At 44.5% G+C, this 144179-nt stretch overlaps 1 protein-coding gene across 2 annotated transcripts; it reads right to left on the reverse strand.

Annotated features, from left to right (window-relative positions):
* Positions 1–11565: 11565 nt before the first annotated feature.
* Masp1 (mannan binding lectin serine peptidase 1) lies at positions 11566–82364 on the reverse strand. Of its 2 annotated transcripts, XM_032900034.1 has the most exons (16): positions 82117–82364; positions 76228–76474; positions 58130–58307; positions 56855–56986; positions 54374–54570; positions 48398–48545; positions 47148–47266; positions 46185–46263; positions 38766–38903; positions 37222–37296; positions 27441–27578; positions 21937–22050; positions 19982–20167; positions 16968–17035; positions 14962–15061; positions 11566–14629 (listed from the first exon to the last, which is right to left on the reverse strand). In XM_032900034.1, exons 1-16 carry the CDS (start codon positions 82119–82121, stop codon positions 14439–14441), a joined length of 2115 nt encoding a protein of 704 aa, XP_032755925.1. In that variant the 5' UTR covers positions 82122–82364; the 3' UTR covers positions 11566–14438. The 2 variants fall into 2 exon arrangements, with proteins under 2 accessions (XP_032755925.1, XP_032755926.1); XM_032900035.1 differs by lacking the exons at positions 11566–14629; positions 14962–15061; positions 16968–17035; ... (3 more) ...; positions 37222–37296; positions 38766–38903 and adding an exon at positions 42447–43013 and having other exon boundaries at positions 82117–82355.
* Between the last annotated feature and the right edge of the window lie 61815 nt (positions 82365–144179).

The raw sequence follows: 144179 nt of genomic DNA on the forward strand, positions 1-144179 counted from the left end.
CTCAGGGATGAACTGTGAGCTGGGATGTGTAAGCCACATAAACCTCTGGGTTGCTTTTGGTCACGATGTTTACTGCAGCTCTAGAAAGAAAACTAGGATGGACGTCCATGTATGTACTGTGACATGTGCTTGTGCCTTCACACACATCCACACACACACTGAATAAGCAAACAAACAAAGTAATAAAGTCAGCATTTGGAAAAATAGTTCTACCGGTCTTTGCAGACTGACTTTGGGCCACAGAAGTTTTCCACTCACTGAGCATGTGAGATGTAAAAGCTGCGGTCTCCCTGAGTCCTCTCTGAGCACCCCTGACCTGAGCTTGTGGCCTTTCGAGTCCTTCACATGCACAGTTGCTGCCGAATCCTTTCATGTGGCAGCGTCTCTAAGTCAGGGCTGTTCCGTTTTATAATTCCATCTGTAATATCTTGCCCTAAGAATCAGTGGTTCTATAGTCTCTCTTCAGCCTTCCAGGGCGGCACTCCTGCTAAGACCCTAGCAAGACCAGGGCAGCTCCCAGACTGATTAGAACACTGCAAATAAAGTGTTGGCTTTGCTCTCACAGTCCATTCCACTCCCTCTGGGAGAGGGGTGAGCTGAGGTGAGAAAAAACATGTTTCCTACGGCTTCATAGGTTTGCTGATATTTGACTGATCTCAGCATGACGATAAGGTTACTTTAGTCATCCCATGGTCATTTTGTAATGTTCCTGTGGGGGAGCACACACGTGGAGCTGCCTGGTATAGTTATGCCAGTTTGCTACGATGGCTTCAACTGCTCCTCTTGTTCCTCGACTCAATAGAACAAGTGTTTGCACAGGACAATACGGATGCTGCCACAAAACCAGACCCTGCACAGGGCAGTAGGGAAGATGCCATGGGACCAGAACCTCTACAGGCTGGTGGGATGCTGCCAGAGGTCCAGCTTAGGATGTTGCCATGGGACCAGCCTCTGCACAGGATGGTGAGGATGCTGCCATGGGACCAGTCTTTCCCCAAGGCAGTGAGGATGCTTCTTATGGTCTCATCTATTTCCCTCTCTGCAGGTGAATGCCAACAATCTCTCGTAGTTTCTGGTTTACATCTCGTCCTCTCCATTTCTTTCATGTGAGGATAGACTCAGTGTTTCTGATTAGAATGCTTGCTGTCTCCTCTGCTTTGGGTCTCATGGACCCTCTTTATAACTCTAAGGCATTATGTATGATTCTGAAAGGCTATTTAGCTGTGGGGGTCTCTGTAGACATCATGGCCAACAGAGTGATGTGAGAGACAAGAAGGCAGCTTGCCTCAACGTGACTCGGTAGCTGATGTTGGTTCAAACTCTGAGAGTCTGTTAATTTTGGGCATTTTTAAGCACAGCACAATTTATATTAAAAAAAAAAGTTTCCTAGTGATAATTAACTCAATCCCATGTGCAAAGCAGAGCTTAGCACTTGACTGCAATGAAACTCTGTAAAGTACGTGGAACAACTTCTATAGAAACAGGTTCTATATATTAACTGAGAAAATAAGTTCAAGCTAAGGGAAAGAGATGTGGGGGAGAGATATTGGGTGTCGTCTTGCCATATAGACAGAGCACAGGTCATCAGGGTATAACCATGGCTGCTCCCGGCCTTCTGGGTGGAAAACAGGTTCTATGTCTCTCCCTTTGGAGAGACAACCCTGCCTGCTTTGCATTCCTGTTTTCCCCATGTTTATCTGTGAGTACAAGGACCTGCATGCCTCCTACATTTAGGAAAGTAAACATTGTCAAAGCCTTGGGTGTGAGAGTTGGAAGACCCATTAGAGAATCGATTGCTTTATTAACCAGACAATAAAATGTCATCAGACTGTAGAAGTGTCTTGTGTCTAAACACACAAAGAGATGCAGAGCAAGGAGACTGTCTTTTCCTGGAGAGACACACAGACAAACATCTCTTCAGCCCAGAGATGGCAGTGAGGGCAGCCGGAAGGAACAGGGCCACCCAAGACTAGCTTAGTCAAGCACTGAGTTTATTGGGGAATTCCTTACGGAAGTGTGAGGGGCAGTTGCAGCTCTGAGAAGCCTGCTGCTCCATGAGGATGAGGACTCACAAATGCTGCGACCCTAGCACTACCTGGAGCCCCTTAGGCATGCCTTCTCCCCAGCACTTACAACTTGGCAAGGAGCCTTGTGCATCTTGGCAGTTTCAGAAATTTCCTGAAATTTGAAAGTTTTGTCTACTTCCCAAGTTTGTTAAGTTTCATTTCTTTCCTGAGTTTCATGGGGCCTCAACTCCTAGAGAAAATGCTGGAGTTAGGTCAAAACCACTATCCACCAGAGTCCAACCCTTACCTACAGCTTTAGTCTGGACCTTTCCTAGGACTCTTCCTGTCATAGGAGATGCTTCTGATTTTCTTATTCAACCCTCATCTGTCTCCCCTGTTGTCCCCTGTACTTGTGACAGATAAGGAATTTCAGACTTGCTTGTGGAATGTTTGTCTCTGCAGAATTCTCCAGGTTGGTTCCACATGCCTCACACCACATGATGAACTTGTTAGATGTACTCAAAGTGTTATAAATAAACTCCTCAGGGGACATTCCAGAAACATGGCCCTTTTCCCACTGGAGTGTTGGAACACACAGATTTTGGTGCTCTCAGTCAGAGGAGACCTGCAGGCACCACATGCAGCTCCTTGGGATCCTTAAGGTTCGGTCAGCAAGAAGTAATACTTGGTTGCATCCTGAAACCCACTGAGGGACAGGGCACTAGCCTCCTGGAGAACTCCCCTAAAGTCTCGAGAACCAAGAAACTTAACAGAAGGAAAATTAAGGCACCTGTAAAGCAACTCAAAGATACCAGACTCATATCATATAGTTGAAGATCCAGAGTGTAGGCAGATTAAGAGTCTGACCAGCACAGTGCACCAAGGGTTCGCAGAAGGTCAGGAAACACACAGGGCTGGGACTCACTTGAGGACTAATCCTGCCTCTTACCAGTCAGTACCTGAGTGCGTTGAGCTCATCCCTCCTTCCATCAAAATGGGGATAATGTTATATCATTCAGTATTGCTCGGGCCCTGTCTGCCAAGTGGCACATGGCGTACTAAATGGTCGTGCCCTTTCCCCCTTCAATTAAACTCCTCTCCTTTGAGCCCCGACAGACTCTGCCACGCGACTTCAGATAAATGCTGCTATCAATGCTTATGAAGAAAGAAAGTGATGTGGATTGATCTCCCAGCCCAGGTTTGGACCGGTGGTTTGGCTTCTTGTCTTTCTATTTATTTCACAACCATGACTTTGCTTTTCCAGAAGCATGGTGACCATACTTCATTCTTCAAAGATTGCTATTTTAAAAACCCAAACAGAAAACACCAGTGGTTTTCGGGCTCTATTCCTACTGGCTAGAATACCCCAGGAAGAATTTAATTCTTTTCCAAGTCTCATTCTGTCTCTCTGTAAGACTCCCAACCAAGGCATTTCCTTTGGAGTCATTTCTGGTATTGTTTGTGTCCTAGCACATGCAGGGAGTAGATGAAAGCTGATTTTATTTTTTTTTTCCTGAGAACCAGGTGGATGTGTGTCTGTGGTACAGAAGTCCCACTGGTCTGGAAGTTAGACACCTTTGCTCTACTTCTGTCTCACTTTTACCTGTGCTGCTGGCCTCAGCTGACCTGGGTTTTCTCCTGCATAAAATTTCTGGTGTGGGCAATAACTGAAGGGTCCTACACATGTTGACCTTGCTGTGCTCTGTTCAACCATCTGTGTTCTTGGCCATTTCCAGGGGCATCTTGACCCCGATCTTTCCAGTGGCCTATAGAACTGTTACCCCAGGATTCCCTTATGCCTTTGTCAGTTTGGAGTTTGTCCTTCTTATCAGATAAATTCTAGCTTCTTCCTTCCCTTTATACTCTTGATGCAAACTTCCATCAACCCAATGCCCTTGCTTCCTCTACGGATGCGTATTTTGAAAGGCACCTCCCTTGGAAGGTTTGGCCTTACGCAAAGACTTGGGTGGTGCTGGAGTTTCAGCTTGTGTTCTGTCCTCTCATTTCTTTTCTTTCTTTTTTTTTTTTTTAGCTCACTAAAAACAATTTAGAATTTTATACTCAAGAGCTTTGTTTATGTCATTTCCACCCCACTCCTGTCCCCAACTCCTGCCATGTCTTCACTCCCATTCAAATTTTCTCTCTCTTTTTTCAATTACAGTCACACACATATGGATATATAAAGGTAGCTTGATGAGTTCATTTAATGTGGCTCATATGCACTCATGTTTAGGACTGACCACTTATGAGCAGATACTGTACTAACTAGAGAAGCCATTGACTTCCTATAACTCTTCCTGTAGGGGAAGGACCTTCTGAGATTTCCTACATTTATGTTGTTTGTCTTAGTTAGGGTTTTATTGCTGTGAAGAGACACCATGACCACAGCAACTCTTATAAAGGAAAACATTTAATTGGTACTGGCCTACAGTTTCAGAGGTTTGGTCCCTTATTGGCACGTTGGGAAACATGGTGGTGTCCAGGCAGACATAATGATGGAGAAGGAGCTGAGAATTCTACATCTTGATCCACAGGCAGCAAAAAGGAGACTGTGTGCTACACTGGGCATAGCTTGAGCATAGGAGCCCTCAAAGCCTGCCCTCCTAGACTGATACAGTTCCACCAACAAGACCACACCTACTAATGGTGCCATTCCCTATAGCCAAGAATTTAAACACATGAGTCTGTGGGGGCCATTTCTAGTCAAACCACCACGGTTGCCATGCCTACCAGTGTTGTCATTGCGCAGGCCTTGTTTTGATGACCATATTGCTGAGATTTCACGGTTGCAGCTTCCCTGTCCTACATAGAAGATGCTACCTCACACAGGCATCCTGATCCTCTGTATCTTACAATCTCATTGCCTCTTCTGCAATGGTCCCTGAACCTTAGGTGAGAGATTGTGTTGCAGATGTATCAGCTGGGGCCGGGCACCCTATGGTTGCTGTTCTCTACAATTTGAGCAGCTGTGAATTTTGGGGATCATCTCTGCTGAAAAAGGAAACTTCTTTGATGAGAGTTGAGAGCTTCACCTGTCTGAAGGAAAAAGATAAGTTTTTAGAATGAAGTTAGAAAGTATATTAGTTTAGGAAAGTGGCAGTTTTATCTCCTGCCTGGTAAAGACTTTTACTTTGCCCCTCCCAACCCCCCCACAATGGATGTAGAAATACTCTGAGGTGTAATAAGGTATTTTTTATATGCAGGATTCATTTACTTAACACATGACTATTGAGTATATATTTTAATGAGCTATACATTGTTATTTTCCTATTGTTGTGATTAAACACCAGGACCAAGGAAACTTACAGAAGAAAGGGTTTATTTGGGGCTTACAGTTCCAGAGGGATGAGGCTGTCACCATCATGACAAGGAAGCAGGGTAGAGGGGTAGCAGAAATCAGGCATGGCAGCAGGAAGATCTAAGAGCTCTCATTTCAAAAGCAAGCAGAAAACAGAGTGAACTTGAAAAGCTCACCCTGGTGACAAGGTTCTTCCAACAGGGCCACACCTGCTAAATGTTCCCAAGAAGAACCAACTGGTCCCTGGCAGGGATTGTGTTGATGTCTGTGGCTCAAGTTACCACTCAAGGCCAGGTAGATGTCCATTGCCTGTGCTGCTGCCTGTAGTCATGTTGATGTGAATGGCCTGTGTTGCTACCTGAGGCAATGTTGATGTCTGTGGTCAATCTTACAGTTTCAGATGTGTGGATGCCCAGTGGTGCTCCCTCTAGAGGCGATGCTGATGCCCATGGTCCATATGTGTTACCACTGAAGAGCATGTGCATGTTCATGATTTGCACTCCCACAGGAGGCCGTATTGATGTTCATGGGCCTGGCTGCCTCTGAGCACCATATTGTCCCACAGGAGGCCATGTTGATGTTCATGGGCCTGGCTGCCTCTGGGCACCATATTGGTCCCTATGGCCCATGTTGTTCTAGAGGCCATGTTAATGTCTGTGTCCTGTGCTGCCCCCAAGGGCTAGGATTGTATCCATGGCCCATGCCATGGTAGAGGGCAGTGTTGATGTCCACAGTAGGTACGATCATCAGAGACCATGTTGAGGTCTGTAGCACATGTTTATGCCTGTGGTCTGTGCTGTCACCAGAAATCATGTAGAAATCCACGATCCATGCACCTGCTGGCTGTAGAGGGCAAGGGAACTTCTTTTGCAGAGGCACTGGATGCTGTACACTCAAGCATGAGAAAGAGAAACATGGAAAGTTTTTCTGTGAACCCCTACTCCTCCCACCTCTCCCCCCCCATAAAAGTAGCAGGCTAGACAGGAAGCCATGGAAGAGAACTATTACAACGTGTGATAAGGATGTTGAGGTGATGCTCTCCACAGTGGATGGCTTCTGGTGGGGGTGGGTACGGGCTCAGTTTTCATTAAGGGTCTGGCCACTGGGAGTTTGACCATATTTCAGTGAGTATATGGGCAACACAGATTGGACTCTGTGTTCTTTTTCTTTTTAGGGAAGGAGGGGTGGTTACAAGGTGGGGAGCAGACCTGAGAGGACTGAGGTTGGGATGCATTAGGTGACATTACCAAATAATCAATAAAAATACTGTGCTGGAAAAAGAAGAAAGAAATGGCAGGTATCGGTAGTAGATCAGAGCTGGCACAGGGCTCCAGGTCTCCACCGTCAGCAGCAGCGCTCTCTGCCCCGGCACAGCCCACCTCCCCTCACGGCACCACCTCACTGCTTGGCTTGGGACCCTGTCGGGATTCCTCACACAGAGCACTATTTCATCACATCTGAGCAGGACATGGACTTGCGTCTATTTTTTTTTCCCCAGTGTGTTTGAAGTATTTCATAATTTCAAAATGTACTGAAATAAAAAATGACTTAGTGGGAGGCCTAGACTGCCAATTAGGAATTGAGCACACAAGGTCACCCAAAGATGGGAATGTGGAGTTGTTTAAAGGAACAAATTCAGTTGTCATGGGTCCTATTGGCAGGCCTTGGGCACGTATGGCATTTAATAGACATGGATTAAGTAAGCCGCATGGTTGTAGGAGTTGGGAAAGATAATGTCACCTTATAAATAACCCAAGGGAAGATAAAAGTCCCCATTGTCTAACTGGGTCAGCAGCTTCAGAGACCTTGAACCTGGGCCGAGTCTGTATGGAACCTGAGGACTCCAGAGGCTCACTCTGGTTGGTGCTGGATTATCACTATAGACTGGAAGATCATAACTTCTGCATCAGCTAGCTTCATGTTACTGTAACAAAGTATATGATACAGGATACTTAAGAAAAGAAAGGCCTGGGGTTGGGGATTTAGCTCAGTGGTAGAGTGCTTGCTTAGCAAGCACAAGGCCCTGGGTTTGATCCTCAGCTCCGGGAAAAACAAAGACAAAATAAGAAAAGAAAGGCTTATTTTGCTTAAGGTTCTAAAGGCTCAAGGGCATGGTGGTTCCTTTGACCCAGTTCTCACAAGGCAGTGGGCGACAACAGTAGAACATGTGTGTTAGAGTGAGCGCAAATATCTTAAATCGGCAAACAGAGAAAAGAGGTAAATGGATCATCATAATCTTTTGAGGCCACAGCCCCACTGACTGAAGCATCTCTCACTAAGCCCTACCTCTTAAAAATTCTCCTCCCTCTGAACAATGCTCCCCTGCTATCTCTTTTGTCTCTGTGTTTTATTGAGTAACCTCAATCCAACTCATAAGTCTGGGACAATCAGGCTCCCACATTCTTCAGAGGTTACATTCTGGCAGAATAGTCTAGAACAGTGGCTCTCAAACGATGTTCATTAGAACCACATGGACATCTTCAGAAACCTCCAGCCACCCCAAGAGTGAGCATGTGAGCAGGGGATTCTACCCACATCCACTCCACAGAGACCCCACTTTTGTGGGGAAGGGCATTCCTGTTTGTTCTGACCTGTTTGTCACTCAGCATGTGTGCCCTGGGCACCACTTGGACTAGACACACCTTCTCTTTGTCATAACACGCTTTGTCCCCTATTTCTCTGGGGGAAGTCCCTCGGAGCCTCTGTGATCTGCCCTGATGTTGAAACAGCCCTAGCTCTTCTTCCCTGTGATCAGAAGCGCACTGCTGGGAATTGAGCCTGTGCTTTTGCATCCAAATGACATTTTCTTGATCTCTTTGAGGAAAAAGACCAATGCATACCAGATGCAGGAGAGCACTACAAAGGCCCTGTTTGTCTCCTTGTCTCAGGCTCAGAGTAACCCACGCTTCCTTTCTAGCGTGATGCCAGGAGGCAGAGAAAAACCAGAGACCTGGAAAGCACCATTCCTCTTGGGGTTTGGTCCCTGCTCTGTTTCTACTTTTGCGAATTCTCTCTGAAGTATTCACAGAGGGTGAGATTAGCTAAAGACATCTTTAGGACTGGCCCTAGGTTCTCAGCACTCCAGATGCCCAAAACTCTCCTTCCTGTGGATTTGGCTTCACCGAGGGACAGTAGGTCTCTTGTCTGATGGTCTGAGGCCATCGTGAATCTGAGTTCATTCTTTACAGTGACACCTCATTTGAAGGATGAAATGATCATGCATCTCCTTGGCTCAGAAAGCTCAAGTCTTTCCTTCCCCCAAACCCAAAGCTTCTTGGGCCGTTCATAACCCCACAGTTCCACAGCCTCCCCAGACGGTGTGGTGTTCTTTCTTCCGACATGTCTGTCTCTCAGGGGGAACTGTCCCAGCTATTCAGGGACACCATGTCACTCAGCTTCCTTCAGATATCCAGGGCCCTTTCATCTATTGTTCTCCAATATGTTGCTCTCCAGTTTCTGGGGTGGTTTCCTTGTCTTAGTTTCTTACTGTAAAAGAGTTCTGTTTAGGAAACACTACAGCAGAAATAGTAGCAATGACATTGATACTGCGTCACAGCGAAGTCCTGGATCACAGGCTAGAACACCAGGGGACCTTGCCCCATCTTTGTTTCCTATCAGCTGAGTAAATGGAGTCAAAGGCTGAGGCCTGGGAAATAGTGACTCTCATAATTTTCTGGGAGGGGCATGTTGTATGGACAGGAAAACTCAGAACAGCGATTCTCAGATTGGACGCCCGTTAGAATCTTCAAGGGGTCTTCTAAGAAGCAACAGTGCTCAGACCTTACACCAGACAGGAGAAGGACCTGGGAGTCTTTGTGTCCTTAAGCCCCCACTTTGACCCCTGTGTGTTACCTCTTTTCTCAATAGTTGGTGTTCCTGTGTAGGGATTAAGTAAGCCCCAGAGTTCATTGGAAACTGGTTTTTCCACCTGTTTCTTCTACCACCTAGCTGACAGGTCACATAACGTTTCTGTTTTAGAATTGTTTTTCCTTTATAAAGGTTGTGATGATGGCACAGAGAGTTATGGTGTCTCCCACACTAGTCGTATCTGTTTCTGACACACAGTATATCGTTCAGAACAGTGGTTTTGCCCTAGTGAATGAGCCAACACAGACAGATCGCTCACAATCAAATCCATACTTTTGTTTGGATCTCAGTGTTTGCCTCCCCACCCCCACATTTCAGGATCCCACAGAAGATGCAGTTTTTTGTGATGTCTCCTAGCTGAGGGTTTCAAACTAAGTGTTTTAAAGTGACAGGCCTTTAAGGTATGGTGAAGCCAGAGGCCTAAAATCAAAGTGTTACCTGTCCCTACCTGTCCCTGTCTTCTGGGATCTTAGTGGCAATCCTGGGCACTCCCTGCAGGTACCTGCAGGATTCCGTACCGACTGACATGGAGTTTTCCTCTGTGTGTTTGTGCCTTCTTCTCCTATGAGGATAACGGTTGTTCTTGCTCTAGGATGACCTCTTCTTAGTTAATTACATTGATAATGATGCTATTTCAAAATAATTCACATGTGGAAGCACTATAGTTTAGAGGGTCAATATCTTGTGAGGGAGTGGGGCACAACTTCTGTGGGCGGTGACATTTTTTAACGACATCCCTGCCCCCCTCCTTTTGATATCCTGAACAGTTTGGGGCCTTATTGGTCAGATACCTTGCAGAATACTCTTCAGTTGCAATTTGTGGAGAAGACTGGAGAGGTGCAGAGCCCTGTTCGGTCTCACTGTGGGTGCTTACTGTTGGTATCAACCTTGACTTCCTGACTGGGGTAGGGTCCATTACTGTAGGCACTGAGGAGTAACTATGTTTTCCTCCCATACTGTTCTTTATCTTCCATGTGTATGGTGGGGGATCGGACCTGATGTCTTGTGCATGTTAGACAAATGCTCTTCCCCTGAGCTGCACCTAGCCCCATACCGTGCTTTCTGGGAGAAAACTATTGTGTACTGCTCACTCTCAAGGGATGGACAAGTTTCTTCACAGCAGGCTTGTCTACTCTCACAGTTTCTGTGTTCATTAAACGATTTATTCATAAAGTATGTGCTTGCGATCATTTGTTTTATATTTTGGATTATTCTTCAATACGGCTTTTGTTTTGTGGCTCAGATTGTTCCAGCTTCGTCCACTGGGGCTCTTTGCGTTGGGTCTTTGCCATTTGGAGGTCCCCACTAGGGAGGATGTTTTTGAATGCTTCCTTAGTTTCAAGCACTCCAGGCTTGTCTGGTGTATTTCATGCCCAAGTTCTAGAACGAACTTCAAAGGGGCCTTGTTTACAGAGGATTATATGATACACCGGAGGTCTGGGCCTTGGCTTGTTTGTAGCTATGCAAGTTTTTGCTTCTAGGGTGCTTCAGTTGGCTTGCCATAAAATGGGGATCAGAGGAGTAATGTTTACCACGGGTTATTGTTGGAGTTCACCTAAAGAATGTGCATGAAAAAGCTTCATCATCAATGAGCTCACTTATACTAACATCGTCTATGTTTACTTCCAAAAGAACTTTTATATTTGGACTAAGTTTACAATTTCTCAGTATTTTCCTTTTCTGCTGACTCGTGGATTTAATAATCTCAAACAAAAGAAGGCAGGCATTTTTTTTCCAGTTTAATGACTAGACTGAAGTCAACCTTTGCTGCTTCAGAGCTTGTCCCTTGGTTTAAAGACCCATTCTAGACTGAGATTCACTGTACTTCTGCTGTGAGTACAGTGCTCTGATTTCCTCTCTCTATATATCTTGCTTACCTCTTGCATGAAAAACATCTTAGAGGTGATGAGTTTTTTGTTTGTTTGTTTGATTTTTAAGTCATGCCTTTGTAGAATAGATTAACTTACGGCAGAAAGAAGGTACATATTCCAGAATGTTGACTATGCCAGAGTAGACAGACATCGAGCATACAAACTAAAAAACAAAAACAAAAACCCTTTCTTATCTGGATGTGGGTGGTATTTGAGAAATATAATTTATGTGCTGAGGCATCGACTTTATAGTATCCTGATAATTTGCAGGGACAATGATGTAGCTTTCTTTCTTTCTTTCTTTCTTTCTTTCTTTCTTTCTTTCTTTCTTTCTTTCTTTCTTTCAGGAAGAATGAATTCATAAAACCAGAGACATGCTTTCAAATCTACAAGTCAACTTTCCCATCAGTTTCTCTCTTTTCATGGTACACTGATCCTAATCGAATAGAACAAATTTTTGAAACATGTAAACAACTTAGCAGACCCATCAGTGCATGAAAAAGTACACAAGCCAAGCAGAGCTCTTTGACTCAATGCAGATGTTTATTGGAACGAATGTGTAGTTTCCCATAAGAACAACAACTTCTTTGACTAATGAATCCCAGGCACGATCATCACTGCTAATACCAGTGTTCACGGTGTGAAATCACAGCTCTCATTATACAAATTAACTTCTCGGGAGGTAGATTTCAGTTGCCTGGAAGGCGGGCCTTCTTATGGGCAGCACATTTTAGAGTTGTTTAGGAACTGGCTGGATTCGAAGGTAGTGAGTTGGATGAATTTAGACAAGGAAGTCTCCATGGTTATACCATTCTTCCGTGTCTCTAGTTTCAAGTCATCAGTTCTCTTGGACCATAACAGCAACTAGACTTCTGTCTTAGTGTTCTATGGCTGTGAAGAGACACTGTGACCACACAACTCTTACACAGGAAAGCACTCAGATGGGGTTGGCTCACCACTTCAGAGGTTTTGTCCATTTTTATCATGGCAGAGAGCATGGGATAAGCAGGCAGACATGGTGCTGAAGACGTGGCCAAGACTCCTACATCTTGATTCACAGGCAGCAGGAAGAGATAGCTCATGAGCCTGCCTTGGGCTTTTGAATACCTCAAAGCCCACTTCCAGGGACACTTATTTTCCACAAGGCCACTCCTACTACAAGGTGACATCTCTTAATCTTTTCAAGTAGCAATACTCTCTGGTGAGCAAGCATTCAAATACATGAGCCAATGGGGGCCATTCTTATTCAAATCACCACAAACTGGTACTTGTGGGACAATGTTCAAGTTCCATGGGACATTTAGTTATTTTTTCAAGATAAAGATTAAGTCATAATTGGAGGAGAATAAATAGGATAAACTGGGCTCAGCCAGAAGTTGGTATCTGCATGGTAATCCTGAGGCATTTAAAGTGTTGAATATTCTGATAAGAATATTTATTTACTCTATTTTAGTTCCTGATGAAGAATTTTGGAAAGAGGCCGGTTTATATGTTGATTCTCATGCTGGTTTCCTGGAAATATCATAACTATGGGAGGAGCTGGTAGTATCTGAGTGGAAGTGGACTCCCGTTCTTCTTCTAGAAGAGTTTCCTTGGCTTCACTTGTAGAAATGCACACTCTCCGAAGGTCAACTCCCTCTGGCATTCCCCTTCAAATTACAGACAACATTAGGCTTTCTTCTATCTCCATGCCTCTTAAAATAGACTCATCAGGGGTCATCCGCATATCAAAGTCACATGTGTGCCACAGCTCCACTAGGAGCATCTTGAAGCCATGACCCATACACTCCTCACTGCAGCAGGCTGCAGCAGCAGTCAGCATGACCTGGAACTGCAAGCTCTTCAGGAAGTGCTGGCAATGGGCAGGCTACATCAAAATTCTTCATCAGGAACTAAAATAGAGTAGCAGCTTGCTTGAGAAGTATCTGATTCCTGGCTCCGTGCCATCTCTTTGCATAAAAATCAAGAGTATAGGAATAGAGTGCCTTGTTCTGAGGGGTAGAGGGGTGAATTGTCCCTGAGTGTGCAGCCTTGGGCTGAATGCCCACAAGTCCTTATTCCCCACTGTCTTCCTCATTTATCAGAGATTCTTCTGGACTCTAGCAGCAGCAATGCTGGCCAAGGGGCAAAGTCTTCTATGAAGAACAATTCTCATACACAGAAACTCAGGGCTGGGCTTCTGTTTGTTTGAAAATCTTGTCTTGGATGAGGTCTCTAGAAGCTTCTTCAAAGACAAGTGTTCTCAGGTGGATGAGACAAAGGGGTAGGAATCAGAGAAATGGCAGGCTGAGCTGAGCTAGGATGTGGAGAGGGTGAAGGTGAAGGAGAGCAAGAGAGAGTCCAAGTGCGTAAGGCTGAGCCTGCCAGGGCCTGCCTTGTGCAGCCCATGCCTAGAGGGTGAAAAGGGACTCAGGAAAGCCACTATTCTTAGAGAAAGGGGAAGATCTTTGGCTGCACTTGGCCTTGGTTATGTCCTTTGGGACATGAGTATGCTGGATCACTGTGGGAATTTCAGGGTCAGGAGAATTTTGTCCTTTGAACCTAATGAACATTTCCCTTTTGGATTACTTTGAATTTAACTCATCATAGGGGATGTGACTCCATTGGATTCTAGTGCTAACAAGCACCTTCAAAACAAGAAGAAAAGACTTGTAGTGAGGGTCACATGAGAGTTAGGGGCAGATGTCTGACTTCACAACCCACCATCCACCCAGCTCCTGCTTCTCTCAGACTTTCTTACCATTTGATACTTAGCTCAAGTGCCAAACGACATTGCTGGGTGTGTCACTGGGAATCATGTCATAGGGCTAAGAACTTTATTTAGTTTACATTTTTATGGGGGATTGGGGCTGGGCTTGGGAGGATGGTATTTGGTGACGAAGCTTAGACTCTAGGGGGCAGATTAAAGCAAGGGCTGAGGGTGAGTGGAGAGGTGGCACTAGTCTTCCCTAAAACCCGACCAAGAGTTTATAAGGGACCTCTACCTGCCTCATGGGCACAGATGTCTTTTGCTAAGTCACAGTTTTGGAACACATAGTTTAGGTCAAACACCAGACTAAGTACTACATTATTATTAACTTTCTCCTCAGCATGCTTTTGTGAGGTAGATAAGGTCTGGGGCTTGCTTCTCATTGTTGAGGAATAGGCTCAAAGAGGCAGTCAGCTGTCTGTCATTATGAAAATCTTAAGTGATGGATCCTGGATCCAGCCTTCTGTTCTGACCCCACTATGCTACTCTGCCTCTATAAAGAGCGAGGAAAGGGGGGCTAAATGAATTCCAGTATCACCCAGGAATGGACAGGGAAGACCGAGGACCCGGGGAGGAAAGGTTGCTTGCATTTGCTGATCTTCTGTTGGTGATTGACCATACAGTAGGTGCTGGGCTGGGATTCAAACTCAGTTCCTCACCCCAGTGACCCTCTGGATCCAATCCTTGTTGGGATAGATGTAAGAATAAACTCCATAGCGATCTTTCTTCCCGCAATCTTCACCCCAGGACACCACGCCCACCAGGTACCATTGGTCTCTCTCTGCATCTTTGGTCACCATGGGGCCTCCAGAGTCGCCAGCACAGGCGTCTTTCCCCCCTAGATAAAAGGGAGATACGATAAAATAGAAAGCCCCTTTCCCAGAGCAAACCTGTGTCTGAACTTGTAGTTCAGACAATCGGCCACTGGAGGGTGCAGCAGACCATTGGATCTAAACTCGTGCTCTGTAGATCGGGCAAGATGATTCCAGAAAGTGTGGGTTCAGGAAGGGATGCCAAAAGTTCTGTTTTTCCCCCATCTCTTTCCACTCTCCCACTCTTCCTCCCTCCCTCTCCCTCTCCCTCTCCCTCCCCCTCCCCCTCTCCCTCTCTCTTTTCCCACTCCCTGTTCCAGATTGAAATCCCAAGATGGCTGTTGGGATCTTGTCTTACCTTCCTTTTCTCCGGCACAGATCATGTCCCGGGTCACTTTCTTCCCCAGTGGGGTGTAGGCCTCTTGGCAGGTATGGTAGTTTACAATTGGGATTTCAATCTGGAACACAAAGCTGTGGTTGGTCCTCACACCTGGCCGAGGAGCCCTTGCTGTTTTGACAGCTCTGAGAGGGCCACCAGCTACCTTACTCTTGGTTTCAGGAACTGCTGTGTGGTGCAGGTAAAGGCTGAATGGAGAACTGGGCTCACCTGCTACAGCCTCAGCTATAGACTTGCTGTAGCTACAGACCCTGGTCAAGCAGCTTTGCCTCATTGAGATTCACTTAACTTGTCTGTAATGTGGAGACAATACTTGCCTAGCACATACCAACTCCAAATATGACAGCGTATAGAAAAACCATGTCAGTTTGTATATGCTTCCTCCATCTCTGCTCTGGAACCTGGTGCATGTGACTTTAAGAAGGAGAGATCTTACTTAGACCACTGAGACTCTCATACCTTATCTTAAAGACGGACCTCATGGTTTTTTGACAAACTAGTCACAAGTGGTTACTCAAAGGAAATGAACAATCGAGTGCTTTGACAGTGTATAGGTTTAAGTACTGTATGCTCGGTATTTCTGAACATGAAGAATATTGTTTTTTGACACATGTGTGGTTCTGCCTGCATGAATGTTGTGTGCCACATGAATACCTGGAACCTGTGGAGGACAGAAGAGGACATTAGGTTCTCTGGAACTGGAGTTACAGACAGCTGTGAGCCAACAGGTGGTACTGGGACTTGAACCTGGGTCCTCTGCAAGAGTGACCATGTCTTTTACAGCTGTCCATGCCAAATGCTAGGTACTTTGACAGCTTCTCCCACTTGCTCTGTAGCAACTCTCACTATTTTCCCTCATTACTAGAACCGAATGGAACCTGTGCCCCAAGCACACTCTCTGTTGGTTCTTGTTATTATAGTCCATGAAGATTCTCCTTGGGATGGCCTTCCTAGGAAAGTGGAAAAAGGAAGCCATGTCATAAGGACATGCTGTCAGCATGTGCTGGAGTCCCTGACTAACTACTATTCATCATATGAGTATGGCCCTTTGGGAAGCCATCTTGAACCATCTCCCTTGTATGTCCCAGAGCACCTTGCCCCTCTTCATCACCTTCATTGTACCAAAACTACTTCCTGTCTGCCCCCTGTGACTATAAACGTAAGAAGCCCAGGAGATAGACCACTCCTTTTGTCCCCTCTTTTCCCTGGCAAATCTTGTAGCTAGTTCACAGGAGACAGCAAGTGACTACTTGGGAGTTCATGGATAAAAACAATGATGATGATTGCTATACGTTCAAATTTTTAAACTGTGATAAAAATAACATATGCTCAAGGATTTAAATATGTTGAAGGATTTAGAACCCAGGCCCATAATAGAACCCAGGAATGTCAGAGCCAGGCAGTTATTAGAGGAAATTTAGTAAGTTTGATGAGATCTCTAATCCCCTTCACCTAGAACGGTGAAATGACTCTTTCAGGGACTAAGGAAGTTCCTAGGGCCCCAGACTTGGAGCCATGGCTCCTTAGGTCAAGCTCAGGATTCATTTCTGAAATTACAGGGGAGTGGCTTTCAAGTGCAGTGGTCGAATCCTCTACTGCAAGGGCTGTGCTTCTTGGAGCCTGCCCTGCTCTCGATAATTTGGTGCGTAGTCTTCATGCTGCACAGATGAATCACGAGCCTGCTGGGTACCCACACTTGCTGTGTGCTGGGAGAATTTCTGTATTCTGAGGTTTTTTACACACTGCCAGACGCACAGAGTGGTATTTAGAAACTGGAGCCTGTGACCAGTTAAACAAACATATCAAACTTCCTGGGACTTCGAGTCCCATTACATTTTGGAGTTGAGTCCCTGTCTTTTATCGTTTCCTTCCTCCAAGCCTCCAAAGCCCAGAGCAGGCAGTACACAGGGAAGAGGCCCGACACAGGCCAGGTGATGGTTGTTTGTAGGATGTGAATTAAACCCCACCTCCATCAGGTTCTCTGGAAGCCTCTGTAGGAACTGCTTCCCCCAGCCGCTGACGATGACCATGGTTCCTGGAGGAGACAGTGTGAGGAGAGAGACTGAGGTGAGTGTGCTGAAAATTGCCCTGCCAGCATCATCCCCCTCTGCTGGAGGAGAAAGGGCTGAATCCGCTACCTCAGAGAAAGGCAGCAGGCAAGGAGGAAGAGGGCGGGAGAGCTGCTGAGGTTGGGGGGCATTTGCTCCTGTGATGGGTTGCCTGGTTTCTTTATCTACCTCACCCTCCTGGCAGCTGGCAAGGCACCGAGGCTGTGTGAGAGCTGTCATTTCACCCATCCTGTTCCCTGTTGAGTCCTCATGTGTGCAGTAGTGTTAGGGTGTAGGAAGGAGGTGCCTGGTCAGCAACTATGAATAAGTATGGAGCCCACCCAGCACAGTCAGCAACGGGTCAGGCTACATTTTCTCTCCTTGCCTTGCTTTAAGCCTCAGACTCCACATCCAGGAAACGAAGGGGCTGGACTTGGTAATCCCTTAAACTAGCCATGACATCCTATAAGTTTATGAAATCACAGATGTGGGGACAATGTGGAACTAGCTAAGGGTAGAGAAAGCCAGTGCATTCTTATTTAATAAGGAGCCTTGGATACGGAAAACAGGGCTACATTTAAGTTCTGAGACCCTCCACATCTGCAGCTAATGACACGCTGTGCCTCAGCTTTTCTCCTTCCTTTCTTCCTTTCTTCTCCCTCTCTTTCTTTCTCTATTCTCTCTCTCTTTCTTTTCTTTTCACATTGTGTTGGTTCTTTTTATGTCTTTTACAATGCATTTCGATCATATTCATCTCTCTCCACATCCCGCTCACTCAACTTTGTGATTTCTCTTTTCCTTTCCTTTTCTTCTTTCTTTTCCTTTGTTCATTTCTTCCAATCTTTCTCTTTCTTCCTTCCTTCCTGTCTTAAACCCAACAAATCCAATCTGTTTAGTCTATGCTACTCTTGGGTATGTGGCCTTACACTGGAGTGTGGTTGACCCTCCAGAGGCCACACCCTTAAGTTAAACTGACTCTCCCTTTCGCAGAAGCTATCGCTTGCTAATATCTCCTCAGTTAGGGGTGAGACTTTGTGCCTAGCTCCCTCCCCATGGTGGGATTTTTGTCTGACTTGGGCTTCCAAAGGTCTTATGCATACGATCACAACTGCTGGTTCGTCATGTGCGCAGCTGCCCTGTTATGTCCTGAAGACAGCCTCCCTGTAGGCATCCATCACATCTGGCTCGGACATTGTTTCTGCCCACCTCTTCCACAATGATCCCTGAACCCTGGGAGGTGGGGTATGATGTAGATGTCTCATTTAGGCCCAGGCATTCTCCCAGCCTCTTACTCTATGCAACTGGACCACTTGTGGGTCAAGTTTTGGTTGATCTCTATCTTCTGAAGAAAGAAGTTTTTCTGGTGTGAGTTGAGAGGCGCAGTAATTTATGGGCATAGCGGTAAGCCATGCCAAACGTTCTACAAGGCCTAGGGGGCGTAAATAAGTTAGTGAGTGCCAGGAGCTGGTATGTGTGAAGTACACAGTGCCTGATTAGTGAGAGCCAGCTTTACCTACACATTTCCTGCTGGCTCACTTCTCTTAAACACTTCTCAGATTCCAGCTGTGTGTGTGTGTGTGTGTGTGTGTGTGTGTGTGTGTGTGTGTGTGTGTGTGTGTGTGATCTTTAAGCCTCAGGAAATGAGTGAGGATATGACACACTGAATTCCAAGGAAAAGGAGGCCAGCTGGCCTGAGTTGGCCTCCTGCTCTGCTCCGGGTTGGACATGTTCTGATTATGGTATTTCATTTTAATAACACAGGCAGCCTGCTGGGGTTTTGTGTCCAATTTAGCGGTGAAGGACTTAAGCTGACTGAGGCTGGTGGCATCCTCAAGATGACTCACCAGGAAAGCCAGCGTTGTGATTGGAACTGTGCTGGTGATCAACTACTGTCCCTTAGCTGCAGCTTGTCCTGCCACCGTTTATTGGTTGTGTAGTGCTGGGGACTGAAGCCTGAGCCCAGAGCATACAGGGCAAGCATGCCATGCAAAGTTCTGCTGCCAACCTGAGCCACACCCCCGCCATCTTTCTCTCTCTATGCTACTTTGTCATGCTGGGGTGTGACAGCATAAAATGGCAGGTTTTCTTGACTAACAGGACTTTCAGAAAAGGTTGACACTGTCTACTCTTCTACTCCCTAACTCCAGTCTCCTCCTTACCCTCCCCCAGGCTACATGCAATAATTTCTTCCTGCAGGCACGTGTCTCCTTTCTCAGAATCTCCCCTGTACTTATTTAGCTCACTAATACAATAGGATGCTGCATCCTCTATTGCAGTCCCTAGGCTGGTTGTGTGGTTCCTATATGGAAAACACATATGCCTGTTTATCTTGTGCGGGATACAACTTGGGTCACCACGGAATTAGTTCCAATTTTGTTGTTGTAGGGGAAGCAGTGGGAAGTCACACAGGCTCTGAGACAAGGTGTCTGTCCTTCTACAGCCTCCGCAGCTCTGGGAAGACTGCCTTGCTATTGCTGCAGCTTCAGTACAGGATATGGTCAGGGGAGAGATACTATGCTGGCTAGTCTTTATGACAACTGATATAAGCTGGAGTTACCAGAGGGGAGGGTATCTCAGTTGAGAAATACCCTCTGTAAGACTGAGCTAGAGGCAAACTTGTAGGGCATTTTTTAAATTAGTGATTAATGGGGGAGGGCCCAGCCCATTGTGAGTGGTGCCATCCCTGCATTGGTCCTGGGGTCTATAAGGAAGCAGACTGAGCAAGCTATGAGGAGCAAAGCCAGTAAGCAGCGCTCCTCCATGGTCTCTGCATCAGCTCCTGGCTCTAGGTTCCTGCCCTGTGAGAGTTCCTGAACTTCCTTCAGTGAAAACCAGTGATTTGAAGTGCAAGCCAAATAAACCCTTTCCTCCCTGGGATGCTTTTAGTCATGGTGTTTCACCACAGTAGCAGTAACCCCAACTAAGACAGGTACCTTCAGTGGAAGGGTGCTCAGGCAGACAGACAGGCATCACAAAGTCGTTCAGCCTTGGACTCTCTGACAGTTCCACCAGACCCAAGTCGTTCTCAAATGTGCTGGGGTTGTACAGTGGGTGGAGCATGATGTGCTTTACATGCAGATGCTGTTCGTCTTCATCTGAGCGCCGTCTCCAGTGCTTTCCTGGGCCACAGAAGGTGTGTGAGGCAGGAGCGAAGTGGATGCTTGCTCCCTATCAGCCCCAGTCCCATCTAGTACCTGGTCCAGCCTTAAGTCCTCTCTGCTACTACCCTCTCAGCCATCCTGTCCTACCTTCCATACCCCTCATATTCTCATGGTTCCACCTCTAACATTATTATTAACCAGAGTGTCTAGTTGATAATAGTTACTCTTTATTGTCTGGGTCATATGTGGTCTGCTTAGTGAAGCCTCTCGGGTACTTCAGTTAGAGGATTTCCCTATGTGATAATCCAGGTTAAGTCAACTACTGTATACTCTCTCTCACATGTATGTCTGAGCCTTGGACTGTTACATATGCATGTGTAGATAGGAGAATATATCGGCAAAGACCAGGAAACTAGAATGGAATCCACATGAACAGAAAAGGCCTCCAAGGGAATTGGGATAGGGAAGACAATAGATCAAAGTGGAATAGAGGAATATTGGGAGTAAAAAGGCATGGCAGGGAGACAGGTGAGCAGGGTGAAGGGCAAGAACCAACCAAAATTGCACACACACACACACACACACACACACACACACACACACACACACACACAGCTTTGTAAACTAATCTTAAAATAGAATAATAAATAAATAAAAATATTGAAAATATTTTATTTATTCTTGGTGCTATGTTTTGGGTTTTTCAAAAAGATTTCTTTTTGTTTTAGTGTGTGTGTGTGTGTGTGTGTGTGTGTGTGTGTACACGTGTGCCATTCACATGCCCATGGGTACCTGTGGCAGTCAGAAGCGGATGTTCTGGGACTGGGGTTGCTGACACAGAAAAGGAACTCTGGAGCCCTGCAAGGGTGGGTGCTCTTACTGCTGAGCCGTCTTTCAGGTCCTCTGAGACCGATTTGTAAGGCAAGTTAGGTCACAAAAGGAGAGTTTCTTAACTCCAAAAACAAAGTTTTAATTACTAAAGGTCTTGATGTGCATTAAAAAGTTATTGCCCTGTTGGGGATTGGTTCTAATGATTTGTCTTACTCAGCTCCCAGAATCACATGGGAATCTGTACATTCAGATGCTAAAGGAAGCCTGCCCTCAGTTGACTCTGATTGGGAAATAAAGTTGCCAACAGCCAATGGCTGGACAGGATGATAAAAGCGGGACTTTTAGATTGCGAGGCCAAAGAACAGAGGAAGGAGAGAGGAGAATTGCCACGACTCAGAAGAAAGAGAGCTACCAGCCATGTAAGAATGTGGGAAAGTGACCAAAGGGGCCACTCCCCCAATTGGGTCTGGTGTAGCAGAAATGAAATGTTGACTTAGCAAGTTGACTCAGGAAAGTTGGAGGGGGAAAGCTGCAGGGAGGATTAGAAATGCTCGGCAATTGAGCTAGTCAAGGCATACCAAAATTAGCTGATGTGAGTGTGTGCGTGCGTGTATGCATGTGTGTCTCATTCACAGTCCAGAGAGTTCTTAGGTGCATGCTCTGCATGTGTGACCTGCCAGGAGCTAAAGTGGTTAACTAATTCACAGCCACATTTTCCTACAAATTCCCAAGGTTCAAAAATCCCTGCTTCCCTCTTGCAACAGACTATGCTCCCCTTATAACGTTTACAGGCTGTTATGTGTAGCCTTAGTTCTTAATTGGACCCGGACAGAGCGTTAAATTGATTTGAGCCAGCAGGTGCTCTTTAGTCTGTAAAGGAGAGTCTTGGAAATTGTGGCAGTGGGACTCTGTTCCAGAAACCACAGCTGGCTTTAGAGACTTTGGCCCGGACTCACCCATGATAATTTTGAAGTCAGAAGGGCTGAGCAAATGTGAGTTGTGTAGAATTGGCTCTTCTGGATCAAGTGGATGGTGGAGGCAGTGAGCAGCTGTCAAAACCCAGTTGGAACCTGAAGAATAGAGCACACACATCCTATGTCCTGCCCTGTCCCATCCCACCTCCCAGTGAGTCAAGCTGAGGTCCTTACTGCTACTCAAGAGCACCATCTTAAACCCTACAAGCGTCCAACCCCACCTCCATTGTGTTCATGGCCCCAAGTCAGACACTCACTTCCTTATTTGAAGAAGAAGAGTTGAGACTGTGATTCTAATTCCCTATTTCAATCTAGGCCAGGACTAGACATTTTAAAGAGGTTTTTGGGCTTTCTTAAAGCCCATGGCATGGGTAAGTATCAGCTAGCCATAAGTGGGTTCTCAAAAATCAGGGACAGGCAGTTTACAACTGTGCCTGGGAGCAAATTGTGTGTTCTAGCTCCCCACTCCTCCTACACTCAGAGACAGCTTGAGCCCCAGGAATTCTGACACCACCAGGTTCACAGGTAAGTCCCATACCACCACCCCAATACCTGGTCAAACTGGCACCCCCACCCCCACCCCAGGGTCCAGAGGACATAGGACCTCCTGCCCTGCTGTGGAAGATCACATCTTCCTTCTGGTCTGCAACTTGATCTGGGAACAGATCAGCTGCTCCAGCACCCACTACCCTACCCTACCCACACCCAGACTAAGCTTGACTCCCAGGAGGTCTGCCCCAGCCAGGCTCACAGATTAGGCACACTCCTCCCACACTCAGAGGCAGCCAGATCCAAGGAGGACCAACATAACCAGGCCCATAGGAGGGATAGACTTTAGAGACAGCAAGGCCAGTTAACACCAGCGATAACCAGACAGCTAGAGGCAATCATAAGAACACAAGCATCAGAAAACAATTCCACTTGGCAGCATCAAAATCCAGCTCTCCTACCACAGCAAGCCCTGGATATCCTAACATACCTGAAAAGCAAGATTATGATTTAAAATCCTATCTCATGAAGATGATAGATGACATTAAGGAGGACATAATTAACTCCCTTAAAGAAATACAGGAGTAATCAGGTAAACATATAGAAGCCCTTAAAGAGGAAACACATAAATCCCTTAAAGAATTACAGAAAACACAACCAAACAAAGGAATTATCATTTTATAAAGGAATTAACAAAATGATCCAGAATTTAAAAATGAAAAAAAGAAACACTAAAGAAATCACAAAGGAAGACAACCCTGGAGATGGAAAACCTAGGAAAGGGATCAGGAGTCACAGATGCAAGCATCACCAACAGAATACAAGAGATAGAAGAGAGAATCTCAGGTTTAGAAGATACCATAGAAGATATTGAAACAATAGTCAAAAACAAACAAACAAACAAACAAACAAAAAAGTACAAAAAGCTTCTAATCTAAAATGTCCAGGAAATTCAGGACACAATGAAAAGATCAAACCTAAAAATAATAGGTATAGAAGAGAATGAAGACTCCCAGTTCAAAGGGCCAATAAATATCTTCAATAAAATTATAGAAGAAAACTTCCGTGACCTAAAGAAAGAGATGCCCATAAGCATAGAGGAAGCCTACAGAACACCAAATAGATTGGACCAGAAAATAATTCCTTTCTGTTACATAATAATCAAAACATCAAATGAACAGAAGAAAGAAAGAATATTAAAAGCAGTAAGGGGAAAAGGTCAAGTAACAGATAAAGGCAGACCTATCAGAATTACACCAAACTTCTCAACAGAGATTCTAAAAGCCAGAAGACCTTGGGCAGATGCCATACCTTAAGAGAACACAAGCACCAGCCCAGGCTACAATATCCAGCAAAACTCTCAGTTACCATAGATGGAGAAACCAAGATGTTCCATGACAAAACCAAACTTAAATTATATCTTTCCATTAAACCAGCCCTACAGAGGATAATAGAAGAAAAACTCCAGCACAAGGAAGGAAACTACACCAAGAAAAACCAAGATATTAATCTTCTCACAAGGAACACAAAAGAGAACCACACAAACAACAAAAAGAACAGAAACCAACAATCATTGGTCTTTAATATCTCTCAACATCAATGAACTTAATTCCCCAAATAAACAGACATAGGTTAACAGAATGGATACATAAATAGGGACCAGCATTTTGCTGCATACAAGAAACACACCTTAGTGACAAAGACAGATACTACCTCAGAGTAAAAGACTGGAAAAAAATTTCCAAGCAAATGTCCCAAGAAACAAGCTGGAGTAGCCATTCTAATATTGAATAAAATTGATTTTCAACCAAAAGTTATCAAAAAAGATGAGGAAGGACATTTCATAGTCATCAAAGGAAAACTTTGCCAAGATGAACTCTCAATTCTGAATGTCTATGCTCCAAATGCAAAGGCACCAAATTTGTAAAAGAAATGTTACTAAAACTCAAAGCATACATTGAATCTCACAAAATAATAGTGGGAGATATCAGTACCCCACTCTCACCAATGGATAAATCATAGAAGGAGAAACTAAACAGAGATACATTGAAACTAACAGAAGTTATGAAACAAATGGATTTAACAGATATCTACAGAACATTTCATCCTAAAACAAAAGAATATACCTTCTTCTCAGTACTTCATGGTACCTTCCCAAAAATTGACCATATAATCAGATACAAAACAAGCCTCAACAGGTTCCCAGGACCCAACAGGGATGACATTAGCTGAAATACCCAACAGTGGGGAGGTAGAACCTGAAGAGATCACCTCCAGTGGAAAGGCATGGACCCCAGTTGAGGGATGGGGCCACCCACCCATCTCAAAATTTTTAATCCTGAATTGTTCCTATCTAAAGGAAACACAGGGACAAAAAATTGAGAAGAGACTGAAGGAAAGGTCATTCAGAGACCACCCCACCTAGGGATCCATCCCATCTACAGACAACAAACCCAGACACTATTGCTGATACCAAGAAGTACTCGCAGACAGGAGCCCAGTATGGCTGTCCTTTGAGAGGCTCCACCAGCATATGACTAAGATAGAAGCAGGTATTCACAGCCAACCATCAGACTGAGCCCAGAGACCCCATTAGAAGAGTTAGGGGAAGGATTGGAGGAACTGAAGGGGATTGCAACCCCATAGGAAGAACAACAATATCAACTACCCGGATCCCCCAGAGTTCTCAGGGACTAAACCACCAACCAAAGAGTATACATGGATGGGTCCATGGCTTCAGCCACACATGGAGCAGAGGACTGCCTTATCTGGCATCAATGGGAGGAGAAGCCCTTTGTCCTGTGTGACTTGTTGCCCCTGCATAGGGGAATGCTAGAGGGGTGAAGTAGAAGTGAGTGGTTGGGGGAGCACTCTCGTAGATATATTCAGGAGGGGAGGTTGGCATGGGAAGTTTGCAGAGGGGAGACTGGAAGGAGGACAACATTTGAAATGTAAATAAATAAAATAACCAATTAAAAAAGTTCTGGCGAGGACTTCCTTCATCCCCTTGTTTGGGTATGGCCCTGATATCAGTTTTAGCAGCACCTGGAGGTTCCCCAGAAATGAAAAATGTCTTTAGCAAGATCCCCCAAGTAGTTCCTATGTACATGAAAACTTGGCAAGTCCTGAGGACTATGTTAGCAGCCGGCTAGATGACTGCACACTGGAATCACCTGGAAAATTAGGAAAGGTGTTAGCATTGTGATCTGTATCCAGGCCATAAGCAGCAGGGGCATATGAAAGGATCATCCTGCAGTCAGGGCTGAGGACCACTGTTCAGAGCCAGCTCTGTTATTAACAACTATGGTCCCTCAGAACAATGGTGTGGCTGGAGTGACAGTGAGCTAGCGTCTCTTGATTAGGGTCCTAGTGCACTTCTTGGCTGCCATCTTGCCCTGGATGAATGGGCTCTCGATCTTTGTCTAATGCAGAGTCAAGCTTTTAACCTTCCTTCAATGGAGATAACAGCAATAGCTGAGGCCTGGACACATCCAGTGGGAGCCAAACAGAAAAAAAAAAGCATTGTAGACTGAGCTGGGCTGGGTTGGGGAGTGTGGATCAGTGATCTAGGCTCTAGTTCAGAGTCGAAGGTAGAAGGTTCTTCCTGGAACAGCTCCCAGAATCTACTTGTCCCTCTCAGAAGGAGTCACATGTTCTGGTTTCTGGTTCTGGACAAATCTCAGCACAGAACATCCTCTTTCCTCAGGCACACCCTGAGCCTGCCCATGGCTAGGGATTATTGGAGCAGTGGGTAAGGTGGGCTGAGGCACCCAGGATAGGAAATCCTGCTTCAGAGCAGGGCTTTCTGGATGAATCTATGTGTATGCTCTGGCTTGCCCAGAGATTAACTGAAGTTAATCTCTGAACTCTGCCAGCTCCCCACCCCCACTGACCCTCAGTGCGAGCACAGCCACAGTGTTCTGCCCCTTCCTAATTCTATTAGAACCCTCTGGTCTCTGCTCTCTCCTGTCTACTCCACCTCAGTTCCAAAGAAGAGCAGCAGCAGAGATTGCAGATCTACAGAGCTGTGGTCAAGTGTGAAGTAGCTTTTTGCTGGGTCTACGGTAAAGTGAATTTCAGCTTTCGAACATACACGTACAACCAGTTTCAACACTGGATGAACATTATTGACCCAAAAAGTCAGTGTTTGAAAAGCTACTTCAAAGTCTTAAAGCAATGGGTGCTTTTCACTCCTCCTAAAGAAGTTGGGATCATGACAATTGGTCTCCCTTCCTTCCACCACCATGACTCTTGCTCTCTATCTCTGCCTCTTCTGCCCCTTCAATAGGATTCCGCCCTCCCTTTCTTCTTTCCTGACGTTTCCTCTCTCTTGGGTCTCTCTTCTCATTGTCATTTGTCACCTTTATTTCTGTCTTATTCTATCCTCAGTTCTCTCCCTCTTACGTTCTAGGTCCCATGTTTACTGCCCCTTTTGTCTCAGTCTGTCACTGGTGTTCTCTGATTATCTGCTTTCCCTTCTTTCTTGGTCATGTCCTGTGCCCCGATCCCCACTGAACTGGCCAGAACGTGCTGAGAAATCTGCCTGTTTCCAGGATCTGATCTGAATTCTCAAGTACACATCCAAGGCCCTTTAAAGCCTGTTGTCCTTGATTTCCAAGGCTGCTGCTGCTGCTGCTGCTGCTGGTGATGGTGGTGGTGAGGGTGGTTGGGAGGGTGGGAGGGTAGGGGTGCATTTCCGGTTCTCTCTGATCTGTCAGCTCTGCCACATCCCAGCTCTGTGTCCCATGTTGCATTGATTTGCAACTCACTTTCAACAGTCTGTCAGGAGACTGACCAGAACCAGGAAGTGCTCCATAGCTCAAGGAATTAGAACAGGTGTATGCCTGCCTCTGGCTCCAGCTGCAGCCTCCCTTGACCACACTTATGGGGCAGTGATTCTTAAGGAAGAATCAGCCAGTTTTCAAGGGAAGGTTGTTCCTTAGTTTCTACCCTGTTCCCAGCCTTGGGTCTTTTGGGACCCTTTACTTTCTTCTTACCTAAAAGGCTTCCCCCACAGAAGGGTTGCCCATTCAGTTGTGACAGCATGGCAATCCACGGAGTGGTACCCTTCTGGGCTGGGCGTCCATTGAAGATCCTGGAGATGTGCTTCCGGGAGAACTTGGGGAGACCACACACTGTAGCCAAGGGAGGGAGGAACAGGTCATACTTTGTACTATGCCTTACCCATTGGGGTTACCAGCTTATCACTGTTAGATGGATGGAATTGAAGGACAAGGGCTGTGGCCGGTGTCACATCCCAGTGCTGAGCTCTGATAAAAACCACCCTACTGGGTTTGGTCATAGTTTTTTCAGTTCTGTGAACGTGTAGATTCACCATCCCCTTCTTTTTCTCTCCTCCTCCCTATTGATGTTGGTTTTCTGTGACTCAAAAATGTTAGACTCCTAATAAGAAGCTTTGTGCTCCATCACTGGGGGCTCTTCCTCCAGGTCGTGGAATTACACACTGCCACAGTGATGGTCTTTTTACTTAATCCCCTCATCCTCTGCCTTCCTTGCTGCGGATTCATAGACAAACCTACGGCTGAATGCCCTTAGAAACCACCCAGTGTCTTCTTCCTATCACACACTTCAAGAAGTCAAAGTCTACAGAAAGTTTCTGGCTTGCCAAAGGTCACTCCACGGGGAAATGGCACAAATATAATTCTGGATCACCTGACCCCAACCCTGGGCTTGCTCCCCTCCGGCCAGCATCTTAACTCTGAGCAATATGGCTTCCAGGACCCTTAGAACTCTCTGGATCCAGGCAGTCATGTGCCACTTTCAAAGCGAAGACTGAACTGAATCACTGGCAAATATCCTGCCTCCTTGCCAATCCTTAGCATCCCCCAGTGCTGCTTCAAGTAGTTTACGCACCAGCCCCAGCCAACATCCTGCTCCATTCCAGCAGACACTCAGGGCCCTAGGGATGGATGCCCTTCTATATTTTCCATCTCTTCTTCTTTTACAAAACAGGGTCAAGGCTTTTCATATGTGTGTGCATACATGCACGCATGCACGCACCCACACGGTATCAACCTCTCTTCATCTCACAGTGTTTCTTTTCCCTTGCAATGAAGCCCCTCTAAAACCCTTCAAATTCTTTCCTCTCTTTGGACCTGGATTTAGATGAAAGTGCTATTAACTGATTACACTTAGAAATAAGGCAGCCATTGGAATAATCTATACACATATACTCTGGTAGCTTTGAGTCCTAAATGGAACCTCAACACCGATATTTCCAGATGTGGGAGGATGCTGGTTTTAAGATTGTTGTCTGATGTGTTCTCTCTATTCTTACAACTTCTTATCCCTGGATCCCCAACCACCTGAAGCTGGCTGTCCTTTTAAGTAATGGATAAGTAGACTTCAACTTCAAAGAGCAAAGGAGAAACAGGGAGGTGAAAACAGACCCTTGTTTGAAATTAGGAACTGTGGTAAGATTAAAAGATTTGTGTGTTTGAAGGAAGCTGAGCCTGGGTACAGAACAAGACTTTTCCTGGATGCCACGGGGAGGGGATGATGCTACTGCAGCCTGGCAGAAGACAAGGCGGCTTAGGCCTGGGTAAGAGTTGCCTCTGGGGGAAGAGTTGAGAGCCTTTCAGACTGGAGGGAAGGAAGGAGTTGCCTAAGAGGGAGAGAGAGGATAGAGGGAGACTGGGGTGTCAGGGGTGTCAAGCAGTTCAAACACAGGCAGCTTGCACCCTGACAGTCCCTGAAAGGACAATGGCAGTATGGATCCTACCTTGATGAATGTCTACCCCGGAGGCCTTTGCCAACACCCTCAGGCCACACCACATGGGTAACTACTTCACAGCTCTCCAGTCTCTCTCCTTGGCTACTGAAGCACTTTTCTCTTTGCCTTTAACCTTCTCTTTCAAACCCTTGGCTTCACCAGACAATACCTTCTATCTCCAGGCCTTACCCCACCTACTGCTGGTGAGTATCAATTCACGACTTCAACGTGCCCTCTCTTCTGAAGTTCCTGATTCCTTACCAGCTTCAAACTTTGCAAAGTTGAGCCCTCGCCCTCGTCGCCCACAAGCCTTCCTCCCTCTCCTGGTTAATCCAGACCTCTTCTGATGTCTGAACTGGCCACATTCTTGTTGCTTTCCTTTTCTTTCATGCCTGTCTCTTATCAGTCATTAAGATGACAGAAAACGGGTTGGGGATTTAGCTCAGCAGTAGAGCACTTGCCTAGCAAGCACAAGGCCCTGGGTTTGGTCCCCAGCTCCGAAAAAAAAAAAAAAAAAGATGACAGAAAACTACTAGATGTAGGCTAATATATCTCCCTGTTCCATGGCCCAGCATGTACTCCAAATAATGCACCAACCAGAATATAAAGTCAACATTGCTAATGGAAAATACAAATCAGAAATGCAGTCAAGTTCAAGACACGGCAGTCTTTGAAACCAGCAGTATGTAGAGCTTTCAAAGGCTGATTTAGAATTGTTTTAGTTCTCAGCAGCATATAAAAGCATGACACACACCCAAAAGTATGAAACAAACCCCAAATTAAGGCAAACCATGTGTACGCTCCATGAAGAAGCACCACTCTCACAGTGCACGATGCTGGCCCTGCATCCCCATTTGTGCAGTGTCTCAGGAGATGCCCACTGCTTGAGCTTTGCTGATGCACCACTTACCCAGGCCTAAGCCGCCTTGTCTGCATTATCATGCATGATGGGATTTGCTATGTCTCACTAAGACACTCAGTAGCCCAGCCTTCTGTCACTTTCCCTGACACAAAAGCTGTACTCAGATCTGCTGAACTTGAATTTCTGGGGGTGGGGGGTTGGGTATTCAGCAGTTTGCAGAGTTTAACAACTAGTACCACAACATGAATCCAACAGGATGTACTCAGAACCTCTGGCTAGAGGACGGGCCAGAGCAGGGCTTTTAAGCCTATGTGTCACTGTCCTCTGCATCTTTAACCAAGGCCTACACCTGCTTACTTTTTCTCTCTTGTCCACTGTGCCCCTTCTCTGTCCTCCCCTGTGGTCTCTTTCACCTCTACTAAGTCACTCCGAGTCCCCATAGTTATACAGAGTTGTACCTTCTTTTAATTACATCCTCACAATACTCAAATCTCATTCCTCTGGTGAAAGTTAGCTCACTTCACTTCTGTTAACATCTGTGAGGACATAGGCCTGTTTTGTCTGCTAGTTCGAGCTCTTTGAAGCCATGGGTATACATTGTGGGCACTTAAGTGATGGGAGTTACAGCCTTACTGCTGAGAAAGAAATACGTCAACAGCCAGCAAGCACCACCTTTTCCTCCTTACCTTAGATGCCAGCAGCTATGCCTGCAGTGGGGGTGGGAACCTAATGAATGTACTTGTCTTTTTAAAAGCTCAAAATGAGTGAGCACACTTCACAACAAACTCTCAAACGAGGGTTGTTGGTTATCCACAGATTTATTGCCGCTGTAGACCCCTGACAAGAGAAAAGGAGTGCAGAGGCCCTTGTAGAGTAGCAGAGCCCGTGACATTAAATATACAAAATATAGTATCACTTATATGTGCCATTCATGGATATCAGAGTGTGATTTGATGACCCTTCCCAGTTCCCTCCACATTCCCTCTCCAGGCCTTTCCAGCTGCTTCTGTCTGACGGACATTCCTGGGACAGTGAGCACTCAGCCTGTGAGGGCCACGGCCGATGCTAGCAATCAGGGAGGTGTCCGTTGAGAGCGTAGGGATCTTCTGATCTCACCTTCCAGATGAGCAGACTGAGGTTTGCAGGAGAAAATGATGGCAAAGGTCATATGGGCAGCTGAAGGGGGAGTTTGGGACAGAACCCAGGACTCAGGGCTCTCCATCTCTTCCAAGTGAGTGAGACTCTGTCCCTCAACCTTGACCCCCAGCACACCAAGGGGTAGATAGGTTGGAGTACGCCACTTGGTAGATTCTCCACCGAGCTCAGGCTCTGGGTTAAGTATAGTCTCAATCACATACTGGAGTGACCTGTCAAGTCTTATGTCCATATTTTCTTCTGTTTATCTGCTGAGAAGCAATGGGCACAGTGGGGCACCATGGGGCACAGTGGGGCACAGTAGGGCAGTCTTCGCTTTCTTCAAGTAGTCACCAGTCGTCATACATATGGCTGGGGGTAGGTCGTCTATAGCTGACACTTTCCAGGGCTGGAAGGTTGCTCTGTGTTTGTGTGGAGTGGAAGGTGTTGAGGCCTGATGTGTCCTGAGTGGACAGCGTGTGTTGAACGGCTTTCCTCCCTCAGTCATCAGAGTCCTCATAATACCCTCTTGGTTGTCTGAAACTAACGGAGGGCACAAGGCACAAGCCTTGCACTGCAGGAAGCTTTTAAGAGACGTCCCAGGAACAAAAGTGCTCCCAGATACTGTTCTCTGAGGGACAGCTCAGGCTCTGATCTTGGTCTCCCAAACCTGAACTTTTATTTCCTAGATGAAGAACCAGACTTAGTGCAAGCCTAGAAACCAGGGCTGGGCAAATACATGGATACAGACTTTAGCTGAAGGAATCGTTTCCTAATTATCAGGACCAAGCTTTCTTATACATCAACACTGGGCTCCATGGCCTTGAAAAGTGATTAGGAGTGGTTGACACTTAGAGAGGATCCAAGCCTTCTGGAACCCCCAGCCCCACTGGAGAGGAGAAGCTAAGAGAGAGGAAGAGGCTTGGTTGAAGCTTTGGATTGAATTCTCTTGCCTAGAGATTTCCCCTGTATATTACTCACCCCAGTCTTGGGGGTTGGGGCTATCTCTGGAGCACGAGTGTACTGCAGTTTATTTGGTCTGGTAAGTAACGTGGAATATGCTGTTGGCAGTGTGTGTGGTGTAACCTCACTTGAACTGGGGCAGGGTAGCAGCCCGGAGGAAGTGCTTGCCTTCACCGTTCCACCTGGAGCTCCCTGACACCCCTGGGGGAGTTCATCTCCTCCAATAGCCAGTCTACATAGTTGGAGACCTTTGTGTAGACTCCATATACTTGCTTGCTCCCACATTCTTCAGGTCCTCCCCAGGACACCAGGCCTTGGGCTACCCAGTGCTGGCTCATCTCATCAAAGATGACGAAGGCCCCACCACTATCCCCAAGGCATGTATCCTTGCCACCCTCATAGTAGCCAGCGCAGAACATGTTCTCTGTGACGCTGTAGTTGCCTGAACGAGATTCATAGCTGGCTTTGCATTCCGCATGTGACACCACGGGTAGTTTGACATACTGTAGGACATCTGACAAGGTTCGCGTGCCACTGATGATGATCTCATCCACCGTCACATTAGGGTTGGAGATGCCCCAGCCAGCCACCAGTCCCAACATGTGAGGGGCTGGACCCTCAGGCTCAGGTCTCGGGAGACAGATGGGCATGACGTGGGCTCCCAAGGGCACAGGCTCCTGCAGTTGTACCAGAGCTATGTCATGGTTGTAGTTCTGGATGTTGAAGTCTGGGTGGAGTACCACTCGGGCAGCAGAGCTATTGACGGCTCCTGACTTGTCCCGCACATCATGTAGGCCCAGGTAGACAGTGACATGGTCCTTTGAGACAGGTATGACTGTGTTGTCTCTGCGCTGGGAACGCAGCACGTGGGCTGCTGTGAGTATCCAGGATTCAGAGAGCAGGGCCCCGCTCCCAAACCACTTGTCGTTTGGTATCCTTGATGTGTCTTCCACCACTATGAGGGCCTGCCATGGGAAGAGGCCAAGCTCAGCGTTCCGACCGCCGATAATTCTCTTCACCAGGTTTGGCAGGGCGCGGGAGGGCTGCCCACACACTATAAGAAGGAAGAAGTGGAAACAAAAGACAGGGACAGAGTCAGCCGTGTGAAAAGAAGCAAGAGAAATTCACACTGCCCCCACTGTGGATTATGCCACCATGGAACCCCCACGTGCCCGAGTCCTGCTGCTTTGGGACAGCCCAGCTAGGATTCAGTTGCATCTAAATCTCTCTGAGTTGGCCTATGTCTAGGTTGGAACCTCATAACCAGAACCATTCCAGTACCGGATCATTTTATGGTTTGACCTCATCCAACCTGAGCCACTTATGGCTAAGTCATTTTTGGACTGGACCATATTTAGCCAGATCACCATTAGCTGATCACCATTACCCTTTTTTTCTCTAGAAAGGTATCTTATCTCTCAGAAGCCATCTCTCTGACAGGTACTTTCAGAGAACCACCTGGAGTTTTCTTTAGATGTCCACAGAGAAATCGAAAGAGTCTAAAAGGCCATCTATCAGACAATAGTAGTCAGATATCAAGCTTCTAACTCCCATTATGAGCTAGAGGACCTTAGGCAAGTTGTGTGACTTTCAGAAACTCAGTTTCCAAATGGGCGTATTAGTAGTGTTTGTTTTATGACTTATGCAGCATGTGGCACAGTTACTGAGTTCAGTGAGAATCTTGCAGATTTCATGCTAGGCTGGAACACTTGGGTTCTTGACTTTTCCACGTTCTCGGTGAACTGAGTCAGAGCTCCTGTTTCTGGATTTCAACTTCTGAAAGATGATCTATGAATTTCAAATTTCTTGAATTATTTCTCTCTTTGCTGTGTCCACAGCTTACACCTAATTGCCATTATTTAGAGGTTGAAATTAGCTCAAGGTGACGTGGCTGTAAAGTCAGGTAGCAGAGCCTAAACTATGCTATGAGACAGATGCTTCATTTGTGTCCCACACTGCCTTATCGAATGTCAGATTATGGTAATAGGCTTACATCCTTTCTCTGGCCTAGAGGGCTCTCTGGAGCGTGTGCAGTACGGCTCAGTGTTCACAGGGCACGGACACGGTGGCATAATCCACAGGCAATGATGCATGAGCCTTGCTCAGGATCACCCATCATTGCCCCCAGGGGTCCTTTAGTACCTTTAAGAGAAAACTTCGCTCATCTGAGTCACACCCTGAGCATAAACATCACCAGGCTCCCACAGCCAAACCCCTCTGGAGCAGAGAGTCTTCAGTGGCAACCCCTTAATGGCTATGAACAGCCCCGTATGGACCTTCCCTGAGAAGGGTGTTTGAAGTCGGCGTGAGTTTGCGTCTCCTGTTGTCATGGTCAGGCTACCCTCTTGGGCTCCGAGCACTTAGAACAATTCTTTACAGACCAAGAGGCATCTGGGTTTCCTTGTGACTTTGGGAGGGTCACAACAGGCTAATGCTTTCGGATGCTCTTCTTCCCAGAGCCAAATGCTTCATCCATGATCCTCGGTCATCCTGCTATTTTCTCCAAGTCACATGTAAATAGACCTTCTAAGTTTCTGGCCTGGTCTTTGATGTTGAGTGCCAGTCTCTCATTACAAAGAGCAGACAAAGAGGTGACATTGCAAGGCAGGTCTGGGACATGCTCTACATAAAAACTCATCTAGCAAAGACCATGATCGGACGAGGGACAACTAGATGACCCAGGCCACATCACAACAAAGATCATGCCCAGCAATGAATGATACATCTCCCCAACCAAGGTGTCAGTACATTCTGAGGTCACGGAAGGTCAGAGCCCAGAGAACATTAAAGGACAGCTAATTTATATATGGGGAAACAATGTTTAAGAGAAGGCAATTCACTTACTCAGAATCATTATATTAAGAAATGAAAAGTATCTCGCTTTTCTGGACTACCTTCACTTACCCATTACAACGTTTTACTTCTGATTTATCTTTGATTTTTCAGGGGGCCAAAATGATGCACCAGGTCTTTGGGGAAGTTTACCAAGACAGGACTGTCTCCTCCTCTAACCCAGCCCCCTTCCCCGCCCTCTTGATTTTGCTTCAGCTTCCTTAGTGGGTGGGACTCAGCAGGTATGACTGAGACACAGCTGTTGGTGGGGATGGTCTCAGGTCCCATGCTTGGAGTCTCCCATGTTCCTCACAGCTACTCTTCTGCCAGTAATATTTTGGACAAAGGATGTTTTTAGAATGTTCAAAGCTTTGGCTACGCTGAAGCCAGATTTTTTTTTTTTAAAGGTGGGTACTGAAAGAATTAGGTTCCTTAAAACACGAAGGTTATGTTCCAGATTCTGTATACCTTTAGTTGAAATAAAATATGCCCTACTAAGGAAAGTGCAGCCCTGTGCATTAAACAGCAATGTTTCCAGTTAGCTTTCATGTCAGTAAAATAAAGTGGTGAATCCTGTCAGCTTACGACCCTCCACCCCTATAGGTTAGACACTGTGGTGCTGAATGAAATGGGCTTGTCCATTCTGGCTCGATACTTAGGCATGAAGGAATGAATTTGGAAAGTTCTAGTGAGGTTCAACGATACATTACAGTTCTGCCCAACTCTGCATGTTAAAGGAATTTCATAACTCAGTGTAGCCAAGCTGCTCTTTACACAGTGAGGTTGATGGCCACGAGGAAGCACAGTGTGAGCTGTCTCTTGGTCTTACTCACCCACTTCTGAGGTATGGAATCCTAGCCACAGATCACACGATCACTTACTGAAGATGCCACCTACAAACAGCAGCACTGGGCCCGGGGCCCAGGCTCTCAACTCCCCTCCTGGCAAGTGTTCTCCAGTCACAGACTGCATTGTGGCTTCCCAGCATGGGGACTGAGCTTAGTTCTCTTGGGCACATAATCTTTCAGGCATATGGACATCTGAACCTCCAGCTTGCTATAGACCCCACTCTTCTGCTCTTTTTTAAAGTCCTCCCCACATAGTCCTTGACTATGCTTGTGGCCAGGTAAGTGAAATTGTTAAGTGTGGATGGTATGGCGTCTTCCTTGTCTTACCTTGCCTGCCGATTTCTGGCAGGGTCCCCACCCACCCACTCCATTCCTGCACAAGCATATATCTCGACTTCCCCTTTCTAGGAGGCCCAGTGCACCCATGATGGAACTGACTCATACACTGTTCTCCTCTTCAGGTCATGAGGATCAATCTCAGGGACCTCCTCAACCTAGCAATTGAATGTGTAACCTGCTAAGTGAATACCAAGGGCTACTAACATGCGCCACTCATACAATGTGCTCTCTCAGCTTGCTCAATATTTTCATTCAGCACAATGTAAAGGCCACGGGATGCAAAGCTGCTGCTCCAGGAGAGGCGCAGAAGGACTCAGGAAGGACAATGACATCTCAATGTCCCTTCGCTGCTCTCTTAAGTGCCTCGTCATTTAACAGCTGCTATTCTCGATTTTTAGAAATTTGAAACGTGTACATTACAACATTGTACATGTTGAAGTTAATGTCTGTGGGCTGTGTTTAGCCCTTTGGGGAGTCATTTTGGGCTGTGGTTCTCTAATTGTTCATGGAGTGCAAAACAAAGCATCTATACTTTTAAAGTCAAAGCAAATTCCCCAACATCTACACGCATTCAAACACCTCCTGCTACCACATAAACCTTCTTCCCACTTTCCAATGGAGACAGTGGCTGAAACACGGAGGTGGCAGAATCAGAACTATTTGAGCACATTTGAGCATATTAACACTTTTGGGGTCCAGTAGCACATTACAGATCAGTCTTTCATTGACATCTTCTCTGGGGTTTGGTGTGTGCCTAAGGACAGAGTGTCCATTTTCTTGACTTCCCTGACACAATTTCAGATGCATACACGAAGTGTTTTGGAAGAAAAACCTAGTGGAAAGGATTATTCTTGAACAGCAGAGAGATGGGGGAGGGAGGGCTTCTGGGATTCTAAAGTGGGCCAGAGTTAAGACACTGGTTAGTTTGAGAAGAGGCCAGGTTAGACCTTTCTGACCTTTCACCTTCTGATGACATCATTTCAAAAGCAAAGCATTTCCTTCTCAACTTCACAGTAACAGACCTTGGGTGGGAGACTGTGAGACAAAGGACTTGGTGGGGGAGGTACCTGGAAGGCAGGTGGGCAGGCTTCTCTTGAGCACTTCATTTGTCCAGGTCCCATGAGCAGAACATGTATATACACCTGAGGGAAAAGGTAGGAGAAGGGAAAGAAAATGATTATTTGGAACATATAATATTCTTCAGCTATGAATTACTGTCCCCAGAAATAAACACCACAGTTTTTGGCATGGCTCCATAGCTCCTATAACTCTGACTTTGCTTGCCTGAGGGTTGTAGGTCCCAGTTCCTACATTCCTAGGCCCTGGCAGGTCTCTCCTTTTCATGGGTCACAGAACCTTCGTTCATAAAGCTTCGTGCAACACACATGCCTTTCTCTCCTTTCTTTAAACACTGTAATAAGTCACTTTCATGTCCATGGCCAACGTGGGCCTGAGGATAGTCCTGCGAGCTATAGCATGCTCTCTCTCTTTTTTAATTAATTTATTTATTATCTATAAGTACACTGTAACTATCTTCAGACACACCAGTAGAGGGCATTAGGTATCATTGCAGATGATTGTGAGCCGCCATGTGGTTGCTGGGAATTGAACTCAGGACCTCTGGAAGAGTAGACAGTGCTCTTAACCACTGAGCCATCTCTCCAGTCCTCGCAAGCTCTCTTGTTTAAAGATGAGATTTGGAGACACAGGGAAACTATAGGACTATTCCTAGTACACGTGGGCAGAGGGTAGGTTTTATGCTGGGTTGCTTTTCTGATGGAGACCATGAGTGCTTTTAAAAGTATTGACAGTTTGAGGCCACAAGGCCTCACTCGCAGGAGAGGTGGGGTACGTTTCTAATGAACTTTCCTCTTGTTTCCTCCCACAACTTCACTGTGACCAACAGACTGGCTGTTCCTAATGCTTTAACCTGGGCCTACATGCTACCACCTGACCCCAGGGGAAGCCAGGAAACTCATCCAGAAATTGTGGAGAGGTCCGAACAGCAACAGCTGTGGCTGCGTTTGGGTCTTGGTCTGAGACATGTTGGATTTCCTGCTAAGACATGTCATCTGCTCGTCCTTCTCTCAGTCCATCTGACTTTTGTGTGAGACATGAGAAAAACCCTTGGAAAGAAGCCCTATAGCTCTACTCGGTGAATTTGGCCTGGTCAACCAGAGGCAGAGACTGAAAATGGTGGGGTCAGCAGTAGCGGCCATTTTCTAGAAATCCTAGCCTTACCTCAGACATATGAAGGGACTTATTTTGGGAGGATTCAGACTTCCCCCAGGGTCTCAGTTCTTCTCTTGGTTCTGTGATGTGTGTATCTTCCATGTTCCACCAACAGCTCTTATTTACTAGAATTTCCTCAGAATTTCAAGTTAAAAAGGGGAAGCGCTTTTGCTTTTGGTCCTGGAACGGTTCAGTGTGCCAAAATGAACCTATTCACTTGAGCATATCGGGAGCAGGGATCAAATGATACGCCTTATGAGAGAACACTTTGTATCATAAGGTTTGGCACACCTATAGGCAGCCAATCCTCCTAGAGCGGCTTCAGGCCCCAGCTCCGAGGCCCAGTAAGTATGAGTTACCATTAGTATGGAGAGCTTACCTGTGGTATTGTGAAGCATCTTGTAATAGGGTTGCTGGCAGGAGTACCTTATCTCAGATTTGTACGTGGTGAGGTTGTTTCTTGTGGAGAAGGTTACTAGCCCATGTTTCAGCACTGCTGGAACTCCACAGTCTACAACTGAGAGAGAAGTGAGGCCACTTAGCTAATGTTTGCTCTTCCTCTTGTGGTCAGCAAGAGATCTGTTTTCCCTAGATGCATAGTTTATACACTATTCATAACTCCAGAGAGAAATACTATTGTCTATTTGACCGGTGCCCCTGCAACTGCACAGTAGGCCACTAATAGGCTTTTCTGCTTTTGGCATCACTCCACTATATTCCTACAATATGGTCAACTTACCTACCCTGGTCAAATTCAGGGCAGGGACAGGTCTGTTGAGATTTATGCAGACCCAAGTTTCTGCCCAACTACAGCTTCTTTCTTAGACTTCGAGTTTGTTTTGCAATCTCCTCTGGTTCTGTTGTCCAGGCACGAAGCCCACAGCTCAATGAGAAAATTCTGGCTGACCTGAACCAAATAACCTTCCATTTTTTCCAGTCCCAACCACAGGCTGAAAAAGAACATTTAATGTGCTCACATTGGAGCTTAGTACTAAAATAACAAAACCGACCAAACAAAGAGTCCTTAGTTCCTACGTAAGTATACAGCCCTACCCCACCCTGCTTCCTTGCTTCAGGGAGCTCATGAATCTGTCCCCAGAATGCAGGGAGAGTCAGGGGTGGGCAGATTTCCAGACTTCACCGACTCTTTTTCTCCTTTGACAGTGACAGGGATACTGGAGCTGGCTATAATCTCAGTATAGGACATGACCAAAGATGCCTTGTCCTTAGGACACACTGTAGGAAGCTTGCTTGTCTAGCCACATCGTAGGTGAGTCGCTAGCATGGATGGAGTCCAGCATGATCTCAGTCAGTGTATCTTTCATGGCCTCTGCATCAGAGGCTGGGTACCCAATCTATTGATTTCTATTTCTGTTAGGGAATAATGCTTGCTTTTAAGAAAACCCTAATCTTACATATAATAGTCGGTGCTAGAATTGGGGAGATATGAAATTCCACCATTGGAAAAGATACCAAAGCAGAGCATGGAGACATACTCTTTATGTGACAGATGAGCCTAGAGAGGAGACACTGATGGTCTAGAGTTACCTGGTGAATTATTCTTAGTGTGAGAACTAGACCTGACCTCGATTTCGGTGTTCTTCCAGTAAATGGTACTAGCTGTTCCTAGGTTTGTTTGTTTTGTTCTGTTTGTTTTTAATGTGTTTTCCAGTTAAATAGCAAGCATTCCATGGCTAGCATAGACAATAGTAGTCAATATTTCCAGAGTTCTGGTAGAATTTCCAAAATCTCTACCTCCCCTTTAATTTTACTGACACCTCTTGAGAAATACAGGAGGCAGTTAACCTCTCAAAGCCAGTCAGACATTTGGATGTTTTTTTTTTTTTTTTTTTTCTCTGTCTTCTTTTTTGGTTGCTTTTTTTTTTTTTTTTTTTTTTCTGGGGCTGGGGACCGAACCCAGGACCTTGCGCTTCCTAGGTAAGCGCTCTACCACTGAGCCAAATCCCCAACCCCGACATTTGGATGTTTAACCTAGGACTTCAAACTAACCTTTAAGATCGACTAGAGTTATCTACCTTACAATTTGTCTGATTTCAGAACCTTCCAGATTAGAAGAAGGGGGAAGAGGGGTTGAAGGAAGGAATACCATGTATTTCTTTCCCACAGGGTCCTTGCCTTCAAGATCCTTAAACAAATCACTTAATTTGATTTGCTAACCCAGAAAATAAATGCTCTTGTAGTTTGTGAAGTAAACTAAACCAATCAAACCCAATTCTAACCGAAACCCCAATCCTAACTGTAACCCTGACCCTTAAACCTAACCCTAATTCTAATCCTAACCTTAATCCTAACTCTAACCCTAATTTTAATCCTAACCCTAATCCTAACTCTAACCCTAATTCTAACCCTAACCCTAATCCCAACTCTAACCCTAGCCTTAACATGGTGGTTAAGACTAGAATAATGTAAGATAGTAGTTGCTATTTAAAACTGTAAGTAGACTTAAATGTACTCTCCTGATGAGACATGAAGATTTTTTTTTACCTTCAGGAAATCTCCTAAACAGGATACTGGTACTACTGGTGCTCCCTTGAGCTGTCTAGAAGTTCTTTTGGCCTCAATAATCCTCATGACCCAACTCTCCTGTCCCCAGTGGAGGAACTGAGTGTTTGACCCTGGCCTTGAATGGTTGACGCTAGTAAGAGATATTTTCTAGGTAGAAGGCATGCTTTCTTTGTCACCCCAGATAAGTCACTCTGCCCACTGATATGGCTGACGGGGTTGGGGGGGTGGTGACAAATGGAAAACAAAGGGCTATATCAGCTTGATATTAGTCAGTGTGGAAGGAGCATCCTTCTTCCCATGTGCAGAATGACAGGAAGAAAGTCATGTTTCTTTGAGAGGAGACAACTTTCCCAAGAGCAGTCTTTGGTGACCAAATCAGTATGTGTCAGAAACTGTTCCCAGTTGACTTAGTAAGGGTATTTCGCTTGTTCTATGTTTGTCTTAGGCCCCTCCTACAGCCTGGAGTCAGAAGGCTCTTCTCTCTCTTTCTGCAGCCTGCTCTGCTCACCACTCTCTGCCCCGTATCTTGTCTCTGGCCATTTCTTGCTGCCTTTTATGTTTCTTCCAATACATCTTTCTTGGCCTGAGCTCTAAACACACTGTTCTGCAAATCAAGGGCTTCTTGGAGAGCCACATGTAAGCATTTGAACCCGGTACTCAGGACCAAGGAGGAGACCCCATGACCATCCTGGCCTCGTTCTCTTTCTCTCGGGTCACCTGTATGCCAACGTCATCAGACTCTCTCGAATGTCACTTTCCTCTTACAGGCACTGCCTGGACCATCCCTGAAATCTGGGCACTTTGTATCCATACCACCACCTCATGAGGTCTCGAGCAAACACTGCTTCTTCCTAACACGTTTGTGAGACTGCTAATTGGGCAGGTCATGTTCTAGTGTCCTTGAAATCTTCACTCTCGTCTCTTAGGTGGTGTGTACCTTATGTTGTTTATTTTTACAATTGTTTGGACACATATCAAATCTTCTCCTTAAGCTATGAGTCCCTCTATCACCTTGACCAAAATGATGATGAATACTCTCTGGGCTGTCAAACAAATGTTTGCCCAGTTGACATTTGTCTTTAGTGTCCATCTCATCTCCCCCATCAAGGGCATCTTTACCTCAAGACAGCAACCACCTCGGTCTCCAGACTGTTCCTCCCCGACACTCATGGGATTCTGCCCTCACCAAGTGACCACCTGATCATCAAATTGGGTGGTCACTGACTAAGAGCTGGGCCCCCACGTCATGTGTGAACTCAGACAGACATTGCCTTTTAGGTACCAGGATGCACACTGCTGTTCTCCCGCCCTTTCTTCACCATTGTTAATGACCTAGTTATAGCCATGAGCCCAAGCTGAGGGCTGCTGCTTCCAGATGTGACGCTCATTTCTTTAAGGTTCCTCATAGTGGGTTTAAAAAAAAAACAAAGCTTATAAACAAACCCCAATAGTAAAGAACCTCAGATAGCAGAACTTCATCCCAAAAACATGTGAACAGGACACACATTCTCTGAATAAGAAAACACGCGGATTTGCCAGCATCCACACTCTGTGTTATTATTCATTTTATAAACCCATGGTTGTGAAGACAGTAGCAAAGCCGGAGATTTGAAAGTCATTAAGTTGTTAGCACCCTGACCCATTTAAACTTATAGTATGGAGTGGACCAGTCACCAGGGCCCATATTGTTCTAGGTCACGTGATTGTATATTAAATTTGTGTTTTTCGAGCCAAGGGCCTATTTTCCTCTGAGAAGAGCACAGTTCACTTAGAGATTAAAATAACCACCCATGGTCTTTCATTGCTTTTGGGAGTAAGTTCGAATGGTGAGCGAGTCCTCGGGGGAGAGAGTTTGTTCCCAGGCAGGCAGCTCTGTCTGCTGACGAGGCTCTGGCCTGGCTCATCATCCGTTCTAATTCACTGGAGTGGGCAATGGAGTGTCGGTGGGTGGGGCAGGGTGGGGCGGCTCTGTAAGGGGTTGGGTTCTCTGTAAGGAATCCATTCTCAGATGTCTGCCCTGTGTGGGGTTCCCTCCAATGCCAATCTTTTCACTCTGCCACTTGCTCTGACTCCAGCTCCTCCTCCAAATCGATCTCGCTTTCTGTCACCATGGTGAAGGCAAAGGAGGGTCAGGAGGCAAAGGGAGGAGAGCAGAGAGAGGGAGGGGGAGGGAGAGAAAGAGAGAAAAAAAAGGAAGAGAAAGAAAAGTTAGCAAGCCAAGCAGAAATAGTTCATGCAGGAAACACAGAAACCATTCCACCAGAGCCGACCAAGAGTGCAGTTTGGGCACAGCCAGTGTGAAGGACAGTTTGGGATCGGCTGAATTTGTATTGTTCTGAGAATTTACACAGTCTGACATTCTGGCTCCCGAAGAAAGATACATTTCTACCCCTGGCTGGGAGCTTTGCATTCATCCAGCCCAAATGCTTATTTGACAGATGGCATTCAGAATATAGCAGGACTTGTCACCACTTTGTGGTGACAGGGCCAAGATTCCCATAATTCCCACTTCCTGTTCATCTTTACATTTTTTTTTATCATCTTTCTTTCTCTTTTTCTCTCTCACCCCCCCCCCTTTTTTTTTCCTTTTGGAGACAGGGTGTTATGTGGCCTAGGCTGGCCTCGAACTCACTATATAGCTGAACATTTCACTACATTTCTAATCTTCTTATCTCCGCACTCTTATCTCTGAAGTGCTGGGGTTACAAGCATGTGCTACCATGGGAGGTAACACATTCAGTGCTGGGGACTGGATCCAGGGCCTTGTGCATTCTAGGCAAGCCACCACCTGAGCACATCCCCGGTCTCTCTGCTGCACGGTCACACCTTGCACACTTTCTGTCTGTCTCCAACCCCTCCCTTCACATTCCCAAGGACTCAACTTGTCAGTCTTCCCTAGGACCTAGCAGAGTACAAGGTACCCACAGATGCTCAACGATGCTGGCTGTGTGTTAACATGGGCTGGAGCAGCCCTAATGTAGTTTAATGCAAATGAATTGGGTCAAATTTTCAGTATAAAATGTTAACATGTTCTGTGACTGTCTAGCATAGGTCATATAAAATAATACTATCTGGGGGCTGGAGAGAGGGACTAGCAGTTAAGAACACTGGCTACTCTTTCAGAGGATCTGGCTTCAGTTCCCAGCATCCACACGGCAGCTCACAACTGTTTGTTACTCCAGTTCCAGGGGATCTGACACCCTCACACCAATGCACATAAAATAAAATTAAATGAATTATTATTTAGAAAATACTATCTGATGTGGTAGTGACTTTCTCTGCCAAGGTGCCCGTTATTATAACCTGCATGTGTTACCAGGAAAAAGTATTACTAGAGCTTTCTGCTTTCCAAAACTATAAGGCCGAGCTACCAAGCCCCACCCACTGATGGGGACGGGCTGAGTATAACTAAGTGCTTACTACACTTGAATGTATTTCTGGCTCTTTACGGGTGTGCTGGGTGTAGGAACCCAGTTAGTTGTCACTACAATCTTGAGCAGGGAGGATGAGGCTAAAAGAATATGAGCAAATTACCTATGGCTAGAATCTACATTTAAAGCCACTACTTCCCACCAACAGAGTCTGTTTCAGTCCTGAACACTGAAAACCTCTGTTAATCTTCTTCAGAATGACCCTTGCTTTGCCCCTCCACAGACCTTGCTAGAGCCCAGGCACGCTGCCCACTGGGCCACCTACTGCAGGAGTACATGAGGTCCTCAGGCTGGGACCTTGTCTTCTTCATCTGAATTCTCTACAGAACTCTGCAATGGCATCTAGTAAGTGCTGAGCTTATTACTGAAGCTATAAAATGGCAGTCTTTTCCCCTCAAGGGGGGCCCTGACCACAGCCCATCACCATATGAAAAAGAACACAAGCCCCTTCCGATTGTAAATGCTGCCTGGGGTTTGCCTCCTGGGAGCCCTCCCACCAGGATTCCTTGGGCACAGTGGGAAAGGATCTGGCTGAAGGCCCTGTGGCAACTATTTATGGGAAAAGAAAGGGGACAGAATCCAAAGTCATAAAACAGGCATGGGGGGGGACTATACTATCTTAATTTCTCATTCTCTATTCTAAAGCAAGTCACTGAGTCCTCCTCCCCTCCCTGGCTCTGCCAGCACGCTGTTACTATATATAGCTGCTGAAATCATGATCCTTAAAAGTTTTACATTTGAAATTACATGGGTATGAGAGTCATGGAGTAGTAGCTGGAAATCTATCTATCTATCTATCTATCTATCTATCTATCTATCTATCATCTATCTATTATCTATCTGTCCATCTCTTTATCATCGATCTATCATCTATTTATCTATTATCTATCTGTCATCTATCTATTTATCTATTATCTATCATCTATCTATATCTATCTGTCATCTATTTAATCTATTTTCTATCTATCTGTTATCTATTATCTATCTATCTCTATGTATCTATCTATCTACCTATCTATCATCTATCTATATCTATCTGTCATCTATTTAATCTATTTTCTATCTATCTGTCATCTATTATCTATCTATCTATCTCTATCCATGTATCTATCTATCTATCGATCTATCTGTCATCTATCTATTTATCTAGCTAGTTAGCTAGCTATTTATCATCTATCTATTATTTATCTGTAATCTATCTATCTATATTTTACAAGACCCAGTAGTTTATTTATGATCATTTCTCTCTAGAACCAGTGGCATATATTCTAGAATTAAAGTTACTCTAAATTCTCTATTTTACAGTCACAGTAAAAGGTCTTTTCCATGGTCATGTAATGTTAGGAGCACACAAGGCAAGAACTCTGGGTCACCAGAGCTAATGAGGTTCTCTGTGCTGACCACGCAGCTCTTCCTACACAGCTGTAAGTCATCAGCTGACCCAGAAGACTTAGGAGGTGAGTGGCTGGCACACAGGCACTCAAGACCACTGGGGTCAGAGCATGAGTGCCAAACTAGTTTCCCAAAGTAGCAATTCCTGAGCTCAAGCTCATTTCAGACATTGAGACATTCTTATATTCCTTTGGCACATTTGTACCCTGTCTGAAAGTTGTGTGTGTGTGTGTGTGTGTGTGTGTGTGTGTGTGTGTGTGTGTGTACGAATTCAAAATCTTATTTCTGAAATGGGCTCTTATATTTCTTGGTCTAGCTATTACCCAGTTATTGATTTCTGCCCACACCTCTTAGAGAGCTCTGTCAAAGCTTTTAATCCCTGGTTCTCATTACTTCAAGCCCACCATGAAGAAATGCATCATTGTAATTAATCCCTTTGGTTTCCTTACTTTTACAGGTGGGAATCTTGTTACTCCATGCACCATTCTTCAGACACTCAATTTGGAATGTGTCCATCACCTCGTTATCCTGAAGAGAAGCCAGGAAGGTGTGGGAAGGAGGAGGAAGTCGGTTAGTACATATTTACTAAGATAACTCAAACTTCAAACTTGGCTATCTTCAACTGGGAATTACCCCCATGAGTCTCAAAGGCAAACTTGCCCATGAACGTGTTACATGTCACATTGTTACCTGTGTTTACACTTTAGGCCTGGGCAATTGTCTCTAAAGGAAAAACTATAGTTTTAGACTCTAGTTTTAGAGCAGTGGTTCTCCAACTAGAGCAAGCGGTCAGCATCACCTAGAGAAGGCTAGTGAAGCCAGGCTACTCGTCCCTGCCACCAAGATTTCAGTTCAGTACTTTTGGTCTACCCAAGGATTCATAGTTCTAACAAGCTCCCAGGTAATGCTGCTGCTGCTATTGATCAGGCCCCTTCCCAAGGGCAATTCCTGCAGAGCACTGGGCCTCTAGCTTGGCTATACATTGGGTTCACCTGGGGAACATAACAATACCAATCCCTCGTTCCAGTCCCAAGTGCCCGCATGTGGGAACTTCGTTTTCTTACTCTGAAGGGTGGCTAGGTGGACTGCCACTTTGGAGGGAACAAGAGGGGTACCCATCTGCCACCTTTAAATCTGCTTCTCTTTTGGCACTATCCTCCTTCACCTCTGAAGAAGTTCTTTAAGGTTGTAGTCCCTAATTATTAAGCCATATGAAACCCTATTTAGAAAAATTCAGGGCAACGCATACTCTGATAAACAACTTTTGGGTCGTGTTCTGAAGTGAGAGGTGATGGAACGCATCCCTTTTGGATGTCTGGAGTCTTTGGGAAGTGTAACAGGATGCTTGGAAACACTTGACTGGCAGAGGTTTTCTGGCCCACTCGCTCCCCTTCCCAGGCAGCATTCTGCACCTTTAGCACTTTGTAGCCCGTGTCACAGCTGATGAGCACTTGGTCTTTGAAGGAGTACACGGCTTGCGAGGGTTCAATTTTCCCATACACGGGGGGTTGTAGCTTTGGGCACTCATTTCCTGGCAGGAAGCAAATGAAAAGACAGCAGGTGAGAAAACCAAGAAAAATGACAGCAAAGGGACACTGAGAAAATGACACCGAGGAATTGAGGCCTGAAATGAGGTGGAAACAACGTGGCGGGGTGTCTAGAAGAAGAGTTTTGAAAGCAGGGGCAAGTCAGTTTGTAACGTGGCCTTCCATCTCTTCATTGGTAAAGTGAAGGGGTCAGCCACACAGTTTCTTGAGCCCTCAGAGACTGGCCATTGTCTTACAGCAACAGGGCGCTCACCCCCAGGCCTGTACTCATGCCTCTTCCTATCCCAGTTTAATAAGCAAGGTCTTCCTAGTCGGTTGAAGCGTGTGCCCTGCCTTTTTTCACTCATTGGCTACTCAGGATGACCGCAGCCTCACGTTCTTCCTAAGGCACCAAGGGACTATAGTGGGATGCTTCTGCTTCTCCTCAGAAGGCTGGTCCTGACAAGTACCTCAGTGACAATGCCTGGCCCTGACACTTTCTCAGGGACAAACTTTCTTTTGTTAATTTTCTGTCACATCTCTCCTCAGGGTGCAGGCAGAGCCAGGCCTCCTAGTCCTATGAAGATGATTGGTCACTACTGGTTGGGGTCTACCGTCTTTTTTCCTTCAGTTATTACAGACATATTGAGTCATATGACTCTCTCTGGGTTTGTGTGAGGACTAGCTGCCATGAGGCACTTGGAAAGGCTGTGCTGTGCCCGAGGCCAGCACAGAGACAGAACTCTACAGTGAAATCTCCACAGATCCAGAACTTCCAATCCACAAGCTCCAATCCCACACTTGGAGACAATCAGGGTTGGGAGGTCTCCTTAGCCTAATGAATCTCCATGTGAGGGAAAAAGAGAAGCATAATTTATTTTCAGTCTCTACACAACGAAGCACAGCCAATCTTGAGTTTAAGTTCAATCTCTTTGGTGCCCACTCCCCATGTATAGATAGATGGGAAACTCACCCAGGAGAAGTATCTTGGTTCCCAGGTTTTCAGTCAGAGTTCTACTAGATTCCCAGAGGAGTGGTCCTCTAGCTAGGACTATATCCTGAATCCCTCAACAACCCTCCTTGTAAGCAGAGAGAGCATAGTGGCTCAGTGTGGCCTGGGAAGGGGGAAAGGTTACCTGCAGCCCTGTAGGAAAGCCTCCAGCCTCGGTTCTCTCCTGAATTGTCGCTGCGGAATAGGATCTGGATGCTATGACTCTGGGTGCTGATTGGTTCTGGGGATTTCTCTCCACAGAAGGGTCCCCATACTTTTGAACCAGCTTTAATCTAAAAGAGGCAACATATATGTAGGGAGAGAAAAGTCACATCTGAGTGGTGTACAGTCCTGCTTCAAGCAAATTAGTTCTAGAATTTTCTGGAAGTCTTAATATAAATCCATAGTATACAGTCTTGTTTTTTGTAGACTTACCAGTTACCAAATTTTTTTTGCCCATTTTTGTCATATTTCAGTGGTCTTTGGAGTTAACAGAGCAAATTAATAATGCTGTGATTAAATATAAACATTTTGTGGGTGGTCCTGAACAGTACACAAAACAGGAGAGGTTCCCACTCTCAAAAGAGTCTATAGTTTACTGGGATGACTAACAATAAATAAACAAAATGACTATAAGCAAATATATATAGTAGGAGCATGTACTGCATTTTACAATTCTAGTATTGAAGTATATATAATCTACATACACACATATATAGACTATAATCTATGGACGTCATCATTTGTATGATAGAAACATAGTAACTAGCAACTTTAGCTGATAAGACCAGTCCTACATCAAGTAGCATCAGATCTGACACATAAGGTGCGTAGAACGAAAAGAAGACCACTTTCCATGCAGATAAAACCCAGCATATGTAAAAATGAGAGGCAGCAGTGGGAAACATCTTGGCAGGCGTGAGGACCAGGAGAAGCCAAGTGGCAGGAACAGAGGGAGTGGTATACCGTGAGATTGGAAAAAGTCATAAGGGTCTCGCTTGTTGAGGAATTGAGCTCAATTTCATGCATGGTCTTGGTCTGATTCCCTTGCTCTAACCCTCTACACTGTGGGAAAATAGATGAGGCAGGAGCAACAATGGAGGAAGAGCACCAGTTGGGAAAGACGGAGACAGGCAAGGCAGAGGTGAGAGGTTCGGACTGTAACGGAGGCAGTGGAGCAGAACAGACGGCAGGAATCACCACTGAGTTATTCAGAATCCCCACCTCCCAGTGCACTTCACCCCCTCCCTTCTCTCTCTGAGAGCCAGGATTCCTTTGTAAGCATTTGGTAATGTCTATAATCCTGGGTGACATCATTTTGCTGGTACAGAGGACAGGATACTTCAAAACACTCAGGACCTTGATGTGGATCCCATGCTGGGCTCCTAGAATTCAACTTGTAGTGATCCAAACCAGTCAGCAAGTCCTGCTCCCCAAGTCACTTTCTCTGTGACTAGAGGGACTTTGACATATTAAGGTTTTTTCCATTGGTAGAGAATTTGACATACATGCAATGTGTCTTGATTATGATTGCCCCTCACATCCTCTTCCACCCTCCCCAGATCCACCACGTCCCCCTACATGACCAATGTCTTCCTTCCATAATCGACTGCGTCACTTCAGTGCCTTGCATCTGTGCGTTGCTGTATGGTCACTTCCTGGTACCCAGGTAACCTACCGGGCCACTTCCGTAAAGAACATTTTATCACTGTATCTTTATCACCTGCCGAAGCTCCTCAGCTGGAAGCGAGCCTTTGTGACCCCCTCCCTCATCTATGCTGAGCTTTTGACTGGCCTGATATCGAACAATTCTTCTAGAGGCAACTACAGCTGCAGAGACACCGTTTGACGGGAGTCCTTCCAGAACTCTCTTCTCGCAACCCTTCCGTCTCCTTTTCTGCAGGGTTCCTTGAACTCTGTGAGGAGGGGTGTGATATAGATGACCATTTAGGGCTGAGGACAATAACTCATTTTCTGCAGTCTGACCAGGTGTGAGTCCACGTATTTAACCACAGGCCATCGTAAAACGAAGCTTCTCTGACACAGGTTGAAAGCTTCATTAGCCTCTGGGTGTAGAGGTGAGTGTTTAGAAGGCAGTTTGACAGTCTATCCACTTAGCGAAATGATAGCAGTGGGTTCTTTCCTGAGGTCTACGACCTACCCAGGCATAGGTTCTTTGCCAAATCTATAGGGCCAGGCATGAGTATTGTCCTGCGGTGTGGGGCTTAAATTCAACTATAAGGCTGTAGGTCACTGTAGGAGGAGCGAGTCAGCAAGTTCTCACTAGCCGCCCGCAACAGCTCACGCATGCGCAGCAGGTGTTTCCACATTTCGCTAACCCTGGGAATCTGTCTGATACCCAGAGATGAACAAAGACAGATCACGTGACTGGTGCTGGCTGGGCAGGAGAAATAGTTGGGGACCAAGGGGAATCATTAAGTTCATTAAAAGAGTCTGCCTCTGCTTCTTACCAGGCTGCCGGGATCTGTGTCATTGATTCCTGCACTTTCTTACTCCCTACCCCCAGGGATCGTTTTTTGCAGAGCCCAGGGCTAGGGCAACAGGTCACCCCATAACTTTTATGCCACTATTGCACCCAAGGGCTTATCTTGCAAAAATCCTATTATAGATCACAGGGCTCACACCTGGGTATGCCTGTTGGTGACTGTTCTCCCTCAGCAACCTCAATGGCACCACAGGTACTATGAAAGCTAGGCAAAAAGAAAGAAACTACTAGGTCAGGACCTGCTTGACTTCTCCATGACCTGTGAGTCAAGTGTAGGGTGTCTTCAGCAACAGAGTCTTACCATTTAGCTCTGATGGGTGGCAAAGAGCACATAACAATAGCTTGTTTTGTTTATCAGGGTTCTAAGGGATCTCTCTGACTAACAACTTGAAGGGTAGTGTCCTACACCCGCCACTGGGTGTTTTGTTTGATAACCATGGCTTCTGGGAGGAGCATTATTCTCCCATTTGGGTGACTCCACTTAAACTCTTGTGTATAAACCAAACAAACAAACAAACAAACACACAAACAAATAAATAAAACGAAACCTCTAAAATGGCTCTTTCAAACATCTTTAGCGTTAGTTTTTCCTCCTGTCTTAGTTAGGGTTACTATTTTTGTGATAGCAAACCACCCCCAAAAGCAAACTGGAGAGTAAAGGATTTATTTGGCTTATACTTTCTTTTTTTGTTGTTCGTTTTTCTTTTTAAAGAATTATTTATTCATTTTATGTATGTGAGTACACTGCCGCTGTCCTCAGACACACCAGAAGAGAGCATCAGATCCCATTACAGATGGTTGTGAGCCACCATGTGGTTGCTGGGAATTGAACCTTTGGAAGAGCAGTCAGTGCTCTTAACTGCTGAGCCATCCCTCCAGCCCTAGCTTATACTTTCATATCATTGTCCATCATTGGAGGAAGTCAGGAATGTAACTCAAGCAGTGCAGAAACTTGAGGCAGGAACTGATACAAGGGCCATGGAGGTTTGCTGCTTATTGGCTTGCTACCCATAGCTTGCTCAAGGCTGCTCTCTTATAGAACACAGGACCACCAGCCATTCACAATAGGCCGCCCATCAAACACTAATTAGGAAAATGCTCAACAGGCTCACTTACAGCCCAATCTCATGGGAGGTATTTTCTCAGTTGGGGTTTCATACTTTCAGATGCCTCTAGCCCGTGTCAAGGTGACATAAGATTCGCTGGCACATCTCCCTAACCTCCTTTGCCTTACCCTCCTAACCCAATGCCCACTTGAACCTTTCTAGAACCTTCTTTCATCCCATACCACCTGTCCCCTGTTATCTGCCCTCCCTTAAAACCCCACTTCTCACCCTGCCATGGCCTCTTTCTAGTTTCCTGGCTTCTACAGTTACTCCAAAATAAACACATATATCTCAAAATTCTAAGCTAGCATTCACAAGTGAGAGTGGACATGTGATATTTATCTTTCTAGGATTGGGTGACTTCACTCAATGATTTTTTTCCCCCAATTCCATTGATTTACCTGAGAGTCTCACCTTCCTTTATTACTGAATAGAATTTCCTCGTATCTATGTCTGGCATTTTCAGTATCTACTCATTAGTTGATAGACATCTAGGAGACCATGTCCTCCTAGCTACCGTGACTAGAGCAGCAGTGAAGATGGGAGATCAGTTATCTCTGTAGTAGGATATGGATCCTTTGAGCAGATACCAATGAGTGATAGATCTGGCTTGTTTAGTGACTCTGCTTCTAGTTCTTGAGGAACCTCTAGATCAGTGGTTCCTAACATTCTTCATGTTGCAATCCTTTAATCCGGTTCCTCATGGTTTTTGTTCCTACCTCATAACTGCAATTTTGCTGCTGTTATGAATTTATGCTCCTGTTTCCTGTTGCTCTTAGATGACTCCTGTGAACGGTTGTTCAACCTCCAGTGGGGTCTTGACTCACAGGTTGAAAACCTCTGCTCTACGCTGATTTTTTTTTTCCACAGTGGCTGTATCAATTTATGGTCCCACTAATGGTTTCATCCCAACCTCACAGCACTTGCTGTCACTTGTTTTCTGGATCTTCGCCGTTCTGACTGTGGCAAGATAAAATCTCAAAGTAATTTTAATTTGCTTTTCTCAATGGCCAAGGCTGTTGAACACTTACATTTTGTTGTTGTTGTTGTTGTTGTTTTAATCACTTGTATTTCTTCTTTTGAGAGTTCTCTGTTCTAGTTCATTTTTTAAACATTGGGTTGTTGCCCTTTTTATGTTTAGTTTTTTGAGTTCTTTGAATACTTTAGACATCAGTCCTCTGTCAGATGTATAGCTGTTGGATGCCTCTTTACTATGCCCGTGGTTTCCTCTACTATACAGAGGCCTTTGAATTTCACAAGGCTAACAAGAGAGACTCCTCAGGGAGCAATACAGAAGAAACTGAGAGCAGCTTCTGGTACCAGTATGACACTTAGTCCTGCAAAGGCCAGGAATAAAACTCTGCCATCAGCTCAGATAACCTTCGAAGTGGTTTGTTTCTCAGAGCCTCAAGGTAAGAGTCCCATCAAATCGATGTCTTGAATTTAATCCTATGGGATTCCAAGTAGAGAGCCAATAGAGCCTATTTGGGACTTCTGGTCTACCAAAGTGTGATAAGAGTCAATGCATGCTGTTGTGTTGGGAGCACCTTATCCACAGCAACACCAACACGCCCATGTTTCCTGCTGAGTCAGCTGCAGCCATGACCCCTCTTAGCTTCTGATTCACTAAGGAGCAAGCCAGATATCAAGTTCTTGAGCTTTCTCACAGGGGTTCCTGTGCTTCTCTGCTTCTGCCACTGCACCCTGTGTCTACTTATCAGAACTTGTGGGCCCCAGTTCCCATCTCTTTTGTTTCCTTGAACAGCTCAGAATCCACACAGCTTAAACAAGCACCTGTCTACACAGTCAGGGGCACCTATATTTCTCTTGGGTTCAGCATCTCCCCCGAAATCAAAGCCCAATATTCTGCTTCACTCAGACACTTCATGTAGGAATTTCTAGGTACTTCTAGTGCTCTAAGAACTTCTGATCATATTCCCTGCACATCTGAGAACTGTTTCTCTTACCATCCCAGCCAAAACTCAAACTTAAGTTACCTTGTGTTTGACTGATACAATTAGAATAACTTCAAATGTTGCAGTTATTGGCCTTGGGCTCTTCTCCCTCATTATTGCCTTCATAATTATTTCGTCCCTCAAACAAAACCACCAGCATAATGTGTGGGATCAGGTACAAACCAAAAATGTGAGCACCTTTTCCAGGGTGTATCATGAAGTTCAAGATGGCAAGTACAACCCATTAATCCATGAGTGCAAGGCCCCATGTGACTGCACAGGGTGCACACTATAGTGCTGAATGTGTCTCAGGGGACATTCCCAAACTATTTGACTTTGTGATTCTTTACCTCATATTACCCTACTGGCTAGGGAGCCTGTTTGGGATCCCAATCTGCATCTAATGAAACCAAGATATCACTTTAATCATTCTGGAAAGCAAGTGGCTCGGCTTCCAGACCTAGGAGAAGCTGAAGAGCTAAAAACCTGGCACTCTGACTTTTCCCAATTGAGCTAAGATGCACCCTTGGGACAAACAGCTATTGCACAATTACCTTAATGTAGTCATAGGGACAGGGCACCTCAGGATGGTCTTCAATGTCAAAAATGTCCTCAAACTGCAGGGTAACCATGAAGCCCTCCTCCAGGTCAATGGTATAGGAACATTCAGAGCTCTTGGGGTAAGGGTTGGGGTAATCCGGGCTGGTGATTGTGCCTGTCCTCTGGGTAAAGAGATTGCCACTGCATTCCACTGTGGAAAACACAACAGAGAAAATGGCACACTACTGATACAGATCACACACACACACACACACACACACACACACACACACACACACACACACCCTGCTTCTCTGCCACTGTGTAATCTTTCCAGCATTCCCAGGAGGTGGGAAGATAAGGAATTCCCATTTTCCTGGGACCCTGAAACTCTGTGGAAGGTTATGGTTCATCCACCATCACCGGTGGGAAAATCTGCAGTCAAGACTCAATCACAGACTTCCTAAGTCTCTCTCCAGATGGGCTTACACTGGATGATGACCCTTGCCATGGGATCCTCTGGCAGGGGCAGGCAGCCACTCTGAGAAAGAACAGTTTTGAGATGGAGGGGTCAGACGCTGTGTCCAGACCTCTTTGGGTCTTCCTTCCTCCTTTGCCCACACTTCTTTCAGATTTCTGTTCAAAGTCACTCTTGGTCCTCATCTAAGAAAAGTCCTTCCTACTCTCCACTCCCCTCCACACTCCCCTCTACCCCCACACCCTCAATGCCCAGCTCCTGCCTGTCTCTGGTTGGTCGCATAGCTCCGTCCTCTCTGACATCACGACATACATTCTTTTACTGACTCCTTGCCTATACTTAACAGAGCTTTCTGAACTACAGGATTCTGCTTTTTTTTCTGGCTATCCAATACCCTGGGAACCTATCCATGACTTAGCCCACTCTAGACTTCTGAGCCTTGGTCCTTTGGGCGGGTCCCTCCCAGGCCTGTCGTGTTCATGTTTTGTAAGCCTTTGTTCATTCGGTTCATTTTGCAAATGAAGAAACAGTAGCCCAGAAGGGCAAGCATGACTAATGTAAAGTTCCACCAGGAGCTGCAGAAACAAGGCTGCTTGAATCTCCATCTGTTTTCACTTTCTACCTCTAGCATCTTCACAGGGATGTGTCACCCGCCTGGGGGTTAGAAATGATTCTTGGGAAATCTTAACTCTCCCTATTCCCTGTGCACAGACAGATATGTAGTTCATAAGCATAGACTGATACCTGTAGCTTTCTAAAAACGGTTCTTGGGGTCAGGATGAAAAAAAGTGAGAATCCTTGACCCTGAGCTTTCATAATTTTCTTTGTGAAAATTTCCTTTTGATGCTACTACTTTATGGTGATGGGCTAATATAGAAGGCATTCAGCTTTATTTAGCAAGTTTTGAAGGAGGAAGTATAGAACTATTGCCTGCAGCCTTGGCTTCCTCCAGTGAGCCCTCTCTAAGTTACCAGGGTCTTACCAGGGTCGTTCTAACCCATGGGCAAGTCCCCTAAATGTTCTAAGTTCTACCACTCCTCTGAGTCGCTTTAGAATCTGTTCTCCCTGTGTTGAGCGATGCTCCACAGTCCTTCACTTTGGGCAAGGGAAGCATCTCAGCCCCAACCTGAGCTGCCAAGCAGAAGCCACGATACTAGAAGGTGATACAGCGAGAGAGCGAACGGGGCCCTTTTCTTGCTGTCTTTATCATCTTCCCTCCTCCATCCTGTGGTCTGTGGTTCTCTCTGTTAGAGAGGGACAGAGGAGCTGCTGACACCCAAAAGGGAAAGGACCCTTTGGCTGGGTTTATGGCTCAGAGGGAATGGGCTGGAAAACCCATGTTTCTCATAACTGGCACAGGTTGGCTATTTGCAGTAGGAGAGGAGACAGAAGTGAGTGGAACAGACTTTCTGCCCTGGAAAGACAGCTCAATTTCAGAGCCCCTCTGACAGTGGATCATGGGCTCCTAATGGGGCTATGTCAGTGCAGCAACTATACAGTGTATGTATTCTTGACTTCTTTTTTAAAAGTGTTCTTTGTGTTTCTCTCCTCTCTGTCTGTCTATCTGTACCCCCCCCTCTCTCTCTCTCTCTCTGTGTGTGTGTGTGTGTGTGTGTGTGTGTGTGTGTGTGTGTGTGTAATACAGGGACCAGATGATACAGGGACCAGAGTTCGATGTCACTTGTTTTCCTCTCTTGCTCTCCGTCTAAGTTTGGGAGAGGGTTTCTGACTGAACCTAGAGCTGGCTCACTGTTTTGTTTCTGTTAGAGTGGGGAGCCAGCACACTCTTGGGAGTCTACTCGTCTCTGTCCCCCCAGAGACATGCATCAAAAGGACCAGCACAAGCACATGAGTGCAGAGGTACATTTTCCTGCTTGTCCAGCAAGATCTTTACCCTGAGGGTCGTCTCCCCAGCCCTGACTTATTTATTTTTAATGGTTTACACTAAGATCTTCCCCGACCTTACTGGAACATGCCACATAGCATGACCCAGCACGGAATTATCCCAAGGCCCTACCTCGGCAGGTCCTGTTGTCTGTGTGGAGGATGTAGCCAAAGCGACAGGAGCAGTAGTAGCCGCCGATGTAGTTGTGGCAGTAGTGGTCACAGGACAGCTCCTCATCTTCCCTTTCCTTGCACTCATCCACATCTGTGGGGCAGCCAGAGCCTCCCATCAGCCACCACATGTGTGATGATTAAACCATATTTATAAAACACTTAAGGTCACTCATTGTTTGGGAAGGGTCACACCTTTCTTGCATTTGATTCTGTGTAAAGCTCAGAGGTGGTCGTTGTCGCCATTCATCAAATGAGGTAAGTAGAACACAGAGACGTTAGGCAACTTGCCCAAGATCTCAGAGAGCTAGGTTTGAACCTCACCAATCTGAGTCTTGGTAGAGGTAGTTACTACATGGTTATGATAGTTGATAATTACCACCCTGGGTCGCCAGCCTTATCCTGTGGATGGTGAAACTGAGACAGCTTGGCTCACCACCACACCCCATGCCCTCCGTCCCTGATATAGATTGAGTCCTGTCCTAGATGTTTGAGCATCCGTTTCTCCTATAGGCATATAAGTGGCCAGTAAGTCTATAAAAAAGATGCCCACCATTATTAGTATCAAAGGATACAATTAAAGCCACACATATTCACCACAGTAAATAAAGATGAGGGAAAATGATAGACAGCATTTAATGTTGATGAGGACATGGAGCCACCATAAATGTCATACACTGATATTTTCTTTGGAGAAAATCTGGCAATTTCTTATAAGACTAAACACAGCTGTCCTCAAACCAGTAAGTCTCCTTATCTTATAAGGAGTGTAAAAAACTACGCAAAGCCTAGGTATCCCTCGATGGGGAATGCACAAAAGCATTACAGTGTATCCATTAACATTGTGCAGCACCTTCTGTCCAGGGAGCTACAACACAGACGAATCTTAGCAACTTTATACTATCCCCAACTGTATTATATTCTGATGTTCATTTCAAAATACAAGAAATGCATATGAAAGATTTGTACATTTTACTTTATATTCTACAGTGAAACAATACATTATTACTAGGTGTTGAACAAGGAAGTGATATAATGATGTCTGCCGTTACTTTGAATATATCAAAACAGGATTAATTGTTGGCTGAGTGGTAGCTAGTTAGACAAGTGGATCTGCGATACAAAAATGCAGGAAGTCACCGCAGGCAGAATCCACGGGTGGGTGTCATTAAGGCGAGAGCCCAAGGCAGTGTTCATCTCTAGAGACAAGGGGAGACCTGATGAAGAGGTGACTTACCTACAGCCATGTAGTGGGCGTCAAAACCTGTGAATCGTTCCTCATTGGAGAAATCTGACCGGAAAGTGACAGACATAAAAGAACCAGGCGAAAGAACCACTTCCTGGCCCGGGGTCTGCTCGGTATCGGTGGTCTCCCTGCCACAGAAGGTTGCCAGCACCTGGTCTTCGGTTTCTACCTTTGGGGTCAAATGAAAAGGGGTAAAATGAGTGCTTTCCCATGTCAGCCTCTCTCTGGATCTCCGAGAAGACCGAGGACAGGGCTGGCCACTAGCAGATGAGGGCAGAGTTGGAAACTCAAACAGAGGGAGCTAGGAACGGTCAGATCTTCAGACCGCATGGGACTGGTGTAAGCGGAAATGTGGTCATGTGATCAGTTCCATTCGTTCTGTTCGATTCCCTCAGCAGGCACTTGGTGTGCGCAGCCTCACTGCCGTCCGAGTGAGTTATTCATTGAAAACAACTCCGTGGACAACTTGAAAAGAGCTAGATAGCCTCACAAACGGATTCTACATGCAGCAGGAACCTAACCACGCTAACAGGGAAAAGAAACACTAGCCACAGTAAGTCAGTCACAGAGCATCCAGGGTGTGCCTGCCACCAAACAAAGCGCGAGGAGTCAGGGTGGTGAAAGCTCTGAGGGATGGTGGTGTTGTGCCGAGCAGACACAAGTGGAGCTGGAACCGTGTGATGAGCGAATTCACAGAAGCAGTCAGGGCTTGAAGGCTTCCCAGTGCAGCACAAGCTACTGGACAGTAAGAGTGCTTTGTTTTAATAGCCATTTCCCCAGCCCGCGGAATAGAACCTGGCACACAGTTATTTATCCAATAAATATTTGCTAACAAAAACTAAAACTTCAAGACACGTTATGAGGACTCCGAGGAGCCAGAGAGTCGGTGAAAATTGCAGGAGGAGACTGTGTTGGAAAGGACATTGCAGCCCGTTGTGGTTGACCTTTGGTGACGTCAATGCTGCGAGTGGAAGACATTAACATTTTTTGAGCGAGAAGTCATGTACTCATAACTATATTTAATAGGTAGTCCTGAAACATTTAGAAACTGCTTTTGGAGGCGTCCGGAAATTGCATGCGTGTACATATTGAAATCAGACTCAATTTTTCCCTCCTTGATAAAAGAGTTCCTTACTTTGGAAAAGCCAGGGACCCTGTGAAAATTTGGATAACAGAATAGAGATAATCTGTTGCTTGCCGAAAGCTGACTTTTCGTGTCTGATTTGGAGAAACAGCTGGTTGCCAGTGTTATTCGTCTATGTGCATTTAACCTACTTCCTTACCCGAGCGACTTACAGCTCGCTTGACTCCTTTCAGCTTGTGTTTCTGTTTGTTAACATCTGCACTGATGTTTTAACCAACCTACAGGAAAAGATCCTGCGGAGAATGGTTTCTGTCACTAAAAGAAAGTTCTCAAAGGCCGTCTGTCTTGAGTGGCTTCTAATGAGTCCATTGTTCTGTCCCATAGCTAGTATGGCAGAATATCTTGACATCTGACACTTCTGTTTTGAAACTAATGGTTTATTTATTTAAAATAAGAAGGAAGGCAATTTGCCCTGGCAACAAAACACAAGGACAATTAATCACTAGTGTTGGGAACTGAAGTGTAAACAGAAGATGAGCTCAGGGCCTTGCTATTTGTTCTCTCCCTGCAGATAGTAGCGATCTCCCACAGACTCAGGCTGCAGAATGTGCCTTTCTCTACACAGCTGAGCTGCCACTCCTCGGCCTTCCAGCTGCTATTGTGGTTAGTGGGGGTTTCCAGATAACTGAAAGTTTTCTAACAGTCATCCTTAAAATCCTTTTCTATTAGGAGAGAGCGCTCGCTTTCAAATAAGAAGTGTTTTATGTGAACCATTATTTCCTTAAGTAGAATACACTAAGCTCTCCTTGGTGAGCTCCAACATCACAAATGTCAAACGCCACTATACTACATTTGAGTGGGACCCTCGGGATACTGAACCCATCTATTGTTTGCCCTGTTCGGCTGTAGGCCTCTGTAGGTTTTATATCTCTTTTACGAAGTGGTCTACTTAGTGTACAGAAGTAGCCTTACTTTCCATCTGCCCGTTTTTAATGTTATGAACTAGAACCCATTGATACTGCTCTTGTTGGAATTCAGTAGAAAGAAGATTTAATGGATTTAGAAGAAGGACAGGTGGAAGAGATTCTTCCGTGGGTAAATGCAAAAGCCCCAATGTTCTAACCTGGCGTTAGCGGTTTCCAGCCCCGTAAGAGAATAGACCTGTAGGTCTGTAGACATCTCAACACACAGATCTATGATGACTGGTGAAGATCAGCGAGTTTACGAACCCTGTAGAAACCATTGAAAATTGAACACCAATGAACTGTCAGGACTTAAGCAATAAGGACTCCAGCCCAGAAACCTTTCTGTAGCCTGGAAGTCCTGCAGCCTCTTGGGTTTTGCAGAGGGCAGGGCACAGGCTCTTTCAAGCAAAGTCAGCCACAGATAATCTGGGATAGAGAGCTACTGGGGACCTAGAATGGCTTTCCTCCCTCCTCACAACTTTTGGGATTAAGGCTTTTTTCAAGATGGTAAGCGTTCACCACCCGAGGGCTACCCCAGGCTAGAGAACAGGAATGTATGCTCTAGCAGAAAGCCAAGAAAACTGAGTCATAGGGATTTGTAGAAGCAGACAAGAGGCAGCCTGAGGTCCTAAGAATTTAGCCTGCAGCCCAGAATAGAAGCGGGGCATCCTGCTGAAGAGGAGGACCTGCCAGAGATTCAGTTTCTCTTCTTCCAGAGGAAGCCGAGGCCCAGTGGGGAAGTGAGTGCAGAGAGCAGAGAGATAACACTGAGCACTCCTGATATCATGTTTTGCTTTTGAGATGGTCCCGGGACTCAGGGAAGAGGCATCAACACAGGGAGTGTGACACAGAGTGTGACAAAGGACACAGGCACTCAGCCAAACAACTTTCCTGGCTCTAGAGCCTCTTGCAACCTTATCTTGGGCTCATGTTTTTTTTTTCCTCCCAGAAAGAATGTGGCTGAGTGACAGCTCGAGCCGTAACCTAAATAGAAGTCTTGGTGACCCTGGTAAACATTTATATCCCACTGTTACAAAGGGCTGCAAGATCATTTGCCTCTGAGTATAGCAAGATTGAGCTGTGGCTTCTGTTTTGACTGCCCTTGTATCTGGGCTCATCGTATCAGTGTGTCGGGGGTAACTTATCATGTGAAAACATGGAATGCATAACTGGAGGCCCCTGTGACTGACGATCACAGACTCTGCACTTCCCATTTCGTAGGATGGCAACTGTCTTGTTGTGAGCCATTATTATTTAGGGCATGTGGCTGCGTGTTGTCAGTTTGGTTTCTTTTAACTTAATTGTCCTGATTTCTGTCTGGACTATAATATGAACACTGCTAAGAATGACTTATTCTGTGACATGAGCTAGCAAGCATGCGTCCTGCCTTCGGGGATGTGAAATTTAGTAGGAAAATAATAGAAATGCTCAAATGAGTGCCCTATGATATTGCCAGGGCGTAATAACTGTACTGAAAACGGGCAGCCTTGGGCTTTAAGGAAGGAAAACAGATGTGTCCAGCTGAGAGGGTCCAGGAAACCTTTAGGGACTACTAGACATAGCTCAGTTGTAGAGCACTCACAGGCGACACCAAAACCCTTCTGAAACCTACTCTGGGCCCGTGAAGAACATTTCAAGCTTATTTTAGGCAGACATCAGCATCCGTGCTGAAATACCTTATTAATAATTTAGCTGATCTGGGGCCTTAGGATTTCCTTCCTGTATAATTCTAGGACTGTTCTAAAGAGGAGCTTGTGCAAATCTGGAAGGCAGTAGCCATTACTCTGATAATGTTGCTTTGGGCAAATGGAGAGGACCTAGTACGTTCTGACTTGTCTTCTTATCCCTCTACTCTATACCCAGCTCTCCCCTCCCACTATAGGCTCCGAGGAGCAGCAGGGGCCCGGAACTGCCATCAGATATGTGGATGTGGACCTTGAAAGGTGCTGTCGTCTTTGAGCCAAGAGTTCTAGAGATCTCCTTAATTAGATTCCTTTGTAGATGTCAACCTTTCCACGAAAACCAGGGCTTTAGGAGAACTGCTTGGTAGCTTCCTCTGTGTCCCTCAAACTTCCCACTCCCAACATTCTTCTCCCAACTCCCCTAATTCTTCCTACAAATGAGCTCTAACATTCATGATCTTACATGCTCACAGAGACTCTGATTCAACTCTCCTGATTGAATGGTGACAGGCAGCAGAATGCTGGAATGTCCATGGCCATTAGTTTGGGGAAGTATAATGAACTCAAGAAGAGTGGTAAGGAAACCACTATTGGAGTCTTGCTAAAAAGAGCATGCGAGCCCTGTGGTGGGGAATCAATTGGGAATTCAGTTGTGGTGGCTTAGAAGATGAGCATCAGTACAGTGGGTTGGTATTTCTGGTAAGAAGACAGCTATGGAGTACTACGTGTGGGCATGCGCCGTTGGCTGTGCACGACCTAGTTATCAAGAAGAAGCAAGTATCCACTGAGCTTTCAGAAGTGTAATGACCTAGAGAGGACTGGGAAGGGGTTGGGGATTGGTCCTTTCGCTAGAAAGAAAAGTAGCTGCAAGGTAAGGGTGAGGTCAAAGGCGTGGTGTTAAGGACCTGTGTGTTGACCTCTGAAGGACTTGAGGCTGAGTGTGGAATGTCCTATCACCCAAACCAGAGGTCAGATATGACTCTTACAGACTCTGAAGTGCCCTCTAAGCACAAAAGCCACCTGGGAAAACAACCCTGCTCGTCATTGTTTGCTGTTGTTTTGTTGTTGTTTTATATAAAGAATTCTATTCTCGAATCAAGAAGACTCAAAAGAGACATTAAGGGGAACGTACCAGCTTCAACTAGAAATGACGGGACAATTCAAATGAGATGAGATTGGGTTCAAGTAGGTTGAGAGCTCCTGGGTACAAACTTGAGCTCTGACTTAGGGGAAGGAAAGGATGTCTTTGAAGGTGGAATTATGAAGCCAGACGCAGAACCAAGACAGTAATCCATAGCCACAGAGAGCATGGGACTGGGACTCCTGTTCAGAGAGCAGAACTGGGTCCATCCCTAAAATCTTGAGCAGACAACACTGATATTCCCATCCCTTCCACTTTTCGGAGAGGACTCTACTACGTCCATCTTATTCTTTCATCACAAAGAGAATCAGGCACTCTGGCACTGTGGGCCGAATAACTTTCCCTGCAGGTTCAGGGGTCTGTGTCAAAGAGAAGCTGCACACACACGCCCGCTCTGAGTGTTTCATCTGCACATAGACACGGTTTAGATAATGGGACCCCAAACTTCAAGCCTGATCCCATTATGCACTTAGACGAAATTCTGCTTAGTGTTTGGAAAGGGCATGAGTGGTTTTGTCCTGAGTCTGTGGTATATCGTTTCTCAGAGAACCTGCAGCTGGCTCCTCCCTTCCTGAACACAGAGCCTTCTGCCATGTGACTTTGCTGCTCCTGGGCTGAGCTCCTGGACTGGTGACTGGTGCTGACAAAAGGACATTGCATGTTCGAAGGAACATGCATTTTCTAAACTGAGGCTGCACAGTTTTGTAGCTACTGACAAAGACTCTTTGCTTGTCTCAGCTGTAGTGAAGCTTCTGAATTCTCTGTTAAGCACACGTGTGCAAAATCCACTGTTAGCGAGATCCCTGCAAAGGCCATTTGGAATGGACTCCTCTGTCCATGCTCTTAGGTACCTGATGTGTTTTCTTAGCCTGCACTGGTCTCCAGGGATGTTTCAGCAACCTGACCTGGCTTCAGCAAGCAGCTTGTTCCATCAGATTATCTACAATATCTACCAACCCTGATGTTTCCCACTAATCATTTTTTTTTTTACCCTGTGAATTTCTATACCTCAGCTGTATTTGGAACAGGGTGCGAACTCTAATAGTAGAACTAGATACAATAGTTAAGTTCATGTGAACTTTGTAAACATTCCGGAGTCCATTTGGTGTCAGATTAATTGAGAGTTAGCAAAAGCCTGGAAATATTCTTAGGAAATTTTTAGCAAGGAAATCACCATCATTGCAATCCTTAGACGGGGGTAATGTTCCTGAGTAGAGCCTACATGCTATTCTTTTAATGTTATTCTTTAGTTGTTTGGTTTTTGTTTGTTTGGTCGGTTGGTTGGTTTGTTGCTGTTGTTTTTGTTTTGTTGTTTTGTTTGTTTGTTTGCTTGTTTTAAGACAAGGTTTCTTCTCCATGTAACCTTGTCCTGGATCTTACTCTGTAGACCAGGCTGGCCTCGAACTCACAGGGATCCACCTGCTTCTGTCTCTAAGTGCTGGGATTAAAGGCTGTGCCACCACTGCCCAGCATAATATTTTTATTTGTTAGTTGACTCTTTTCCCTTATCACTATTTCACATCTGAAACCCTACTCTGAAGTCACCACAAGAAGAAACCTTAGGATGCCCATTGGAGTATAAAAGTGATGGGGGCTGGCAATGCATTTCTACAAGCAATTCCTAGAACACCCAGTTGACTCCCTTTAACCACCAGGTGAGTATGTGAGATAATTTTGTACCTATGAACCTCAGTGAATCTCTGAACAGTGTTGATGCTTAGTTGACCCTAAGCTAACCCAGGAAAGGACCATTCCACTCAGCCCAGATCAAATTCCTGACCACAGGAGTCTGAGGAAATGGAATGATACTCAGCTACGCAGGGCTGGGGTGGTTTGTTACAGTGAAAGAGAATTTGTGGGGACAAGTCTGTGAAAGAAGTGTTTGGGGACGATGAGTAAATCTGACATTTGTGAGTGGACATTTTGAGTATGATGATCTAGTAGATTCCTGGGGTCTTAAAAGCCACTCACTCTTCATCTTTAGCCTTTTCTACACCCTTAACCATAAACCAAGGATACCCCCTACACTAGCATCTGAGGAAATAAGAAATGTGTACCTTCCAAGGCTGATCAGACCACTTGATTGAATTTACAGTTATTCCTTGGTCTTCTACGTGGGGATGTAACCTTGTTTACACACATACGTACACTGACTAAACATCACCAGAGTACAAAGCAGAGGGAATTCGAGTCAAACTACAGGTAATTCTTCTTTGCTTTTAGACTTAAAAGAAACTTGGGCTTGAAGATACATTGCTCTAATAAGCCAGACTTGAATGACAAATATGTAATATATTTCCCTTCATAGGCAGAATATATATATATGAACCCCAATGGACCCAAAAGTATACTGGGGCATTTGGTTAGAAGGGAACCATGTTCACCGGCAGGGACCAGGCCGGTGGATGACACATTAGTCTTGCAACTCTAACAAGTGGCTGCACATTTCAGTTAAAGAAAATGGTGGAAGCAAATTAAGTAAATGTAGCCGACACCAGACGATATCCCGAGCCTGAAGGGAAAGGTGATCGCTGGCATATCAGCGATCGTTAAAAGGCTCTTGAAAGCCAGTCCTGTGAAGTCACATAGCTGGGAGATTTTAGTTGACTTCAGATAGATGTGCTGGGGTGGACATGGGGGTGGGGGCGGGGGTGTCAATGCTTCAGTCCTGGCCCCACACCATGTGGCCTTAAAAAAACAAATGATGAACAGCCAGGAGTGGTGGCTCATGAAGGGGATCTCTGTGAGCTCCAGGATGAGGGAGATACACAGCGAGACAACATTGTCTCAACGAATAAACAACTCCCTAAATAAAAACAAACAAATAAGACGGTGACTCATCTTTATTCCTGTGCAACATCTTCAGCTCTGTGCTACTTCACCTAGTCCTGAGTACGTAATGAGTGTGACTCAGAGAGACGTCACGGTTTCAAGCAGAGACAGGTCATATGAATTCCTCAAAGGCTACACAGCCTGTGCGTAGCAAACGTGAGATAAAATTCACATGACTTCCAACTCTGGTCAAATAATTGGAATCAGACAATTGTATCAACTGTCAGAGTTGGAAAGGAGAGTTGAAGTGTACACTTTTTATTTCCTAGGTGGGGAAACTGAGTCTGGTTTTACGTTACATCCTAATGGCCCTAGTGTACTGATACCCCCCACGCCCCCCAGTGGTCTTATTTTACTGTATTTTTCAGCTAACCACAGTAAAACCTCTTAACGGAGCTTGACAACACCGCAGGAAGGTCCTGTCTCTGTGCAAAGGGCAGACACCATAAAGAATGAGGGGGCCTGAGAAAGAGCTCCCAGGTCCTGAGAGACTGTGGCTGCCACCGGTGCCAGGAAGGATAGCGAACTGAAGAAACCAGCATGGGCAGGGAGAGAAGAAAGGACCGGCAGGGGAGGGGCCTGGCCCGGAGCCTGGGAATTGGTATCCAGGCTTCCCGCAGGTGGGAGGCAGCAGTGCCCCACATCTCGGTTGGAGGGCTGGAGCAGGCTGCAGTGGGACAGCGAGGAGGCTCCCGGACAGTAGCTGGGAAGGAGAGCCAGCGTGGATTTACAATCCGTCCAGCTTGTGAACGGCTCAGAATCCTCCCTCTCACCTCTTCCTGGCTTGGGGGCTGCTCATTCACATGCAAATCCCTGTAGTGTAGGGTGGTTGGGCCCCACGGCTCAGGGCAGGAAAACAGCTTAGGGACAGGATGAAACAAAGGACGGCTGTGTTAGATAGCACGGGCTGCCAGGCTCAAGGTATGTCACAGTCTGGACTGGGGGGTGGCGGTGATCAGCCCGGCTTTGAGTAACCTCTCCAGCAGTTTGCAGGAACGGAGGAGCGATACTGCCACAGCTCCGAACCCTATCCTAACCCACCCTGTTTATATCCTCAAACCCTTGCACAGAAATTCTTCACCTGGACTGGCAATACCGATCCTAGGGCCCTGGGTCCTTGTCACAATTCTGCTGTGTTGCGCTGTGAATCCGGAAATGCCTATTAGCGTACAAGAGCCAACTGTCAACTTTTCTAGGATTTTGCCCAAATTGTTAAACAGTCACACAACCATCCTTAATTGCTAAGTTCCCCCAAATGACAATTAAACAAACTATATTATAAATAAATAAATTCTACGAAAACTCATCATTTCTCATTTATTTTACCATTGTTCCACCATTGTTTCTGGGGTTTTAATGTCCTTTGTATTCAAAAGAAGAATGACGTGCCAAGATCCATCCCTTGTCCATCCCACGCCCCCTACTTTCCTTCAATTACGAATGCTTGTATCATTGTCCCCAGGCCTCAGCTTTCCAGAACATACAATCTGCATTAATTATTAATTAATTATTAATAAACCAATTAATATATTAGCCTCCGAGAGTCAGGGCAAAGGAGACATCGGGTGTAGAAGCAGCTGTCAGACTAGTTTGACAGCTACAGCATCTTGCAAGAGCCCCATTCCCTAGCCTTCCTCCCTGGCCTATCTACCCTCTTGCCAGGCGTCCTTTCTAATTCCTTCTTCATACACAGCAGACATTTCCCTTCCTGCGTGGGATGCTTTCTCTCCAGGAAACACAAGACTAAGATCTTCTTTGTTATCTTTGCTCAGATATTCCCTTGGCAATGAGGCTTCCCTGTCTCCCTTGTTCACGGCCCAGCACGCGCCTCAGCTCCCGTGGGCTCAGCTTCCGTGGGCTCATTACTCAGCGGATAAAATACAGGGGCCCAGATCCCGTACCTTAAAATTGTAGCTGCCTAGCATTTCCTGATTGAACACCTTTCCCACTTTCCTCGCCTGTAAGGAAAGTTTAACTTCTACCTTCTTGCCAAGCAGTTTCCTGTGGACACACAAGGACACGGACTCGTACCCTGTACACAGTGCCCTAGAGAGAGAGAGAGCGTCTACGTCACACGGGTCCATCCACATTCACTGGCTTTCCTGGACCCGTGTGAGGCTCTTCCTTCTCACCACCCCAGAGACTGCGTCGTTTGCATTTCCTGCTTAAAATAAGATCTGGTCACACTTTCTGAAGTTCATTTTCACTTCGTTCTCTTCAGTTAGCAGGCCCCCAGTGGGAAGAATCCTGCTTGGGCTACAATTATCACTCAAGAGAAACTTCATCCATTTCTCACTTCCTTCTGAGGCCAAGGCCTCCTGTTCAGTCCCAGAGAATGAGCAGAGCCACAGCAGTAGCTGGGGTCAGCATGGCCCAAGGTTCATGAGCATGGTCTAAGTAAACACAGAGCTGCAATGAAGTCAGAGACTGAGGTCAGCGGCCTTCTATCTTAATTATGCAGCAGGATGCAAACTGACCCATGTGACTTGGGGAAAAAGACACTGGGTCTCAGAGCAGGGAAAATACTAAGGACATGGCAAAGCCAGCGGGTATCCTCCCATTCCTGAGAGAGCTGCACCCTGAACACACTGGTGACTTGCCCAAGGTCTTATCCTGAGCCAATGGGTGATCTCTAGAATGGTGTTCTTTCCTTGCCACAATACTTGTGCCTTTTCGGTCCTGTCCAGAACACAGTCTGCTACTAGAGAAGACACAGACACAACCTTGAATTTCCATGGCTGGCAGTTTAGTGGGAACGACTGGGGATGTAATGTATATGCACCCATGTCAGACATATCAACTGAGCACTTCCTATCCTTTCTACTGCAGACTCCGTTCCTTATTATTTCTTAAAAGGATTGCCCTCTCAAAGTCAGGACAAAGGACAAAGTTATTTAACAGAAGCTGGACAAAACAGGAACCCTCGAAACCCTTGATGCCATATTACAAATTTCACTAAAATACCAGAATAGATAAACTGTTGCCTAAGAAATAAATGCATGGCTGAGAGACAAGCCTAGGCCCTTTCCAGAGTAGAATCAGCCTGAGAGGTGCTCCAAGGGAAACAAAACCACATCTTCATCCTGCAAAGACCAGGTACTGAGACTTGGCTTTTCCAGAGAGACTTGGGCAGCTCTGTTTGTGCCTCAGTTTCCTTCTTTGTAAGCTAGGTATAATACCTGTGTCTTTTTATTTCATGAGAAGAATTGCATGCGGCAGTCGATTGAAAACTGCTGTCAAAGTGTTGATGGTAAGACACAGCCCCCTGCCTTTAAACAGCACTTTCAAAACACATAGTAGGAATTACCCAGAAAGCAAGGCAATGTGAATAGAGGATGGTTATATTCACAGAGCAGCAACTGATGCCAGATGTGTCCCTTGCTATCTTTCTTACATCCCTGCCTGGCTTAGCTAATTTGCATTGGACATAGGTCTCTGAAGCCTTTTCCCCATTCACATTCCCAGTGAGCCCAGGAGAAGGGGATCATGAGATCGCCATTTTACAAGATACCATCCAGGAAACAGCTGTCATAGATCTCACAGTTTCTCAAACCTAGACTCAGACCACTGAGTCTCATTGCCATTTTTAGCACATTTCACTAAGATCACACCACCTCGGGCTGTGAGGAAGACACTATGCACATTCTAGATTTTTTTAAAAAAATGGACAAGCCCTAGCTAAGGGATGAAGAAGCTTGGCCAAGGGGTCTCAGGCATAGTGACTCAGTTGATTTCATCCTTATGTCTGGTTAAACCTCATCCTAAAATCTGGATTAGCATTTCCAGTTGTGGTCCAGACTCAGTACTCATGCCCCATGCCTTCTAAACCTGCTTGGCCCGTGCAGGTTCCCAATCACCATGCCCAGGGACAGTAGTTACCGGAAGGTCAGAACCCGGGTTAGAAGCTCTCATTTCTTTTTCCTCTCCAACGTGCTCCATTTCCTGTGATGTACAGCTTTCTGCAGAGGCCTTGTGAGCTTCCTCTAGACACATGTTCTATCCAACTGACACACTCAATCTAGTCAATAGGTTCCCATTATGGCCTCTACCTAAGTCCTGTATTTATGTATCTAGATCAAACTTACTCAAACATGCTGCTGACTATGTCACCTCCATGTCCCCTGTCCTCAGTTTATAGCTTCCCATTGGAAATCCTACACTCAGATGCCAGATGATGTCACACTGAAAGTACAAAGGACTTTCTTTAGACAGAAACATATTTTGCACATTAAATGCAGACAGACATTCTTCATTCCACAAAGAATGTTTTCAAATAATTTTCCTTGAAATATACGCCTCTCTGGCACTTCTCTGTTTCCTTTTTTTTTGGGAGGGTAGACTCCCTGGCAGGGAAAGTTTTACATTCTTTACTACAAGGAGGGTGCAAGCAAGAGATGAGAATGTTTGGGCACTGGAGTGGGAGCTCTGACTACATCAACTCTATAGGCTGCCAGTTGCTTGTCTCTCAATATTGCCAGCATTTCTAAGGGAAATGGTGATTTTTGTGTGAGATCGCAAAATCTATGTTGATATCATTTCTATTTTTGTTTTTGCTACTAATTTCTCTTCTCAAAACAGAGTGAGGTCATCTAACACCGGCAAACACAATGTACTGATGAGTCAAGTCAACCTGTTGATCACGTGTTTATGACCATGGTGTGCACGCTAAAGTCTCCAAATCAACACAACCAGTTAGTCTTTTGTCTATCACTCTGGATGGCCATGTTTAAAGCCAAATTTACTGCATGTTTTCTTAGTCCCTCGCTACATAATTGTTCTAGGCTTTTCTTGTGTCTCTCCCTAAGACATATCAGCCCTGAATATTCTCCCTGTCTCCACCAGTACATCCATTTCAATCTCTGAGCCCTGGTTAACTGCCCATACAGTTCATTCCAGGAAGCACCATGCTGGCCCTCTACTCAGCCTTATCGAAAACACCGAGATCTTCTGACCATACAGAAGTGGCCACTTACACACATGTGTATTGCCTTGTGTCTCTTGTGCAGGTTTTAAAATTGTAATTATGTAATTGTCTCGTTACAGCCTTTGAAATTGTGAATTTCTGGTGGGCAGGACTATACTACTTGTCCTTGGGTACCCAGGTTTGGCAGTGTTCATCTTAGGGATAGGCTATCTATGGAATCTTGGGCTTCATAAGAAAATGTGTAGGTACAGAAAGATCGTAAGATTAGCATCAGCCGAGAGATACTTGAAGATGATGCCTCTGAATTTCTACAGAGGGCAGACTTATGGGAAAGACTGATATCTGAGAGGTATTTAGGAGAACATTGCAATGTATTAGGGAAACTGACTAAGGACGGGAGGCTAAGGGGCTCAGAGTGGAAAGGACACAAGAAATATTCATTATATAAGGGATGCAAGGTTAACAACATAATGGGGCACTGCATGTTTTGGACACTTAGTAGCTACTAAGTTTTGGGGTTGGGAATTGAGAGAAAGCAATTGAGGAGAGAAACGCAGACAGAAAGATAGATAGATAGATAGATAGATAGATAGATAGATAGATAGATAGATAGATGATAGATGTTTAGATAGATGTAGGTAGATGATAGATAATAGATAGATAATAGATAGATAGATAATAGCTAGCTAGCTAGCTAGCTAGATAGATAGACACTGAACTGGAGTGCTGCATGCCTTTTTCGTAACAAGGAGTTGGTCTGAATGAACTTGGAATGGGAGGTGTAAATGGTGTGAACTTCTGTGCCTGAAGGTTTGCGTTCCCACAATTCTCACCTCGTGATGCCTTTATAAGTCAATCATTTGATCTGATGCTCAGTTAAACTTAATTTGTTGCAATTTCTGGGGAAATCCTGTATTTTCTGTCTATATAATAGAATTTAACTGTAAGAGAGTTGTAACAATTTGACTACAGGTAACATTTGCTACATATTGCAACTTAAAACCTAGGTATTCATTAGATAGGACTCCTATAGCTTGATTAATTTAAAAGAAGAAAAGATAGGGTTTCCACATCTAACCTCATGCTCACCTGGAACTGGATATATAAGGCTGGCCTCAAACTCACAGTGATCCACCTGTCTGTGCCTCCCACATGATGGGCTCAAAGATGTGCAATACCACTCCAGACAAGATCAACAATTTTCAGATACTGCCCTAGGCCTGAGATGGGCCAGTTTATCCTTCCCCACTCTTTTGACACGATGACGATGGATTGGATTTTGGTTTCTAAGGTCTTTGAATACTGAGCTTAGGTGGATTTATGGACCATGTAAATCAGCTTCCTGTTTGACAAGGGAAGGGAGGATGGACAAAGAGAGGTTCCTTCTAAAAGAAGCCACTTGCCTAAGGCTAATGTCGTAGTATAGAATGATAAGCAGAATTGAGGCTTCCAACCTCAGGGCTCAGCATCTCTACTGGGCCCTTCGTCTGCAGCACCCACCAGCTGTGAGTCATATGCCGCATCTGTGCACTGCAGGACTCCACAGTGACAGCACATTCCAAGGAAGCAGATGTTGCTGTGCAGATGTGCACATGTCCTGAAGACTGAGGATGGCAGGAAAGCAGACTAGCGAGGAATCCCCATAATTGTGAGCATCCGACTCACAGCGCTGAGGTCCTGTTTTGCCTTGGACTGATGACATGAGGTGTCAGCAGTTCCCTCACGGTCACTCTGAAGGACATGAGTAGCAAAAGAGCTCCATGGATGTGGGTTAGACTGGAAAGGGTTCATGTGAGTTGGGTGGTCTTTTAAACCGACCCCTTCGCTCCAAGGAAAATTCAGCTATGGAGCAAAAAGCCCCAAAATAGTCTGAGATGTTATCTTGCCAAAGGAAACTGATGATATTTTAAGTTACTTGGTAAATATCAGCAGTGGTGTGCTATCTTTACAAGTTCAATTCAGATAGTATCTCACTGAAGCATTCCCTGAAAATATGCAGGCTCTACTTATGTACTAATAATGGCCATGGGACTTTAAGAACTGGCTAAATAATATAGGATAATGAAGACTTGGAGAGGTCATCTGGAAAATTCAGGTAAGTAAGATTGGGAGGTTTAGGGATCATCTCATCCCACTTTTTTTTCCTTCAATTTTCTGCAGGCAGCAACACACATTCCTGAAGGAAGCTCCTTAAGACTTAAACAAGTACACAAGGTTCAGGAAGTTACTGAAACTAACAAGATTCACTAGGCCTTGCGGGTCAGAAGAGAACCTCCCATCTTCTGAGATACCTTCAAGAGTCTTTCCAGCCTGTCTCCAACAGTCTTCAAGTCACACAAGGACCCAGAATGGAGCTGTCATGAGTTGTCACTCAAGCCAAGGTGGGTTTGGGGTGGCTCAGCTGCCTTTGAACCATTGTAACCCCTCCTCCATCATTCTGTAAGTAACCCCAATGATCCCTGGTTCACCAACTTGGACTTAGGCAGAGTCATTCCTTTGATTGGTTAAGGGTTCCTAGCAGGAAGAGTAGACATTTGTTCATGCATCCCTGGGAAAAGTGATCCAATCCTCATTGAACAGATGAACAAATAGGATTTGGGAGAGTAGTGTTGACTTATCCTGGAGCCATGGGATATTTGTGCTTGCGTTCAGTTAGAAAGAGAAGAGACTCTGTCTCATTAACAAGTTAAACGATAAAATATGTACTGGCTGTACACTGGAACCTGGGGTTGAAAGGCAGAACAGATTTCAACTCTGTGTGATACTTTTGGACTCGAGAGTTCAAAGGCAGAGTGTTAGATTTCCCTTTGAATTCTGATCTTCAATCTCTTCTTTTGGCCAATGAGCTACAAACTCAAGCAAGGGGCCTCAAAATGCTGCAGGGTGATCCAGGACAATGAGCAACTAGGGGGAGCTTTAAGGCTCACCCATACCCAACAAGTACACAAGGTTCAGGAAGTTACTGAAACTAACAAGATTCACTAGTTCCTTATCTGTGTTTTTCTGTACTAGGCAAACTTTAAGTTATTATATCATGTTTATGAGAGGAAAAATACTTAAATCACAGTAACATTCAGCACAATCCTATAAAATACGAAGATATGGACTTCTACAGGCCCTGAAGCTTAAGTTTTATGAGTTCTTATCTTTGAGGGCAATTGTATGGCACATATGTGGATGAGTACACAAGGCACTGTCTCTATATGAGTGCCAGCTGCGAGCAGATGTGACAGCATCTTGCAGTGGGATACCTGTTCCTGCCTCACAAGTGCCAGAACCTCGCAGGCAGCTGATACTGATGCTAGGAGGGTATCCCAGACGGTCAACCATGCAAACGCTCTCCCCCATATGAACCCCTCCCCCTGTAGGAATTAGACAAATGTGTCTATTTCACAAGGACTTCAACTCAGCAACTCATTCTGCAGGCTGTCTTAAGTACACTTCCAGCTGCCCAGAGTCCATGTATTTTAGGCTGATCTTTCTTCTTGGGATGTTAGATCTTTTGCATCCCAATAGTCCTATTGTCCATAAAACAGGGCACCCAGACAATGGCAACACCCCAAGCAGCAATGGTTCTAGGATAGTGTCAACATCTGTACACACTGGTGGTTAGGACAATCAGGTGGAATAACCACTGACATCTACTAAACAGAGGCCAGGGAATCTTCAGTGTTGTAAACCCTGCTTCTCAGCAATGTCTATGCTTGGCTCCAGACATCGACGATGCTAAGATTGAGAACCTGGACATGGAACACCATGTGAACATTTGGTGCCATGCTAATGCTCTACAAATAAAACAGTTTGAGGCAGGGGAGGGATTCACAGCTACCCTTGGCATTCCCTGTGCCTCTTGTGATCTTTCATATCCTGGGACTCAGGGGAGCATAGCTTGTGGACTGTTCAGTGTAGCTAAACAAACATGGAGTTCAAACTCACCTGACACGGGTTGGGATCTTGACCTGCCATCTGCCAGATGCACTGCCTTGAGTCACTTAACCTTTCTGGGTTGGTTTTGCTGTGAGATAGGATAGGTGTTCATATCTCATAAACTTTTCTGAGCTTTGAATGAGATTATATAGATAAAGGGGGTGTCTTGAAAATTCACTACTTTGCTGATCATCGGATAGTCTGGTTAATACAAGGTTCACTGTTGATGAATGACAGGATGTGGGGAGGTAAGAGTACACTAGAGTTTAAGGTGTAGAAAGCTGACTTTGGGCTTATTTGGTGAGAACTCTTTCGAGGAAGTCAGAGAACTTTGTAGGTACTTCACGAGGCCAGAGAAATGCTTTTCCAGAAGTCCTGGGGCCAGCACCCACACAGCGGTTCACAACCAACTATAACTCCAGTTCTAGGGGATCCAATACTTTCCTTTGGCCTCTGTGGGCACTGCACACACGTAGTTCACTTATATATAAAATACTCATACACATTAAAATATATACATACATATGTAAAAAGGTAAATCTTTTGGTTTTCATAACTTTCTGAAGTAGGTACTACCTTAATAAACCTGATCTTAGCATATTTTAAACCTTTTCACATCCACTTTGTTATTATTAAAGTTTGTGGGGTTATTTTTACAGACATAATTTGAGTTTGTTCGAAGGCTTTGACCTTCCCCATTGTCCTATCCCTAGCTTCTATTATGTCCTGGAGTTAGAGACATGCCTGTCTTTAACTTTAAAGCTAAAATTTCTCTCCTACGGCAATTCCTAGGATTATTGCCCATATGTTGTGATATTTCCCTGCTTTCTTTATATATTTTTAATATTTCCTATTAAGTCACTTCCCTTCTATGGCTGTGTCCTTTGCTAATAAAAGATAAACTTTTGACAAAACATCTGAGGCCTTCAGAATTACACACTAGCCTTCCTTCTTCAAATCTTGCCTCTTACTGTTGACTGCTGCATAGCCTATAATCTTAAAGCTTTGGTTATTATTTAAGGAAGTTGGCAGTGCTTTAGAATACCTCAGTGTTGGGCTGGAGAGATGGCTCAGTGGTTAAGAGCTGACTGCTCTTCCAGGGGTCCTGAGTTCAAATCCCAGCAACCACATGGTGGCTCACAACCATCTGTAATGAGATCCAATACCCTCTTCTGGTGTGTCTGAAGACAGCTACAGTGTACTCACATACATAAAATAAATAAATAAACCTTTAAAGAAAAAAAAAGAATACCTCAGTGTCTGACATAATTACCATTCTCTGTGGTTTGCTCATCCCTGGGTTTATACTCTTTCTTGGGAATGTTAGAGCAGTGGCTGTTGGATGCATTACAGACATTGAGATTAGAGTATGGAGAAAGTTGTTGTGTCAGCTCTCATAGGCTTGAACTTGGCTAACCACTTCCATTACACCGTTCATTGCATCGTGTCCCTGAGAGTGAGTCTCCCTCACTAGACGCAACCCCATGAAGAAGAATGGTACCTATCCCCGGTTAGAGAGCATCGGAGGTCTCACCTTCACATAGTCATATTCACAAAGGTAGGAGGATTCCAAGTTGAAGTGCATGAAGTAAAGCTGGACCCGGAACCCCTCCGGGACGGTAATATTCCAGGTCACCTCAGAGTCACTCGGATAGGAATCCGGATAGCCAGGGGACTGGATCTGGCCAAACATTTCATTTAGCTCCACAGTATGGGCTGAAATCTCCGTCAGGGTGAGGCACAGAACATGGTAGAGGAGAAGCTGTCTGAAAGACAGGAACCTGAAAGACACGAAAGAGGTTTCACTCACATCAGTGATTGCAGGTTCCCAACTGAAGTAAACATCCGCTGGTCTACTTTTCTCCTCCAGACCTCGCTCGCCTGCTGGGCAGGATGTTTCAAGAAACTAAGTAGATGATTTCTAAGATTGATTCTAGCTTTGCTCTTTTGAAAAGTTGATGTGCATACTTAAGTTTTCTAGAAAGAATCCCACTTGGGCTGCTGAAGCATGCCGTCTTACTCTGGAAAGCATAACTATTACAATTAGGCGATAATTGGTTTTACTTCTTCAGCTGCACCTCACTCAGGAACCATAAATTCTTTATGTAGCTTTAAAGCTATGATTAATAATTGCACTATTGGGATGAAGCTCACACTCAGTGGCAGAGTCGACAGACATTGAACACATTTAATATTCTGGGAAGAAAAAGTTGTTTCCTACAAAGCCAGTGGATAAAAACAGAATGAAGAAAATAAGTCTTGGGGAATGCTTTTCTATAACAATCAAAAGTTTAGAATCCATTTTTGGAGAAGTAAAGTATCATGGACCGCTAAAAGAGAGTTGCACGGTGGGGTGGGGGATGGGAAACCCAGCATCACACATGGATGACGCAATGCTGTTGAGGCAGGATAGATAACTAAGGCTGGTCATAGTCCTATCGGTCAGGTCACAACCAGGTCACAGCATAGCACTTTCCCAGCAAGACCCAAGGACCTTGAACTCAAACAAGACTCACCCTTTAGCTTTTCTCCTACCAGGTTCCTGTGATTGTTTTTGATATTTTTAGTTCCTGTGGGTGTGTGTGCATGAGTGTGGATTAACCTCAAGTGTTGTTCCACAGGGGCCATTGGAGACAGCATCTCCAATGCTTTTGGAGACAGCATCTCGCATGCGATCAACGGCTCACTGATTACGTTAGGCCGGCTAGCCAATGAGCCTCCCATCTTTGCCTCCCCATCTCCGAAACTACAAGCTGGTGTCCTTGCCTGTCTTATTATGTGGACTCTGGGGATGGAACTCAGGCTGTCACATTTGCACAGTAAGCACTCTGGACTCTGGCACCCCTCCAGCTCCATTTCTGAGTTCCTTTAGTGCTGTGGCTGCCTGCCAGTTCTCTGAGCCTGATGTACTACATGATAGTCACCAAGCCCTATTCATTCTATGCTTTAGAAACCCATCTCTTCTGTCTCCAGTCAATTACGTCATTTAAACTGTTACCATGACCTAAGTGATCTTTCAGTCCCTTCCCTCCTGGCTAAGTCTTCTACTCCATTTGGTTCTAACACAGATGAAACCCTGCTGCTTAGGCACAGAATCTGCTCCTGAGGTGGCTGACCAGACCTGCAATTTTAGGCTGATCTTCTTCTTCTGTTGCTCTCAAGACCACTTGGGATTCTTCGCACACCTCGGCCTCACGATACACATGCTCCACCCTTTCCCGACATTTACTTCTCCCTTTTTCTGCTTTCCCCTAGTTATGAACTCATCCCCCGCAGCTCCCACAGCCTGTGTTAGAGCAGCTAGCACACTGCTCTGCTTCCAACAAATCCTTAGGGGTTGAATGTTCCTGGGTACAAACCCCAGTTCCTCCTTTGTAAAAACCTAGGTAGTTTGCTTCCCCAGGCTCTGGTCCCGTCATACATAGATACTTCCTAATTTATAGGTCTCCCATCATTATTAAAGTTGATGCATATAAAGTATTTAGGAGGGAGCCTGGCATATAACAGATGCCAAAGAACAAGTAAAAGAAGGGCCACGGAGAGAGAGAGTCTTAAATAACCTAGACAGTCAAAGCTAGGGAACTCTGCCAAGAATTTGGATTAACAGTTATGTCTTTGTTAATCAGGAAGTCAATTCTGTGCCAAGATCTCCTTCCCCTGAACTCAGATTCAGGTACATGTATGTATACTTATGAATTTTTCAGTGTATAAATGGTGAATAAGCACATGTCCAGATTATCTAGGTGTTTTATGTAATAGATACATAAAAGGAAAACAGATGCATATAGAAAGGTCTGGAAGGATTAGCATGGCAGCCTGTAGAATATGAGTGCAAATGTTTTCATTTTGTGTGAGTGGAATATTATGTTGAGGGGATGCAGAGATGGCTCAGTGATTCCAAGCGCTTGCTGCCCCTGCAGAGGACCTGGGTTCAGTTCTCAGCACTCACATCAGATGGTTTACAAGCATTTGTAACTCGTGTTCAGGGGAGTGGAGTGTATGCTCTCCTCTGGCCTTCATGAGTACCTGAACATACTGGACACATACAGACAAGGTAGGTAGGCAGGCATATCCATCAATAAAAACTTAAAAAGAAAATATATTTATCATGTATTGCTTTTACCCATAAGGAAAATAACATCATTTAAAAATTTTCCCCTTGGCCCCTGCAATTGCGACATGCGGGAGGCTAGTAGGAAAACATGTTTTAATCCAGGGGCCAAGGTCAATATTGTTCTAAAGCAGTCTGTAAAGGAAGGGCTTTGGAGGTAGAGGCAGGAGAAGGCATGGGTCCAAGTTACCTAGTGAATTTATAGGAAAAGGGAATTCAGGGGATAACTTTCAGGGCCCAGGTACCCCATTTCTGAATGATGAAATGTACTTCCGTTCCCTTTGCTGAAAGTGCCCAGCATGGAAAGATAGATTCAATTCTAGGCCTTGACTTTATTCTCCTACCCACTTCAGGGAAATCACGGGAACTCTCCATTTGCTTCCTCATCTCATACATGGTAATAGGAATAATGGTTTCCCACAGGACTCTGCTGCCCGGGAGCATTAGAATGAGCTTTAAGTATCCAGCCCAAGGCAAAGGCTTGTTCCGATGACTCTACCATGCCACATACTGAGAGGCATGTGCTTTGCCTCACAAACCCAACTTCTCTGTAATAGTGACAACTGGATTACACAAGGCTGAAAGGTCGACTTTCTCCCCATGTGCCTTTTCCAGAACCCACAGAGGAGAAAGACTCTTCAGGTCAGTTCTGCCGAGGCTGACAACTGACTGACCCCCTCAGCCCAGGCCTGAGGGCTGTGTGTGGTAGGAGGCTGGAGAAATCTGTGGAGTGTTCTCTCCTTTGCATCTCGAGACAGACGTAGATGCATGAAACAGATATCTCCATTCGTGTGAGAGGCTGAAACATATGCTTGCTTGCTTGCTTGCCTGAGGGGCTGTGAATCGAAGGATACGTACGGCAGCATTTGCTTCTCCTCGCCATCCGGTTTCGGCTTCTCCCGCACTAGGCTGTACAAGCCCTGACACCTGTTATCGATCAAAAGAGTTGAGCTACCTGTGCTTGAAATGTCAAAAGTGATACAGAGAGCTGGGGTTTTACAGTCTCTTGAGGTAAGAGCAGGCTCTCAGGGACACATGAAGAAGCTGTGTGAGTCAGACTGTAGAATGAGTGGCACTCCCTAGCTTCTCCATTCGCTCCCCTCATTTCAATGTACATGCCAACCAACACTCCATTTTTAAGACTCAGAGTTGGAAGAGACTACAGAGCTTCCCTTACCCAACCAGGCTCACTTGACAGACGATGAAAAGTATATCCTAAGAGATGGCACATCATGCCAAATACCATATGGTGAATCAACTCCAACAGAAGAAAAGAATAACAAAAGCTCACAGAAGAAGTTGGGTCCATGCCCGTATCATGCCCAGGCATCTGGCCAAAGCAATTAATCCTGTGAAAAATAATTCTAAAAAACCCATAGCTTTATGTGGAAATTTAAAAAAAAATACTAATGTTTGATCCCCTCCTCTGTGCGTGCAGTTCTGTTCTCTTGCCTGGGGATTGGCATTCCTCGAGTACCATAGACCGCTGGAGTCTGCAGCTGGGAGTGAGAGCCTCATAGAGTGTATCGGGAAAACCAGTGGAGCCCAAAAGACACAAGAATGAGTCTGGGCCTTTTCCAGATCATCAGTGTGGCCCTGGGCAAGTTGCTTAACTGCTTCTATCTCATGTACCCATTAATCCTTAGGTCACACCAAACCGAAGTCGAGATGAAGCAATGTTCATGAAAGCGTCTTGCAAACTCTGAAGTGCTGTTGCCTTGGGAGTCTAGACCCTTTAGGGACAGGCGGCGGAACACTTTCCTAGAACTTCTTTTTGATATTCAGTAATTGAATCCGACTCTGTCAAGTTACTGAGTTTTTACTAGAAAAGGGATATTATGTTAGGTGCTGGTCACATGACCTTCTACAAAGGTGAAGATTGATTACATCCCTTGGAAGGGGAAGTGGACATTTGAATAAGTAGTTATGATGATAAGAAATATGGCCACAGATGAGAACAAAGGAAGAGGTGCCGTGGTTGTGGGACGGATATCAGAAAGGAGACAAGAGTCTGCCCAGTCAGTTTTGGGCGGTAAACACCTGGGAGGGCTGTCCCAAGCTGAGGGTTACACAGGTACCAGGGTGTGCTTGGGGCTGGCTGAGGCCCAGGTAGGGCAGGTTACCATTCCACGTACGAAGGAAGAAAAGCCATTGTTTCAGAAGAAAGGAAAAATGAACATTTCTGGCAGAATGACAACTTTACAAAGATCAGAATGATGGAATTAACTTTTAGAGATTTAGTTAGCTCTTCCTCCCAGCCACAGGTAAATGGAATTTCAAAGTTACACAGATTGGAGCCCGTTATTGGCCCCGGACTGAGCAAAGTTATCAGGTGACCGAAGAAAAGAAACAATTAGAAACTTTCCTGATTTAAAGGAAAATGAATGGGAAATAAGTGTGCAGGGACTTAACACATCTATAGAGTGTGTGTGTGTGTGTTTTTTTTTTTTCCTGGCTCCTTTTAAGTGTTTCTAGCAGCCTTGACACTTATAAGACTTAAAAATAATTAGGAATAGTTGGGGTTTCAGACTCTGGAAAAGCTTATAAGAAATGCCCAGTGAGGAGCATCAAGTAACACAGCAGACAGGAAAGGTTGAAGAGCTTCAAGCCCATTAGAATTTAAAGTGGTAGGTCTCCGAATCCCAAATGCTCCTTTAAAAAAAATGTGGTGTCTCTTTAAGAGCCATTTGGTGCATTTCATAGCCTGATTCATGTCACCAGCTGCCTCTGATTTCAGTGAGAAATGCAGAATTTATAGGGAACTGTAAAATGGGGACAGGTTTCTAGTTTTCTAAATTGAGGTTTAACTGGCAAACTTCTGAAGACTCAAGAAACCACAAGCGAGGCTATGGGGAACTGTTTTCTTTTCCGGTCAGGAAAAAAAATATAAACACACAAACACATTATCTAACTCTCAAAGTCTTGGGAGAAAGAAGTCACTGCTCTTTGCCGAGTAGCGAAAAGGAAGAATCAGTCTTGTGGGCAGGAGGAGGAGGAGGAGGATCACATTGGCCAGTAGGCAGCACCCTGTGCTGGCAGAGAGAGAAATCTGAGCCGAGCCTCAGCCGCGCCAGGAACAGGCTTTGCACAAACTATCTGGTTTCAAGTTGCGAGTCTCCGGACTCCCTGAAAAGGTGCCCCGGGAACAGGACTCCCTTTGCAGGGCCCCGAGGATTGATGAGAATCCCCCATCCCCAACCACCCAGAGGATAAGCAGGTGAGTCTGTCTAGAGACAAGGTCAGACCCAGCAGGCTGCTCTACTCTTGGTCTTGGAGAGGGAACCCGGTGTCTTTCCCTAACCGAGCACTCACCTCATTTTCCTGCCTTGTGTGCTCCTGGCTTTGGTCCCTTCTGCCCGACTTGTCTGTGAGCTCGTCCCAGTCCCCGGTGTGGTGTCAGCGATGCCTTATCTTTGTTCTGAGGTCCCTGTGTGTCTCTGGAATTGGCTGGCATTCTCCATTCAGGTCACGCCTTCCCCTGCCTGCAACAGATCCCCTCTCCCCCACTCCCTCTGGCTTTCCCTCTCTCCTCTCTCTGACTGAGCTTATGCACACTCAGAGGGACCTGACAGACTGTTTCTTTGGAAGATCTGCTAGCCAGTCCCCTCCTTGGGAGGGACTGCAGCCCTTGAGAAAAAAAAATCTGAGCGACTTAGAGGTGTGTGTGTGTGTGTGTGTGTGTGAGAGAGAGAGAGAGAGAGAGAGAGAGAGAGAGACAGAGAGAGAGAGACAGAGAGAGACAGAGACAGAGACAGAGACAGAGAGACACGAGAGAGACAGAGAGACACGACACAGAGACAGAAAGACACACAGAGACTAATTTCTCTTCAGCCTCCCTTGCCTGATGGCTGTAATTGTTCTACTTCAGAACCCCAGCAAAAGAACAATTAAACAGAAACAGCCAACCGAAAAGGCAATTTTAGGAGATTATAAAAAAGAATGCAGATTCCAAGCCTCAGCCTGTCTGTGGACATCCGCAGGTTTTTTCTGAAAACCTCGTGGCTGGCCCTGCCGGTGAGGGAGCAGCAGTTTCTGCAGTTGGTTACTTATTCTCCCCACTTGAAAGGCTGCCACGTGGCGCTCTTTAACTGTGAGCACGCAGGGATCTAATTCACCCAGTTGGGAAAAAGGCTTCAGCAAAGTCAGAGAGCCAGGTGACCCGAGCACCCAGAAAGACCTGTGCCTGTGGGATGTCAATGCCCCAGGCCCATGGAGAAATGAATCGTACAGTGGATCTCTGCTGAGCTGAGTAAGAAATAAGAGAGCCCTCTTCATAAAGACAGCACCTCAGGTAACCCTCTCCGCAATTAACTCCTACTGTAACTCCCACCACAGCATAACCTCTGCACTCTGACTTGTCTGCATGATGTGGCCCTCTCCACAGTAATAACACACAAAAATGAAGAGAGTGTGAGGGGTGGGGGTGTGGGGGTCATCATTTCATTGTCAGGCACAAATGCTATCTAAATTACGTTCGCAAACTTCTGAGGGTTCTCTGTGATGTATCTTTTACAGGGGTGGAAATGATGGCTTAGCAAGGTTATATGACTGGCCAAGGCATCCAGATAACCACCGGCACTCCCTGAGGCCATTGCCACTTCAAGCCAGCTGTTAGAATGGCGCTGTGTGCTAACCCTGTCCCCACTCATTCCTTCCAGCACCTTGTTCCGGTCAGTGGTAGCATTCTAACTCCACTTTCCAATAAAGAAACTACCCAGAGAAGGTGGTCATACACCTAGGAAGGGAGGAAGGAATCTATCTCTCGTGGGTTCTATGACACCACATCTCAGTAACATATCATAGTACGCGTGGCGTTTGCAAACCACGCGCATCCACTAACAGAGAAATTCAGTTTTGAACCATTTCAAGAGCTTTAGACACTGATCCAGACTTTAGCTGTGATCTGTGTTTTCTGACCAACCTGCCGTGCTTCTGGTCCCATCTCCTTGTTCTCTGACTAGAAGCTGTAACAAGGCACGAGTGTGAGGGCTGCTTTTCAGTCAGGCAGAAGGCTACCTGCCACTTGAATCAAGGTGCCAAACACATTCCCCACCCTGCGATAGCTCTCCTTGACATACTTTTAGGGAGCAAAGATTTGACATTGACTGTCATTCCTGTCCATCTTTCCTCCAAGTCCTCCATTTTAGCTCTCCTGAGTGCCAGCCTTGTGTGATTGGCATGTTTGTGAGGCTCTGGCTGATAATGTAGTAAGAGTGTGTGTGATGAGGACGAAGGTCCGAACGCAGGCATTGCCTGAGAGAAACGTTCCCTGTTGCAGGCAGGACAAGAAAGAAAAGCCTGTAAAACCTCCATTAAGTAGACTGTCAGGCTCTTTAGACATCAAATAACTCTCGCAAAACAACATTTTAATGATTTAAGTGTAAATGAATCAGAAACACATGGGCTGCATTGCTTTTGGAATACACAAGGGTTTTCAAACCAAAGGAGAAAGAACTTGGCAAGACGTACCCAGTGCTCAGTGGCCTTGCCCAGGGAAGGAGTCCGGCAATTCTCCCTGCAGTTGAGTCCACCCTCCCTGGAGTTAGTGTATGTTAAAGAAAGACGTTCATTCTGGATCTGGGCACAGAGGGAAGGGTTTACAAAGGAAAGCCATACGCTGCCCCTTGTAAAGTGTCACGGAGAGCAATTAGGTCTCCGGGAATAGCTTCCTGCTCTCGCTTTTTAAAGACTGCCAATGATCAATGGGAGACATTTGAAGGATATTCTGAGCTAACATTCTGGCAGTTTGCAGCAGATCTGGTAGATGCCTTCCTTAGGAGTCAGCCAAGGCTCGGCTGGAGTTGCTGGAATGCATACAGCCACTGAGGTGCAGTGGAGGCTCTGGTGACTTCTGCAGCTGCCCCCTGGCCTGCACTGTGTTTTTGAGGTAAGACTCCCTGAGGTGTCCTCATCAGATCCAGGTGTGGGAGGATGGCCGAGCTGCTCTGGGGTTTGGAGCACTGGGTTCGTGGTTGGCAGTCCCAGTTGTTGCAGTTTCAGGCAAATCGCTACTTTCATGGAGCGTGCGCTCACTGAACAGGATGTAGGCTTGAGAAGATGCACGGATGGGAGGCTGCTTTGTCTGTGCTGAGGCCAGCAGAGCCTCACAATAGTGTCAGTTGCTTCCTCTGTGGTCTGACAGTGTCGTCATTCATTATTCAGAATCCTATCACGGGTATTAAGAAAAATCATGTTTGGAAAGATTCAGTTAGTCTTTTTAAAAGTTTGACAAAAAAAAAAAATGGCTTAAAATGCACACAAGGAACCAGTAGTTCTTAGTTCTAAGCAAAGAAACGGGGACAACAGGGGTAAGCTCAGACCCCTAGCCCTCACATTACAGTCAGGAAGCCCTATCAGAAAGGCAGCTTTTGTGAGAATGATTCCTACAGTTCTCCTACCCGGGAACACTGGGGTTTACATTTTTTTTACCAAAGTATTTATTTTGTATCATCGGAGTGAAAGTTTCTGGAACGCTACGAATGTGTCAGAAAATGTAAAGAATTTGGTCAATGGGTTGTTCTTTTGCAGGGCAGGGGTCAAAGCCTGAAATTAAGGCTTCCTCCTGAATATCTAAGAAACAAATAAAGAACTGAGGCAATTTAGAATTACAGATGTGGGGGTGCACAGCTATATTTGTTCCCAAAATAGAGGCAAGAAGACTGCAAATTCAAGGCTAGTCTAGGCTGCACAGTGACTCCTGAATCAAAAACCAACACAAAACAAAAACTAAAGGCGAGGCCGCTCCCTCAGCGCCTTGACCAGAAGTGTGCCCAATGCCATTAACTTCAGACTTTCCTGTGTCTTCACAATAATGTGGGAAACTAAAAGAATGCCCATGCATCATCCGGGGAAACTCAAATTCACTTCTGCGTGGTTGCTGAATCCGAAATTGTGAGACTCTGCCTGCCACGACTGTACCATTTTCGATGCATACTCATTAAAGCATTATTACAAGTGGGATCGTTTTTTCCTGATTCCTTCCTCAGCACATATAGGAAAGACACAGATTTGTATGTTGATTTTGCATCCTGCTACTTTGTGTTTGTCAGTTTTAAGGGTTTTCTGACAAGTGCTTCGGGTCTCTTACACGTGATCAACATTGCTTGTTTACACATGTACTAAAAATAGACATTCTTCAACAAGTACTTCCAGGAAAACTAGGTGCCCACAAGTAGGGGAATGGAGTTAGACTTCATCTCTCATGCATGTAAAAAAAACAAAACAAAACAAAACAAAACAAACAAACAAAAAAAACTTCATGTAAGACCTGGAATTCTGATTCTATTAAAGAAAAGCATGGGGAAGGTGTGTCAAGATATAGACACAGGGAAAGACTTTTTGAAAAGGCCTCTAGCAGCTCAGAAAATAAAATCAAGAATTGACACATTGTTTTGAGAAATTAAAAGGCATCTACGCAGCAAAGGACATAATGTAATGAGACAGCAGAGAGAACAAGAGGAAATCTTTGCTAGCTACTAATCTGACAAAAACTCAATCCCTAGACTATATAAAGAAATAAAACCCAAAGACTATACATGGACTGACCCTGGGCTCCAACCTCAAAGGTAGCAATGAGTAGCCTAGTAAGAGCACCAGTGGAAGGGGAGGCCCTTGGTCTTGCCAAGACTGAACCCCCAGTGAACGTGATTGTTGGGGGGAGGGTGGTAATGGGGGAGGATGGGAGGGAACAGCAATATAGAGGGGGAGGGGGAGGGATTAGGGGGATGTTGGCCCGGAAACCAGGAAGGGGAATAACAATCGAAATGTAAATAAGAAATACTCAAGTTAATAAAGATAACAAAAAAAAATGAAATAAAAAAAGAAATAAAAACCCTGAACACTATAAAGTCAAACATCCCAAGTAATCAATAAAGTGAACTGACAGTTCACCAACAGCCAAAGAACAAGTGGAGAAATATTCGGCACCCTTAGCCATCAAGGAAATTCATATTAAAATGGCATTTAGGTCCATTCTGTCTCACCTCAGTCAGAATGGTCATCATCATGAGAAGCTTAAACACTTTCGATTATTGCACTACAGTACAAAATTTTATATACTTATGATGTATAATATAATTCAATTGGATATAAATATAATTAGATATGTGGAATGTATAGACTTAACAAATTAACATATATCTCTTCTAGAAGAGTACCTGAAAGATAAAAATTGATTCATGGTTTCACGAGGGACATGGAAGGTGGTACTCTGTAGTGGAGGGAACTTGCAATGTGACTTGTGACATTGGCATTCATAGGTAAAGGTAAGGGGGTCTGCCTCTATGATTGAAGGTTCACCCTCAAGTTCTCTTCTTTCAAATGTGGAAACTGTGATGGATATGGTCTTGGCCTTAGAAAACTTTTCTAATTGTCCTCAGACAGAGAAATAGGTTTCTCGGCACCCCCCTTGTCTGTAACTTTTTATTTTGCTTGTACTCTTCTCTTCATAAAGTTGCATATTTTATGTACTTTTTGCTCTATGTGTTGCTCTTTTTCACTGTACACCCGGAGAAGAGTGGTGAGCAATAACTCTACCACAGCCTAAAACAGACTATTATTGAACTAATTATGTTGTGATTTTTTAATCCAGTCTCAACTTAAGTTCTTAGGACTTGGCCAAGATAAACCCAGTTTCTTTGATATAATGTAGCATGAATGAGCTCTAGTCAAGTTTCCTATTAAACACCTATTCCTCTCTGAAGCCATATGAGCCAGAATCCCTGTCATGTTTCTCTCAGAATTTGCATCTCTCAAATGCCTGTCAGAATGGAACATTAAGCTCTGCTTTATAACATTCTAGAGTTTCTTTAGTCTGCAGCTCCAAGATCTTCCTGCTCCTCCCAGGTCTTCCTGACTCCTCCTAGGTCTTCCTGACTCCTCCCAAACCATTTTCAAAGGCCAAAGTACCATATGGTCAGATTTATGACAGCAGCAACCCCACTCCTGATACCAACTCCTGTATAAGTTACTTTTCTTGCTGTAATCAAATACTTTACAAGAAGTACTTTAAAGGATGAAGAGTTTACCTTGGCTTAAAATTTGGGGTTTACATTCATTGGGACTAGAAAGGCAGAGCCATAGGAGTTTGAGGTGGCTTGTTACTTTTTTTTTTTTCATTTTTATTCTTTATTTACATTTCGATTGTTATTCCCTTTCCTGGTTTCTGGGCCAACATTCCCCTAACTCCTCCCCTTCCCCTTCTCTATCGGTGTTCCCCTCCCCATCCTCCCGCCATTACCACCCTCCCCCCAACAATCACGTTCACTGGGGGTTCAGTCTTGGCAGGACCAAGGGCTTCCCCTTCCACTAGTGCTCTTACTAGGCTATTCATTGCTACCTATGAGGTTGGAGCCCAGGGTCAGTCCATGTATAGTCTTTGGGTAGTGGTTTAGTCCCTGGAAGCTCTGGTTGGTTGACATTGTTGTTCATATGGGATCTCAAACCCCTTCAAGCTCTTTCAGTCCTTTCTCTGATTCCTTCAACGGGGGTCCCGTTCTCAGTTCAGTGGTTTGCTGCTGGCATTCGCCTCTGTATTTGCTGTATTCTGGCTGTGTCTCTCAGGAGAGATCTACATCCGGCTCCTGTCGGCCTGCACTTCTTTGCTTCATCCATCTTGTCTAATTGGGTGGCTGTATATGTATGGGCCACATGTGGGACAGGCTCTGAATGGGTGTTCCTTCTGCCTCTGTTCTAAACTTTGCCTCCCTATTCCCTCCCAAGGGTATTCTTGTTCCCCTTTTAAGGAAGGAGTGAAGCATTTGCATTTTGGTCATCCTTCTTGAGTTTCATGTGTTCTGTGCATCTAGGGTAATTTGAGCATTTGGGCTAATATCCACTTATCAATGAGTACATACCATGTGTGTTTTTCTGTGATTGGGTTACCTTACTCAGGATGATATTTTCCAGTTCCATCCATTTGCCTATGAATTTCATAAAGGCATTGTTTTTGAAAGCTGAGTAATATTCTATTGTGTTGATGTACCACATTTTCTGTATCCATTCCTGTGTTGAAGGGCATCTGGGTTCTTTCCAGCTTCTGGCTATTATAAATAAGGCTAAACAAAGAATTCACAGCTGAGGAATGCCAAATGGCTGAGAAACACCTAAAGAAATGTTCAACATCTTTAGTCATCAGGGAAATGCAAATCAAAACAACCCTGAGATTTCACCTCACACCAGTGAGAATGGCTAAGATCAAAAACTCAGGTGACAGCAGATGCTGGCGAGGATGTGGAGAAAGAGGAACACACCTCCATTGTTGGTGGGATTGCAGATTGGTACAACCATTCTGGAAATCAGTCTGGAGGTTCCTCAGAAAATTGAACATTGAACTACCTGAGGACCAAGCTATACCTCTCTTGGGCATATACCCAAAAGATGCCCCAACATATAACAAAGACACGTGCTCCACTATGTTCATGGCTTGTTACATTTTATCTGTAGCCAGGAAGCAAAGAACAAGCAATAAGGAGCCTGGACTATAAAACCTTAAAGTCCATCATCACACTTTCTCCTGTGAACCTTCATCTCCCAGTGTTTCCCAGTCTTCTAAACAGCACCAAGACCTGGGGACCAAGTGTTCAAATTACCTGAGTCTATGGGTACATTTCACATTCAAATCACGCCATTCATGCATTCCAAGGAGAAATCCCACCTCGTCATGTTGAATGGTCTCTTTAAAAATGGCTGAATTTAGTTTGTTAGTATCCTGTTGAGGAGTTGATCCCTATGTCTATTGTTAATATTGGGCATATAAATTATTTTTCTTATAGTATCGTAGTCTGGCTTTGATCATAAGGAATGCTGACCCTACAAAATGAGTCTAGATGTTTTCTCTTCTTTTCAACTTTTTAGGAAGACTTTGAGGAGGATAGACATTAGTGTTTCAGTCATGAACTTTGGTTTTTATTTGTTAGGTAGTTTTTACTTATTATTAAACCTTTTTATGTATTACTGATATGTGTTCAAAGTTTCTCTTTCTTGGTATTAATTCTTTGTAGGTTGTTTACCTATTTATTTTATGTCGTTTAATTGATGGTATAAAATTTTCATCGCAGTGTCTTATGATCCTTCCTGGTTTTAGAGTATCAGAAATGTTCTGTCATCCATACTTATTTAAAAGTTTTTGCCCCTGGATGGATATTTATGATTTGTTCACTTGTCTTTTTAGAAAGATAAATCTTAGGGCTTTTTTTTTAGTTGAATGGTTTATTCCAATTATTCTTGTTTAGTATTTATTATTTCTTTCCTTGTGATAATATTGAAATTAGCTTATTATTGTCATTATTGTTGCTCTGGCTTGCTTCCTTGAAGTCTGTTATTAAATCGTTTGTGATTCTTCTACTTTCTTCTTCGTTTGTTGGGGCTTGTTTTGTGTGTTGTTGTTGTTGTTGTTTTGCTTGCTTGTGATAAAGTCTCCCTATTCAGCACAGATTGGGTTCTGACTTTTGAGCCTCTTACTGAAGTTTCTTCAGGGCTAGGGGGCAAGTGAGTATGATTATACCCAGTATTTATGTGACTGTGAGCACTTATTACTTCAAAATCTCATCTCAGGATCGTCTTTGTTGGTTTTCATAGCTTTGGGTATGCTTGCATTTCATCTTCACTTTTTAGATGCTTTAAAATTTCTCCTTTGAGGGGTTGGGGATTTAGCTCAGTGGTAGAGCACTTGCCTAGCAAGCGCAAGGCCCTGGGTTCGGTCCCCAGCTCCGAAAAAAAATTTTTCTCCTTTGCCCTTTTCCTTCCTTAACTCACTGAAATTTTCATTGTTTAATTTCCACATGTTTTTGAATTTTAATTACTTCTATTATTTATAGGTTCATACTATTGTGTTTGGAGAAAAATGCCTGCTCCAAAGTTTTTTCTTCTAATTAAAAATATTCCTCTTATTTTTATTTCTCTCTCTCTCTCTCTCTCTCTCTCTGTGTGTGTATGTATGTATGTATGTATGTATGTATGTGTGTGTGTGTGTGTGGGCTCTGTATCTACATGTGTGTAGGTGCCATTGGAAGCCAGAAGAGACCCTCAGATCTACTAGGGCTGGAGCTACAGGTAGCCATGGATTGCCCCACGTGGATTCTGGGACTGAACTCCAGTTCTCTACAAAAGCAGTAAGTGCTCTCGATTGGTGAGTCATTGCTTCAGTCTCCCCAAGTTCACTTTAAAAAACATTTCTTCTCTAAGTTCTATAGCATCATGGAGAATATAACAGATTCACTTGAGTAAAATGCATATTTTTTTCCTTGGTGAAATATTTTGTATCTGGCCTGTTTGGACGATGATATTATTCAAGCCATCGTTCCATTATTTCTCTTTCTGTCTGGTAATCTACCTATTGTTGGATGTGAGGCACTGAAATTTCCAGTATTATTGTACTTCAGTCTATTTCTCTCTCTAGATTTTTTTATCCTTCTGTGCAGATATTTTATGTCATCATAAAGTTTAAGGTCTGAAATCAAACTATTATAAGTTGTTGAGTATCCATATTTCAACTTGATTTTACTTTGTCTTTGAGGTTGGGCCATAATTACAAAATAATGCAGTTCTGAATATAATATCCTGAATATCGGAATCCCCAAAGATAAAAATCCTCAAAGCGTGACTTAAAATTTGTTGAGAGATTCATGTTTTAAAAGAAGATTTGAGAAACACACACAACCTTACACAGTGACATAGGCAATGAGGAAAGATGTAGATGTTACAGGCATCCTGCTCAAGCACTCTGATCAAAGCATATCTGTTACCAACATGAGATCACAGTTACGGAGAAAACAGCTCAGACGTGAAAGGTATGAACAGGGATCACAGTGGCTGGTAACTGCTCATAAGGTTGTATGCACAGTTTCTACAATGTCCTAGTGGATAACCTAAGTCAGGAGATGTGTTAAAAACAGTGATCCTTGATCACAAGGCCAGCTAGCACACATCTCAGGCACTCTAACTAACAGAATGATGACTGACCCTAGACTATAAACTTCCGGTTTTTCCCCTGGTGTGGGGGATGTGGAAGTCAACCTGGTGAAGGAAAAAGTGGGATGGAGAGAAGGGCACCCAGGCTCCTGTGACCCGTTGAAGGGTTCTGGTCTGCATTAGATATAACATGGCTCCCAGAACATGGGTGAGCCTCAAAAAGGAACTGAGGCTAGGGTGGTGGCTACTTCCCCCATCTTCATGGAAGATGCTGCCCCCAGCTCCACCCCGCCCTTCTGAGTTACCTCATCAGGCAGGGCTTTTATTGGGGCATGGTGATGGTGTAGTGAGGTACAATTGGTGGAGGATTTAGGGGCTTAGGATTGGCTCAAACACTGTATATAATAAGCTTATGTGCTGTGCTGAGTAATAAACTCAGATGTGCATCCTGATGCTGGTCTCAGGAATCTGATTTCCTAGGATTCGCCATACCATCAAGTTGCTTCTGATCTCCCATCCTTGGTCCTATTCCTATACCCTCGTGCATACCTAGACGATGAATACAGCAGAGATAGCAAATGAGCCACATTCAGACCCTTCTTCAGGTCAAAGAGCACAGTAGAGATTTACTGCATAGAAGGCTGGTGGTTGGGGCCCATCAGCAACCTTCAAGGCTATTGGAGCCAGTTAGGGCCTCAGTCCAGAAATGGGGCTTTTTCTGTGTTCTCTACCAACTCTCTAGTGTCTCAGAACTGCAGCTCCTCCCTCCCGCCTCCATGCAGCCTTGTGTTGAGGTCTGAAACATTTCTGGAGTATCTCTGGGTTTTGGCACGAGATTCCAACTCCTTTTGGGTAACGTTTGGAATATCAACCACATTTTGGACGTGTGAATGAGCCCACACAACTTCACTTGGCTTCTTGGCACTTGCACAAAATTGTCTCCTTCTTTCACAAAATCGCCTGGAACTAATAAAAGGAGGCTCAGTCACTGAAATAAATTCATGGTTTTTCACCACCAAATGTGAACTCAGACAAAATGTGATCGCCAGAAATTTTATGGTTCACAAATGTAGATATACAAAACAGGCCTTTCTTTGTTTATTAAAGAGATTTCAATGTTTTTATAAACACGCAGAGTTCTTACACACAAAGCCAACTTTGTGATAATGTATTTTTATTTGTCTTCCTGACCAAAAAAAAAAAAAGGCAAGAAATGAATTAGAACTCTCTAGAAGTCTTAACAATTTATAGTCTCCATATTAGAATGCACAGCACAAAGACTTGTAAGACATGCTCCTTATTGAAAACAATAAAAAAAAACCCTATGAAAAAAGATAAAGAACTAAGAAGAAATGTATAATGAAAAGTAGAGTCATAAATTGTGAGCAGTTCAATGAAGTGGTCCGACTACCTAAGGCCACTGGTCAGTAGTCCTACATCATGACACATGCATTGCCAACTGTTCTTTAAGACCATGACTGTTCTCAAAGAACATTCTCGTTCTACAATGCTGTTCTACTTGACATTTCTCCGTGAACTGATATCTACCAATGTGTACATCCCCTACATAATTTTTCCATTGTTGGGGGCACCTTTTGTTGATTTGGGCACAGAGAGACATCCTTCCCTATTTATTCATATACAGACCTCAGATTTTGTGGAAACAATACTGGTGACCAACACAATACCATTGCGCAAATGCCTTCTTGCCCTACCCTGCACATAATTACTTTCAAACTGTCCAGTGACTCTGCTGGCTTCTTGTAAATGTGGCTTGGATTCATTAAGAGCTCCTGGATTTTCATCAGCTGGAAGGAATGTCAATGCAGACAAATGACGAATTTTGACATTAAAATTTTTGTCATTATTCTATCATGTGGCCAATCCACTTGTCGAAAATTTCCACCAAATGCACTGGGTTGAATGGAAAAAAACCAAACCCCGATTGGTAACACATTGAGATTCACCTTTAGAATCAATCCTTGCTCATATCTGATTCCATGTGTGTCATTATAACCACGGAATCAGACGAAATTCATTTTCTCATTCAAAGTTTGCAAAATATTTAAATAGCCATCCAGGATTCTCCACTTTCCTTTCAAATACAGAAACAAATGGCTAGGATTTATGATTTCCTCTGGTGGGACACACATTGTATGTATCTGACTTAAGCATTAGTGGGAGCAGTTTTGAAAGTAAAACATGCAACAGTTTGTCTGTGTTATATTCAGTGGTTATTGTAAGAAGTCTGTCTCTTTCAACAGCCAAGTCATTTACCGAGACTATACTCACTACTCAATCTGCTTTGTAACATGGGAGGAGACTCCAATTAGCAGATGTCTCCCAGCCAAATAGTTGCTACCCCTGACAAAGGGCGTGACACTAAGTATGAAAGGGATGTGAACAATACATGACTGAATGATTTGCCAGAACCAAAGGACTCATTACTTCTTCACCAGAACTCAGCTTTCTATGCCTTTTACATAGGACTTTTGTTTTTCATGTGAATATCCATTTTCCAGCTTCAGGCTTTCAGGAAATATTAAATATTTTACTGTGATTTTTATCTTTAAGAGAGGTTTGGGTCTCAGGACTTGAAGTTCTGAAAGGTTATGAAATTCAAATCTTTTCTTTTGGTATGTTGGTGGTTCCAGTTTACTTTCTCGGTGAGTTTTTATTTTCAGTTTTCATATTGCTATTTACTTTCATTTCACTGCAGCTCTAAGACTTCCATTTAGCATTCCTTGCATGTTAATACTTTTCTTGTGAGTCACATAGAATGGTTGTAAACTCGCCCACATTTTTGCCAGTCGGTGACTACCTTTTGTGTCTTTGTCTTTCACTCATTTCTAAAGGACAGTTTTACTGGGTATAGAATTCTTGGTTGACTTGGTTTTTGGTTTTTTTTTGGGGGGGGAGTGTTGTTTTTGTTTTTTACTATTTGGCTTTTAGTACTTTGAATATGTTATCCCATTGTCTCTTAAAATTTTAGCTGATAAACTAAGATTCTTGCATAGATTTTTTTTCTCTTTTTGGTTTTTTTTCTCCATCTTTATTAACTTACATATTTCTTATTTACATTTCCTTTCCCGGTTTCTGGACCAACATCCCCCAACCCCTCCCCATCCCCTTTTATATTGTTGTTCCCCTCCCCATCCTCCCCCATTACCACCCTGCCCCCAACAATCACGTTCACTGGGAGTTCAGCCTTGGCAGGACCAAGGGCTTCCCCTTCCACTGGTGCCCTTACTAGGCTATTCATTGCTACCTATGAGGTCAGAGTCCAGGGTCAGTCCATGTATAGTCTTTGGGTAGTGGCTTAGTCCCTGGAAGCTCTCTTTTTGGTTTTTTAAGATGCCCTCTTCTCTCCTTTACAATTTGTCCTGTGTCTCATGATATCACTATTTGACTCTTTTTCCTTTCCTTAGAGATGTTTAAGCTTCAAGAACCTGGCTGTACACATCTCTCACACAATGTAGAAATTTTTATCTATTTTTTAAATTTAATTTTTATTTTTTAAACTTAAAATATAACCATAGTGCCTTTTACTCCTTCCCTTCTCTTCCAAAACTTCTCATAATTCATGTATTTGCTTACTTGATGTCATCCTATAAATACATTATGATTTTTCACTTTTCATTTTTGGTTTCTCTAGTTGCATAATTATACTTGAAATTGTTTAAAACATTTAAAAAATGTTACTGCTCTTTCTTCTGCCTGGTTTCTGACTCTTTTTCACTGGTTTTGCTCTGTATCTTTCAGTTGTATGGTTATGGTCTTCATCTAGGATTTCTATAATTTTTCATATATCTATATCTATCTACTATCTATTATATAATAATAAATATATAATGTATATTATATATAATAAATATATATTATACATATTATATATAATAGATAGTAGATAGATACATAGATAGTAGATAGATAGATAGATAGATAGATAGATAGATAGATAGATAGTAGATAGATAGATCTTCTGGATGTGACTTTTAGATTAAATTAAATTAGAAATAGCATATCCACTGCTATTTCTTTCTATCTACAGCTGTAATTGGTTTGTTATCTCACTGTTCATTTTATGGTTTAACTTGTCATTCTATAGCTTCTTCCTGTGTATTATAAGAAACTTTTAATAATTTTCATTTTCTTGCTCCACATCTCTATATTATGGTGGTCATTAACTCTCAAGTATACATTATAATCCCACATCCTAGTGGTTTTGTTTAAGTAAGTAGTCATCCATATTTTTAAAAACAGAAATAATGATGAAGGCGATCCTAGCTATCTAACTATATAGCTCCTATTTTAGGTACCTCTGTTTCTGTATGCCTCATATTTCCTTAGATATTGTATTTCTTTGTCTGAATCACTCTCTTCAGTATTTATTTTAATATGGGTTTGCTGGTAGGCAATTTTTTTTTCAAATTTTATACAAAAATAAAACTTTGCTTTACTCTTGTGTTTTAAAGATTTTTTTTTTACTAGAAGCAAAAGATTCTGTGTAACTTTGAGGACTACAAAAGGTGTGATTAAGTAACAGCTTACATATGTTAAACAATAAGTAGTATTTGTGCTGTAAAGACTTGTAGACCAAGGCTCAAAGAGCCTGAGTTGTTGCTCAATTGTCACTCACCTTCCAAACAATGACATTTGCACAGCTGTGTATTCTAGAACTGCAGCCACCAGTGTCCTGTTGTCTATTAGAATAGAAGATATACCAATAAAGACTGTACTAATTACTTTTATGGTCACTGTAACTGTGACCCACTCTGCCCCTAGGGACCATCAGCCAATAAGGGTCCATAAGGGGAAAGGGAGCAGAGATGATGGAATGGGGGTAGGGGCAGTTCTGAAAGTCCTGTGCATGGTAATGGTAATGGCATGGTAGATATGGCAATGATAACACCAAGACCAGCTGCAGGGAGACAGATCACTTTACCTGGAGTGATTCAAGCATTGTATAGTTTGGGGGATGGGCTCAGAATATCTAGGATGGGTAAAAAAAAATCACTGGCTGGAGGTTTAAGGTACTGAGATGCCTCCTTAGCATAGAGAGGCATTCCAGGAATCTCAGGTGCTACCTGAATAGATTCTTACTGGGAGAAAGAAAGTAGAACTTTTAAGCTTAACCAAGGCTACATGATGTTCTGCAGGTAGAGGTGCGTAGGGATTAAGGTCAAAGACAGGGACTCCATGCTAGTAAAGGAAGTCTTCAATTTTGTGTGGAGCCCAGAAGGCTATCCTGACAATGTTAGATTTTGGCCTTAATTAGCAGGGTTTTCCCATAGTAACCAAATACCTTATGAAAGTTTTTGGCTCTTGTTTCAAGAGGAGAAAGGGAGAGGGAGAGCGGTAGCAGGAGAAGTACAGGTTCTGCTTAGCAGGATTCCTTGTTTTTCTTTTTATTCAGTCCAAGATGGTGGTTCAGAGGATGGTGCTACATGTATTCAGGATGGGTTCTCCTTCCTCAGTGAAACCAGTCTGCAAACATCCTCACAGATACATCCAGAAGTATCTCTTCTGGATGATTCCAAATTGAGTTAGGCTGTGAAAGTTTACCCACATAGACTCCAGGAAATGATTCATGCTGGTATTTCTGAGGGGGAAAAAAACCCAGCAATTTAAGTCATTCTTGAATTTATATTTGTTTCTTTTATTTTCTCTTCCTTCTTTTCTTCCTCTTCTTCATTTTAGACACAGTTTCATTTTGAAGGTCAGACTGTCCTTGAACTCAAACTGCTTTAAATGCCCCAGGGCTAGAATATCAGGCATGAGTCACAATGCCTGGCCCACATCACTAGTGTCAAAAAAGAAACTGTGGTGGCCTTATGATCCTATACCGCTTTCCCCAAATATACTCAGAATGAGCTCTTTTAAAGCTCCATTATGTAGTTATGGGGAACTCTACATCAGAAAGACACAGTGTGACTGTGACTTCCTGCAATATCAGAGTTTGTTGAATAACAATGAATTTTAAAAAAAATGTCAGTTTCAAAGGCTGAATTTGCCTGATAATCTCACTTTCCTTGGTAATTTGGCTGAAGCAAATGCATCTTTTAAAATTTCAATCTTAATTACTACTATAACTCTGCTATGGCATATTACATAGTAAATATTATCTGTCTATCTATCTATCTATCTATCTATCTATCTATCTATCTATCTATCTATCTATCTATCTATACAGATAGAAAGACAGACAGATAGCTAGATATAGATGTCTACATGGGTTATAGACTGGATACAAAGGATTAAAGAGGCCGCAGTAGTATTTCAAGATGCTGTAGAAGGAGATGATAGACATGTGGACACACTCTGTATGGATAAGATATGAAATCCAAGCAACCTGCAGAAAAGAAGCTGCTGCTATGTATTTATGTGAATGACAGGGTTGCGAGCAATGAAGCCTCAGTGACTCCAGCCAAGAGGGTAGAAGTGCAGGTATAGAAGGGGCAGGTTGATGAATGGAGGTCTTGATGGACAAACTAAAAGAGAGACAGACATCAGCTGAGTAAGTAAGCTATGTCAATAGTATGAACCGAGCAGAGCTGAATGCCCAGAGACAGTACAGAGTTCTCTGCCTGCTGGTCTTGGGAGCATGGACCAGGTGTCAGATGACCGTCTAATGGGGCCATTGCCACTGAAGTGTTGACTGTCCCCATCTTTATGGAGTCTAGGGGAGGGAGTTATACTCTTTCCATGGTCTAGTGTTTCCGATAAGTTCTAATACTTGTTTTCTCTGATATGATTTCAACATTCATGTGGCCCCCGCAGTCTCAATTCACCCAAATAAATTTGAAGGGTACCTTCATATTTACTATTATAAATGGTCCCAAATCATGACCCAGCCAGTAACAAGATGGAGCAGAGGCTTGCGTTGAGGTCTTGTCTTTGGCCCTCACTGTGCTACTCTGAGAGTTTACAGATGGGGTCACCTCCTAAGTGTTAGAGCCTGTCTTTGTGTATAATGATAACAGCAGCTTCCCAAACAGCCCTTCAGCTTTGCCTGCTCTTGTGTGGAGTGAACATTCCTGAATATTCTCTAGGTTACTTTGTGGTTTGTCATCTCCCCCAGTATGCCTGTTGGACTCCTTCCTCAGCCCCTCCAGCTATAAGTATCTGCTTTGAAATTTCAGAACCATCTTGCATTTGTTCTCTCTTAAAGTTGTCCTTCTCTGTCCATCTTTGTTACAGTCAATTATGTTCCGGCCTGGCACCTTCTGACAAACTGTCTGAAGGATGTACCTATAACTACCTCATTTCTGGACCCCACGAGGAGACGTTTGTAATGCTTCACACATTCCGTAGTTCTTCGCAGTTCTTCACAGCCTATAAACTGTCATCTCACTAAAAAGAATGTCTGCATGAATACTGTTGGGGGAAAATAATGACTTGAACACTTTAGAAAGCCCTTCTTGGACCCAGGTAAAGATCACTATTGAAATGTCCTTAACAGGGTTTCACGGTCCTCACTTTTATTGGCTCTGGATATTTAAAAACAGTTGTTAGTATCATTGTGCTCTATGCTCTCTGGCCCACATCAGCACTTGAAATGCACTCTGAAACTCTTTAGGAATGTGAGGAACATCCTCAAGCATTCTCCACATAAGCCAACATCTCTTCAGAATATATACTGAAGACCTCAAGAACTTTCTGTGGCATGTGTCTTCCTGTTGGCCTCCACTCCAGGTCTTAGCGGTGGGTGGCATTCATGATAAAATGTCTCCATGAATGAACCATGTCTTTGCTGCTGTTGTGATTAAAATCTTCACTGTGAAGTCTGGACCCTTTTGAGGGTCTGAACTGGCTTCTTTCTAGACTCTCACATTCTAATACGGTGTCTCTGAACCTTCCTAATGCTGTGACACGTTAATACGGTCTACCATATTCCAGTGATTTCCCCCAAACCACAACATCACTTTCATTGCTACTTCATAACTTTAATTTTGTCACTGTTAGGAATTATAATGTGATATCTGTGTTTCCTGATGGTCTCAGATGACCCCTGTTACAGGACCATGTGGCCCCAAAGGGGGTTGCAATCTTTAGGTTGCTTTAGAAAGACCCCCTTGGACACAGGTAAAGATACTTTCTGAAATGTCCTTAGCAGGTTTAAATGATTCTCACCGCTCTAATCCATCTACTATTCCCACCGGCAATCCTTTTTAAATATATATTGGGAAGTAGTTATTGATAAGAATTGGAGACATGGGCCTGAGGCCCAACATATCTGGTTGGGAATCTAGAGTCTAGCATTTCTTAGATGCTTAGCCTTAAGGAAGAATCCTCCTCTCACTGAACCTCAGTTCTTCCTCATGTGACTGAGCCAGCTGAGGAAACTGTCATCGAACTCAGGTCCTGGCTTATCCCTTAAATATTGTTATTATACTACTTGTTATCTCTGTCACAATGAAATGTACGTGGCTTTTCACAAGTTACATTTTATCTTTACATTACGCTGTTTTCCACATACGTGGATTATGATAGAATTCAGCTCTAATACTTGGTAATAATTGTAGGATATGATAATAATTCAAGGGGCGAACTGTAACTTAGACTTGGACCTCATCATAAAGACCTATACAAGTTTTCTTTATTCTGACGCTCCAGAAATGCCCCCAACCTTTGACAGCTGACTCCCAGGTGCCTTTTGGTCCTCCTGTCTCTTCTGCCAAAAGCCCTGAGACTAAGTAGATGAAGTCCTCCTTATAACTGTGACAAGAGACTCAGGATCTCAACCCCTTCCGGTTTAGTGGGTGTTTTTGACTTATCAAATGGTGTGTGCTTTGGATCACTAGACGGTCTGCAGGGGCCCTCCCAACTGATACAATCCTTGTCAGGGCATGCTTATGTGAGGCAAGAGATACCACTGAGGGAACAGGGAAAGGCTGACGGTGTCTCTTTTCCCAGATGCCCTGTGGACATCACTTGTTGTGGGGCAGAGACCTGGGCCTGAAGAGTGGTCACAGTCCTTGTCCTTCACAATAATCAGAGCATTTTATGTAGCTTGCCTAGGTTTGTTTCTTAAATCTGTACTAAGGGAGCTCTGTTACTCCCCAGCCTACGGTTTGGCACCACATACAGGTAGCCGATGCTTGTTGGTGTCTTAGAAGTGTTACAGGATTCCACACAGAACTGTAATCAGAGCATTTTATACCAAACACCAATTGAAAAGCCAATTATACCAAAATAACTTCTTTACACCAACTTAGAGTTTGGAACAGATATTATTTATAAAGTAGGGTTTGTTCCTGAGTATGTTTTGGTCTTCAATTAAATTCTTTTTAAACTCAGGCTCCATGGTACAATGGCTCCGGAATTAGTAATAATAAAACATTAGTTACACTGGTGGGTAATGGCTTTATTTAAAATAAGATGAAGTGTTAACTCAGTGTCTCCCAGGACTCTGTAAATGTCTTTAAGCAGCTATCCAGAGGCCACAGCAGTCCTAGTACTCATTAGATGTGTAGCTGAGATACATTGACCAATTTACGTTTTGTGTCGGAGTTTCCCCTTGTTCTTATGTTTGAGCCTTGAAATTCCTCTGGGGAACTTTCCTATAGTTCCTTTTACTGGCAGAGGAACTGAGAATCAAAGACATTTGTTTGCTTTAAATCCCAGCTCTCACAGGAAATAACAAAGACCAGGAAACTATGAAGCAACCCAGGGTTCAGGGCAAGGGTCTGCTGCCAGACCTTATACCGTGTGGGCTCCATCACTACACTGAGTCAGCACACATGAATGGGAGTCAGGCTTACTTCATGGAGATAGGCCATGCAAAGTGTTTAGCGTGGGATTAGGCACTGACATGTAATGAACTTAGGCATTCTTCATCTTCCACTTCATTTTCCACTGGAGCACTTGGGTGTTGACAAACACAGCCACAGGCAGCTTACAATTTACGCATTTCTCCAAACCACCCAGGAACACGCTCCTCATAACCCAGCCTGAAACTGGCTACATTGCCACTTCCCTCCCATCTTGTGTGCCCTCGGTGTTGGGAAGTTTTCTCCACTCTCCCTTCCCATTCCTCTGGCCTGGGAGTCAATGTTTCAACCCTTTGCCTTGCCCCAGATCTGGAACCTCTTGGAGTGGCAGGTGGCTGGGTAGGTGGGTGGGTGGGCTGTTACATTGTGTCAGAAAGGAAGAAAAGAGAAAAATGCTCGCAATGAGAAGCTGCTCATCCTCCCTGAGGCGTCTTTCACTTAGAGCCTTTGCTTCTGCCACCCTGGCCAAGCCCCCCTGGAGTAGCCTTTGTCCCAGATCTGGGTAAGTACTTGTCCTGTGGGCTAGGCAGACTCCACCATCAGAGAAGCTGGCAGGAACACAAATTCACGTGTCTTCCACACTAGTCTACAGAATAAGAGTGCCGAAGCACTTTGTGCTCTTAGGAGTTCTGTGGGCAATTCTGATGTGTGTTCAGATTTGAAAATCACCCTTTTAAAGAAAGAGTGTGAAAGAAAGCAGAGAGCCTGAACATTCCACTTTGAATCCTGCTGAACACTGTGCTGACCCTTTCTGGATTTTTCCCAAAGGCTATATGCTGGCCCTAGAGACCGGAGCCTGGAGCTGGGGGTACTCACCTTGCTAACTTTTGCTTTGTGGGACAGCAGGAGGTTAAAGAGGCGTCCGGTCTACGATTTGCTGAGGGCTGACCACTCTACACCCACAGTTTCATTTAATTTTTATTTTAACATTCTTGAAAGAGAATGTATCTGTATAGTTGGAGACATCTGGAGTTGTGCTTTGAGAAGATTAGAGAGAAGGTGGAGGAAGTGGTGCTTCAGAGGACACAGACTCTCCATTAAGTAGGGGAGAGCTCACTTACTGACTTGTTATGCTGCAGGGCAAACTAAGGGCTAGAAAGGAGAAAGGGCTTGCCCACGACCGTGCAGAAAGCCAATGTCTACCAATAACTTGCTCTGCCTATGCCTTATCAATAAAGAAATGCTTGCATTTTAAAACTGTTTTGAATTTTGTACATTAAGGTAAATTTGAGTTTATAGAAAAGTGACAACAATAGTGTCCTCTGACTCTCCTTCCTGCCTTTTCTACCTTACCATCATTAAGACCACAGGGGATTAAGACCTTCAATCCTGCGTTCTGAGTAATTGTGGATTTATGCCCAGTTATAAGGAATATTACAGATACTCCTGTGTAGCCTTAGGTATGTTTTGCCTGACAGGAACATCTCGTGCAGAACTTATATGGTTGTTTAAGCGTTTTCTTTCCCTCTCTCTCGTTTTGATTTTATATTCAGGCTCAACCTTAGGCCGATGCTCTCCGCGCTCCCCTGAAGAGACACCTGAACCTTTCTGGAAGAATTTTCTAAGCCTCCATGGGTGCTGCCATCCATTGCACAAGTAGGAGGTGGGAAGCTCATCCACACAGGGTTGTAGGAACTGACCCTTCTGAGATTGTCCTTGGGAGAGATCCAGAGCCAATCTCTATGGAATACCTAGTGTTGGAAGCACATCCTGTCTACACTACTGAGCCGAGCACAGAACACTCTTTGTGCTCCCTTGTTTGATGCTGGGTTCCTCCTTCCAGTAGGTGTTCACTTCAGCAACTAAGGGCGTGGCTGAACGAATGAACTCCAGGTAGGTGTGGGTCACAGAGCAATCTTCATTCAGCAGCAGCTTTGTTGCTAGGACACAAGGATAGCCAGGGCTGGCCAGTCAGACACAAAGCCTAGAAATGTGTGCCTTGCTGAGGGAAAGAGACCCTAAGAGCTGGCATGGATGGGTACACCAGAGTAAGTCTCTGGAACTGGGGCAATGGTAACTCTTAAGTTCTGTGAGTCCCGGGGCCCTGTGGCAACCTGTCCTCGCAGCTCTGGCTTACTGTGTTCCTGAGTGAACTGAGAGAAATTCAATTCATGCGTTCCTGGGCAATTTATATGATTTTCAGCAAAATGCCGCAGTCGTGTATTAGCCACTGGATGTCAACGGTGATGCTTTCTTTGTTCCTTTTGGAACTCGGTCCCCGATGGGAAGCCAGCTGGTCCATTACCGGACAATGAGCAAGAGCAGGGGGCACAGTGTCGGAGGGTGGTGTCTGCCAGAGCACTACAGTGTCCAGTGAGAAGTGGGAGAGGTCATGAGCTGCCAGCTCTGCCAAGCAGGCTGGCAGGACCCGGGAGAGGTGCAAACAGCTTGGGGATGCAAAGGAGCTTCAAGGCTTCTGGTGCAGAGGAGAACAGGGATCACGAGGTAAACACTAGGCTCGCTTCTTGTTCAGCTTTGGTAAGTTAACTTTCTCCCCTAGGCCTTGTCTACCTCTTCTGCGGAGTGCCTTACTGGAACCCATGATCTCTGTGGACCCAGATAGACTATTAACTTATTTTAACGAGACTTCGGTGTCTCATTATGAATATTATTTGGTGCTGCCTAAATAAATGTTTTTCCAAGAAATATTTTTTACTCTCACGCTCAATGAGAAATACATTTTACACAGTAGTCCGGTATGGTGCAAACCATGTGACTGGAAGGAAAGTCCCATGGATCAACAGTTTCCCTTCCTGTAGGACATGTGGTAAAACATTGCAGAAGCTGCCAAGCTTCTCTGGGGGAAAGAGCAGCCTAGGGAAGCTGGAACTGGTGAATTATAAGCTCCAAAGTAACAAATCTGGAGACGTCAGCACTTGGAGTGGTAGGCAGAATTTGTTAAAAAAAAAAAAAATGGGTTGCACCTGAAGAGAAGAGCTAAATATAACGAACGAATTACACATCCTTGTAAGACAGGCCAGCCACCCCGGCCTTATTTTAAGTGAAGAAGCTAAACATCAAAGGCAGATATTTTATGGTTTCATTTATATGAAATTTCTACAAAAGCAAAACAATAGAGAGACAGGAAGCAGACCAGAGGCTTGCTGGGGTAAAGGAATGTGCAAAGGAGGGGGTGGGTCTAGAGAGAGAGAGAGAGAGCTCTGAAACCTATGATGGCTGCCCATCTGCATAAAGTTAGCAAAGCCAGCTCACTGCACTCTGGATAAACACAGGGCTGGAAGGCTGAGGCTATGGGAGGCATGGGGACGGACAAAACTATGCCTGTCACAGAGATGACAGATGATTCTCTTCATCATCTTGTACTGTGTTCTTCAGGCGTGCTGAGTTTGGTCTAACCTCATTGTCTCCTCACACCGCATCCACAGCGTCATTAAATCACTTGTGGTTCATAACTAGTTGAAAACCATGAGAATAGGTGAATGCTGCTTAGATTTATCTTGGAAGCTAAATTCTTTTATAAACAATGGGGTTTTACAAATCCAAGCCAATATTAGAGTTGGTTTTTTGTTTGTTTGTTTTTGTTTTATTTCGTAATGTTTTTTAAGGGCAAGATCTTACTGTGCTGTCCAGGATGACGTTGAACTCTTGAGCTCAAGTGGTCCCCTTGCCCCAGCTTCCTGGGAGAGCTGGGGTTGTGACATCAGCTGCCTACTTGCTTCTATACAATAACCAACAAATGCCATGAATAGACCTCAGCAGGCTGCGGTTTGGGGACACACGTTAGTCATGTTGGCGGCTGCTTCTGACTCTGTGTGAAGCCCAGGGAAGGCAGTTTCTCTTTAGGCTTTAGGATGGGAACTAGCCACCTGCAGCCCAGTTTCCTGGGCTGTTCTGAGCAGCTCTGGTCTTGCTCCAGTTCCACCAAGAGCATCCTCTGACCTCCACCTCACAATGCAGAAGCAGAACTTCCCCTCCAGCGTCTTAGTGCTCCATTCATCCCAAGTACCTCCACGTGTCGGGATATTTATGAGCCTTTCTTGCAACCTTACCTTTTGGGTATTCAGTTTTGAGAGTAGTCCCTGTTAGCATTTCCTTTAGGCTCCGCCCAACAGTTACCTAGCAACAGCCAGATACCTCTGTATAAAAGGTACCTCTCCCTCTCCCTCTCCCTCTCCCTCTCCCTCTCCCTCTTCCTCTCCCTCCTCCTCTCCCTCTCCCTCCTCCTCTCTCCCTTTCTCTTTCCCAGGTGTCCCTAGCCAGCCTCTTCCCCTCTTTCTCTCTTCCTCTCTCTTCTCTCTTTCTGTCATTCTCTGTCCTCCTTCCTCTGCCTCTACCCCCTTCTCCAGGTCCCAAATGAACTCCCTTTTATATTAGGGCTGTCACATGACTTGACTGTTTAGGGCGTCATCTTGGTAGGGTCAGCCAAGGCCTCCCCTCACCCAGCCATTTTATAAAACACATCAGTCCCACAGAACTGGCTTCGATAGTCAGGGTTTCTACTGCTGTGACAAAACATCAGGTCCGAAAGAGCAAGCTGGGGAGGAACGAGCTTATTTGGACTACACTTCCACAGCACTGCTCATTATTGCAGGAAGTCGGGGCAGGAACCTGGAGGCAGGAGCTGATGCAGAGGCTATGGAGGGTGCTGCTCACTGGGTTGCTCCCCCTGGCTTGTGCAGTCTGCTTTCTTATAGAACCCAAAACCACAAGCCCAGGGATGGCACCACTTACCATGAGCTGAGTCCTCCCTCACTGACCACTAATTGAAAAAATGCCTTATAGCGGGATCTCATGGAGGCGTTTCCTCAACTGAGGCTCTTCCTCTCTGATGACTCATGCTTGTGTCAGGTTGACACACAAAACCAGGCAGCAGTTCATGGCCCTAATTTATGATTGAAGTGCCATTGCTTACAAATTATGTGTGTGTGTGTGTGTGTGTGTGTGTGTGTGTGTGTATGTATGTGTATGTATGAATGTGTGTATATATGTGTGTGTATGTATGTATGTGTGTGTATGTATGTATGTGTGTGCATGTGTATATATGCATGTGTGTATGTATGTGTGTGTGTGTGTATGTGTGTGTATGTGTGTGTGTGTGTGTGTGTGTATGTGTGTATGTATGTGTGTGTGTGTATGTGTGTATGTATGTGTGTATGTGTATATGTGTGTGTGTGTGTGTGTGTGTATGTGTGTGTGTGTGTGTATGTGTGTGTGTGTATGTATGTGTATGTATGTATGTGTATGTATGTATGTATGTATGTGTGTGTGTATGTATGTAGGTATGTATGTGTATGTATATCAGACCAAGGGCTTTGTTTCAGTAATCATGGCCCTCATGGCTTCAAAGCTTCCGACGGGTGAAGTAGTAGATGGTAGGAAACCTAAAGCTCTGAGGATCTGTATGAGAGCCTCAATCTGTCTCCCAGACCCATTTAGTAAAATGGAAAAATGTCTCTGTTATTCTTGCGTTGCTGTGATAAATTTGCTCAGAGGCAACTTAAGGAAGGAAACATTTATTTTGGTTCATAATTCCAGAGAAATCTCAATCCATCAAGGTAGGGAGGCCAGGCAGCCTCTGTGTATGGGAGGAGAAGCAAGAGACTGTGATTGCCTTACAAAGTAGAAGCAGGAAATGAATAGTGTGCATGTGTGTGTGTGCACAGGCACAGACACACACAGACACACAGACACACACGCACACACACAGAGACAGACACAAACACACAGAGACAAACACAGACACACATGCACACAGACAGAGACAGACACAAACACACAGAGATAGACAAACACACAGAGACAGACAAACACACAAAGACAGACACACGAAGACACACACAGACAGTGACAGACAGAAACACAGAGACAGACACATACACAGAGACAGACACACAGACACAGAGATGTGAGATAGAAAGAAAGAAAGGAAGAGACAGACACAGAGAGAGAGACACACACAGAGACAGACACACAGAGACAGAGACAGAGAGGCAGACACAGAGACAGAGACAGTCATACAGAAAGAGACACACATGCCCACAGAGACAGACACTTACATAAAGACAGAGAGAGACAGAGATACAGAGAGACAGAGACAGACAGACACAGAGATACACACCCACAGAGATAGACAGACACACAGAGAGACATAGAAAGAAACACAAAGAAAGACAGAGGGAGACACTATACTTCACACGTCACAATAGATAGTGCCTTAATCTGGGAACCCAGAGTACAGCACGTGATCCTTTGGAGGATCTTTCGTGCTCAAACCACAACAGGGACTACCATCCCCTGATCGGAAGTTGTTTGGCTCTATTAATCAGCCCAAGTCAGCCCTCTTGCTCTTGCACTTGGAACCCAGCAGCACCATTTGCTTTTGTACAGTTGAAGCCAACCTGTGGCTCTCCGCTCTAGATGCCCAGCGTCTTCGAGTCTGCACTGTTATTGAATACACACATGCCATCACTTCACCAAGCTGTGCAGCAACTCAAACCTCACTAGGTAAGCTTCTGCAGTCTGGCGTCTCTCACGCTTTAGTTAACCTTCAGATTGACTTGTGCACCCACTCTTCCATACCTGCTCACTGAAGCAGGAGCCTTTCCCTTGGGCTCAGGGTCCCTGCCCCAGCTCCAGCCCAGGGCATCCTCTTCCTCTCTGCCCTCTGCAGACACTGCTGTGTCTGCCCATCCCCACTGCACAGACACTTCAGTCTTCCTGACACAGTCTTCTCTGTCACTGTGCCCCCTTTCAGCTGCCCTGCAGCCTCCCTGAACTTTCTTCCTCAGTGGAGTTGCTGGAACAACGGTTCTCAACCTTCCTAATGCTGTGACCCCTTAATACAAGTCTTCCTATTGTGGTAACCCCAACCACAAAATTATTTTTGTTGTTACTTCATAACTGTAATTTTGATACTGTTATGACACATAATGTAAATATCTGTATCTTCTGATGGTCGCAGGGGACCCCCGTGAAAGAATCATTCAATACCCCTAGCGGACATGACCCACAGGTTGAGAACCACTGCTCTCGATAGAGGACTGCTCCCAGTGTTGGTCTCTCTCACCTGGATGGGAAGTAACCTCCACTCTCTGACTTTTGTTCCAGACACCCTGAAGGATTCTGAGTTCCCAAGCTCTCCCAGTCATGTTCCTCAGATCATGTTCTTTAACGTTTCTCAACCCACCATCCCCATCACTGGTTCTCTCAAGACTCGTGTCATCTCTAGATATCACGGCATACATAGCCTATTGTAATCTGGCCCTTGTGCAGTTCTTGGATTGGCTCTCAGAGTGTTCTGTAACCCTGAGGTTAACTCTAAACACACACACACACACACACACACACACTTACACATACACATACTCAAACACACACTCATGCACACACACAGATTCACACACACATATGCACCCATGCATGTGCACACACACACATGCACCCACACATGTGTACACACACACATACACATACTCACGCACACTCACACACACACACTCATGCACACACACATGCACATACACACATTCACACACACATATACACCCATGCATGTGCACACACACATTCACACACACATATGCACCCATGCATGTGCACACACAAACACACACACACACACACACACACACACACACACTTGGCTCATACTTCTGGGCATGACAGTTTTTTTTTTTTTTAAACCAAAATGCTTTACACTAAAGCCCTTGTAACTCACCTTTACGGCTGTGCGTGGTGTCACATGTTTACAACCCCAGCATTGCTAGGCTACATCAGGGGGAAATGATGTGGTTTCAGTTCAACCTAGACCATACAGTGAGGCCTCATCTCAATACACCAAAAACTGAAAAAAGCAAGCGAACAATGAGAGCACCCCCCACACCACACACTTCGGACCTTGGAAGCTGTACTGAGCTTCATAGCTTGAGCACAAAGGTCTTCTCTGTCCTTAAGGTGTCCTTGTTTAAGCCATACCCTCAGAGCTGTGGTCATTGAGGTATTTGCTGGGCTCAGGTCTGAGTGTAAGCTCAGCACACAGGGCCTCAGCCTGCTTGTCCTAGACTCCAGAGAACAGTCAGACAGTCTGCTGCACAGACAGATGTGACGGGACACTGCTGGCTTCAATGTGCTGTGCCGTTCCCTGGATGAGGGGCTCCTCTCTCATCCAGGCATGCGTGCCAAGTGCAGGGTAAGCCCTGAATATAGTGTGAGCAGGGCTTCTAGGAGAGCAGAGGACATCGGAAGGTCAAGAGCGACCATTTTGAGTAAAGGAAGCTGACTAGAGGGAAATTCCCGGAAAAGTGGGAGCAGAGAAATCACCCTTGTCCCCCTCTCTACTGTCACAGGAGAAGGTAAAGTATGGGAAGCTACAGGGAGGCACTGCACAGAACTGGAGAGAGCTGGGCAATGAGGAAGGAGATCTGGCCCTGTCTCTGTCACCATTTTAACAGATTACAAAGCCTCTGGGCCCCAACACACAGGCTAGCACACATGAGTGGGGTTACAAGTAATTTAAGAAAGAACTGGCACAAAGGTGTTGAGCAGGGTGCAGTGACACATGTTGGCCACCAGGTGACACTAGAGGATTTCCTTCAGCACAAAGCTGGCTTTGTCTCTGTGCTCTTTAGTGCCACTGGTGTCGCGCCTAATCTCTAAGGAAGGCAATTCAGAGATTTGGAGAAAACCCTCAGTTTGGATGCAATGTAAGTATTCATTAGTTGTCTCTGAATGTGCACATGTGAAAACCAGCCCCTTCCACAACCTTCAAAACGTGTAGAGGCTTAGAGGTTACCTCTGTGCCTTCCCCAGCAGCTTTGGCTGGGATCTCATACCCTGGGCACAGGCAAGGAAATGTTCTGAGCTGGTTCTCCCGGGACTTCTTGTTCCAGAGGGCGGGTATGGATGGCAAGATGTGACATGGCTTGATACAGGTATCTGTCCCCTCTTCCTGAGCTCAGAGCAAAGGTGGAGCATGAAAAGGGAATTCTAGACGATTGTGAGTCTGGGTTTGAGAACCCTCTCTGACAATCTGGTGAATGCCACAGGCTCTCCCAGCCAGAATGTTCTTTATAACCATGCTCTTTCCGCAGCTTCTTAGACACATTATATAGCCGTGCATGATTTCTGCCAGCTTTAAAAATGTAATGCCGAACAGTCACACTGTGTGACAGCCGCATGCCAGAGCAGCTTCCTCATTTGTAACCCGAGTCGACTGCACTCTCTAAGAAGAAGCTGGGGAGGTGAAGAGTCCATTGCCTCGGTGGTACCCAGTAGGTCACAGATTGGACTTGAGCATTCCCGGGCGATGCCAGCCCGGAAGAGACGCTGAAGTTTGAAGCTGCTTTGCAGGAGAAGCTGAAGATTCAGAATCCTTAGCCAGCAGCCGCCTCGTGGAATGGCACCCAGCCTGCACGGGAAGGACACAGCTTCTTGTCAGCTGTGCATCTGTGTTTCTGTCTTAAAAATCCCCTGTGCCAGGGTGCTCCAGGCACTGTGCCCGCTTCTCTCTGTCTCCTATAGCTGCGCCATACACGCATGCCTGAGGGATGCCCTGTATCCCAGAGCCAGAATCGGCATAGATCAAAGGACCTAGCAATGACCTTGGAATTAAGAGCCTCTGTTTGGTTCTCGTTGCCATTTATTAACCATGGGACTGGCCTCAAGTATGAAATGGGAATAATAACTCTTTCTTTTTTTTTTTTTTTTTTGGTCTTATTCAGTTTCTTTTTAAGTACCCCATGATTATTTGTTTTCTTTAACACAATTGATTAATTAGGACATTGGGAAAGAGAACTCAATTCTAAAATGGGGAACGTAAGGGGAAAGTCAGCTATGTAATATGGGAATGACTTTGAAAGATGGGTGTTTGAGCAAGAAGAGCCCTGAGTCCCCCACCTCCTCCAGCCATCTGTTATCCTGCTACCTTAGCATCTGGACACGAGTGCCCTACCTGGCTGCACAATGTGGTCACCGGACTTTATCTGCTTCCTGGCCACTCAGGCCCAGGCTCTATGATCCTGCTCAAGGAGAAGTTTTAACTAGCCTAGGATTAAGCTTTTTTTCTTTTTTTCTCTTGAATCCCTCTTGCCCAGTTCAAGTTTTTGCTGTGTGTTGACTTCCTAGCATTCTTACCGCTAATTCTTATACTCATTCCCTAGTAGCAACGGTGTAGAAAACTCACTACGTTAGCTATCTGTGCCTCCACAGATACATTGGGTTTGCCTGGGAGGCTCATAGCAGATCATTATCAAACTCATCCCCAGCAAAAGCTTTCAGACCCCTCTGCAGTTGCCACCAAGGCTGCGCTAGGCTGCGGGAAAGATATGAGGGGAGTGTGGGAGAGACCTGCCCACTAAGTTACCAGAAACCTGCAAGTTGACCATCTATAGACATAAAGTCAGGATTGGCCAAGTCCTGGTCAGAGTTTAACAGAATCACCCGGCTGATAGACTTGGGAAAAATCCCATAGACTTGGGAAAAAGCCCATAAATGACCAGTTTGACTACTTATAGGGTGGGTTGTTGTGTAGCAGGTCTTAGCCGATGTAACTGTGTCACTCAAGATACTTTCCAGACACTGTTAGACTACGGCAACGGTGATTCATGGACCATTCATTGCAGCATATCTCCTAGCTTGAAAGGTATGTTTTTCCATTTAAAACGCTATCCTGCTATCAGAATAAACGGAGTTATTACCTGCGGAGGTTAGAGAACCATCATGCCATTTCACTGATGAAGAGACTGTGGTGTGGAGAGGTGATGTGACTTGTCAACAAAGACTCAGCATGGCACCAGTCAGCCCCAAACAGGAAAACCAACTCTCTAGATTCTTCATGAGGCTCATCCCCTGCATGGCAGTCCACCTGGCTGTCTCTAGATTGTCTGGAGTCTCCTCGGTACTGATATCAGTCATGCTCCCATACTACATGCACTCCTTCCTGCAGTGTGCTCAGCCCCTCCCCTCCAGCCTAGATGAGGTTTCCTCCTGCTGCTTCATTCATTCGTTCCTGAACTTTCATCATTGTAAACATAAAGTGAAATTAAAGTAGTATCAGGCCCTGGGTGACCCTCCCATTCTTGACCCCCTTCCTGTTTACCAAATCACCTCTTTTGGGCAAGCCTCACTGGCCAGGGTGCCAGTAAGCATCAGGAATCCTCTTGTACAAAGGGCCCCACTCATAGCCTTCGTGTTTATGAGTGTAAGAGATCATCCAGGATTTTTCCTTAAACCCCTTCAGTCATTAAGCTCTCCCCTTCCTCCTGTTGTGGATACCAGGACTTTCAGACCAGCTCTTCAGGTTAAGGGCTTGTGTCCACTCAGGAGGTGTGTACATGGCTGATTTGAATAATTCACTTCTGTAAGAATCCTTCAGGAGGAGTAACCTTCGAGCTTCCTCTTCCTATAAGTGGCCAGAGGTGACCTGTGAAGGTGGTTCGAGACTCTCTTGACCCAGAAAATAAAATCATGCAAAGCAAGAGGTTCAAACCTTCATGTACACTTTAAGAACACCCAGTAAACTGCCCAGGCCATCAAGGGTATGCACATCCACAAAGCCACCAAGTATCTGAAGGATGTCACTTTAAAGAAGTAATGTGTGCAATTCTGGCGGTATAATGGTGGTGTCTGTAGGTGCGCCCAGGCCAAACAGTTGGGCTGGACACAGACGGTGGCCAAAATATGGTGCTGAATTTTTGTTGCACATGCTTAAAAATGCAGACAGTAGTGCTAAACTTTAGATTTCGACGTAGATTCTCTGGTGATTGAACACATCCATGTGAACAAGGCACCTAAGATGTGCCGACGAGCCTACAGAGCTCATGGCCGGATTAATCCATCCATGAGCTCCCCCTGCCACATTGAGATGATCCTCACTGAGAAGGAACAGATTTTTCCACAGCCAGAAGAGGAGGTTGCACAGAAGAAAAAGACGTCCCAGAAGAAACTGAAGAAACAACTCATGGCACGGGAATAAATTCAGCATAAAATAAATGCAGGTAAAACAACAACAACAACAACAAAATTCCTTCAGGAAAGTCATTTATTCTGAAGAGAGTCAACACCAAGTCAGGGAGGATCTAGTGGCTAAGGGCTCTGAGGTTGGAACTTTTCTTGTTCCCAGGCCATAGGGGGAAAGTAAGAGTAGAAATGGACCTACTTATGTACAAAACAGTTTAGGGCAGCCTACACTGCTACAGCCACCCAGTGCCAGGCACCAACAATGTGCCAAGGTCATGTGGGTTCCTTTTCTGTCAAATCCAAGTGCCTTTTGCCTCTTCCAAGAGCTTAGGCCCAAACCGTGGTGTTGTGTGGGAAGCCCATGTTTTCCTCACACCAGAAAATCTCAATGGACTTTCCTTTAAGATGCATCTGGATTCCAACCATTGCTTACCTTCACCATCGCATCTCATGTGAGGGTGACTGCCGGTGCTTCTTAGCCCTCCTCATTCTTACCCTTGACTTCTAGATCCAGAGTTTAAAATCACAGTCAGACACGTTATGTAAAACAGCACTACCATTAGGCCAATTTTCTACACCCCAAAATATTAAAAATGGCTTCTATTCTCTGCTGCTCACTGGAATCCTGAGCCTGCCTGTCCTTGTTCAGAAGTGATAACCACTACCAGCTCTCAGGTTTGGGATTAATTTTCTCATATGGACTTAATGACCGAAAAACCCTAGGAATGAAGTAATAGCAAAACCAGGCTGAGGTTTCTTTGAGGTTATTAATTTTTATTTCCTGCTGGCTAAATTAGGCCTGTGGTTCTCCCAAGCAGCACAGAGCAGTGATTTCAAGTGATTTCAGCAGAACCCTGCCAGAGTGGGTTCAAGGGATTCATCCAAGCTTGGCACAAGAGAGCAGTTGGGTGAAAACTCAAGGAGCTGCTACAGAGTCAACTGGAAAAATGAGTCTCAACTAAGCTTCATTAAACTGCAAGTGGTCCCTGCTGCTCTCCCTCACTCCTGGTCTTCACTCCAGGGTGAGCTGCTAGCCATGTTCTTAGAGCTTTGCACTGCAAACTCTGGTCTGAGGAATGGAGGTAATGTGGATGGTGGCTAATGATTATTAGCCATTTGGTTAATATTGACGAGTGTTAATATTGACACAGTTCTCAACATTTTTATTGTCAGTTATTCACCTGTTCTTTCATAAAACATATGTATACATCATACACACATGTGTACATATACAGCATATACATACACATACATATACTACATATATAACATATATAGAATATGTAGCATATACACATACATATACATTTACATATAACCAATACACATGGATATCCACATGTGTGTGTGTCTGTGTGTGTGTGTGTGTCTGTGTGTATGTTTGTATAGTATTTCTTTCATCTTCAGAGAAACAAAACAGAAAAGTTGATGCTGGCCCAGGGAGACAGAAAATGGATAGTAAACATAGGGAATAAATAGATGGATGTGTTGGGAGATGATGAGTGGTGAAAAGGGTGTTTGTGAGCAAAGGCTGCAGTGTTAGTTGATTTCCAGTAAACCTCATTGAAGAAATGATGTTGGAGTGGAGACACACGGTCAGTCCTCTTGGGACATCTGTAGCAGAGTGTTTGGGGAAGAGGGACAAGACAGAACAGCTGGATACTCTAGGGTGGTGAAGAAGCCTCATGGCTGGAGGTGAGGGAGAAGGGGATAGCTAGGTAAGATGAGGCACATAGAGACCATGAGGCAGGTCTAGGGACCTCTCTAAGTCTAGGCTTTCTCTCTGAATCAACAAGGATCAAGAAGGAAGTTGCTAGAGGCTGCTGCGAGGGAACTGGGAGTGCAGCTTGCGTTTTAACATGATCTCTATTGGGCTGAGAATAGGCTGCAAAGTGTCAAGGAAGAGAGGCCACACTGGTTCAGAGGCTGCTGTAATGGTAGCCTGGCACGGAGAGTGAGAAAAACTTAGATTAAAGAGATATTTTCAGTGTAGAGTGAACAGGACTCTTCTACTTAGAGAGCCTGGGGCAGTAGAGGAAGCAGATTTCAAATGATACCAGAGTATAGCTTGAACACCAGGGAGATGGAGTTGTCCTTTACTGAGCTGGGGAGAAGTGGTGAGTGTATATCCTAAGTGTCTTAGTGAGGGTCCCATTGCTGTGAAGAGATACCGTGACCGAGGCAACTCTTATAATGATAGACATTTACTTGGAGCTGGCGTACAGGTTCAGAGGTTCAGTCCATTATCATCAAGACAGGAACATGGCAACATCCAGGCATCCATGGTGCTGGAGAAGGAGCTGAGAATTCTACATCTTGATCCAAGACAGCCAAAGGAGACTGTCAGGCAGCCAGGAGGAGCCTGGAATTCCACACAGGGCAGAACTTAAACCTAGGAGACTCCAAAGCCCACCCCTGCAGTGACACATGCCAATTCTAACAAGGCCACACCTTCTTACAGTGCCATTCCTTGTGAGTAAAGCATTTTAACATATTAGTCTGTGGATGGAGACCAAACCTATTCAAACCATGACACTACATTGTGAGCATTTACTAGAAGATTCATAGGCAATGTGAGCACAGGCTGACTACAGGCTTATGTTTGAGAGTCTATGAAACATAGATGATAGAACAAATTTTGAGCCTGACTAAACTCACTAAGGAATTAAATAGGAACAAAGAAAAACCAAACTAGGGTTTCAAAAATCACTACTCTGCGAAAAGATATACCACCACCTGTTGCGGATTGGTTCTAATGTTATTTATATTAATTTGGCTCCCGAAATCACACAGGAACCCACACATCTGTGCTGAGGGTCCCTGCCCCAGTTGGCTCTGATTGAGAAATAAAGTTGGTGGTGGCCAATGGCTGGGTAGGGAGACAGAAGAATGAATTTTAGGATTCCTGGGCAAGAAGAGAAGAGAGAGAGAGAGAGAGAGAGAGAGAGAGAGAGAGAGAGAGAGAGAGAGAGAGAGAGAGAGAGAGAGGAGCAAACAGCCATCTGAAGGAGTTGGGAGAGTGCGGCCCAAGAGGGCTGCTCACCTGGGTCCAGGTAACCAAGGTAGAATATAGAATTTAGTAAATAATAATCCAGGAATATCAGAGGGGAGAGTGTGTTAGCCACAGGTAGGTTTGGAAGTGTCCAGCCATTGAGCTGCTTAGGACTTATTAAAATAGAAGGCCATGTGTGCATGTGTGTGTGTGTGTGTGTGTGTGTGTGTGTGTGTGTGTGTGTGTGTGTGTGTGTGTGTGTGTGTGTGTGTGTGTGTGTGTGTGTTCATTCAGGAATCCAAAACATTTGGGTGGGTGGAGAGGAGGCATGCACTGGAGAGTTTAGAGCAGATTAAAAAATTACTGCTTCAATCACCCAATGGACAAGAGAATCAGGGCCACCAGAAACCATGGGAAGGAAGGGCCCCAGGATGTAGCTGTGAACTACCATGTTGGATGTCCCTAGAGGAGTATGGCTGAGAACTGAAGATCATTGGTGATCTGGTGTAGAACCCTTTACATTGAGCAATGGCAGGAGAACCTCATTTCATACAGTTAAGGGGAAATAGGAGAGGAACTGGAGACAGTGAGTGAATTAGCACAAGAATTATTGTTGAAAATGTTGCAGAGAAAAAAGGAAGTCCAGGGCAGAAGAAGGGTGAATGAGAGTTAAAACTTACTCCATGGGCCTGTCACAGCCCATTCAGATGCTGATGAGGACCACAGAAGGAAAGAGCTCTGTGCTGTTGGAGAAGGGCAGTGTGTAGGGCTGTGAAGGCTGAGGGTTAACCTCAGTGACTAAGGGTTAGCTTTACGAGGAGGCTGCCCTGTAGTAACAAAGAACAATAAACGGATTTCTAGGCACAAATTTTTTGCAGCCTATTTTAATAACGGTTCAACCTCTCCTAGTCCATCACCCACCAGAGGTAGTGGATGAGAAAAGTTATTAGGTTATGGAAGACGTAGACCTCCTTAGAAATAGTTCTTTGGTGGTGAGTCCAATCTTCATTGTTAAGCTGTTAGCAGTTTAGTCCAGTAGCAAACACCAAGTATGAGAAGTTAGTTCTTTGGCGAGTTCCTCTCAATGGCATCACCACAAGTGGAGCTCAGCAGTGCAATGTAAGGCTAACCAACATAAGGTCTTATCTAAAGTGAGGAAGAGTGAGGCAGAGCAAAGCAAACCAATGCTCTATCTCCCACTGTCTGTGGGGTCATACTTATATTTCTTCATTGGGAGTCCTTTCATGTGTCTGCTATAGTGAAAGATTGATTCTTTCACATACGTGCTCCAGCAAAACATCATTTGACATAACCGACTTACCAAAGAAACCAGAAGTTGCCACTTCACAGGTTGGCCTACATGGCACCCGTCTGGTCTCCAGTTCCAGAGGCCCAGAGGTCCAGATCAAGCCATGAGTAGGGCTGGTTTCTCCCTAACTTCTGTTGGTTTGCTGGCAATCTTTGGTGTGCTTTGACTTTTAGGTACCTCCTTGGGATCTGAGCCTTCCTCTTCCTATGTGAGCCTTTTTTCTATGTAACTATCTGTAAAGATGCTGTCCCGCCGGGAACAGCCTTAGATCACAAATGGACAATCCATCGTTAGCAACAGATGGCAAGGCACAGCAATTGTTGGAAACTATGGGCAGGCCTATGGGTGTTTTTGTGAGAAGACCTAAACATATTCTTTGGATTGCTTCAATTTTCTCCCAGTGGTGAAAAGCAGCATCCTTAGTTGGAGGTGGGAAGTCATGGAAGACAGTTACAGGGAAGTTGGGACATTGTTTCTACTGACTGAGAGAGGAGGGGAGAGAAGGAATTGCAATACGGCAGCCAGGTAGCCCAAAGGGTATACCCATGGTACATGGGCTTATTATGTCTGTGGAACGATTTGTGGTACTGTATCAGTTGCTTTCCTATTGCTGTTCAGAAACACCATGACCCAAAAAAGCTAACAGGAGGAAGAGTCTAATGCAGTCCAGAAGGAGATATAAATTGTATGGGGCTTTTCTATGTTCTCCAGGTTTCCAAATTAATCACATGGAATTTCATTATGAAATAATGTCTAGGCCTTAAGGGAGGTTTGTTCCCCAACTAGCTTGTAAGTCAAGTAACCTGTGTATACTCCTCTATGTCTGCCACATGGCTGCTTACCTCTCCTCAGTTTCACATGACAGCGCCCGTGCCACCACGGTACTGAGAACCGGGCGTAGGCATGGGGGATTTAGCAAATGACACAGACTCGGGTCATTCGTCAAGAGAGAGTGACAAAGCTTTACTGAGGGTCACACAATATATACACCAAGTCCACTGGGTGGAAAAACCCTGGAAGCACAGTGGAAAAGCAAGTTTACATTTTCAGGATGAAAACAGGAACAGGGGGATAACTCCGGACTTTGTTGTTTGGCTGTTTTAACCACAGCTGATACATTGTGTGCTACAGCCTTGGACAATAAGCTAGAGGGGTGGGGGCTGGGTCCAACATTCACATGTCGGATTTGCTCTGTATCTTGGTGGTGAATCCTCCCATACTGAAACTTTCCTCTCTTTTCCTGGAAGTCCTGCCTCTACTCTCATTTTTCAGCTGGCCATTCAGCTCTTTAATGATAGGTGAATGCTTTTACACAGCACCCAAGAGATCAACCCTACCAGAGAGTCCATAATGGTGGGGGGGAAGCATAGCATTGGATGACAGAAACAGGAAGCTGACTGATCACGTCTTGACTTCACATGGAAAGTAGTTGAAAGGTGGTTGTAAATTGGAACCCCGGCAAAGCTATCAACTCTCAGAGCCTGATCCCTGTGATCTGTTTTCTCTTTCAGTGTTGAACCTTCTAAAGGCTTCATAATTTTACCAAATAGTAGAAACTGGGAGTGGAGCAAGGGTTCAAACGCATGAGCATGTATGAAACGTTGTTCTTTCTTATTTTTCTGGTGTTCTTTTTTATTGAATATTTTATGTATTTACATTTCAATTGTTATCCTCTTTCTCAGTTTCCCCGAGGCAAACCTCCTATTCTATCCCCCTTCCCTCTGCTTCTGTGAAGATTCTCCCCTCCCCACTAACCCACTCCTGCCTCATGTCTCTAGCATTCCCCTACACTGGAGCATCCAACCTTCACAGAACCAGGGGTCTCTCCTCCCATTGCTGCCAGATAAGGCCATCCTCTACTACACATGCAGCTGGAGCCATGAGTCACTTCATGTGTACTCTTTGGTTGATGGTTTAGTCCCTGGGTGCTCTGGGAGAGGGGTCTGGTTGGCTGATATTGTGTTTTTTTCTATGGAGTTGCAAACCCCTTTGGCTCCTTCAGTCCTTCCCCTAACTCCTCCATTGGGGTCGCTGTGCTCAGTCTAATGGTTGGTTGAGAGTATCCACATCTGTGTTGGTCAGGCTCTGGCAGAGCCTCTCGGGAGACAGCTATATCAGGCTCCTGTCAGCAAGCGCTTCTTGGCATCAGCAATACAGTCTGGGTTTGGTGGCTGCATGTGGGATGGATCCCCAGGAGGGGCAGTCTCTGGCTGGCCTTATTTTCAGTCTCTGCTCCACTCTTTGACCCTGTATTTCCTTTAGACAGAAGCAGTTCTGGATTAAAATTTTGGAGATGGGTGGTGACCCTATTCCTCAACTGAATATCATGCCTAATTTCTGGATATGGTCTCTACAGGTTCTCTCTCCCCTTTGTTGGGTATTTCAGCTAATGTCATCCCTGTTGGGTCCTGGGAGCCTCTTGCTTCCCTGGCATTTGGAACTTTCTGGTGGCTCCCCCCAGTTCCCCATCCCCCATTGCTACACACCTTTGTTCAATTTCCTGACCCCCTGTATATCTCCTCTGTCTCCTACCATACCTGATCCTGGCCCTCTTTTCCCTTCCCCCTCCTCTCTTCCTCCCAAGTCCCTCCCACCTTCTATCTCACTGAATTATTTTGTTTACCCTTCTAAGTCGGACACAAGCACCTACACTTTGGTTGTCCTTCTCTTGAGCTTCATATGGTCTGTGAATTTTATCATGGATATTCTGAGATTTTTGCCTAATATCTACTTATCGGTGAGTACATACCATGTGTGTTCCTTTGTGATTGGGTTACCTCTCTCAGGATGATATTTTCTAGCTCCATCCATTTGCCTGCAGATTTCACGAAGTCATTGTTTTTAAAAGCTGAGTACTGTGTCAATGTACCATATTTTCTGCATCCATTCCTGTGTTGAGGAACATCTAGGTTTTTTTCCCCTGCTTCTGTCTATTATAAATAAGGCTGCTATGAACATGGTGGAGCACGTGTCCTTGTTATATGTTGAAACATCTTTTTGGTATATGCCCAAAAGTGGTAGCACTAAGTCCAGTTTTCTGAGGAACCACCAGACTGATTTACGGAGTGGTTGTACCAGCTTGCAATCCAACCAGCAATGGAGGAGTGTTCCTCTTTCTCCATGACATCTGCTGTCACCTGAGTTTTTGATCTTAGCCATTCTGACTGGTATGAGGTGGAATCTCAGGGTTGTTTTGATTTGCATTTCCCTGCATTTCCCTGAAGACCAAGGATGTTGGACATTTCATTAGGTGCTTCTCAGCCATTCAACATTACTCAGTGGAGAATTCTTTGTTTAGCTCTGTACCCCATATTTTTTTTATAGAGTTACATGGTTATTTGGAGTCTGACTTCTTGAGTTCTTTGTATATATTGGATATTAGCCATCTATCAGATTTAGGATTGGCAAAATTTTTTTCCAATCTGTTGGTTGCCATTTTATCCTATTGACAGTGTCCTTTGCCTTACATAGGTTATCAATTTTATGTGGTTTCATTTGTCAATCGTTGATCTTCGATCATAACCAATTGGTGTTCTATTCAGGAACCTTTCCCTTTTGCACATGTGTTCAAATCTCTTCTCCATCTTCTCTTCTACTAGATTTAGTGTATTTGGTTTTATGTGGAGGTCCTTGATCCACTTGACTTGAGCTTTGTACAAGGAGTTAAGAATTTGCATTCTTCCTCATGCAGACTGCCAGTTGAACCAGCACCTTTGGTTGAAAATGGTGTCTTTTTTTCTATTGGATGGTTTTAGCTTTTTTGTCAAAGATCAAGTGACCATAGGTTTGTGAGTTCACTTCTGGGTCTTCAATTCTATTCCATTGGTCTACCTGCCTGTCTCTATACCAATATCATGCAGTTTTTTTTTATCACTATTGCTCTGTCGTACAACTTGAGGTCAGGGATGGTGATTTCCCCAGAAGTTCTTTTATTGTTGAGATAAAGTTTTCCCTATCTTGGGTTTTTGCCTAGTACAAATGAATTTGAGAATTGCTCCTTCTAACTCTGTGAAGAATTGAGTTGGAATTTTGACGGGGATTGCATTGAATCTGTAGATTGCTTTCAGCAAGATGGCAACTTTTACTATATTAATCCTGCCAATCCATGAGTATGGGAGTTCTTTCCATATTCTGAGATTTTTCTCCAATTTCTTTCTTCAGAGATTTAAAGTTCTTGTCATACAGATCTTTTACATGCTTGGTTAGAGTCATTCCAAGTTATTTTATATTATTTGTGACTATTGTGAAGGGCGTCATTTCCCTAATTTCTTTTTCGGCCCATTTATCCTTTGAGTAGAGGAAGTCTACTGATTCATTTGAGTTAATTTTATATTTAGCCACTTTGCTGAAGTTGTTTATTAGCTGTAGAAATTCCCTGGTGTAATTTTTTGGATCATAAGTATACTGTCATACCATCTACAAATAGTGATATTATGGATTCTTCCTTTCTAATTTTTATTCCTTTCACTTCCTTTTGTTGTCTAATTGCTCTGGCTAGAACTTCAAGTACCATATTGAATAGGTAGAGATAGAGTGGGCAGCCTTGTCTAGTCCCTGATTTTAATGGGATTGCTTCAAGTTTCTCTCCATTTAGTTTGATGTTGGCTACTGGTTTGCTATATTTTGCTTTTACTATGTTTAGGTATGGGCCTTGAATTCCTGACCTCTCAAATACTTTTAAGATGAAGGGGTGTTGAATTTGTCAAATATTTTTTCAGCATCCAATGAGATGATCATGTGGTTTTTTTCTTTGAGTTTGTTTATATACTGGATTATGTTGATGGATTTCCATATATTGAACCATTCCTACATTCCTGGGATGAAGCCTACTTATCATGATGAATGATCGTTTTGATGTGTTCTTGGATTCAATTTGCAAGAATTTTATTGGGTATTTTTGCATTGATATTCATAAGGGAAATTGGTCTGAAGCTTTCTTTCTTTGTTGGGTCTATGTGTGGTTTATGTATCAGCATGACTGTGGCTTCCTAGAATGAATTAGGCAGTAATCCTTCTGTTTCTATTTTGTAGAATAATTTGAAAAGTATTGTTATTAGTTCTCCTTTGAAGGTCTGATAGAATTCTACACTAAAGCCATTTGGTCCTGGGATTTTTTTTGGTTGGCAAACTTCTAATGACTGCTTCTCTCTCTTTAGGGAATATGGGACTTTTTAGATGGCTTATCTGACCCTTATTTAACTTAGTACCTGGTATCTATGAATAAAATTATTCTTTTCATCCAGATTTTCCAGTTTTGTTGAGTTTCATTTTGTCCTGGATTTCCTGGATGTTTTTAGTTAGGAGATTTTTGCATTTTATTTGACTGTTCTGTCAGTGTTTTCTATGGTATCTTCTATGCCTGAGATTCTCTTCCTATCTTTTGTATTCTGTGGGTGATCCTTGCATCTATGACTCCTGATCTCTTTCCTTAGGCTTTTTATCTCCAGGGTTGTCTCCCTTTGTGTTCTCTTTATTGTTTCTATTTCCATTTTTAGATCCTAGATGATTTTCTTTCATTACTTTACCTATTTGGTAACACTTATGTGTTTCCTCTTTAAGGGCTTTTGCATGTTTACCCGTGTGCTCCTGTATTTTTTTTTTTTTTTTTTTTAATCTTTATTAACTTGAGTATTTTTATTATCATTTCGATTGTTTTTCCCTTTCCCGGTTTCCAGGCCACCTTCCCCCTACCCCTTACCCTTCCCCTTCTTTATGTGTGTTCCCCTCCCCATCCTCCCCCATTACCGCCCTCCCCACAACAATCACATTCACTGGGGTTCAGTCTTGCTTGGGACCAAGGCTTCCCTTCCACTGGTTCTCTTACTAGGCTATTCATTGCTACCTATGATGTTGGAGCTCAGGATCAGTCCAGGATCAGTGTAGTGGCTTAGTCCCTGGAAGCTCTGGTTGGTTGGCATTGTTGTTCATGTGGGGTCTCAAGCCCCTTCAAGCCCTTTCAGTCCTTTCTCTGATTCCTTCAACGGGGGTCCCATTCTCAGTTCCATGGTTTGCTGCTGGCATTCCCCTATGTATTTGCTGTATTCTGGCTGTGTCTCTCAGGAGAGATCTACATCCGGTTCCTGTTGGCCTGCACTTCTTTGCTTCATCCATCTTATCTAATTGGGTGGCTGTATATGTATGGGCCACATGTGAGGCAGGATCTGAATGGGTGTTCCTTCTGTCTCTGTTTTAAACTTTGCCTCCCTATTCCCTGCCAAGGGTATTCTTGTTCCCCTTTTAAAGAGCTCCTGTATTTCTTTAAGGGAGTTATTTATGTCATTATTAAAATCCTCTATCATCATCATGAGCTTGATTTTAAATCAGAATCTTGCCTTTCCAGTGTGTTGGGATATCCAGGGCTTGTTGTGGTGGGAGAACTGGGTTGTGGTGATGCCAAGTAGCCTTGGTTTCTGTTGCTTGTACTTCCCTCTTGCCCTCTGGTTATCTCTGGTATTAGCTGGTCTTGCTGTCTCTGACTGTAGCTTGTCCTCCCCTGTGAGCCTGTGAAACTGTGATCTTAGGTGTGTTAGAGATCCTGGGAGACCAACTCTCTCAGAGCGTGATTGGGTTGTGGAAATCTCTGTCAGTGGGTTAGCTCAGGGATGCAGAAAGAAACCAGAAGGATCATGTCCCTGGCTGCTCCGTAGTTCTTGTGTTCTGTGGGCTCTGGGTGGGTATTGGAGCAGTAGTGGTGGTCTCACCTGTGATCTTAAGTATGTCAGCACTCCTGGGAGACCAGCTCTCTCTCTGGGTGGGATTTGGTTGTGGAGAGCTTCGGCACAGGGTTAGCTTTGGGACACCGGTCAAAACATTTTTATTCAAATCACCACAAGTAATATGCTGCTTCCAAGCCCCACTCAGCAACATAGGGGCAGGAGCATCATGATTAAAGAGCTTTCGAGTCTTACAAGGTAAATGCAGCTCATGGGAGCCAACAAGAGGCAAAAGAGTTGAAAGCACATATAATAATATCTTGACGCCTTCTCAGAAATAAAAGTGAGTAATAGGGAAGAAGAGAAGTGCCCGTGTGAGGATCCTGTAGTTGCTCTGGCTTTATAGATAAGGAAGCTGGTGTGTGGAGAAAGTCAGGTGTTCTAAGGTCCAAAGCCAGACTCCAAACTTGAGGCATTATGGCTCAGATGTAGGCTCACTGTGAGAGATATAGAACCAGAAGCCGTGAGAGAGACATTGGGAAGATGAAAGAACAAAAGCAGGAAGAACAGACATTGGGACAGACTGTCTCACACCGATTTACCGTGTATCTGTAAGTCACTCAGTCTGGATCTTCCCTAACCCCCAATGTCCCAGGACCCTCTCAATATTTTCTCCTTTACTCCCATCTCATTCTCCTTGTTGGTTTTATTTAAAAATCCCAGTGTTTCATTCTTCAAACAATTTGTTCATTTTCATTCCTCACTATGTGCCTCTCTAAGGAGTTTTCAAGTCAACCGTTGCTCTTCCTAACTTCATGATAGAACCATTTCAAACCAGGCTTGGAATCCTAAAGAGATGAACTGAGCAACTTGGTTAGCTGAAGGTCGGTCTGACCTTCCAATTTCAATCTCCAATGCCAGGTTCAGCTCTCTTTTCATCATGCAAATTTCTTTAGAAAGAGGGTTCTCCTCTACCTCACATTGGGATAATTGGAGGACAGATTTGTATTGATTCAGAGAAGTTTGAGCCGGGCATGAGCACTGATCTGAGATTCTATAGAATGCTTTCAATCAGTGATGTGCATATGTATATGTGTATGTCTATATGCAAGTGCACACAGGTGTAGATGCATGTGCATATAAACATTTGGTAGCCTGGGGTTCATGTCTGAAGTCATTCTCAGACATTCTTCTACCTTTCTCATTGAAGAAGATATGTCAACCCAACCCAGAGATCATCAATGTTGTGCCTTGCTATCAAACTTGCTTTGGGGACCCCCTGTCTGTACCTTCCTAGGCTAGAATAACAGTTAGGTCATCATGCCCACCTGGCACAGGTTTCTAGGAACCCCCAACTCTGGTCATATTTTCACAGCAAATACTTAACTGCTGAGCCCTGTCCCCTGTCCACATACCTTCTGCCCTTTACTCTAGAATCACCAGGGAGTGAGTGTCTGTGTTAATAGAAGGAGCTGGTAAATGATTTAGCCATAGTGTACACAATCGTTTACATAATACTTAATGCAGTAGATCAAGCTGCCTTGTTTATTCCAGGGTCTGTATTTCTCTATCAATGCAATCACTTCTGAAATACCTGGGAGATAGCCTTAGCGAGACTAAAATCTTATTAACATTAAACTATGGACATATCAATTAACCTTAAAACACAATGGTGTAGGAATTATAACAAATAATTTCTAATCCCTTTACAAGTCGGTGCCAAATTTACAATAATAGAGATACAGGAAATAGAGTATATGGTAGCCAGGCCTGTTCAATCTCAGAACTCAGGAGGCAGAGGCAAGAGTATTTCTCTCAGTTAGAGGCCAGCCTGGTCTATATTGTGAGTTCCAGGATAGTAAGGACTACATCATAAAAAGATATTGTAAAACAAACAGAACTAACCAACCAACCAAACAGACAAACAACCCTAGAAGGTGGGCAGGGTGGAGGCAGGAGAGCAGGGTACAGCATTTAATGACTTGAATAACATAACTGATACTTACACCTTTGAAATAATTTCAATCAGAAATATTCCAAACAAAGATCCCAGAAATGGGGCGGGGAAGCAAGGTCAAAAGAGAATTCAGCACACGGCTGACAGAGTACACTGGATGTGAGAGGAGAAAAAGCTAGTGTGGTTGGATTGTGGTCAGACACAGTCTGGAAGTAGAGGACGTGGGCCCATGCAGCATAGCCTGATGCATAGCCTGGCCATCTGTGTCTTCAGAGTGACCTTCTGGGAAAACCCAACCTACTGTTTTACGTCTTTATGTGACCAACATACATATCATGGAAACTACTGGACACTTTGGCCCATGCCTGCACCGAGGCCATTTGTTTTGTCTGACAAACAAGAGTTTATCAGCAGAAAACCATCAATAGCCCATACCCCACGGAGCAAGCAGCTCTTCTCTGCACCATCAGAGAAAGCTGGTGCCACGGCTGAGCCTCAGCTGACTTATGGCTGACCCACAGCTGACCTGTGGCTGACCCACAGCTGGTGTCATGACTCGCTTGCCATGTGTGTGGATCCCTTCTTAATAGAAGTCCTAGCTATTTCCATATTTGCCTGTACCTCCTCACTTCTTTGAACAAGATGCCCAGAACCCAAGATACAATGGACTAGACAACAATCATTAGAAATACAAAAAGAAGGAATGAGAGAGAAAAATAGATAGAATATAAGGAAATAATCTAGTGTGGAATTCTTAGAGTCGAAGACAGACTAAAATGGTATATGTGTGTGCATACACACACAGATATTAAGAGAAAGATACACACACACACACACACACACATGGGGGGGTAGGGATAGAGAAAAATCTTGGAAAAAAGAGGAGAAAAACAACTTAAAAGCTTCTGCAAAGAAAACTCCAGTGTCTTCATCTCTAATGATAATGAGTTACAGGCTTCTGGCAATCAGTAACAGAGACCAGAGACAATGGAGTCACAGCTACCGTTCTGAACTAACCCACAGGGTCGCTGAGTTGGGAGGTCAAAAAGAGTGCACTTCGCACATATGAGGCTGGTACAGCAGCGTTAATTACCAGAGCTTCAGAAGCTGCCAAAATAAGATTAGACTAAAAGGGAAAATCATCAGAGAACTTCCCCTAAGTAAAAAGCAAAACGCAAAACTTGTGATGAAATCTAAAACAGTTCTTGGTAGATCTGAGACCCAAATGATCCTTTTGAAGGACGTGGGAGCCGGACTTTGTTACAGTGAATGAGAAAATTACACAGTGTAACAAACCGGAAGCTGGGGCTAGCAGAGCGGTTCAATGGCTAAAGATTTCTCTGCCAAGCCTGATGACCCAAGTTCCACCCCTGGGGCCCTCACAGTGGAAGGAGAGAACCGATTCCTGAAAGTTGTCCTCTGACCTTCATATGTGCACATTGGCACTCACAAAATCAATTCATCTCAGAATACCCTGGAGCTGCAGGCAGCAAGTGGCGAGACATAGCTCGCTTTTGTCTTTTCTCTCCAGTGGAACCCTTGAACTTTTCCTCATTTCTTTCGGAAAACAAGCACAGGTTGCTTGCCGGGAACCATTTAGCGTGAGGTCGGCAGAGCTTGTTGTTTTGTTATTGACGGTTTGTCCAAAGAAGCTTGACAGAAGAGGAGCACTGTGGTTTGTGTTCTGCTGGTGAGGTCAAAGGGTAAGGGTAAGGCAGGATCGGTCTTCGGGGGACAAGGTTCTTGCCTCCCTTCCCTGCAGATATCGATTAGGTCAGGTTGGACCCAGTGTAGAGCACAGGCCGGCCAGCTTAGAGGAGCCCTTTGTTTAGGGAAGTTACTCTTGGAGACGAGAAAGACCTGAGAAAGGAAGAGTCTAGACTCGGGACAGTGTGACGGAATGGCTGAGGTGGACTCTGAGTGGCCATGTCCTTGAATCCTGGCAGTCCCTGAGCTGTTGCCAGCCTCCTGTCAGATCAGTGTATTTAACCTTGTGTTAACTAGATCGGTATGATATTTTAGCAGCTAAAATGTACTTTTCCAATTTCAACTCGGTTGTGACTTTAAGTTTGAAAATGTACAGATTATTTAGTTTTTATGTGTTCTTCTAGCGACCTCGAACAGCCTCGTATATTTTGTTTTTGGGAGATAGTGGTACAAGGAATTTGTTTCTGTTTTATTGCTATTTCCCACCAACATGCTAGGCCTTCGGATGTGGTGACCAATGTCACAGGAGTGTTCAAAGTATAAAAAGTAATAAAAATAGATTTAAAAGTTCAGCTTTAGGGCATACCAAAAAAAAAATAGTTTAGTACATGATCTTGGCCACAGCAAGGTTAACCGTGTTTGTAGTGTGGGAGGAAATTGGCAAGATGTGTCACATAGAAAAGACTCCAGTTAAAAGGGAAACAGACACACGTTAGCCGAAAGCTCAGATGCTGAGGAAATCTTGTTTACTTTTTGACAGTCTTTGCCTGCATAGCCCCAGCTGACCCTGAGCTCAGTATGTAGTTGGGTCTGGCCTTAAGCTCACAGCAATCCTCCTGTGCAAGGCTCCTGGATACTGAGATTCTGGCTATGTGCTACCATGTCTGGGCGAATAACTCCTTGGTTTCTTTCTAAGTCCTGCTCACTGATTGGCTAACCCAGAGTAAGAATGGCCTCTCAACACCCAGCCCCATATTAATCAACATGGCATCTCTGGGCATGGGGCTTATTCATCACGTTTCTAAAAGTGCACCGAGGGATTCCAGTGTGTAGTGGACTTGGTCAAGCAGGAGAGAGGCCATGGGTTTAAGAGAGAATGCTGTGTCACAGCAGAGGTTAGGTGGCAATGGCAGCCTTAGCTCCTGCACCAGCCTTTGTGTCTCTGAGAACTGTTATGGCGCCTACCACGGGCCTCACTAGAGAGGAACCGATTCTGCAGGACCAATCTCAGAAAGGTAAATCAGATCGCATGGCTGCCTTTGTCGGTGTGCCACGCTGCATGAATACAGGGTCTTTTCCAGGGTTCTGCCCCTGCACTGCCAGTAGAAGGTGTTACTCTTCCATTTCTGTGTCCTTTATCTCCATGTAACTGCTCGGAGGAGCACACTTAAAGTGTGTCTCCCCGCTGTGCTCTCTCACATTCCTGCCGAGCTCCATTTCCTTTACTTTAATTTCTCTAGAGAGACCACAAGTTAGAGGATAGGTCACTGTTTTCACCTAAGACTACCACACTGCCCATGCCCAATAAACACCCTGGTGTTTATTATCTAGTATCTTTTCTGCTGCTGTACTGAGATACTCCGATCAAAAGCAGCAGAAACAAAGGTTTATTTGGTGTATCCTTTTTAGCTGTTCAATCCATCCCTAAGGGAAGTCGGGGCAGTTATTCCGTGGGCTAATCTGATCTGGGTAATTTCTCTGTTAAGGTTTTCAGCTGACTCTAGGCCGTGTCAAATTGACAAGTAAGGCTAACTAGGAGAGCCAAACAAGCTTGAAGTATCCCACTTGAAGGTTCATTAAAATGTACATTCAATGACTTCAGGTCCAAGTGTTCTGAGTCGATAGGATTAGAGCAAGGCTGTGGTTTTGAAACCTTCTCAAACTGAGGCACACCAATTCTTTCCAGGGCCTTGGAAATGTCAGTCCTTTTGCCCCCTCCTTGAGATTAGTCTAGAACGACAGGACAGGCTTCTGGACTTCTTTGGCATATTCCTTCTAGGAAAGCTGAAAAGTCTAGCTTCCCCACAGGGTCCCATACCTATGTAAGGAACAATCTTTACAATCTAAAGCCCTTGGGGGTTGTGTCCTGAGCAGACTATGGCGTGCAGATGTGCAGACCTACTGTTCGGCAGATTTTCATTTGTGCTCACTTCTAAATCAAGAGGAAGTGAGGAAATAGAGCCACATTTTGGCTATTGGGGTCCTGTCAACTGATTACTTTACTTTCTAATGTAAGTGACGACCCTGGTAAGGGCAGTCTGCCTTTTAACTTCAATTTTCCCTATAAATGAATACCGACACTGTTTCCTTTTAATTAATATTCATCATGGTAAAGGAATTATACTCGTTCTCTTATAATTATACCCTTCTTCTGTAAACAGGCTTTTAATCACAGACTTTCTAGGGCGAGAAGAACTAGCTCTTTGCCCCCAGGTTTGTTGGATAGCAGGAAAGCAGCCTCTGCCCTGGGCCAAGGTCATCACACGCTGCTGTGCGGTGGGCACGGCTGTGAGTAGTCAGGTCTGCTGAATTCAAGCCCCTGCTCTGGGCTACTTTTTCCCTCCAGTGCTTCAGCCTTTGAATCCGAAAATGGAGATGGATAGCTCCCCTCCAGGCCTGCACACTGGGAACATCCAGAGGAATTATTTTAAAACACCAAACCCAGACTGTATTTAAAACCATTCAATGAAATCTCTATGGCCAGGGCTCAGCATTAAAAAAAGATTATCCATTAAAAAGATACCCTAGCAGGGGCCTGGAGAGATGGCTCAGCAGGTACGGGCTGCTGGCCCAGTTCCATTACCATCAGACCCTGGTTGCTGTGGCTCCTGCTTGGGTTGGCGATTTCATAGGGCCCAGAGGAGGGCCAGCATGAGCCTCAACACTTGCTGGCCTCTGCCCTGTGCTTGCCTGTGCTAGGGGGTCCTCTCCTGGGATCAGCTTAGCTTACTGGGCTCTCTAAGAGGGGAAAGGAGATAATAACGTTCACTGATCCTGCTGTGTGTTGGGGGAAAGCTTGTATTTTGCTGTTAGCAGTGTATATTGCAGGTCTGTTTTAGTTTACAATTCTATTGTGAAGAGACATCGCGAGCCTGCAACTCTTATAAAGGAAGGTATTTAGCTGGGGCTGGCCTACAGCTCTGAACTTTACTCTGTTGTCATGGTGGAAAGCCTGGTAGCACTCAGGCTGACATGGGCTGGAGGGACAGCTCAGAGTTCCACATCTGGATTGGCAGCAAGCAGGAAGAGAGAGTGACGCTGGGCCTGGCTTGAGCATCTGAAACCTCTAAGCCCATTCCCATTGATGCACTTCCTTCACCAAGGCCACACCTACTCTAACAAGCCCTCAGCCCCTAATAGTGCAAGCCCTGTGAGCTTATGGCGGCCATTTTTATTCAAACCACCACAAGGTCTAATATGCCAGGCATAGAAATTAAATAATAATGTTCAATGTAGTTTCATACCTTATGTAGCTTATGATTCGGAGAAAGACTTTTAGCCAATAATGAACAATTATTGCAGTATAAGGAGATGCAGAACTAAAGTACAGATGACCATGAGATGGAGAACAGTAGTGATGGAATATTGAAAAGGGAATATTTGGGGGGAGGGGCTTGTATCCCTCCTTAGATCATTTAGTTCCCAAATAAAAGATACAAGCCATTATTTTTATAATGAGCCTTATTAGTACTAAAGCTAGGTCTCTGTGCTAGTTTGTCTACTTCCCTGTCACTAACCCTGAGATATAACTTGCATGTTTCAGCCCGAGCTGCTTCTATTCCAACTGACTGGCCCTAGTGGCCATATTCTCATGATCCATGTACCGCATGGCATCCTTTCTTTTCCTCTCTCTCTCTTCCCTTGTGGTCTCTGTCTCAGACCCCAAACCTGGGAACTGAAGTTCTGCCGACCTTTCTCTGCCCAGCTATAGGCTGTCGGCATCTTTGTTCAGCCAAGTTTTAAATTAAGAAGCAAGATTACGTCTCATCATTTGGTGCACATGAGGAGCTACTCATCAGGGGCGGCCTCATATTGAGAAGCCAGCATTTAGCGTTAGCTGACAAGCAGCATCAGATCAACCCACTGCAAACTACCATACAGCAATGTCTAAGACCTGAGGCCGAAGGACAAGGTGGAGAGAGTTCACTTGGTAGGTGGTATGCTTTTTAGCTGTTTATGGCTGTGAAAGAGAAAGCTGAAGAAGGAGAGGTTCCTTTTGGCTCATTTTTACAAAGGTTTCAGTCCCTGGTTGGCTGCTGCTGTCATGGGGTTGAGGTGACAAGTGTGTCTGCATGCTAGGTGAGCACATACATAGAGTGGTGAGGTGCTAAGGCCTGACCTTCAATTTCAGTGGCTCTCTGTGGCCACACAAGTTTATTTTCCCTGAGGATTTGTTCCAGCATTATCAAAGGTGCATCCATCTTAATGAAACCTTCCAGGTAAATCTCATGTGTACTTCTGGTTGAAAGTTACTTTTGGACTGGTCTTCTTGGATATCAGATGAGGATCTAAGGCACAAGAAAATGTGGCTTGCCTAAGGTCATCGAAATATCAGTGGGACCAAGGAGATTTGAGCCATGTGTTATCCATTTACAGTCCAATACACCCAAATGTTCACATTAGGAAATGACATTTATGGCCACAATAGTTCCTTAAGCTTCCTCACCATCTACGGGTCCCTTCTATGCATCTAAAATCATCGGATCCTCAAAATCACAGAGAAGCAGTGGAAGGTTGTGTGAAGCGAAAGGATGTGCACACCCAAGATTGTATGTCTGAACTCGTCAGGAACTTATTCTTCATTCCTAATCCCAAGACCTTTCTCTTGCTCTAAGCACCAAATCACAAAGCTGAAACCCAGACTTTTCTCCCAGGGGCCAAGACCTGACCTTTTGTCAACCTGGATGGTCTAATGGCCTGCAATCCATTTCCTGTGCCTGTCACCCTAATGGAGTGTAGCAATAAGGTTAGAGAGGACCTCAGTAATTAGCAGCCCAGAGGCATGAATGACATTTGGACAACTGCCCTGCTGGTCACAGTGCATTTGGCACCCCAAGGACTCCAGAAACCAGAGCCAGAGTGCCAAACACATCAAACACAAGTGTCACCAAGGTCTGAGCTCAGCTGCTCCCTTAGCATTTGCAAAATGTCCCGCCCACCCGTCTCCTCCTCCCCTCCCTTGGCCATTTCCAGGAGTAGATGAGCTGAGGTTACTTGCAGCTGATCCCAGGGCTGGTTAATTAGCTTGGCCTGTAATTAGCTCTTCCTTTGCTGCTATGATTGCCAGCTCCCACAGTCAGTGCAGCAATTCTCCCTGCAGAGAACTAGTTGGAACGGGCTCCAAAGAGGCCATGAAGTAAAAGTTTCTAGAAGTGACAACCTCTTGGAGACAGTCCATCAGCTCACTGTCCCATCACCCCAAGCCAAAGCCTTCGGTATCATCCCACACCTCTCTCTACCTCAGACTGGATATCAGTCCAAGCCAGCATTCCCTCCTGGAGAGTTCTTAAAGATTTCTGCTCTCATCTTTGTGTTCTCTGATTTGTCTCTCATTTGGACTTCCATAGCATTTCTCTAATGAATCTTCCCCAACTGGTCCTGTGGACTTCTCCTCTGTAGTATAAGCAAAGTCTTTCTCTTCAGTCTAGACTTGTCATTGTGCTGCTGAAATGCCAACCATGTTATTTTGGCATGCACTGTACTGGACAATACATCCTGCCTCTTTCCCACCACTTCTTGCATCTAGTGTTTAACACGAGTATAATTCCACACTGCTTTGCTTCTCTCTCACATGCACATCCCCTCACATACATACATGTGTATATCTGAAAGACTCAGTGCCTTGGCATCTATCCATCCACTCTGTCCCACCATTGTGAGAAAAGTGGGAAGGCTATGTGACTACCTTAGGCAAGGGCCCTAAGACCCAACACAAGGAAAGGCACTTGCTCGATGTACGTGCAGACAGAGCTAAAATCTATTAGCCTATCTTAACATAGAAAAAAATGCCTGACAGCTGAGAGCGCTGGAAGTCCACTGCATCTCTGGACACCAAAATGTGGCTGCTGGAGGATTCTTCAGAGCATCTCTGAGGTGCTCAGGTGCAGGCTCTGTGCTGGCAGTGAGCATCCACAATTGACATATGAGTTTCAAGATTTTGTATATTAGATAATAAAACAAAACAAAACCAACTTTCTATTTCCAAAATCTTCCCTATCTGAAAAAAATCTGTGATTTCTTTGATTTATGACCCCTAATTCTACTGATTTATATTCTCTTTTCTATCTCTTTGTCTCTGTCTCTCTCCTGCATGGTACCTGACCTAGGGAATCTACGAACACATTAGCTATCTAAATTTGCTTTCACTATTCCCTAGAGTCACACTTGCCCTTTCGTTCATTGAACCATAAGAGCCCGAGAGGGTAGAAGATCAGCAGGGTGGTGAGCAGGCCACTTGACAGAGGTGATAGGAGGGGACAGTCTGCCACTCCCTCACCATGCCACACTCCCCGTGTGCCAGTGGAGAGGAAGGCATCCTGAATTACATGGCTTCTCCACCCAAGCTGGTGAGTTCACCTGAAGCTTCACTCAAATCCAGAAGCCATCTCCAGCCCTGAGTGTCCACTGCTGGGTTGGTTCATTGGGAAATGTTAAGGAGGTTTCTGCTATGGGGAATTCTGGGAAGAGTTAAGTGGTGATGCTGAGGTGTAAGGCTACAGTTCCACCATGAAAGGTCTCTCATCACCTCTGGGGTAGATGTGGGAGGTGTCAAGTATTCCTCACGTACTTTGAGAAGACATTGTTCTGGAGAGCCAGTGCCACTAAAACTGTTGAGTCACTTTTAGAGAACAGGCTGTTGTTCTTTGGAGATTGATGTAGGTGATTATCAATCAAGTATCAGGGATCTGGATAATGCTTGCTTAACAACCCCTTAGGGCCTTAGGCAAATCATGGGCCCAGACCCTTCCTGTGTGAACGGAGGATGGGATGGGATGGGAGAAGCAGGGTAAGGAGGACCTTGAATGAGTGTTCTTTCTTCCAGAAGGTGGGAAGTTTTTCTATTTCAGAATTTGTCCATTTCTGGCCCTGCATATTTTGGGTTTTGTGGCTCACACAGTCTCAATCACAGATACTCAATGCTGTCTTCACATCAGGAAAGACAGCCTAGACAATAAATGAATAAATTAGCATTGTTTCAACAGTATGGTATTTACAAAACAAGTTGCAAGCTAGACATAGTTTGTCAGCCTCTGATTTGTCAGCCTTTCTTCTGGTACCTTCTATCTCCCCAACAGACTAGGACTTAGACTTCTATTCAGGTTAAAATAGATAGTGGGGACTCCATTCCAAATGGAGTTGTCCACCTCTTCCCTGTAGTGGTAAATATTATTTGGGGTTTCTACCCCACCTTAAATCATTTAATTCCCAAATAAAACACAAAAAACCTTTAGATTTATAATAAGCCTTAAAGCATTTGAGCTGGGTAGACTCAACCCTCTATGCTGTTTTATTTACTTCCCTGTTAAAATCCTTGAGATACGACTTGACATGTTTTGTTTGTGCTGTTCCTGCAGCATCAGGCCACCCCTCATGGCCATGTGCTTACCATCCACACTACCCCATGACTCCTTCCTTCCTTCTTTCCTTCTTTCCTTCTTTCCTTCTTTCCTTCTTTCCTTCCTTTCTTCCCTCCTCCTCCTCTTCCCGCTCCTCCTCTTCTTCCCTATCATCATTATCCCTGACTGACTGAGACTCCAAGCCCAGGCAACTTTGCTCCACCCTCTCCCTTTTGCCCAGCCCAGGCTGTAGGCATCTTTATTAACCAACCAGGGATAACTTGGAGGGCAAGGCTTATACAACAAAAGCTGGTGCATTTGGATACATAGCAGTGTCCGACCAACTGCTTACACTTCCCTCTTTTGCACAATTGAGGGTTTCCAACTAAAACAGGCTTTGTTTAGATCACCTCAGAATTCTGCTTAATTCAGAAGCAAGGTCTACGTGGTAAAGAAAAGTGGATCACTTGCCCTTCTCACAGCCAAGTCTGTGCTTTTCAGGTTTTCCAATCACTGTGGTGTGGTTTGGGTAAGAGTCCACCAAAGGCCCCTATATTGATGGGTTGGTGCCCATCCTGTGGTGCTATCAGGGGTAATGATACTTTAAGACCTAGTCTGGGAAAATCTGGTCACTGGAGCATGCTCTGCAGGAGGATATGGGGTCCCAGGTGTTTCCTGCCTCTTGTTGCTTCCTGGACACCGTGAAGTGAGGGGCTTTCCCACCTGTTGCTGTCATGCTGCTGCCTCACGGTGGGCCCAACGCTGTAAGGACTCCAAAACTATGAGCCTGATAAACAATATCTTTTCTTGAGGTGATTTTCTCAGATATTTTGTTACAGTAACAGAAAGCTGACTATCTATTTGATGAGTTTTAACTGGGAGGAGAGAGGAGGAATCTTTTTGCCATGTTTCAAAGAGGAGCTCTTAAGATAGGCCCACTTGCCTCCTGAATTTGTCACATAATCTCCTCTTGACCTAGTGCCAGCATATATATATATATATATATATATAAAATATTCTGTATACATACACACACACATTCCAATAATCACCACCTGACATTATATCTCATGTATAAACTGTGTGACTTCAAGGAAGAAATTTAACCTACCCTTTATGCTTCACCTTTCCTAATTTTAAAAAGGCATCTGGCATAGCTCTTGACATCTGGTAAAGCATTTGATAAATGTCTAGTGTTAGCTCCTTGCCCCATGAACATTCACCACATTAACCTGTCTTTTATACAAGGTGTGTGGATTATCTTCAACTTTGAGGGTCTGTGTTCACTAAAAGCAAGAAAGCCTTTGCATGCTTCATTGACCCTTAGACGAACCCCCTATTTCTGCTTGCTGCACTTATTTTCCTCCTTTTCCATAGTTTGCTGGCACTTAACCTATTTATGTTGTCTGTTTATCTGTCTGTCTATCTATCTATCTATCTATCTATCTATCTATCTATCTATCATCTACCTATCTCCATCTATCATCTGTCTAATATAATATCTTTATCACCTATTTATCAATTTTTATATCTATTCTCTACTTACTATCATTCATCTATCTAGCTATCATCTATCATGATCTAGTTCATATTTATCTATTTCATATTTATTATTTATCATCTATCATCCACTTACTATCTCATATCTATTTAATTCATCATCTATATTCATATATTTCATATTTCATATCTATCTTCATAGTTATATCTCATATCTACTATATATCATATCTATATATCTATCATTTATTTATTTATCTTCAGCAAAAAATATCACCAGTCTCCTTCTGGATCTCCTGTATGGATCTAGGCCAAGCGCTTCAACATATAAAGGGCATTTGCTTAATGTTGATTGAATCAAGTAAATTAAACAGACATCTAAAGTCAAATTGATTCTCCATTTATCTGAGACTCTGGTCTTTGACTGCAGGAGGAGGGGTTCTGTTCAGCATCTAGTGGACTTCCAACTGGACTCCTTTGTATCTGGCATAAATAGCAGTTGAAGAGTGACAAAGAGGCCATTTTTGCTTAGGCTTCACTTGGACCTGGGTAGGTATATTTTCCTGATAACTCGTAGCCTGTAAAGTTGTACCACATGGAGGGACAGACTAGAGGCTTTGAGTTTTTGATGCTTCAAAGGTGCAGGTGGGCTTGCAGCCTAAGGCAAGAGAAAAATAATTTGGCAACTTTTGCTAATTAAGTCTGGGATCCATGCTCCCTCATCCTGCCAAGGTGATGCCAATGGGTTGAAGCTTGTTATTTCCCTGAAAGAATCCCCACTGCACTTTTTTCTGTCGTTAGTGAAGGAATCTGCATACAGCAGCCACACATCAAGGCCGTCCTTTACCCCAGTTTGCGTTATATATTTGTTCCTACTTGATTTCAAATTCACGAAGTTGAATTCAACTTTGGGGAAATTTTTGTTCCCAGGTTTATGACACTTCCAAGTGCTAGATGAATCACAGACTTAAAAAAAAATTGAAATGGGGCTCTGAGATTAATGATGTTAATGTCCTATGCATCACTGTGCCCAAGCATCCCTAAGAGGAGGTTGTATGACTTTGTGAGTCTTTCTGGTGGCGGGAGGATTGGAACTGTGTGAGGCAGCCATTCTGTTTGCATCTCAAGTCTAATTCTTACTGGCATTAACAGAGATATTAGTAATTGAGTTGCAGAAAGCATTTTCGCATTATACCGCCTGGTTTTCACAAGGCTGTTGGGAAGGAGGGGGTCTTAGCCTATGCTGTGGATGAGGAATACAGGCCTGTTTGGCTCCAAGCTATATGTAGTACAGGGTGTTCTGTCTCCACAAATGCAGCTATGGCAAGGATCCCTTTTAAGGACAATGGAATTTTTACTTCTTGGTTTTTATATGAGGTAATTTTACTACTTCCCTTCCCCCCAGGGAATAGGGTAAAGAAAATAACTTTTTTTTTTACATGTAATCTCATTTGGTCAGCAGTCCTTGGAAGGAGCTAAACCTCTATAAAGCCCAGGGAAGAAAGGAGCTAAGACGAGGTGCCAGCCTGTCTGTAGCCTCAGGTTTGCGGAGATGGTCCAGGCCACAGCCTGGGTTCTGCTTGTAGTCTGGGCATGACAGCTTGTGCCTTAGAAGGTAACAATGGAGCCTGCGGGAGTCTGGCTTTCCAGTCGGTGGTAGTCAATAGCCCCAGAGGCACTTGACCTGGTCAGTGCCAGCCCCTTTGGTTGGGATCAGAACTGTGGAGTGGGCGCTGCTCTTCTTCGTGACCCATTTTTGTCTCAATATGCTAAAGGCAGTTCATTAATTCAATAACTTTGTAATTTTGAGGAATCCGAGTTTGTCCATCCCACAGCTGTTGGTCTGCCTGCAAAACCTTGAAGCCCCTTGAAGTTGATTGCTGTTGGTACGGGTTTATGACAAGGGGACTATAAATGAAACTGAAACGTTATGTAGCAAAATACTGGAAATTTGAAATAATGAGAGGCCTAAAGGGAGAGATTTAATATTGGCAAATTAAAATAAAGGAGGTTTGGTTTAACCAAAATGAAAGGAAGAAAAAGGCAGAAATGAGAACACAGTAATGAAGCGTCTCAGAGTCAGGAAAATACTACACGAAGGGAGGACGATATTAAGAAGAAACTCTAAGAAATGAGAAAATACAATTTTAAAGTAATATCTGAAATTAAAAAAAGTCCTTAGAGGGAGTGAAAATGTGTGGTTAAATTTTAATTTCAAAAAATTAAAAAGAACGCTTTGTAAGCTTTTATAAGGAAGACTAGCTTACTTTCAAGGGAAAGAATGTGATTTTTCATGAGTTCATATTTATAGCCATTCGGCGATATTCAGAGCATGTAAATGGAGACTATGAACTCACAGGCCTTTTACAGAAGAACTGAAGATGCTCTTCAGGGCTTGCTCAGCATTCTTTCTTATAGGATACAGGTCACCTGTTCAGGACTGTGTCACCCTCAGTGGACGGATCTACACACATCAGTCATTAATTGAGAAAATGTCCCACAGACTTACCTCAAACGGAGGCCTTTTCTCAATTGAGGTCCCCTCTTCCCAGGTGACCCTGGCTTGTGTCACGTTCACAAACGCTGAGCAGCACAGCAGTATGGATAACTGAATTTTCTTAAACTCAGAAATGAGTACCAAAAAACCCCTACTTTAGTGAGGTGAATTGGAAAAACAATAGGAAAACAGGGCAATTCTCCTGTCTTCTGCTGGGTCCATCTAACACAGGAATCGAGTGTCTGTGTTTGAAAAAGGCTGAGCTGCATTTGCTGAATGTTCAGAAGGAGCCATCAGTGAAACCAAGTGCCTAGCAGAGATAAACAAATCCATAAGCCGGAAGAGGGAAGTGAAAAGCAAGGCACGCAGAGCAAAGCAAGGTGCACATTTGAGATGGCGGTGCAGGGGTGCATGTGTGTATCTCCTGCACCAGGAAGGCCAGAGGCAGGAGGCTCCCCTGAGCTCCTTGGCCGGGAGCCTAGTAAAATCCAACTGATTAGCTTCAGTGAAAGACCTCATCTCAAAACATAAGGTGGCAGGTGACTCAGAAAGACACTGGACCTCAACCCTTGTCCCTCATATACATGTTCATACATGCATATGCATATATATACCTGTGTACAAATGTGTATGCTGAACATGCACAAAGGTGCACACACACACACCATACACACCCATGCATATACACACACACACTCACATACACACACATGCATACACACACACGCACATACACACATGCATACACACACACATGCACATACACACACATGCATACACACACACACACACACACACACACACACACACACACACACACAGCAGATTGTGGAAGGACTGCAAGGTGGCTACATAGGCAACTTCAGCAAGTTCACACACCACGGCAAAAGGCCGGAAGCCGAATTTGCAGAAGTACACAGTGAACAACACAAAATGCACACACATCTGTCCAACATTGGTTCTGTTCTCTGTGCTTCTAGGGCAATACCTCAAAGCATGCCTGCCAAGGCCAGTGATAAGAAACTTCTGTGTTTGCTTCTGGACTTCTACAATTCCAGGTTTATACACTTTGGTCTTTAACCTTGTTCTGATTTTTTTGTATATGGTACGAGCAAAATCCCAGAAATGTGAGTTTTGGATTAAAGAAGAAAATGACAATATAAAGCCTTAGGAATGAGAAAGATATTACTAGATGAAAAAAAAAAAACGAAGTAAAATATACAATTCCTTAGGAAGGTGAAATTAACAAGTTTAATTCAAGAGAATCCTCCAGGTCTCCTCCATAACTCCTCCATTACATGCTGGTGGGGGAGTAGTGGAGGGGTCCAACTTTCCAGAACCTTCCAGCCCAAGAAGTTCTATGGAAAGAGCAGCTCGTGTGGAGTGTAACTCCAGGCCAGCTGTACCAATAATAAATTGTTTTTAATTTCCTCCTGGGCTGGTATCTATTTGTCAATATGTCTGACCACGGGTGGCAGAGGCATGAGTAATAACTTTCCAGCATGTTCTGGAGTGTGATGACGTGAAAAATCTTCCTAAACTGTTCTGTGGGGCTAGCTTAGCCTGGTATTAAAACTCCATGAGAACAGAGAACAAAGGCATAGACAATCTGATTAATGACGGTTATAACAATCCTGCCAAACTGACTTCAGGAAAAGGAATTTACTTATTCATGTTACCAGAAAACATGGCAGCGGTCTTTGGTGTGCTTAGTAAAGCCTCCCTCTGTGCTGTGTTCTCCAGCAAGTTTTACCTGGCTCTGGCAAGTGGTCTGCCAGGAGACCAACTAATATCCTTTGTCTTGGGCTTCAGTAGAATGAAGCTCTAGTTCACGTCCTGGGGAGGGGCTTGCTGGTCCTGCTTGACTCCTACGCCATCACTAGACCATTTACTGTGGCCATGAAGCCGAGTACTCCCAAGAGACTGCAGTGAAGAATTATGGTTCAGTAATGAGAAATTCATATACAAATAAAAATTTATCAAAAATGAAAAACCAATGCTGGAAGAGACTGGCTTCGGCCTCTGCCCAGTTAATTGATTCCTCTTCTGACATTATCTCCTGACCATCAATTCCTTCTAGACAGTTTCCTAGGTTTACTAAGGCAGTAACCAGGGCCATTCTGCCTTGGGGGGTTCCATATTGGCATCTGAAGCTCAAGGGCCTGGATGGCCTGCTGGTAAGATCTTCCAAAAGCTTGCCTTCCCAGTGCTGGGATTAAAGGCATGCACTGGCCTAACAGTGAATATTAAAATATCCTAAATATAGTAAGACACTGTATACTAAATGTTAAAGAAATAAAGATTTCCTGATTCCAGAAGTTTCCTCTTTATGATCTTTCAAAGCACATTTTAACATTTCTGGGGAGCTAATTTGGAACGTGTGTGATATCTTTCTCCCCTCTTGCAGGGCAGTGTACTCGGCTTGGTAGCTTTTTCTACCTTTGCAGAGTTTTTCCCATCAATCTGCAAATGCATCGTTTTCCTCTGAACGTAGTGAGAAATCATTATCTCATTTTGATTTCTTTGCAGGTAAAGTGAATCATGCCGTCTTTGCATACTCACACACGGGTTTTTCCATTACCCATCCATATTTTAAGACAACTATCCAAACATGTATGGGTGTACCTTTTTGAAATTGTTTCACTTCTTCTTTCAAATCTATTCAAATAAAAACCTAGTCTCTCTCAACTTCTTCTTTTTTTTTAAATTTATTTATTTTATGTTTGAGTACAGTGTTGCTGTCTTCAGACACACCAGAAGAGGGCATCAGATCCCATTACAGATGGCTGTGAGCCACCATGTGGTTGCTGGGAATTGAACTCAGGACCTCTGGAAGAGGTTAAGTCAGGGCTCTAACCGCTGAGCCACCTCTCCAGCTCTAATTTCTTCTTCTTTTTTATTGTTTCTCATCATTGTGTTCCTTTCTCTTAGACCACTCACCATCCCTCTCTTTTCTGTCTTGGCAGCTTTTCAACCCATTTGAGAGACAGTTTACATGTTACTTCCGGGTTGGTTTTCCTGTCCCTTCTTTTGTATTTTGTGGGTGGCATTCACTGTATAATAGTGCATTTTTTCTTACAGAAATAATTATATGCTCAGAATAATGTATGTACACACACACACACACACACACACACACACACGAATAATTTCAATAGGACGCTGTAGCTGTGATTCTAGGTATCTGTGCCTTTCCAATATCAGACACTGGGAAAGTCCAGATCACTTAAGAATTATTTATTAACCTTTCAGGTACTTTGGTCCATGCATTGGAAGGCTGACAAGATGGATTTACAGTGTTTTTTGCTGCTTGCCCGCATTCCTAAGGCCTGGGCATAAGGCAAGTGTTGTCAGTATCTTGACTCATTTGCTGAAATAGTGGTTCTCAACCATCCTAATGCTGAAACCCTTTAATACAATTCCTGATGTTGTGGTGACCCCCAACCACAAAAATACTTTCTTTTGCTCCCTCGTAACTGTAGTTTTGCTACTGTTATGAATCATAACGTAAACACCTGTGTTTTACAATGATCTTAGGCAACCCACATGAAAGACTTATTCAACAGCAAATGGGTCACAACCCATGGGTTGAGAACAACTGTTATAAAGGATAGCCTTTTCCCTCTTAAGATAACATTTACTACTTAGCCCCAACTTACCTGGATCTCTCTATGTGGACCAGGCTGATCTTAAACTCACAGAGATCCACCTGACTTTGTCTCCTAAGTCATGGTATTAAAGGTCTGAGCCATCAAGTCTAACAACCATAACTTTTTCCCCTCTTTTTAACAGACTCAATTCACTTTATTTTTCTTGTATAATAGCCACAGTTGGAGTCCTCTGAACTGAGACTCTGATCATGGGTCACATGATGGTCAGAAAATTCCTGATGAGACTTAGGGAACAGTCTCTTTCCAGAGGTCAGGGGTCAGGTAGCTGTAGGTTTTAGAGATGGCATCAAAGGTGGCCTTGGAAAAGCTGCCCAGGATAGCAGCACAACCCCTGACTGATATGTAGCAGTCACCAATGCTAACCGACCAGGAGCAGCAGTGACATCAGTGCCACTGAGTCATGGATGAGATGCACCAACATGGAGGCACAGTGACCTGTCAGCTGCACAGAACAGCGTGGAGCTGTCAATCTTGCCAGCCCAAATCTGTTTCTGCACTGGCATGATCTTTCAAACCTTTACAGATAGATACACCTAAGAAAAAGTTGATTATCCTGGCTTCCTTGATAGGCAGAAGAACAAGTAGATCTCTTCCAGATCCTTAATCTTCATGCCCTTGATCAGGAGGCCCTGTTTGGTGACAGGGCTCCACCTTGTCTTCAGCCTTACCTTTCGTGGGAAGCATGCTTCCTAAACTGTCGATTGCCGCCCCATATAGGGTCACGTAACTGAATGGGGTGGCCACAAAATAAATAAATAAATAAATAAATAAAAAATGTAGTAACAGGAAAAAGTAACTACAGCCATTACACATGGCAGAAGTAATATATGGGAAAGTATATAATGATGAAATTATTACATTCCTTTATAACATGTTGTTCCCACAAGGCTTTCTGACACGAGTAATGGAGAATCTTCCTAATGGGCCTGAGCGCA

This window comes from Rattus rattus, chromosome 4, assembly GCF_011064425.1.
Source record: "Rattus rattus isolate New Zealand chromosome 4, Rrattus_CSIRO_v1, whole genome shotgun sequence".
Classification (NCBI taxonomy): Eukaryota; Metazoa; Chordata; class Mammalia; order Rodentia; family Muridae; genus Rattus; species Rattus rattus.

Bases quoted from the DNA above. Each gene is read 5' to 3' on its own strand.
- Masp1 (XM_032900034.1), bottom strand. The intron at 48,546-54,373 runs GTAATTGTGCAA...TGCCTCTTTTAG, and splicing joins GTCCCTATGACTACATTAAG to ATTAAAGCTGGTTCAAAAGT. The intron at 17,036-19,981 runs GTACCTGTCTTA...TGTCTCCTCCAG, and splicing joins TGAGCACCCTTCCACTGAAG to GAACCATGGTCATCGTCAGC.